The sequence below is a fragment of the Liolophura sinensis genome, chromosome 8 (assembly GCF_032854445.1).
Source record: "Liolophura sinensis isolate JHLJ2023 chromosome 8, CUHK_Ljap_v2, whole genome shotgun sequence".
Taxonomy (NCBI): Eukaryota; Metazoa; Mollusca; class Polyplacophora; order Chitonida; family Chitonidae; genus Liolophura; species Liolophura sinensis.
In genome coordinates, this window is record NC_088302.1 from 12,942,932 (window position 1) to 13,087,110 (window position 144,179).

The window sequence follows — 144,179 nt, forward strand, 5'->3', positions numbered from 1 at the left end:
GGCCGTACGTGGGAAGGTCAGCAGCCTGCGGATGGTCGTGGGTTTCCCCGGGGCTCTGTCCGGTTTCCTCCCACAATAATGCTGGCCGCCGTCGTATAAGTGAAAATATTCTTGAGTGCGGTGTAAAACACCAATCAAATAAATAAATAAATCAAAGTGAATTTAATTCAAAATGATAAGACCGACACGTGAACACCAGTTTATCCAATATCCTGCAAATCTGGCCATTTAGTGTCAAATTGTTACCCATAACCCTGCTTCCGAGCTGACAATACAACTGACTAAATCTGTCAGCTATCTGATTAACATACACAGAGTTTACTGTTTGCAATTTGAATGAAGACCGAGGTAACAGTTACTACTCAAGGATGTATACTGATGTGTCAGTTTGCTAACCTGAGGTGTGATGAACAACTAAAATTGCTTTACATTCAGTAAAACACGAGTATCACATTATGTGTTGATACAATAAACGGCATACATGTACAATTTCCCCGAAAAAGCACATTTTTAGAGACAAATCATAAAAGTTTTGGTGCTGAAATCTACATCTTGCCAGTAGAATATCGTCTTACCTTGAAAGCAAACCTCCAAATACCTGTATAAGATCAATCGAGCTCGCAGAAACAAGCAAAATATGCAACATTTATCCCGTTCACACGGGCAAAATTTAATTCGGATCAAATCTGAGCCGGTTTAAATAGAAGCCAGATGTAAAAATGCGTGAGTTCACATGACCATGTGGCCAAGCCGGTTTTAAGCCAGTTCAGAGATTTGCCCGTTCACACGGGCACATTTAAGGCCGTTAAGTAATTGCAACGTCATGCCCCGTCTATACGTAGGTTCACTGACCTGCATCTTGTGCCACACCTTCTTGTTTCTCAATGCACCATTCAGTTGTTGTTGCATGATATTATCGCCCCAAACAGCGATTAGTGCCGAAGTTTCTTCGTCGCCCCAATTTATCCCTCGACTGTCAATCTTTGAATGTCGAGCTTGTCAACCATACCATGTCCGCATGCGCGTCAAAAATACATCTCCGAGGCATTTAATTCAGCAATCGTTCACACAGCACGGATAAACCGGCTCAAGCTGAAACTGGCTTCAAACCACTTCGCTGGCTGGGCACACAAACCGGATTGAATGCCCCCACTTTGCGTTCACACATGCGACAACAAACTGGCCACAAGCCACTTTCGCAAGTTACACCAGCTTAACTTTGCCCGGGTGAACAGGGTATTGGTCATGGGTGAGAATTATGTCAATTACAATAATGCAGTGGGAAACTTCACAAGCACGAGCACTGGTTCATTGCTTGCCAGCATAATTACACACAAAGTGTGGCATAAATTCACCAAGACACTATTTAAGAGCTTGTCAATGACCGTCTAAAAGTTCATAAGCGGATATGGTTCAACACTTACAAATAAAAAATATGTTTGATCTCTATTTGTTTATTCTTAGAATGGTTTATTCAAAAAGAAATGCATGCCTTTACAGTTCAAAATGTAAGAGGTATTGGAAAGTATCTTCGTTTTGTGCCTTATAACCAATCTGCTTGAACCATGCTTGCGATGACAGATGTAAATGAAATGTTACAGTAGGCCGGGGGCGGAGTCAGCATAGGCTGTCGTAGATGATAGATGGAAGAGGGTTGGTAGAGCATGCAGTTCACCAATTTGTCACAGGCACTAAGCAGAGACTCTTGTCACTTACAGTCATCGTGCTGAAAGCACTCTTCAGGCTAGTTGTCTGTTTTCACAACTAGTAAGAAGATGTAAAAACTTTGTCTTCCCACGACGCGCCAGAATTTACACGTCATAACTCGCAGTAATGGAGAGAGTCCTCCATACTGAAATTTACTTGAAGCACAAAAGTTTGTACCTTGTCCCTAAAGCTCACAGCATCAGTCCTACGAGAGAACCTTATGAGTGTAGACTGTACCTGTTAGACCATTCATTCGTCGGTACATTCGGTGTAGAAACATCTGGTCATAAAGCTACCAAATGGAATATCAATGCGGATCACAATGTTTTCGTGTTAACATCCTTCATCAGCAGGCCAAGACCTGTACACCAGAAATACCATGACGAGTGGGCGACAACACGTTTCTCCACTTGATAAATGTTGTCTCCAAACGGCAAACCGGGATTAGGAGCAAAGATGGACCTTCGTCCGTTATTTGGAGAACAGCATCAGTTGTATGAGCGGTATAACCTGTAAGGTGGTCAAATCCGCGAGAACTGCCTGCAAAAGACATGGATTCTCGGTCAATATACAGGAAAAATATCCTGATCCTCTAAATTAAATAAGGCTTTAAATGCAAAGAAAACACTAAAATAAAATATTTATTACATGAAAAACCAACACTCTCCAGAAAAACGGTTTGATTTATTTCTTGATTTTTTTTAAAGAATTTTTCTGTGCCAATATGATCAGGAAAAGCCACCGCAGAAGCCAAAGTTTTAAATGCATTTTACAAGGTCGAAAAATATCCTAAAAAAATAAATCAAACTATTTTCCCGGACAATATTTAATGGTCTTTAAACTGAGGTACTTAATGTAACGTGTTCTTTGTCCTTAAGATAATATATGTAATCTGTTCACATCGTTGTGAAGAAGTAGAACACCCTTCCAAACAATAATCAGTAAGCCTGGAAATCGTATAAAACTTAAACCTGCAATATGCAGCAGATTACAAAGTGTGATTGGAAGCTGTTTGCACCTTAGACCTAAGACCGCCTGGCGTTTAGCATTAACGGGATAGTGCAACAACTGGTTGACCCATATCAGCATAATGGCTCGAGTTGGTGGGCTTACTTGCCTTCGGTAAGTTGTTTCAGTGAAGCAGCACTAGATAAAAGAGCGGTGGAAATCCGTTCTGCAACAAGGAGGCACATTACATACACTCTACGGACTGCTTCGTCAACACATGACTGAAAAATTCTTAAGTACAACGTTAAACCCATGTACTCACTCAGTCACTCAGTCACTCACCAGTCACGTTTCCTTGTTCTAACCTCTGTGCTGAGTGCTAAGCGAGGCAGCAGCAAGTACCAAATTCGGTATGGGCGCTCTAACCACTTAAGGACTTACCTCCGCTGCTGACACGGTTTGTACTTTGACTAAGTTTGTCTTCCTGAATGAGAAGATCGCCACAGCCAGAACTACAATGAAAACCAACAATGACACATTTCTTCTAATCGTTGATGTCAACGATAGTTTTTACACTTTAAATTTCATCTTCATAACAACTCTGAATCATACACTGTACTATCACCAATGTCTAAAATGCATTGTAAGGTCCGATTTTAAGTGGGTAAACGGGCTACCTATAAACATAATTACACACACATGATTGAATTATTTGGTTTTGTATGTACACCTATATGTCAAAATCTAACTTAAGTGCTTCAAATTCCTTCAGTTCACCTAAATATTAGCATTCAGATGACACTTTGCTTGATTCTGATCTATTCATCCACATTATGGGGCCACATAAGAGTTTTTTGTGAAGTTTGATTAGTTTCTTAACAGAAAAACATAAGTGAAGGCATTGACAGGTATAATATTAAGGCCTATATACGCTTCTGAAAGTGCATTTTAACCAAGCTAACTTTAAGTGAAATACAGTATCCTGCTAACACACCATTCCCTTCATTCCCTGGTTAGTCGTCAAAGACTTCAGCAAGATAAGCAAGGGTTACATGGGCAATGAGCAAAGGATGATTGATGTTATTGGTCATCCTATTAGGAACATTCCACAAGGCAAGTTAGTATCGGTAATGGTGATTCCAGCTATAAACTCTAACAGATTCTGGTGGGAAACCTTCCCTGGACAATGACTGTTAATGACACAAGACACAAAGATCAAAGTGCTGCTAATACCAATCTCTCTGATCTGTCTGTCTCGGCACCATTACCCGGAAGCCTGTTTACTAGCATCTTGGGAGGATTTTGTCCTCAGTTGATTCTTATGTTCACAAAATAGCCATTAACTTACAAATGGAAATACAAACTTCCCTGACCAGATTAATGAAAAATCTGCAACTCTTTACTAATTTGGAAGTCTCAACAAAGTAAATGTTAAAAGCTCTGTTTTAGACACAGGAATTCACCTATAGGTGATAATCGCTATATGATACTTGCTACATATAGGTACATGAATTTATTTTAATTTATTTATTTGATTCGTGTTTTACGCTGCACTCAAGAGTATTTCACTTTATAGTCAACAGCGGCCAGCATTTTTGTGGGAGGAAACCGAGCAGAGTCAGGGGTAAAGCCAAAACCATCCACAGGTTGCTGGCAGACCAACCCTGTCTTTTTGAGTTTGTTTTTAACAACACACAAAAAATTTAAATTGCAAGGTCCAGTAAAGTCACATTTTGTTCTTCTATACCCATAGATGAACAAAGATTTGTGCATTTTATTCACGCTAGTACCATTCACCCATATAATAGAGCTGTTAAAAATAAAATGCTGGACTGGGCTAGAAAGCAAACATATTTGAAGTAATCTGAATTTATACTGTCAGTATAAAGAATAAAACCCATGTTAAAGAAATTATGTGACATTTATCATCACAATTTATTTATTCATTTGATTAGTGCTTCAGACAGAAACCCTAAGTACCTGACAAAACGTCCTGACTTAACGATGAACTGGACTCAAACCTACAACCTCAATGATTATGCCCCAAATGGCTCTGCCAAGAACAATGTTTCAGGCCAACAGGCCAACCAGGGATCTAAATCATGGTTATTTAATTATGTGTCAACACATACAGGAAGCACAAAAAAAATCATTTTCTAATATGGCTATACATGTATCAAATGATAACCAGTTAAATTCAGTTTTTGTTGTACACATAACCCTACCCTACTTTGTAGAGTAAAATAGGGCTGTATGTCTAAATAGGGACTTTTATCCCACAAATAAAGTAATCTATCGTTCATTCCTGCTTTCTGCAATGACAATTTTGTGGGCAATTTTGTAAAGTAGTTACTGATGTCTTACAAGAGAACAATAACCAAGCTTGGACCTTTGTGAGGGAGTACCCTACTTCTTCAACTTTTTCAACCACCTCTATCACCAATATTTTGAAATATTTAAAATAATTTGCAGAGTTTCTTGAAGCATGTATCTATAGTGACACAAACAAATCATTTTAGCACCATTTTCATAGTATAATTGCGTGCACAAATTCCACTGCAAAAAGTGCTTTAGAGCTTCAAAGGTTGAAGGTTTACAGTAGGTAAAAAGTGCATGCATCCCTATTTCAATACCCAAGTATAAGGTTTGATATAAACAATATGGTTGTTTACCTGGTAATATTTCCAGGGAATTGTAGGCTAGTAGTCTGTCCCACAGCAGCAACACCTGATCACTGGACAGGTAGCCTGAGAATGCTCGCACCAGCCATTTGAAGGCTATCTTTAAGCTGACATATCAAAATAATAACATCAACTGTTAATAGCTTGTAAAATTACAGACCATTTGTACTGATGAAATGGTCTTATCATTCTGAAAAAAAGAATGTATGCAGATGAGTTTTTGAAATTGACAAAGAGTACATTCATGCAAGAAAACATATTAAGAAAACATAAATAGGTTTCTAAAAATGAAACCCACATGTGACTTAAGCAGATGATATATGACAAAATGATTTCATTCTGGGACAAAAAAATTGCACATGTGTACTTTGATGAGTCATATAAAAGTGTATTAACAAAGTTAATGGAAACATTTATCTAAATTTAGGTGGGCGTGACATCATTGGAGAAGTTTCTGAAAACAAAAACTTCATGTTTTCATAACTCTAAACGTTAACCTTTCAATGAATGGTGATGTTACGTTGTTATAAAGCTGGAACGGAAGGCACTGTTTATCTAAACATGTTCCAGACATTGACAGGCAAAACGTCAGACAGACAGACTGACAGACAGACAAACAGTCCAACTTACGGCTGACAGCCTATGGAGACTAGGTGATAACTCAGCATGGGTTCGCTTCCTTGTAGAAGATCTTCAAACAGTCGACACAGAGATACAATTCCCTGAACATACAACATAATTTATATTCACATAATTTCTGATTTAGTGTTATTTGCTTTCCTTTTTCTTTAACATTTGTTATTTCTAAATGCTCTTGCTCGTTCGTGTAATTTATGTGCATGTTTAATTTGATTTTGCAGACAAAACTACATTGGTTGGATTGGCCAATATCAAGTCTAATATAATCAGTCTACATATACATGGAATAATGCCTTCAGAATATGCTTGAATAAACACCTTGCAAACTTGTGAAAAGGTTGAAGAATTACAGTACTGTGCTTTAGGACCTTGCAATTTTGATAAGATTCCATGTATATGTAATAACCACCAGTTTATATAAAAACACAGTTTGTGTTAATTTTCCCCTCACCTTGGAGTGAGTGAGTGAGTGAGTGCTTGGGGTTTAACGTCGTACTTAACAATTTTTAACAATTTTTCAGTCATATGTGGAAGGAGCCCTTAGGGTGCATGTACGTGTAATGTGCCTCCTTGTTGTAGGACTGATTTCCACCGCTCTTTTATCTAGTGCTGCTTCAATGAGACAACTTACTGAAGGCAAGTAAGCCACCCCGCCCGAGCCATTATACTGATACAGGTCAACCTATCGCTGCACTATCCTCTTAACGCTGAACGCCAAGCGAGGAAGCTACAACTTCCTCTTTTAAAGTCTCAGGTGTGACCCAACCCAGGATTGAACCTGGATCTACCGTTCCCAAAGCGGCCCTTGCATGGGATGAGAAATTTACACATTTCCCTGCTCTTACTGTTCATGGGAACTTGGTAACAAATATGCAGCTGACACCATTCATGTGGTCATATGCATAGTCTATCGTTTTGTACACCATCTTGCTTCCACAATATATTGTGTGCATTCATGTATCTGTGTATTGCATATGGGAAAGTTTGTCATTAATTAGCCAAAGGTTGGTGGTTTACTCTGGGATAAAACTGACTGCCATTGTTTAGGTGAAAACAATCTAATAAATGAATAAATTTCCACTTAAAATACGACCAAACTGGGTTTAAGCTAACTGCCCAGAAAATGAAAATATGCCTCCAATATATATATCAACCTCTTTTCACAAGCATTAATTTAGAGATAAAAACCAGGGCTAAATTCAAGATATACATGTATAATATGATCATATCAACAATGATCAATAGTGCTTGTAAGTCTTACCTGAGGATGTGATGAAATACTGTGTAACCTGAAGAAGTACCTGCAGTAGAACTCCCTGAAGACGTGGTAGAGTGTGACAATGTCATCATACAGGTAACACAGAGGGGCCACTGACAGGGAGAAAAAACACACACTACAGAGTGACAATGTCATCATACAAGTAACACAGAGGGGCTACTGACAGGGAGAAAAAACACACGCTACAGGGTGACAATGTCATCATACAGGTAACACAGAGGGGCCACTGACAGGGAGAAAAAACACATGCTACAGACCGACAATGTCATCATACAGGTAACACAGAGGGGCCACTGACAGGGAGAAAAAAACACATGCTACAGACTGACAATGTCATCATACAGGTAACACAGAGGGGCCACTGACATGGAGAAAAAACACACACTACAGGGTGACAATGTCATCATACAGGTAACACAGAGGGGCCACTGACAGGGAGGAAAAACACACGCTACAGGGTGACAATGTCATCATACAGGTAACACAGAGGGGCCACTGACAGGGAGAAAAAACACATGGTACAGGGTGATAATGTCATCATACAGGTAACACAGAGGGGCCACTGACAGGGAGAAAAAACACACGCTACAGGGTGACAATGTCATCATACAGGTAACACAGAGGGGCCACTGACAGGGAGAAAAAACACACACTACAGGGTGACAATGTCATCATACAGGTAACACAGAGGGGCCACTGACAGGGAGAAAAAACACATGGTACAGGGTGATAATGTCATCATACAGGTAACACAGAGGGGCCACTGACAGGGAGGAAAAACACACACTACAGAGTGACAATGTCATCATACAGGTAACACAGAGGGGCCACTGACAGGGAGAAAAAACACACATCACAGAGTGACAATGTCATCATACAGGTAACACAGAGGGGCCACTGACAGGGAGAAAAAACACACATCACAGAGTGACAATGTCATCATACAAGTACCACAGAGGGGCCACTGACAGGGAGAAAAAACACACACTACAGGGTGACAATGTCATCATACAGGTAACACAGAGGGGCCACTGACAGGGAGAAAAAACACACGCTACAGGGTGACAATGTCATCATACAGGTAACACAGAGGGGCCACTGACAGGGAGAAAAAACACACGCTACAGGGTGACAATGTCATCATACAGGTAACACAGAGGGGCCACTGACAGGGAGAAAAAACACACACTACAGAGTGACAATGTCATCATACAGGTAACACAGAGGGGCCACTGACAGGGAGAAAAAACACACACTACAGAGTGACAATGTCATCATACAAGTAACACAGAGGGGCCACTGACATGGAGAAAAAACACACACTACAGAGTGACAATGTCATCATACAGGTAACACAGAGGGGCCACTGACAGGGAGAAAAAACACACACTACAGGGTGACAATGTCATCATACAGGTAACACAGAGGGGCCACTGACAGGGAGGAAAAACACACGCTACAGGGTGACAATGTCATCATACAGGTAACACAGAGGGGCCACTGACAGGGAGAAAAAACACATGGTACAGGGTGACAATGTCATCATACAGGTAACACAGAGGGGCCACTGACAGGGAGGAAAAACACACACTACAGGGTGACAATGTCATCATACAGGTAACACAGAGGGGCCACTGACAGGGAGGAAAAACACACGCTACAGGGTGACAATGTCATCATACAGGTAACACAGAGGGGCCACTGACAGGGAGGAAAAACACACACTACAGGGTGACAATGTCATCATACAGGTAACACAGAGGGGCCACTGACAGGGAGGAAAAACACACGCTACAGGGTGACAATGTCATCATACAGGTAACACAGAGGGGCCACTGACAGGGAGAAAAAACACATGCCACAGGGCGATAATGTCATCATACAGGTAACACAGAAGGGCCACTGACAGGGAGAAAAAACACACACTACAGGGTGACAATGTCATCATACAGGTAACACAGAGGGGCCACTGACAGGGAGAAAAAACACATGGTACAGGGTGATAATGTCATCATACAGGTAACACAGAGGGGCCACTGACAGGGAGGAAAAACACACACTACAGGGTGACAATGTCATCATACAGGTAACACAGAGGGGCCACTGACAGGGAGAAAAAACACACACTACAGAGTGACAATGTCATCATACAGGTAACACAGAGGGGCCACTGACAGGGAGAAAAAACACACATCACAGAGTGACAATGTCATCATACAGGTAACACAGAGGGGCTACTGACAGGGAGAAAAAACACACGCTACAGGGTGACAATGTCATCATACAAGTAACACAGAGGGGCCACTGACAGGGAGAAAAAACACACGCTACAGAGTGACAATGTCATCATACAGGTAACACAGAGGGGCCACTGACAGGGAGAAAAAACACACGCTACAGACTGACAATGTCATCATACAGGTAACACAGAGGGGCCACTGACAGGGAGAAAAAACACACGCTACAGACTGACAATGTCATCATACAGGTAACACAGAGGGGCCACTGACAGGGAGAAAAAACACACACTACAGAGTGACAATGTCATCATACAGGTAACACAGAGGGGCCACTGACAGGGAGAAAAAACACACGCTACAGACTGACAATGTCATCATACAGGTAACACAGAAGGGCCACTGACAGGGAGAAAAAACACACACTACAGAGTGACAATGTCATCATACAGGTAACACAGAAGGGCCACTGACAGGGAGAAAAAACACATGGTACAGGGTGATAATGTCATCATACAGGTAACACAGAGGGGCCACTGACAGGGAGAAAAAACACATGGTACAGGGTGACAATGTCATCATACAGGTAACACAGAGGGGCCACTGACAGGGAGAAAAAACACACACTACAGAGTGACAATGTCATCATACAGGTAACACAGAGGGGCCACTGACAGGGAGGAAAAACACACACTACAGAGTGACAATGTCATCATACAGGTAACACAGAAGGGCCACTGACAGGGAGAAAAAACACACACTACAGAGTGACAATGTCATCATACAGGTAACACAGAGGGGCCACTGACAGGGAGAAAAAACACACACTACAGAGTGACAATGTCATCATACAGGTAACACAGAGGGGCCACTGACAGGGAGAAAAAACACATGGTACAGGGTGATAATGTCATCATACAGGTAACACAGAGGGGCCACTGACAGGGAGAAAAAACACACACTACAGGGTGACAATGTCATCATACAGGTAACACAGAGGGGCCACTGACAGGGAGGAAAAACACACACTACAGAGTGACAATGTCATCATACAGGTAACACAGAAGGGCCACTGACAGGGAGAAAAAACACACACTACAGAGTGACAATGTCATCATACAGGTAACACAGAAGGGCCACTGACAGGGAGAAAAAACACACACTACAGAGTGACAATGTCATCATACAAGTAACACAGAGGGGCTACTGACAGGGAGAAAAAACACACGCTACAGGGTGACAATGTCATCATACAGGTAACACAGAGGGGCCACTGACAGGGAGAAAAAACACACACTACAGAGTGACAATGTCATCATACAGGTAACACAGAAGGGCCACTGACAGGGAGAAAAAACACACACTACAGAGTGACAATGTCATCATACAAGTAACACAGAGGGGCTACTGACAGGGAGAAAAAACACACGCTACAGGGTGACAATGTCATCATACAGGTAACACAGAGGGGCCACTGACAGGGAGAAAAAACACACGCTACAGAGTGACAATGTCATCATACAGGTAACACAGAGGGGCCACTGACAGGGGGAAAAAACACATGCCACAGGGCGACAATGTCATCATACAGGTAACACAGAGGGGCCACTGACAGGGAGAAAAAACACACGCTACAGGGTGACAATGTCATCATACAGGTAACACAGGGGGGCCACTGACAGGGAGAAAAAACACATGCTACAGACTGACAATGTCATCATACAGGTAACACAGAGGGGCCACTGACATGGAGAAAAAACACACACTACAGGGTGACAATGTCATCATACAGGTAACACAGAGGGGCCACTGACAGGGAGGAAAAACACACGCTACAGGGTGACAATGTCATCATACAGGTAACACAGAGGGGCCACTGACAGGGGGAAAAAACACATGCCACAGGGCGACAATGTCATCATACAGGTAACACAGAGGGGCCACTGACAGGGAGAAAAAACACATGCTACAGGGTGACAATGTCATCATACAAGTAACACAGAGGGGCCACTGACAGGGAGAAAAAACACACGCTACAGGGTGACAATGTCATCATACAGGTAACACAGAGGGGCCACTGACAGGGAGAAAAAACACACGCTACAGAGTGACAATGTCATCATACAGGTAACACAGAGGGGCCACTGACAGGGGGAAAAAACACATGCCACAGGGCGACAATGTCATCATACAGGTAACACAGAGGGGCCACTGACAGGGAGAAAAAACACACGCTACAGGGTGACAATGTCATCATACAGGTAACACAGAGGGGCCACTGAAAGGGAGAAAAAAACACACACTACAGAGTGACAATGTCATCATACAGATAACAAAGAAGGGCCACTCACAGGGAGAAAAACACACACTACAGGGTGACATTGTCATCATACAGGTAACACAGGGAGGCCACTAACAGGGAGAAAAAACACACGCTACAGGGTTATAATGTCATCATACTTGTAACACAGAGGGGCCACTGACAGGGAGAAAAAACACATGGTACAGGGTGATAATGTCATGATACAGGTAACACAGAAGGGCCACTGACAGAGAAAAAACACACTGTACAGGGTTACAATGTCATCATACTGGTAACACAGAGGCGACACTGACAGAGAGAAAAAACACATGGTACAGGGTGACAATGTCATAATACAGGTTTTGACAATGTACATGTTGTTACTGTAGAAATACATTTAAGATTCAATATGATAAAATAAATATTTATTTATTTATTTGATTGGTGTTTTATGCCGTACTCAAGAATATTTCACTTATACGACGGCGGCCAGCATTATGGTGGGTGGAAACTGGGCAGAACCCGAGGGAAACCCACAACCATCCGCAGGTTGCTGGTAAGACCTTCCCACTTACGGCCGGAGAGGAAGCCAGCATGAGTTGGACTTGAACTCACAGCGACCGCATTGGTGAGAGGCTCCTGGGTCATTACGCTGTGCTACCATGCTAACCAACTGAGAGATGGAGGCCCCCTAAAATAAATATGAAAGAATAAAATCATTACAGTAGTCAATAGTTCGTCTGACATGTAAATTGCACAAAGTGTTGGCTTTTTCTTTTATGAAATTTGATAATTTGCACAACCAGGACTGACAACTATAATTACATGTAAGAGAAACTGTTGATCAACAGCATCATGAAACGAGACTGCAATTCTTCAAGTTTTCTGTTTATGTGTCATGATTCTTGAGTGATGATATGAAAGTACATTGACAGTTCCAAAATCAGACAAGATGGATTAGAACACTATCACAAGACAAGGGAATTTTCTTACAAAGAGTTAATGGTGCTGTTGTAAGTTACTCAGAAAAACCCCCCGACATTGTCTGTATAAACTAACATACAAACATGTTACAAATCCACAGAAAAGAGCCAATGACTTCTTTGAGTGTCAGTTAGAAGTTGGAGTGGAAGTACATTGGACAAGGCATTCTTAGGGATATACAACGTCTTGGTTTATTAACACGACGTTTCGATGTAGCTATTAACATCGTTATCAAGTGGATGATATCAGAACATAAATGGCATTAAATTAAAGCCGAGCCTGAAGAGAGATCAAGGTACTTTCCTCCCCTTAGCGCACAACCTGTTAATCCTCCAAGCTGACCAGGAACCCAACAAGCCTAATCCCTTAATCTCATAAGCGGTATTGAACATATACATCTTTTGTTCTATTCTTGACACTTATTTCTCTCGTTATATTTAAAGCCATTTATGTTTTGATGTCATTTACTTGATTACGATGCTAGTATCTGCATTGAAACGTCATGACAATAAACCAAGAAGTTGTATATCCTTAAGAATGCCTTGTCCAACAGAATCAATGGTCCAGTTCAGAGGTAGATAAAGATCAAATCATGCCATACATGTAAGTTTCTATCCTTGTAGCTTATATTGCAAAGCAATTTTTCTTGTACTGTTGTACTACATCCATGTTTTGATTTGCAACGTACATATATAGCAAATTAAACTTAATATACACGCATATATATGGTGCAAATAAAGATCTGGATGTGAGAAAATGAATTGGGAAGGCTTCTCGGTGTTGTTGTAACTTAATACCATACACTCTAAAGCCTGGGATGGTAAAACCTACATTAGAAGATTAGATCACAGTGTTTTCCTGCACTACTGTAACTTACCTTGCATTTACAAACCCATGGAATGGAATAACCCTGTTAGGAACGTAAATCAAATGTTTACCTGTAGGCCCCTACTGTTGTAACTTACTATACAATGCCAGTCATGGATGAGAAAAGCCATGTAATGTTGTAACTTACCTTGCATTTACAAACCCATGGAAGGAATAACCCCGCTAGGAATGTAAATCACAGTGTTTCCCTGTACTGTTGTAACTTACATTATGATGCAAGTCATGGATGGGAAAAGCCATGTACTGTTGTAACTTACCATACACAGCAATCCCATGGAAAAGAATAACCCATATAAAGAAGGGTAGATCACACTGTTATTCTATACTGTTGTAACTTACCATACATAGCAATCCCATGGAAAAGAATAACCCATATAAAGAAGGGTAGATCACACTGTTATTCTGTACTGTTGTAACTTACCATACATAGCAAACCCATGGAAAGGAATAACTCCATTAGGAGGGTAGATCACAGCATATTCTTGCATGCCCAACTTGCCCCGGATATAAGATTTAGCTGGTGTAGCACTGTTACGAGCAAAATGCTCCAAAACCTTGGTGTCTCGGGAAAAAGGCAACAGCACCTGGAAATTGATGACAAAAATCTTTCCATTGATGAAATTTACATTCAAATTTAACCTTATCATTTATATTAATTAACACCAGAAGGAGAGGTTTTGCAAAAACTGCCTTTTTAAGTTTTTCTGCAAATGCTTTTCCTGTAAATTACTTGCTTGCACATTCCCATGCACGCAGAAAAATTTGAACTGAACTGATTGATTTGTGTTTAATGCCATACCCAAGAATATTTCACTTGCATGTACCATATGTGACGGTGATCAATTTCATGGCTAGAGGATACTGGCATATACCCTAATAAACCACAAGTGCCACACAAACTTTCCCAAATGTGACACAGATTTTCACCAGCAGACTGATCGAGCCCAAAGTGTATGCGATATTGGTGGACAGCAACAAACTTTATGTAACACTGCCTAAAAATCCAGACATGTGCATTTTCATACACATATTGAACAGAAAGTCGTAACTACATGTATTCAGAATAAAGGAAACCATGAAATATGCAATTTTAACTTCAGCACAAAAAGGGCTGGTTTTCAACCTTGATCCGAAGCTCCATACAGTAAAGTTCAACACAAAATTTTATCAAAAAATCAGACAACATTTGGAGCCGTTACACATATAAGTGTAGCATGCATTCAACCACCAATCAGAATCAGCAGAATCATTAATTATACAAAACTTCAGAAATGAAAAGTCTGGTTTTCAAACTCGATCTGAGGGTCAACAACATGAGCCTGCACATGTTTGAAGTAAATATTGCACAGGAACCAATGGCCAATCAAACTGTTTAAAGGAAATCACTGAATATGCACAACTTAGGCATGGATATGGCTGCTTTTCAAACTTAAGCTGATAAATACACAATATGAGACCACATACAAAACACTATTTCGTGCAGTTATTGCACAGAAACAAACCAGCAAAATTAGAATAATTGTATTCATTAAATATGGAAAACTTTCATGCATGCATTAGTCAGGCTAGTATTCAAGCTTGACCTGAGGGTTCACAAACTCCATGTATCCTGGGAGGTTCATGAGTTTTATATTAAAGCAAACTGGGCCCACAAAAACATATGCTGTACATCCATGGACATTTACTCTACCTGATACAGAAAATCTTCGAAAACAAAATAATGATCATCGTTGGTAGCTGTAAGCTTCACATCCTGAAATAAACAGAAATCATGTGAACTAATTCTGTGATTCAGTGATTAGTTAGTTTGGGGTATTGTATTAGAGAATTCTCCTGATTTTATGTGAAATTCCCTGATATAATATGGAATAAATTCATACATCAGAATTACATGAAAACTCAAATTACATGACTAAAGGTAAATCAATAAGGACTTATTACTGTAATGATGACTGTCAGACAGTTTGAAGTACTGACTTTACGCGATAATGTTTATTTAAAGTTAAACAACAATTGGTACATATGAACAACATACAAAGATAGGAACAAATAGGCTACAAGGAGAATCTAAAGTAATCAGCATGTACTGCTCAAAATGGACCTCTCTGAATGTCAATGCAGAACACGCAAATAGGTCAGCCGTGTGTCCCACATATTGGTTACAAATGTTTAATCTTTCTGTGGCATCATGATGTCACAACTGTTTTCACCGGAAATGGAATGAAAAGTAACGAGAAAGGGTGTTGGATCCATCCATAGACCCTTTTTCCTTCCAGTTACAGCCATCTTCATGTGTACCTATTGATAGACAGCCTTTTCTTGAATGTCATACTCATGAGTCTTTGACTTACACAATGCCAGTCTGTTTTTTATAGAACAGACTGTTCAGGGTAAAAACCATAGGCAAGTTTCTAACAAACTTTCCCACATGTGGCGCACAGCCTTGCACTCCATACTTGTGGAAAACTTCAAGCATGTCAATCACAGATTGTTATCAAGGTCCCACAAAAAGTGAGAGGCGGAGGGCTTCACTCTAGAATGACTAACCTCATGGGCTTCAGCAGCTGCCAAGAGGGTACAGTGATCCCTAATAAACCCATCATCTTTCCTTCCACTTACCATGTACCATGTTCCACACCCCAAATTATTCAATACAACAGCATATTCTACAGAAATCAATTTGCTTGTTGTCCAGTAACTGTGACTGTGGCTATTTAATAATTCTGTAACTGACCTTATACAAGAGGTTGTCCACAAGGAGGTCGTGGTGCATCACATAGGCCTTCAGTTGTTCATAGTAGAGCTGATCCTGAAAATCAATAAAAAGAGATAGGTAAAACAAAATTACACGCTTTTCAACAGAATACATACCATATTAACTAAACATAGGTAAATAGGTTAAAATTAGCCTTCAGTTCTACATAATGCAGCATATAACATCCCAAATGTCAACATCTGTCACCTCCAACACTAACATCTGTGTCCACTTTCACATCTGTCACCTCCAACACTAACATCTGTGTCCACTAACCACATCTGTCACCTCAACTGCTGACATCTGTCTCCAATTACCACATCTGTCATCTCCACCCTAGGACCTGTCTCCCTTCACACCACATGTCAGCTCCAACCCCAACATATGTCTCCACTTACAACATCTGTCACCTCCAACCCCAACATATGTCTCCACTTACAACATCTGTCACCTCCACGCCAGCAACTGTCTCCCCTCATCACATGTCACCTTCAACACGCCTCCACTAACCACATCTGTCACCTCCACCCCTAACATCTGTCTCCACCTACCACATCTGTCACCTCCACTCCTATCATCTACCTCCACTTACCACATCTGTCACCTCCACCCCTAACATCTGCCTCCACAAGACTGCTCTTAGACTGACTGGACATCCTTTCTTTGAGAACTCCTGGGACAGCGGACTGTGTTTGTTTATGACCACTGGAAATAAAAATACATCATTTATACAATATTTTTTAGCGCCTTAAGGTTAACCTTCATTAACGTTGGCCTGAAACGTAAATAATTTACACTGATTTCTGTAGTATTTTTTTATTTCTCAGAACACAATTTACTGAAATGCTGGAATTCTGTATTGGGATAAATGAACAAACTCAATAACACTGTGGTGATCTGATATATCACCAGGTGTTTCTTTTTTTTTGTTTTACTTTTCAACTTTAAACTGCCAAATCACTGCTGGATTAGCTTTTTGCAATCCAGTACAAAGTACAGGGCACAACCATAACAATTATCTAAGTAGATGGATTTGAGTACAAACTGCCTGTTAATCATGATAACGGTAACCTGCCAATGGCAATGGTACTCCAAGTAAGTATTCATCATAGGCATTAACCACCACAATGTTCAAAAGAGTATCAGCATTTGAACGCAATCCACTTTTTAAGAAAAAATCTTCACAATATTAAACAGTAACGTTTCCTTTTTTGAGCTATTCACTTCTCATTACATTCCTATACATGACCATAAATTTCTTCCATGACTAACTTATCCATTTCTGCTGATCCTAAGAGTTCTAGTGATTTTAAAAACGTGTTGTGAGGTTTGCTTAGAATGTGGGATATTCTACTGGAAAAATTTCAGCACCAAAAATCATATTTTGTGACATTCATTTGCCTCTAGCAACACACTTTTGTGGGAGAAATTTTAGGTCATTTCATTATCTTGAACCGTTAACGTAAAATTATGGTTTTTAGGTCCAAGGGAGGTAGCTTGAATCCCTGACAAACTTAACAGAGTAGTCTCCCTTTTTACACCTGTTTATTGCTTATCCCAATACAGGGTAATCCAAAAATTCAAAATCTTGTTCATTAAACTCATTTTGGGTGTTAATGTATAAAAAAGACGTAAATACGAAAAAAGCTAATGCCTCCATGCTTAAAATGTAATGAGGTAATGCATGATCAGACCAAGGAAAGATATCATGAAAGTTACAGACTGGACACAGAGAATTGTGTAATATGTACGGACCTTTTTTGCCCAGCTTTGTCCTGTCCAGATCAAACAGCTCTGGGGGAATGTCCTGAGCATCATCTACACCTGTCTGACACTGGTTTATAGACATCTCACTGTACTGTAACCTCTGTGAGATAAGACAAGGGCAGGTTCTGATCAACCAATCAGATTTGGCCAGAGTGAAGATGTAGCAGATATACACACCACCTTTCAACCAATTCACCCATCATGGACGTTATCTGGCTTTTTGGAGCACCCATGCAAAATTCAATTCATTTAGTGTACAAATACACATGTAAACCAACAAACAATTTATCCTACAAGAAATATTCTGTGGTCGTATTTTTTCAGCTATGAAATAAATTTGCTGTTCATAACAACGCAGCATTTTAACACATTACTGATGAAAATTCCATTAAAAGACATTATTAGGGATAATGTTCATGGAGTTCAAAGGTGTAATATATCAGTGAGGGTTTATGAACAATTGGACCTTTTTTTTTCTGGAGAAAATGGCATTTGGAAATATTTTGGCATAATCATGGGTATTTGGGACCACCTCTTCATCATCTCTGTATGATCATGTTCTAAACAAGGATGCCATGTATGTCTAATAAATGTATTCCAGTGTAAATTTGTCCGAACCCATGCATTTAATCTGGATTTGGATTATATTGATGAATATATTGAAAATATAAATATGATCAATATTCATGTTCACCAAATTCTAGCTCAAATAATTTATTGTACATGTTTTACATCCTCATTTAGATCATTATTAAGCAACAATAAATATACCAAGAGGTGGTTCGAAACACACATCATATAAAAATTATTTTCAGATATCTTTTTAATGTCTCAATCTCATTAAACAGAACAGAAAAACATATTTAAGGCCATATTTATGACAAACTCTTTCATCTGAACTCTATGTCAGTTTTATATTTTATAAAATATCCCTTATATTGGTGATTTAATTTTATGCCATACTCAAGAATAATTAACACTTGTATATTTCATAAGCCCAAACTGGTTAATAAATGAGAAATGTTCCAATATATGACACACAGCCTAAATTTAACACTGATAATGAAAAGTATTAAGATTATATATAGATTATATCTAGGGAAACAATCATACAGTGCCAAAGGAAACATTACTCACCAATTCATGAATGCTTTTGACTTTCAAAGGAATCTGGATTATACCCCATAAAGTTCCAGCCCTAAAATGTGAAACGATAAAATGCAAATCCTAGAAGCTGACTGATTTAACTGTGCTACTTACCTGTTATACTTAAACTTCGTCCTTTGACAAAAGATTTTAAAACAGCCCTTCAAACCAGCTACCTATCCTTTACCGCCACTTATAAAGTCAATTACCTCCCCTTATTTTGCCTCAAATAACAGTAAAAGCTGAGCTGACTGAACCCATACGTGCTGTAATGAGGGGTACAAATTCTGTCTGGGACTCCTTAACCAAGCTTGTACATTTCAGATTCAAATCTTGGTCTTTTGGCCCTACAAACGATAGGGGACTCCTTGGCCTAGTAGTTAGTGTGCTAACACAGTGAAATGACCCAGAATCTTCTCACCAATGCAGCCCCTCTGAGTTCGAGTACATGTACATGGGTAGGTTTACCAGCAACCATAAGTGAAATATTGACTATGGCAATCAAGTAAACAAATTAAATATGAGCTAAAATATTCTTCAAATCTGCATTCTCTGGTAGCATACTTATATGTGTATCAAACCTCATAAATCCCGTGGGCCTTCGGGGGTCAGTTGGTTAGCGCGCTTGTCCAACGTAATGACCCAGAAGCTTCTCACTGTGAGAGCAGTCACTGTGAGTTCAAGTCCCGCTCATACTGGCTTCCTCTCCAGCCATGCGTGGGAAGGTCTGGCAGCAACCTGCAGATGGTCGTGTGTTCCCCCCAGGCTCTGCCCGGTTTCCACCCACCAACATGCTGGCCGCTGTCGGACAAGTGAAATATTCTTGAGTACGGCGTAAAACACCAATCAAATAAATAAATAAATAAATCATAAATCCTATAAGAACAGTGTATGCTTTGCACAAGGTCAGTGTCTGATTCGGTTATGTACAATTTTGATCTTTTTCCCCACTCGTCTAACCTGACTATGTCCTGGTTGTTGTTGTAGTTGTTGTTTTGTAAATTTGCTATCACCTCCAGGAAGTCTTTGGGTGCATACACTGGTCGAATCTGACTCAAATCTGAAAAGAAAATAACAATATTGTCGGCTAGATTTCACACCTTGATACATATCAATGGACGAAATAGTAATACTAAACTGGGTACTACATTTACACAGTAACCCAGCAAGATTGTGTATGCATTAAATATTATCTATTTCCTTTACAACTTTACAACACTAGCTCATTTAATATTATTTCCAATACAGCATGAGCCCATGGCTTGAATTTTAATTAACATCACATTTAACACTTTGTCTGGTGCATCACAACAATGTTATGAGAGGTAACTCTCCATGCCAACACAGTTATCATGCTGCATCACTAAAACATCTCTTCCCAGTTATCAGGCATAATGCCCGTGAAAAAGAATACATAATATGCTGCTGGAGAAGTTGTTTCCCAGCAGGCTTATTTCAGCACTTCACCCACATAGTATACTCAATAAAAATTTGAATGCACAAAACAATTTTATATTGGTTTCTCTCAGTATCAAATAACATGTTAACTGAACAATTAGGGTAAGTAATAATTATCAATTGTGGCTTCAATTTCCAGCAGATTTTCAGATTTTAGGGCAATAATTCAAGAGCTATGGCAGTGGGAAAAGAGAGTGGTCGGTAATCAGAGTTCACGCTCTTTGTGATGCTAACGGTGGATACTCTTAATACTGAATGTTGTAGAGTTAACACGCCATTTAATACTGAGAGTAAAATGCTTCTTACGTTTTTTTTTGTTTTTTTTTTTTGTTGAGTATAGTACATGCTGCCTAACAGACTAATAATGTTCAAGTGGATAACGTGTGTTGTTTATGGAATAGTACAAGATAACAACATGAGCAGTTCTCCAGCATACCTCTTGAAACTGACATACCTGGGGGAGTTGTGCCCAGCTCACTCCAGCGACTTGCCAGGTCTTTACGGTCTTTCTCTGATCTCTACAAAATTTATTCTAACATTAGGAGCAGGGATCATTTCATGACAACAAGCAGAAACTCTCTCGTGACTACATGCTGATTCTCTCATAACAGAGATGTCAACAGGCAGATTCTCTCATGTCAACAGGCAGATTCTCTCATGTCAACAGGCAGATTCTCTCATGACAACAGGCAGATTCTCTCATGGCAACAAGCAGACACTCTCACGTCAACAGGCAGATTCTCTCATGTCAACAGGCAGATTCTCTCATTTCAACAGGCAAATTCTCATCTCAACAGGCAGATTCTCTCATGACAACAAGCAGATTCTCTCATGTCAACAGGCAGATTCTCTCATGTCAACAGGCAGATTCTCTCATGGCAACAAGCAGACACTCTCACGTCAACAGGCAGATTCTCTCATGTCAACAGGCAGATTCTCTCATGGCAACAAGCAGACACTCTCACATCAGCAGGCAGATTCTCTCATGTCAACAGGCAGATTCTCTCATTTCAACAGGCAAATTCTCATCTCAACAGGCAGATTCTCTCATGACAACAAGCAGATTCTCTCATGACAACAAGCAGATTCTCTCATGACAACAAGCAGATTTTCTCATGAAAACAGGCAGATTCTCCCAAGGCAACAGGCAGATTCTCTTATGTCAAAAGGCAGATTCTCTCACAAAAACAGGCAGATTCTCTCATCCCAAGTGGCAGATTTTCTCATGTCAACTGGCAGATTCTTTCAAGTCAACAGGCAGTCTCTCGTCACAGAGCAGACACTCCCATATTAACACCCAAAACTATCTCAAGTCAACAAACATGCTCTCCAAAGTAAATAGGTTTCTCATGAATTCATGTAAGCAGGCAGATTTTCTCAAAAATGTAAACAGACATGACTCATATCAACAGGCAGACTCTATTACATCGAAAATGTGTAGTCTATTACTTCCAAAACATGGCAGTGGCCTGGTGGTTAATGTGCTAGCACAGCATAATCAGACCTCTCACCAATGTCATTGCTGTGAGCCTTCTCCACTTGTACACAGGAAGGTCTGCCAGTAACCAGCAGATGGTTGTGGGCTTACGCCTTATTTGTGCCTGGTTTCCTCTCACCATAATGCTGGCCAATGTAACACACATGAAATATTCTTCAGTTCAGCATAAATCACCTATAATATAATTAAATAAATGAATCAAAATGAGACATACCTTTTTAGCCAATGGGACACTGAGCTCTGTGCACATACTGTTTAGACTCTTCAAAATCCTCTTCTCCCAGTTCATCTGCAAAATTCAAGCAAATTCCAAAGGGATGCTCTCTATGCTTACAATTTCTTTTATTGTCCAAAATTATTAATTTTGTTACTTACATTTGTTAATTGCATTTTACTTTTTAAATGATAAACGTATGAGCATAAATTAAGTATAAGTTACATTTATAATAGACAAATCAAACTCAAACTGTTGTCAAGAAACAACAGTCTGAAATCCATACAATTACCCACTCTGGTACATACATTTGTACAACCAAACCATGAAATTCTTAACTGCAAAATAAGAAAGATATAGCCAGTGATTCTCTATTTGTGAATCTGCCATCTCTTACTTGTGCTTTTCTTAGATGGGCCAAAGGTTCTTTCTGTGCTTCCAAATCCGGAGGTATGTCTGATGACATCACACTGTTTTGTTTCTGCATTGCATTGTAAACAACATTCTTCAACTCCTTATCCCAACCTGATGGTCATTCAAAAAAATCAAAATAAACACAAACACATCCTTTCATTTGAGTAGCACTGCAAAACTGTCACAGCTGTTTGTTGTTCACTCTCTTCTGAGATGCACATAGTGAAAAACAGATTCTTAAATGAACTCATGTCATACACTCTGCCACCCCATGTTACAACCTAAACTTTACAGCCAATTGCTGGCCAAGATATTTGTCTGAGATAATATGCATTGATATTTTGTTACAATGTATAAAGAAAAACGAAAGCCACAAGGATAGAATACACGTATATAAATGAATTAATGAATACATATAATGTGACATGATATATCAATATGAGATATTTCATTTCTTACCCCTAGGAGCTGTTCACCAATGCGGTAGCTGTGAGTTCAAATCCAGCTCATGCTGGCTTCCTCTCTGGCTGTACATGGGAAGGTCTGCCAGCAACCTGCGGATGGCTGTGGGTTTAAACCGGGCTCTGCCTGGTTTCCTCCCACCATAATGCTGGCCACCATTGTATAAGTGAAATATTTCAAATAAATCAAATAATCTCTTACCCGACTTTATAAGTCCAGACTGCACAGCTTTTTGCAGGTCTGACACACGTACACTTGGCTTCAGTATTTCCTCCTGAAAAAAAAACACAAACATGCCACTTCATATCTGAAAGTGTCAACGGTGGTTCCCTTTTAAATGTTACTAGGAGCAATATATGTGTCTAGTAGCAGACAGACACAGACAGTAGCAGACAAAAAATGTCCCATTATGATGAAATGGTGAAAAATAGATTCACACTTTACAAAAGCAGTGACACATAAACTGTCATAATAAATACTATAGGTGTCAGCTTTATTTAACATAGCATAACACTTGAATGATAATATATGAATCTGTATGCATGTATTAGATTGCATTTAGATACAGTGTACTGCAGCTCTCCCATTGGTGGTATGCTGATGCACAGAGGTAAGGTCTACTTGGAGCTATAGTTCTCTGTCTCTCAGCTCACCAGAAGAGTACACCCTACTGTATCTGGATTGCACTGTGAATGAAGGTGAAGAATTAAACTGAAGATAAAACTTAAAATTTAATATGGGGTTGCCATGACTGATGGTTAGAGAAACACTCTTCATTTTCCTGCCTTCTAAAAGGCAGAGATTGTCAGGGGAAGAATGATAATAATTGATCTGTATGGTGTGTAATGACTTGAAAGAGGGAGGGGTGGACTGGTGCGAACATAAAAAAGCGAACATAGTCATTCAGAACTAACAGCTGATCCAGTGGGACTGTATTGCACTTCAAAATGAAACTGAATACATGGGTTGAATGATCGAATGAATCTAGCGCTGTGTAAATGTACGTACCTCGGCAGCATCCTGTAAATCCGAATAGAGCTTAGAATTTCTCAGCTCCTTCACCAGGTTTGTGATTAAAGAATGATGCGACATCTCCATCATACTCGTACAGATTAAATCTCACTCCCACGTTGAAGAAATTCTCAAGTGTACCCACAGTCCGGTCCAAACTCCCGCGATAATTTTAGTATTTATCAGCCTAGTCCCATTATACATCCGTAGCAACCGCCTTAACTGTGCTCAATCAAAGCGTTACTACAACTGAAAATCTCCCATCTTTGAAGCAAAAACATTACTATAACCTGTGCACATGTAGAAGCTATGAAAAGATGCTTTTAGACAGTCATATAAACGGAAATTTGATTACTGTAAACCCTTCGTTCAACTGCGAACATTTACGTTAGCGACCGCGGGCACCAACTCCGTACGCGCCACAACAAATTCAAACAACTTAACAAAACTATGACTCAATAAACAGAGGAGCAATAAATAACTCTTTTAAAGGGTTTGATGTTCTACTGATATGTGTTCGTGTATTTATCTAATTGATAGTTATTTTTATAATTTATTTTCAGCTCATAAACAAGCGCGATTGTATTTAAATATGAAAGTATTGTAACTAATTGTTCGTGTTTTTGTTTAGTGGCGGATTTTCTTGTTTTTGTGCATTGGCGCCATGCTGATCTCAACCAAACCGATGAGCAGTGGAAGCTGGAGAGAGCCTGGCGTTTTAAACTCCGCTGCAGCGAAAATGTGAAAACATCGAAATTTGTTGGGAACAACAGAGCAGAATAATGACTTCTGGAATGAAAGTGACCGTCAAGAGTGAGCCATTAGTATCTTTACGTAGATATTTGAGTCCATCATCCAACTGTTCAAATTTTTGCATTTCTACTCTTGTACTTTTACTAGTTAGGTGCAATATCTGCTTTTCACGCATTATCACGTGCTATTTTAGTGCACCTTAATAATTGTTACTTAACTAATGCATATAATTTGTACTACAACGTATGCTACCGTACCGGAGTCTGTCTGTGTCAAATGAGAAGTACACGAAAAAACAACATCTTCTGGATTATGTGTGGGAGATATGATCTGAAGTAACTTCAAATAATTCAGCGGAGTGAAAACAGCAATACCAAAGAAAAAAAAGCTAGTGGTCTACAAAAAATACTATACTATTAAGAGTATGACTTATTTTGTATTATAAACAGTGCAGGATAGAAAGATTGAGTAAATCTGTAATATCAATACCTAACTAAGTATACACATCAGGGGAACTTTTATTAAAAACACTGAGGTTTTATCCCACCATAATGCTGCCTGTTGCCGTATGTAAAGTGAAATATTCTGGAGCTGCATTGAACTCCAGTCAAATAATTAAATAAGTAAATGTATTAAAAATCCTGTCCTGAAAATCTATGGTGGGATGTTATAAATTAACATCATCAGGTTTAGCGCAAAAATTTGAGTTAAACATTTCTGTTCGCATGTTAACTGCATGACTAATTCACCTATGTGGCAATTTTCAGTTCATCACATTATAAATTGTCTGAGTCCAGATTTCTTAGCTACATCATCAGATCCGCAGTGGTAGTTAAATATGTGACGTATCAAGGCTAATGGTCGTTCAGAATTTTCTTATTATGAGCAAATGACAATTTAATTTTTCACAATTGTTTACCCAAAGACAATTTCGTTATGTCTCAAATTTGGAGTGTCAACTTTGCTAAGAAATAATCAGTAGTCTGCTGTATGTATGTGTATGTATGCTTGTGGCCCAAGTCAGAATGTTCACCTATTGTGATCCATTTGAATACATGTACCAAGGATAGGAATAATACTTGCCATTAGAAAGGTCAACACTGTCACAGTTACAGCTCATGTTAAAATAAAAACTATGGGACCCAAAAATTTGTCCAAGTTAAGAAGCTATACCAGTTTATTCAAAATGAAATATTCTTGAGTATCGGTACTGCATTAAATACCAATTAATGAAATTTAAGTAAATGCTGAAGGATGAAACATTTAACAGTGCAAGACTAAAACTGCATCTATTATTTATGAATGTTTATATTTATTTGTTTCTTTTATCTTTTTCATTCCCAAACCAACAATGCTTGATGTGCTTTGAACTGATTGTGGTCCTTACAGGGTATGTATTATTTGCTCACTATTGATCTATTTGAGGTTTCAATTTGATTGCAAATAGAACCTGTCTGGAGATTGTGATGGAAACAAGTTCTGGCCATTGAAAATCAAAAAAACACCAAATATTTATATTTCATGGTATTAGTTTTGGCTCACTATATATTAACATGAATAAAGCATTCATTCAAAGTTATTCTCAGATGTTGATTGAGCCATTTGAACTCCAATTTGATAGCATCCTATGCAGTTTTAAGCTGGTGAAGGTTCTCTCCATGGCCAAGCTATGTATACTGCTTCTGTGCAGAGTACTGCCCCTTGACAAGTCAGATCACTGTTCCAAATCCTGCGTCCTGCTATGGTTTGGTGAGAATGGTGAGGTGTGTTTACCTCTGAGTCCTCCTCATAAAAATGGTATTGACGTATTGAAAATGGTATTGACATGTAGAAGTATATATAAAGTGAACATATAATCTGCCACTATATAAATATACATAAAAAAAATGATTTAGAACACAGTTAACAGAAAAATATGTAAAAAATTCTATGAAGTTTTGAAAGCCGAAAAGATGAAGTTCTGCATGGCACTGACAGACACTTCACTCCGAGTAGCCATGCTATAGAAGCCCTTATGAACTTGACCAATAACTAGCGCTGAAAGCGTTATGTGATGATTGGCTGTCACGTCAAATCACCTATGAGCTCTCTCTCTTATTTTCTCATTGTCACATGAATACTGAGGGTGCGAGAGAGCTAGGTCTTGTGACGTCACTCTAGATAGCTATAACATGGCAAAATGGTGTCCCCAAATAAGTAGCTAGGCACTGACGATAGTTTGATATTTATTTTGTTGATAAGCAGTGTAGACTTTTTAAAAATATTTTTAGAACATTTCTGGAATACTGCTTTATTAATTAATTCAGCTTTAGAGGCTGACTTTATGTTCACTTTAAATAAATTCATGTTATTATAGTATGTTATCACCTGTCTGATATATACACAACAAAAGTATTGCCTGTTGCAGTCGCATAGCGGTGGCTGCTTGGCGATGGATTGCAAATGATGAGAACTGTGGGATATGTCGGATGCCGTTTGATGGATGCTGCCCGGATTGTAAATTGCCTGGGGATGACTGTCCACTGGGTAAGATGTTGACATTAACAGATTGTACCCAATGTTTGTTGTTTAATTAGTGCCGTCAAAAAGTTTCCAGAATGTTAATTCCATTCCTGAGGCCCTCAATGGCTTTTATGACTAAAGTGTTGTTCTATAGTCATAACTGATCAGTGCCTAACTATTGAAGTTTCAGACATTGTTTGTGCATGTAACAGGAAAGCAATGGGCTGGGATAGTAGATGAACCGTCCCATGAAAGTGTAAAGCTCTCACTATTTGAGGGGCCTTGGTGAGAATGAACAGTAAACTACGATGTGGATGTCCTAGAATTGTTTTTGTGGATTGTACAGTTTAACGCTCATTCTACACCACCATATGGTCGTGGGTTTCCACTGGGCTGTGCCCAAAGCATGGTTTTCTCTGACGTATAATAATTGAGTACGGCATAAAACCCCAATCAGATAAATTAAAAAATTAATAAAATGCTTGGAATAAGTTGTGATCAGCTTTGACATCTATTTTTAGCTGCATGTCATTTACCCAGTGGACATGTAGGAACGATATTCAAAATTCAATTAGTTTGTACATGTACCATAATATCAAGTGTTGAATGATTCTGTTGTAAGCAAAGAGTAAAATAAGCAGTTAATTTATATTATTACTTAGTATATGTGTAAAGGTATGAAGTAACATTTATGTCTTTGTTCTGGTTTCAGTGTGGGGCCAGTGTTCCCATTGCTTCCACATGCACTGTATAGTGAAGTGGCTGAACTCGCAGCAGGTGCAGCAGTTGTGCCCCATGTGCAGGCGCGAGTGGAAGTTTAAGGAATGATTGAGACTATTCGAACATGAAATAGATGTTTTGATAACGGATAATATGTCAGTGAATCAAAAGAAATTGAGAAAGGTTTATATAGGGATTGTGATATGAAGTACCTTTTGGTTCATGGATATATGTACATATAAGTAGATCAGTGAACAAAATTGAATCAGTAACTTTTAACATGAAGAGTAAACTTTGCAAACGAACCTGTACAAGGTGTTTAAAAACTGGAAAAAAAAGAGACTTTTAGGAAGAGAGACACCAAATGAACGGTGAAGTCATGTGAATGGAAATGAGCCATTTCAGAAACGAGGATGTGCATTGTGGTTTATGGAGTTATGAGACAGGCCAACATGTCGTAGAGAAGAAATGAGGATGTGCATTGTGGTTTATGGTAGTTATGAGACAGGCCAAGATGTCGTAGGGAAGAAACGAGGATGTGCATTGTGGTTTATGGTAGTTATGAGACAAGCCAACATGTCCTGGAGAAGAAATGAGGATGTGCATTGTGGTTTATGGTAGTTATGAGACAGGCCAAGATGTCGTAGAGAAGAAACGAGGATGTGCATTGTGGTTTATGGTAGTTATGAGACAAGCCAACATGTCCTGGAGAAGAAATGAGGATGTGCATTGTGGTTTATGGTAGTTATGAGACAGGCCAACATGTCCTGGAGAAGAAATGAGGATGTGCATTGTGGTTTATGGTAGTTATGAGACAAGCCAACATGTCCTGGAGAAGAAATGAGGATGTGCATTGTGGCATGACAGTTATGAGACAGGCCAACATGCCCTGGGGAAGAAATGAGGATTTACATTGTGGTTTATGGTAGTTATGAGACAGGCCAACATGTCCTGGAGAAGAAATGAGGATGTGCATTGTGGTATGACAATTATGAGACAGGCCAACATGTCGTGGAGAAGAAATGAGGATTTACATTGTGGTTTATGGAGTTATGAGACAGGCCAACTTGTCGTGGAGAAGAAATGAGGATTTACATTGTAGTTTATGGTAGTTATGAGACAGGCCAACATGCCCTGGAGAAGAAATGAGGATGTGCATTGTGGTTTATGACAGTTATGAGACAGGCCAACATGTCCTGGAGAAGAAAGGAGGATGTGCATTGTGGTTTATGACAGTTATGAGACAGAGCAGCAATTCCTGGACTTACTTATGGCCTGCGTGCCCTAATGGTTAGCTTGATAGAGCATCATAATAACTCAGCAGCCCCCCCACCAATGCGACTGCTGTGAGTTCATGTCCAGCTCATGCTGGGTTCCTCCTTGGTCATATATGGGAAGGTCTGCTAGTAACCTGCAGATGGCTGAGGGTTAGGCCGGGCTCTTTCTTCCATAATGCTTGCCGCTGTCATGTAAATGAAATATTCTTTAGCATAGTGCAAATCAAATAAATAAACCAATCAACTAGTCTTCAGTTTGCTCCATGGTCCTGTCAGACAAGCTGTATTTGACAGAAAAAATGTGATAATGCCCAGTATAGCTCTCGCTGGTTGTGCTCCAATGTAATTTTCATCAAGATGTTTAATCAAGTCTCCATGCAGTCCCAGTCAAAAACATACATAAATAAAAATTAAAACCAACATGTTGAGTGTACTGGTTTTACTATCCATATTTTATTTATTTCTGTGACGAAACTCAAAATAATTTAATTTGCGAAAAGAAGACACAGTGTATGTATACACACACTTTCTTGTCATAGGACTGAAAAATTGTTAAGTATGTGTGTGATGTAATACTCAAGTGCACATATACCGAACCAAAATATAAACATGAAGCAATTTTATATTGTTTTTTCTCAGTATTTAAGTAAAAGAAAGCTAAACTACGAAGTAAGGTTCATCATACAACTGAAAATTATGCGTGAAAATACTTTCATTTGTTTTCTTCGATTTTTTGGAGGGTGTTCAAAGGCGTTCAAATGTTTGAATACGAAAATGGGCTTTAAGAGCCTTACTGACTGTATCCAAGAACTCTCACATCACATCAACTTTTTTTCTTGATGTTCACCAGAAAGAAAGAAAGAATTTTTAGGAACATTATTTCAGTAATCTTTTACTCATGAGTAAATAGTTATTCCAACATTCAGTGTCATGATTAGAGCTCAAACAACTTCATGTGACATCAGAGTTCCTGAACTCTGATAGTATGGACCATAAAGCCCACCTACGAATTAAAATGTTTGAAAGACTAACTCTTTTCACAAACATCTAAAACAATAAATGAAAGTATATTTATGCATAGTTTTAAGTGGTCTATTTAGCGATTTTTAGAGGTCTTTTCCTTTAAATAACGTATGAACTCAACAATCAGGGTAAGTATTCATTATCAACTGTGGCTTCAATTTCCAGCAGATTTTCACATTTTAGGGCTATAATCCAGGAACTATGGCAGCGTGAAAACAAAGTGGTCTGTAATCACAGCTCCTGGATTATTGCCCTAAAATGTGAAAATCTGGAGGAAATTGAGTCAATATAAAATTGCCTCGTGCGGTCATATTTTTTTTAGTATACATACTAATATCACATCCTAAAATGTAGATATGAAAGTGATATTCAGTTAGCATGTACATGTTAAATACAGTAATGATAAATCAGATTGAAATACTTATTTTTTTTACATATCCCAAAAATATATTTTTGGAGATGTTCTGCTTATTGACAAATCACTATATTTTCCCTTTATTTACAGTTTCAAAATTAATACAATTTTAACGTAAGTGAAATATTATATGTACTATATAAATAAAGCTTGTTATACACAAGAGCTTAAGGCTCAAGTCAACATGTATCTTTGTACCAACTGTTTGCAAACCAGACATACTAATGAAGCTTAATTTTTTTGTTTAAAAAAATAACATTTGTTTTTGAACATGATTTTTGATGTCATGTACACGTAGGTAAACCCTTTTGTAGAGTACTTGTACAAATTCTCACTATATTTCACCTAAAGTTTAGCATTTCTCAAGTCACACCTTTTGTTTTGTCCTGATTGTTTCACGTATCTTTTTTTGTGAAGTTAGATTAATTTTCCATCAGCAAAAGTATCATTTTATGATTTTCACGTGCCTGTGAAAGCGTATTTTTACATACCAAACTTTAGGTGAAATACAATATGATCGCTCGCTTGAACCAGACTGATTTCATTGCTTATAAGGTTGCATTACTGGAATGCCATACCAAAAACATCCCATTCCGTCATAGCCCATGGACACCCTGCCAATCAGTACTTGACTTCTATTGAGTGGCAAGGCGAGAATAAGGTCTAAAGATTAGAAGTAAGAGCCCTAGAGGTCCTGATCAAGGTATACATGTACCTGGGGTGTAGCACTCTTTCCTATCACCTTTAATAAAGCAATCTGACATTTGACCAATCATCTCTTTTGGGCTTTTTGCGGAGTTTCTTGTCCCAATCTGCGTTTTACACTGTACAGTAAGGTGGATGATCAGTTTAAACAAGAGCCATTTCTCTGAACGATTGAAACAAAGAATACAGGCTGTCCTTCTCTGCGGTCTGGCCATACATTTCCTGTAACCGGTTGAAATCACTGCCGAGATCAAAGTTCACGACTTTCTCTGGCTTTTCTTCTGCTGCTGTATGAACTTCCTGTTGGGCAGACAAACAGAAAAACAGAAATATGTAGGCCTAAAACTTTTAACAGATTTAACACTGCATGATGCTGGCCCAACTTCCTGTAGGCCTATTTCACTTCCTGTAGGCCTATTTCACTTTGCACTTCACACATAACACATTTTGCTTGATTCTGATTGATTCATCCACCATACAGGGCAACTGTTTTGTGAAGTTCGATTAATTTCTTATCAGAAAAACAAGTGTTGGAATTAAAAATATCATTTTAATGCCTTTACGTGCTTCTGAAAGGCCAGACAAAGTTTCATGAAACACGCTGTAGACCCTTGTAGCATCAGCAAAGCTGTCTTGTGTATCTTACCTTGTAGCATCAGCACCGCTGCCCTGTGTATCTTACCTTGTAGCATCAGCACAGCTGTCCTGTGTATCTTACCTTGTAGCATCAGCACCGCTGCCCTGTGAATCTTACCTTGTAGCATCAGCACAGCTGCCCTGAGTACCTTACCTTGTAGCATCAGCACAGCTGCCATGTGGATCTAACCTTGTAGCATCAGCACAGCTGCCATGTGGATCTACCCTTGTAGCATCAGCACAGCTGCCCTGTGGATCTACCCTTGTAGCATCAGCAAAGCTATCCTGTGGATCTTACCTTGTAGCATCAGCACAGCTGTCCTGCGGATCTTACCTTGTAGCATCAGCACAGCTGCCATGTGGATCTACCCTTGTTGCATCAGCACAGCTGCCCTGTGGATCTACCCTTGTAGCATCAGCACAGCTGCGCTGTGGATCTTACCTTGTAGCATCAGCACAGCTGCCATGTGGATCTACCCTTGTAGCATCAGCACAGCTGCCCTGTGGATCTACCCTTGTAGCATCAGCAAAGCTATCCTGTGGATCTTACCTTGTAGCATCAGCACAGCTGTCCTGCGGATCTTACCTTGTAGCATCAGCATAGCTGTCCTGAGTATCTTACCTTGTAGCATCAGCACAGCTGTCCTGTGTATCTTACCTTGTAGCATCAGCACAGCTGTCCTGTGGATCTACCCTTGTAGCATCAGCAAAGCTATCCTCTGGATCTTACCTTGTAGCATCAGCACAGCTGTTCTGCGGATCTTACCTTGTAGCATCAGCACAGCTGTCCTGAGTATCTTACCTTGTAGCATCAGCACAGCTGTCCTGTGTATCTTACCTTGTAGCATCAGCACAGCTGTCCTGTGTATCTTACCTTGTAGCATCAGCACCGCTGCCCTGTGAATCTTACCTTGTAGCATCAGCACAGCTGCCCTGTGGATCTTACCTTAACAATATCTGTCTTCTCAGTTGTCTCCAGGGCTATATCCACCCAGGATTGATGACGCTCATTAGAAACCAAATCCAGTCTCAGAGACGAAGGGTGAGCATGTGACAGCTGCAGGCTCAGTTTTACCTGCATCAATGAACAAAATACACCTGTACAAAATACACCTAGGATATACCTACCCTGCAGGGCAGTAGATGTATAAGCCATGTTCCTTCCTTATACTAACCACAGCGCTCAACAGACATACGGTTTGTATCTGTGATGCGAATGGAATCAAATTTGTCTCATTTGAAGTGCTCACCTACTTGACAACAACCACATTTGTCTAATGTGATGGCTTTTATGAAGAGGCTGTCAACGTTTGAATAATAGCAAGTGCCTAGACAAGAGTGCAGGATTTAATGTTTTATTCTTGGAATCTGTCGGAGTTGAGTTTTGAACACAGGATGTCTATACACATATATTGCAGTGGTATAGTGAAGGTATGTAGACAAAACCCACTAATATGAAGTGAAGAATATGGCTGAACTATGATTACCGCATTCAGCAGAGCACCAATCCCCATACCTCACCCCATAATTTTAAGGTAGAGATTTGAGTAAATGGCCAATAACTATACTTTCTCTTTCCATGTGCTTGAGAGAGTGTGAGAAAATATTTGATATTTGGATTAAAACCACAATGCTAAAAAAAAAAATTTCAGGTAAGTCATTCATGTACGAATGCCTGAAATATTATTATATAATAACAAGCCTTTGAACATTCCACTTACGTTGCCAAAATTCAGCGTCACTTGGAGCTGTGAGATATTATAGAAAAATGACAAGTCTGAATAAACCTGTGCATACCATGTACCACCATATTTTCTCCCTCTACTCACAGTGACGTGATCAAACAGATTGTAGGTGTGACTGCCAAGTACACTGTCCACTGTGACGCTGGTCCATGACCGCTGAACTGTCCCACTCGTCCACTCCGGCTGCTCTGTTTCGCTGATGTACACCACTTGACCCTCCTTACTGCGCAGGTATACTGGGCCTTTGATACCATACCTGTGGGAAGTAGCATACATGTACAGGTGGGTTTTGTGGTTTTTTTCTTGGGCTCGTTTCATGAAAGTCATGAAAGTAACATAAAACATGTACTATGCTTATGTAGTGTTTGACTAAACTTTTTTAAGGATAGACTCCACCAACTTCAGCAATTTTTGCCCTGGAATGGAACATCAAGATGTCAGATGCTAGTGGAATTAGAATATTTTACTCATAAAACAATGATCAGCATTATGGTGGGTGGAAATCAGGCTTAGGGAAACCTAGAGCATCCACAGGTTGTTGGCTGACCTTCCCACGTGCGACTGGAGAGGAAGCCAGCATAAGCTGGACTTGAACTCATTTTGATCCCATTGTATAAATGGAAACCTGGATCACAGGTGGAATTATATTTAGGTGCATCTGACCTTTCTGCAATAGGAAGTCCTCCACATCAAGATTTGTGCATTTAAAGTGAACATAAAGTCAGTCTCTAAAGCTGAATTAATTAATAAAGTAGTATTCCAGAAATGTTGTAAAAATATTTTTTAAAATTCTACACTGCTTATCAACAAAGTACATATCAAACAATCGCCAGTGCCTAGCCACTCATTTGGTGACGCCATTTTGCCATGTTGTAGCGGTCTAGAGTGATGTCACTAAAAGAATGTTACAATGAGAAAATAAAAACAAAAAGGCATGATACCCAGCCAAAGAGTATCAGCTCTGTTCTGAGTTCAAAGGGCCGATGTTTCTTTTAGTTCAGCGCTCGGTCAGGGCGATGTTCCTGGACACAAGTGTCGTGTATTAGCTGCCCTACTTGTCCTGTATGAGTGTAAGCATTTGGCCTAGGTGGCTGTATCGAGTGAATTTACTGAACATAGCAGGACCTTCTGATTGATAACAGACTCTTTCATTCAGATTCTGGAAGATATCTTCCAAATAAATCTGACTTTACTAAGGAAAAATAATGTAAAGTCACAATATTTTATTTCAAGCAATGACTCTCCTGAGGCAGTTTTCTTGCTACCTCACCCTGACAAATTACTGCAGTGTCCTGCCCAACATGTACGCACTGTGACACGGGCAGCCACTCTCAGTTCCCTGCTCATAAATGTCTGATTCAAAATGCATCAGTCTGACACTTAAATTAACCGCAAGATGCAATTTATTGCATCGATGTCTATCTATCTGCAATAACAAACCACACTGACAATCAAGAGCTAATAGGTTTTTTGACCTGACAACCAATTATCACGTGACGCTCTCAGTGATAGTGACTGGACAGGTTCATAAGGGCTTCTACAACATGGCTACTTAGAGTGAACTGCCTGTCAGTGCCATCTCCCCGATGCTCAACTTCATCTGCACAGCTTTGAAAACTTTACAGAATTTTTTACATATTTTTCTGTGATAATTGTGTCCTGTATCATTTTTTCTAAGTTTATATAGTGGTAGACTTTATGTTCACTTTAATATTTCCATCAGTGAAGACACAATCAAGGATATTTTCTTTAATACATATATGATGGGCATAAGGATTGTACATGTAGATAAGGGAAGTAACTGACACACCTCACCCCCTCATCGTACAAAACAATTAATGCAGGTAGCAAGAATTAATTAAGAAAATAAACTTGAGTCAAGATTCTCTTCCCAAAATCACAGAATTTCTGATAAAACATTCTGCTTTTGATGTTCTCAGCGAGTCCTACACAACCCTACCTTGGAATAAATACAAGAAAGCCATTGGCCCGAAGCTGGAAGATGACAGCATCAACTTTACAACATTCATCATCCGGGTGTTTGTCACGGAAAAACAATGCTTGGAACAGTTCCTGGGAGTCTCGTTGTGCATTCTGAGCTGACTGTAATATAATGTATGCGCAAAAATCATGTAAAGACTGTGTTTATTTCTTCAGGCCTCATGTACTTCACAATCGTTTTACCATTCTGTTATTTAAATGATCCTTTATGAACCAGCTTGGATAAAACTGGGTTGCTTGAGTAACGTAGCCACCTTATCTCTCACCCTATCACAAAAAAATGAGGTCGGTCAGTGGGATATTTCTTTTGTTTTGTATATTCTGGATTATGGATAGATATTGTAGAAATAAACAATGAGACAGAATAAAACAAATTCTATCATACTCTCCATAAAACTTTAAAGCAGGTCCCTTTTTTGGAGGGCCTGTCAGATAATGCTCAACGAACATACTTTTACAGATGGCCTTGAAATCATTTATTTCTGATGCAGGATCCTACATTCTTTTGACTCTCTACATTAAGGCTGATAAAATGTATTCTGAAGTTGCATTTAAATATGCATATGAAAAAGAAGGTTGAGGAATAAAGGTACTCAGGAATGAAATTCAGGAATGAAATTCAGGAGTTGTTGCGGGAACTCACTCTGTGTTTGTTGTTGATGTGCTGGCACAGATCACTTAGGTTGTTGTTGCTCAAAAGATCATGTGACTCCATCTGACCAATGGCAGAGAGCAGCTGCCTGTGTACCTGGAAAGCATAAATGTAATTACATCATGAATATACAGTTAATCCAATCATTTCTAACACACTTTTAAAATGTTGTTTTGTTTTCTGGGTTTAACGAGCTGGGCAACAAGAACTGTTGACCATATGACATTAAGAAAGAAGATTTTAACCGCTTAACTTCTGAGGGTTTAAACTGATTCTAACATGATGTGATCATGGATTCTTACCTTAACAAATATAGATTCCAAAATATGAAATACGGAACCACGATACGAATACAAGTCATGGTATTCAAAAAAAGAAAAAATTTTGTACTCTATCTGTCCAAGCAATAAAGAAAGAAAATATTATTAGCATCTGTTTAGGAAATATGTTTTAACAAATAATAGGATTTGTCTTCCGTCATGATAGTTTCAGAAAAAACTTGTCTCATAATCGGATACAGTTTTTGTTTAACAAATATACAGTTCTGTCTACCACAATAGCGTACTTCTATCAAGTACATGTATCAGAACAAGCTGTTGGTAATACAATGCCAGCTCTTACAATAACATCTGCATAGCGCCTGATGGGGGATGTGAAATGAGTGTATCTGTCCAGCGCCAGGCCATAGTGGAAAAACTGGTCTCGTGATATCGCTCCAGTAGAAAAATACATGGCGTTGGACATGGCCTGAGTGGCTAAAGACCTCAACAACTGAAACAAAAACCAATGCACATTCTAGGACAAACGCTTCAATTTGCCTCCATAATCACAGCCACTAAATTTGATAGAGATTTAGGGCCGCAATGACCCAGAGGCCTCTCACCAATATGGTCGCTGTCAGTTCAGCTCATGCTGGCTTCCTCTGTGGCTGTGGAAGGTCTTGATTTCCTCCTTGCGCTGCCCTGTTTCCTGCCACCATAATGCTGGTTGCCATCGTATGAGTGAAATATTCTTGAGTACACCGTAAAAAACACTAATCAAATCAACAATAGAGATTTCGTGTCCCTGTTGTGAACGCTTCAAGTGGAAGAAATATGGCACAGCATGGAGAAAATTAGAGCTTAAAACTAAAGCTAGTTACTCATTTTGTAGCCTTCAAATTCAACAAATTTAACCACAATCAAGAATACTATGCATTATGGTGGGAGGAAACCAGGCAAAGCCCAGGAGAAACCCACGATCATCTGAAGCTTGCTGCAGACCGTTTTATATATGACCGCATGAGATGGACTTGAACTCACACAGCAACTGCACTGGTGACTGTAAGTTACTTCATACATGGTAAATTGCTAACGTACAGTTTCTGGCTTGGTGTTAATCTGAAAATTATATCTCAACAAGCTTTTAATAATTCTGTACAATACGTTACCTTAAATACACTAACCTACATAGCTATAATTAACCGACATTGCTATAATTAACCTACACTGCTAACCCCTGTTTCTGGTTTGGTATATATAATGACTGTACCTTGTTAACCATGGGGTCCTCAGGGTCCACACATTTATCCAGGGACTCTGCAAGGGCCTTATTAGAGTCTGTGCGGATCTCAAACCCCTTAGCCTTGGCACACTGGATCAGGTTCTCAAAGTGGCCTTCTCGGGGCAGGGGATGGTGACGGAGCTAAACACATAACCACACAAGTTTAGTTTTAATGCAGTTCTAATTTAAAAGTAAGATCATTCATTGTTTAAACTTGTCATGTTGTAGAGACAATTTCCTTATTCATGCACATGTACTTAACAAAATTATATATTATGTATGGCATGATTCAAACAAATACAATGCTCATCAAAGTAAAGCTCTACTGAGTTCCAGTAAACTCTACTGAGTTGCAAAAATTCCAGCTAGATGCATGCTCCTTCACACAGGTGTAAAATGTCAGAAAAGAATCATGCCTGAAGATACATAGGTCTTGCTTACCTAAACTGTGCATAAAATTTAGCTTAGACACTGAAGTTAGGAATATCTGTTTAATCCCTAAGTCACCCTAATTCCTCAACAGTTTCGCATATGAAAGAGCAAACTTAAGTGCGAATTACACAGATTTTTAAGCTGACTTTGAAAACAAAACTACATTGGTTCAACTGGCCAATTTCAGGGCTTCACAAAAAGTGTAAGTTTACTAGTGTAGAGAGAGTAATGCCTTCAGAATAAGTCTGAATAAAGACCTTGCAAACATGCGAAAAGGTTGAAGAATTACAGTGTATCTGTAATATCGTTAAATCAGTCCGACCTACCAGAGCCTGATTGGGATAACTGTCAGCTATTTTCCGGGCAACCCAGTGATTGGCAAATATCATACACTCTGCAATTGTGTCATGAATCTCCAGGTGCTGGTAAAATAAAACATAAGGAAACAATGTTACAACATTACAAACTCTGCCCGGTGTCTTCTGCTTTTACTCCTTGTCCCAGGCTCACAAAGCAATCTTAGACTTAAGTTGAAATTTCAAATCACTTTAAAGTTTTTATTTCTGATGTGACAAAGTCAAAATATTGCTTGACAATGTAAATTCTGGGTAAGTTTCAGCTAAAATAACGAAAATAAATATGTCAAACTTAATGAATAAAATTTCGGTTTAGCTGTAAGACTGCTCCGTGATCCTGGGACCAGGGTGAGATTACTGACAATGAAATGTGACATTTAGCAGCAGAACTGAACAAAGTGAAATCATTCAGGGAGGAAGTGTGGATTTAGTTATGTACATATACCCCATTGACGTGAGGGAGCATGACACACAAAATGTGGGTTTGACCACGAATTCTTGATTCCTTCATGATCACCGTCTGTGGGGCATTTATTTATGATTTATTTATTTATTTATTTGATTGGTGTTTTTAGCTGGACTCTCAGCGAAGGTCAGTGGTTTACCCCAGATGCTCTATTTTACTCAACCCTTAACATGACTGCCACCATATAAGCCTAAAATTCTTGAGTGTGGCATTAAACAACATTCAAATAAATAAATAAATAAACAAAATCAACAATGAAGGGTCTCCATATCCTCTGTCAAAGGCCTTATTTAACTACAGCATGTCTAACATGTATCAGTAAGATATAAAACAAACCAGAGAATGAAAATTCTTTGTGATAGACCAGAATGCCCTTAAACCTCTTTGAACTTTATGTGATGTATGTTCCTTTTTTTTTCTCTGAAGGGAGATAACTCACAGCTTTGGGGGTGAGGTCCTCTATTTTCTTGGTGTCATCCATCTGTACCTGGACCTCTGCCCCCTCCAGTTCCAGTGCCCCACCCAGAGTCCGGCGTGCCTTCAGATGACGTGACACGTGCATTAACATGTTCACGGCCTCTTTTAGCTCTGCAAGGCTGATTGAGGAACTTTTTGTCAAGCATCAGTTGTCATATTCATACACAATGAGATATTTGGATGAATCATGAGTGTAGATATGCCTTAAAGTGCTTCTTCGGTCCTATGAGAACCAGTAAAATGATATGAAAATACCCTATGGAACAAAGATAACAGCACGGTTCAAAAATATTTATATGAATATAAATATGAATAACACTACTTAACCCATATAACTGAAGAGTCCTCAAACACAAAATCTTCGCCAGTTTCTGTAAAATATTCCTGATATGACGTGATAATATTCCTTATGTGACAATGAATCACGCAGATGAGGCGTCAAGCAAGGCATTTATTCTGATGTCATGATGATGTCATGCATGTTTGAAAGTACAATGTCACGTCAGCCCTGGGTGACAGCAAGTGTCAAATGACTGAAAACGTTTGTTTCCGTGTTATCCTCCAAAACTAACAACAGCCGTCTTCGTACAATTTTTTTTTTTACAATTTATGAAAGCAATTCAGATTATCTCGACCTTTATCACGTTAACCTGCTGTTAGCACATACAAGACACTGAAAAAGCTCTTTGAACTTTCTCTGAGGCAATCTTGGTACTTCCTTGTTTGGTGCTCAGATTTAAGGAATAGGTATAATATTTTGATTTTCAGGGTGTTTGTAATTGATAAATTAATGGGGTGTCATGTTTGGCATCTTCAGGATAGTGTTCCAGTGAAGCTCCACTATTGATATGTCAGCACTGAAATTCGATACATGAAAACAAACATAATATGACCAAAATAATAGTGAAAGCAATGTTCAATGCCATGCTAACAAACTTACAATCCAAATAAGAGATCTACTTGCCTGCCTAATAGGTATTCAAGTTTTAAACTGCCATATGTTTAATATGATGAATGCATGATGTGATAAGACTGCAACTACATTATTTTACGACGTGGTTTACACATAAAGAAACTGATAAAAGACAGCAATAACCACACCTTTTGTTCAGGGTATCACCATGCAACTTTTGTAACTCAGGAATGTTTGCAACTAATTCTTCATCTGACATCCCATCATGCATCGCTTGTGCAATCTGTGAATTAAATCATATCACGTAACAATAATATAATAGTACACTTTCTAGGATCAAATTTTCTTTCCATTCATGTACTTTTTTATCCAAATTAACATTCACAATAATACAAAAAAAAGTTAAAATCAACATTGTCCATTTATGTTTTACTGTAATTTTAGAATTTTTCTCATTCAACCTTTTTGCATGTTTGTAAGATGTTTATTCATGCATACAGCTGTACAATGTATTCTGGATGAAATACTATCATTCACATCCTGTTTTTTCTCAGACTGCAGCCCGTAATCAATAAAATGTAGAATGATTATTATCACTCCCCACCTGTTAACATATCTCTGACTGATGAAATCAGATATCAAAGATCAAATGAGATCAACCAATATCTGTTCACATTATTGTCCAGACATCAATTACTTATTTAACTGGTAAAACTGGTAAAATTATACTCTTTGTAAAGCCCTCATGGCCAATTCAACCCAAGTAGTTTTGGCTACAAAATCAAATTAAACATGCACAAAAATTGTGCTGACGTTGCTCTTTTATATGTAAAATTGTTGAGGAATTAGAGTAAAATAATTCCAGGGAAAAATTAGTGAGAGCACCATTAACATTTCCCAGCTTACGGAGGTTGGGTTGAATGACATAATCTTGTATTTATAGGTACCTCATAGAAGAGCTTATACTGTGACCGGATGACTGTTCTACCATACCACACGCCCACCACCTCCATCTGCTGGTCCAGCTCCCATATCACACTCACTGCAAACCTGGTGAAGGAAATCAGAGCCACAGGCAAAAGATACAGAAGAAGCTAATTCTTCTACTTTTGGGGACACCTGGTCTGTTCTTTTCAGTGAATATACATGTCACTGTAACAGGAATATTTACACTAAATGACCTAAAACTTTGTCCACAAAAGTGCATATTTAGAGGCAAATAAATGTCCCAGGATATTACTTCGGTGCTGAAACTTGCAATTTTCCAGTAGAGTGTCACCCCACGTTCCAAGCAAACCTCAAAACACCTTTCTAAAATCAACCAGAACTCTCAGAATCAGGAAAAATGGTCATGGAGTTAGTCATGGACAAAATTTGTGGTCGCTTAGGGTAGTTTCTTTTTTTTCTCACATGGTCAGTCCATCTAATGAATAATATACTATCCAAAAAAAGAAACGCATAACCCGGTTTTTTGCGGAGGTGATGCAGTCTTTTCAATTATGCATAACTAAATAAGAATTGCTATTCTGCAAATATTTTTTTACACAGATTAAGGAAGGGTCCATATCTAGACAACAAGGCCATCAACTTGAGGTAAGACACTCACAATGAGTCTTCCACTTGAGTGGAATGTCAGTATCTGTTGTAACCACCACGGGCACGAATAACAGTTCTGACACGCCTTGTCATGGACTGGATGAGACGCTGGATAGAGGCCTGGGGAATGTTCTGCCACTCCTCCTGCAAACATGCAACTTGCTCTTGAAGCGTTTGGGGTTGAGGTTGACGTTGGCGTAGACGTCGATCAAGTTCATCCCACAGATGCTCAATTGGGTTAAGATCCGGGGAACGGGACGGCCAGGGTAGCACATTTACATTGTTTTCGGCGAGGAAGTCCCTTGTGACACGTGCCGTGTGCGGTCTGGCGTTGTCCTGCTGGAACAACTCTCGCTGAACGTCAATGACAGGTAAGAGGTGTGGCTGCAGGATGGTGTCTCGGTAGCGTACGGCCGTAAGATTTCCCTGAACGTGGACAAGATTTGTACGACCAGTATACGATATTGCTGCCCACATCATCACACTCCCTCCACCAAATCTGTCCACTTGGCGTACGCAGTTAGGGGCATAACGTTCGTGAGCACGTCTGTAAACCCGGTTTCTACCATCACGTCTCTGCAATAGGAATCTGGACTCATCACTGAACCAAATGCGTCGCCAGTTGCGTAGATTCCATGCAGTCACGTTGTTACACCATCGGAGGCGATTGGCGCGATGGTGAGGACGCAGCACGATCCCAACATAGGGCCTCCTGGCTCTCAGTCCATGTTCCCTCAGCCTGTTCCGCACTGTCTGACCTGATATCCTCCTCAGTCCCGGTATGCTGGCTGCTGTGCTTTCAGCTGTAGCACAACGGTCACGCAAATGGAGGACCCATATGTAGCGATCTTGGGCTGCTGTAGTGACACGTGGTCGACCTGAACGCCGACGGTCATTTTTTGTCCCAGTATTGTTGTAGCGGGCAGTAAGCCGTGAAATCGTGCTCTGGCTGACGTGTAGACGCCTAGAAATGGACGATTGGGACTCTCCAGCTTGAAGTCTTCCAATGGCAATATTTCTTGTGACAGTGTCAAGACGTGGCATGTTGAATCAGCTTGAAAACACCACTTGAAAGACGCCGATTTCCGGCCCGAAGTTGCAGTTTTATAGTCACACACTGCATGCTTTCCATGCATAAGTTCGGCGTGTAAGACTGCACGTGATGCAGTGTGGTGCTGTATTTTTTACTTCTTCCAAAAACGGCCTCCAAACTCAACATTTTCAACTAAGAAATGTTTTGAGGAATAAAATGTGTGCTAACTGTGACTATTAACAATATTAAAACACATTTTGCTCATGAAATGAAGACAAGATGTATTTATTTCATTTTAAAATAAAACAAAACACCTATGCGTTTCTTTTTTTTGGATAGTATATATTCACATCTTTACTTTTCAAAAAATCTCAAAAATTTTTTGCTTTCAGCACTACTAATATCTGTCCTAAAACTTACAAAAAAACAGTCTTAAAAAATGAACACACAAACAAGAAATAGGACACAGACCCAACTGAACAACAGGAAACAGACAAACATGAATTAATCTGTCATTATCAAGACAAATTTGTACATGAGGAAGTAAACAATATACATGTATTGACTTAACACACTATCATTCACATTCTTTTTTCTCTCATACAGATTAAGAGAATGAATAACTGCAGCTCGCAATCAATACAGTGTAGAATAAACATTATCACTCCCTCCACAACATAGAATGACCTGTAACAACATACCTGTAATTGATGTAATCAGAAATCTGTTCGCATTATTGATGACATAGAGATTCAGACATCAATGACTTACTTATTTATTTATTTATTTATTTATATGATTGGTGTTTTACGCTATACTCGAGAATATTTCACTTACATGTATATGATGGCGGCCAGCACTATGGTGGGAAGAAACCTGGTGGAAACCCATAACCATCTGGCAGACCTTCCCACGTATGGCCAGAGAAGAAATCAGCATGAGCTGGACTTGAACTCACAATGACAGCATTGGTGAGAAGCTCCTGGGTCATTGTACCACGCTGGTGTGCTAACCACCTTGGTCACAGAGGCCCCCCAGGCATCAATTATGGTAGCCAATCAATCAGAATACAATCATTACCTGTCCACATTACTGATGAGAGAACAGAGGTCAGAGCTTAGGACTCCAGGTAACATGTCGTAACGGCGATCTGCCAGGTACACAGTGGTTGATCTTGACTGCGCTTCAAGGTCAGTCAGTGACCCTGATGGAACAAAATAGGTTACGTCTGCAATGTGAACACCTAGTTCTAAATGCCCATTAGGAAGTTTTCTGCCAAAGAAAATGGAAGCATTTTAAGAAATGTAAATCGATTGACAGTTACGTGTATATAAAATCACCAATAAATTCATGAAAGCATTGAACTGTGCTTTGCAAATTTGACCCAAAAACAAATGACATTTTGTATAATACACATAATTTTCCATCATTTTTCCACAACTAAGTACCCTTCTGTACTACAGCTGATATCAGTTGGTAAAAAGTTGGTCAGTTTCATATGTATCACCATAGTACCAGTGACCTTCACTTATTACCTGACAGAAAGGGTGTCATCCACATCTTCACAGCCCTTGGGGTCAATACTAAAAATGAGGTGAGATGTTCTCAAATCTTTGCGACGAGACACCTCAATGGGCTCCATGACCCAGGGGTCATCCTCACTGTTCACAGGGAGCTCCTTCAGCTGAAAAAGAACAAAACTCTGTTGATTGTGGGTACATCATTTGACATAGAATGCTGTATAAGCTTTTCTTTCAGTTTTCAGTTTTATCTGAGTCATTGACAAGCTGCTGTTTTCTGGCAAACACTTTCAGTCTTCTTCATAAAATCTTACTTTTCAACTTATCCTTTTTCATCACATAATCCATTCAAAATGTCACAATGTTTTACTTAAAAATCAAAGTATACACACAAAAAAATACAAACATTTCCATCATTTATTTATCTATTTGATTTTGTGCTTACCACCATAGTCAAGACTTTTTCGTTTAAAAAAAAAAGACTGGACCAAATGTACGTATGATGAACTATCTCGAACAAAATATAAAAAGCATGTCTTTTCATGCCATTAGCAATTTAAACCAATCAAGTGCAAGTTATTTTTATAACCTGAGTGTGCAGCTGGTTAGTGGTCACCTACACTCATTATGACCTTTTAACGACAAGTGACGCGTCGCATGTGAGGATGCGACGTGTTTTCAAAGCACATCAGAAAAAAATAGCTGTGGCTGCTCCGGTCTATGTTTCCACACCTCTTCCGTAATCAGTAAGGCTATATGACTTGTTGTCTTTTCTTTAATACAGAGCAACAATCAGGTTTATCAGAGAAGCGCAAGGAGTAAACCACTAACATTCAAATACATTAATACCCTAATTCCTCAGCCTTTCCTCATATGAAAGAGCAATTTTCATTGCACTTTATGCATATTGTTAGTTTGATTTTGGAGAGAAAACTTCATGGGTTGGATTGGCTCATTTCAGGGTTTCACAAACCAGTCTACACAGAATAATGCCTTTCAAATACGCTTAAATAAACACCTTGCAAACATGCGAAAACACATAAAACAACTTAGTTTGTGCATGGAATAAAACATACCTGACCATCAGAGAATGGCGCCACTGTTATGGTGTTCTCCACCAGAAGAGCGGCGACCTCTGTCTCAATGTCACCGATAGTTCCTAAACTCTTCACCAGGTGGCCGTTAGGGTAGGCGGAGTCTGCAGGCCAGGAGTCTATCCTCACAATAATCCTGTACACACAACAACATCAGCCACTGAGCTGTGATTGGTCACTTCATAGTGTACTTTGTATATTGGAATATAGAAGTCTCTCGTTGTAGCAGGACAGTGACATGACATATAACCGATCACAGTTGAGAATGAATATAGTGTAAATTCCACATTAGCTCATTAGAATACTTGATATTTGGTGACACCGCAATTTTACCCTTCAAGTAGGCCCGGTATTAAAGTAAACATGACTGAACATGTTGGACAGGCCTGGTTATTATTAGATCAGTCAAATGGAGAGAAGGGTCAGCTGTTTTAAGATTTGTTGTTTGCCGCCATGTTTCAATAACTTATGGTATATTTCATAGATGAATTTCACCCGTGAAAGTCAAAATGGTGTTTTCAGGTTTTTTTGGAAGCTAAATGTATAATGATCATGAGGACACTGGATAAATGTAAGTTTTTCCACTTAATGTCCCCTAATTCTTTGACCTTTTCAACCACCACTGTGAAAAATATTTTTAAACATTCTGAGAGAACTATGGGTGTAGAGAAATAATTTGCACAGTTTTTGCATCTTTGGAGGCATCATTTTCATAATAATTGTATGCATAAATTCCACAGAAAAAAGTGATTTAGAGGTCGAACAGGTGAAAGATTTACAGTAATATTACATGACCTTTATTTTAGGGTAAATAATGTAATTCCAGGCTTCAAAGTGAACCTACCTGCATTCCCTCAGGGTATCCACCTGTCTAGTGCTGATTCGGATCTTCGGTATCCTATAGTCCCACGGGATCACCAACACTTTACCTGCACGGCCGGGATTTTTCTGTCCAGCCTGAAGAATGAACAGAGAAAGTGCCAGATTACAAGCCTCCTCCCTTCAGTTATATTAACTATTACACCACTATCAAGAATGAATGAATGAATGATTATGGTCACATTGGTGACATTTAAGCCATATCGTGGTGACACCTTAATCAAGAATGAATGAATGATTATGGCCACATTGGTGACATTTCAGCCGTGCTGTGTTGACACCATAAACGAGAATGAATGAATGACTATGGCAACTTTGGTGATATTTCAGCCATATCGTGTTGACACCATAATCAAGAATGAATGAATGATTATGGCCACATTGGTGACATTTCAGCCGTATCATGGTGACACCATGAACGAGAAAGAATAAATGACAATGGCAACATTGGTGATATTTCAGCCGTATTGTGGTGACACCATAATCAAGAATGAATGAACAGCAACCTGTGGATGGTCATGGGTTTCCCCCGGGCTCTGCCCGGTTTCCACCCACCATAATACTGGCCGCCCTTGTATAAGTGAAATATTCTTGAGTAAGGCGTAAAACACCAATCAAATAAATAAATAAATACATACACTAACCTTTGACCTTACATCCTGTTTTGATGTATCTCTACTTCGTTACAACTCTCCGCTCTTGCTCGGAGACAATTCTGCCTACCATGCTAACTTGGTAAAAAATATTTGGGGGACATATTTGCGACCATATTAAATCTCGTGTTGTAATGAGGTGTGATATAATGAGGTAAAGGTGTATTGTGCTACCCTGATTCCTCAACCTTTTCCCATATGAAACAGCAATTTATGCACATTTGTAATTAGATTTTAGACACAAAACTTATTTATTAAAACTTATTTATCAGTCTACACTGAATAATGCCTTCAGAATATGCTTGAATAAACACCTTGCAACACATGAAAAGGTATGAAATTTCTAAAACCATGATTACTGTTCACTAAAAGGGAAGCTTCTGAAACAATATTTGTGGAATTCAGACACAAATTTCCTAAATTTCATGATCCTACCACACGTGAAGCTCCAGCGACTGTTTAAACACACCTCATCCTGACTGAAGGAGACTACATAATCCCTCCAGTTCCTCTGTAGGATTCCCACAACACGCCCCGTGGGCATCACATCTCCCATGTCTTCCTCTTCCTCTGGAGAGGTACCTGGGAAAGCCAGAACAAAAGAGAAGGTGTAGAGGACATACAATGAAGGAAAACTATGGGGAGCATGGGAGAAAGAGTTATGTAAGAGAGGGGGACTGGAGTTGGATGAGGTGGGGCTTGGGTCGGATGAGAGCTCGTAAACAGTTTCAGTGTCTACATCTATGTAATAGTTTTACTTTGAGGATAATGTGTGAATTTTTTTAAACAGTTCTGCATAATTCAGACAATACTTCAAATGGGCTGTTATCTACAAATCAGATTAAAATAGAGATAATATGTACATATAATAAATATATACATGCATTTGTTCTTGGGCTATGACCATTTCTGATAATGGTTCATAAATCCTCTAAAGTTAAACTGAACTAAACTTACTTGTATTTTCATACAAATTGATCACAAATTCTCTTTTCACAATGGTATACATATAAATGAGGACAATGTCTAACCAAACTTTTCTACTTGCATAAACTGGTGTCACTGTTCAATTTTTACGCACACCAGCTGTTAGGCATTAAAGCTGAATATAGCTTCAAATCTCTCTTTAATAATACCTAGAAAAGCTTGATAATAGCCAAATAAAAATGCCTTCAGTAATGGTAACAAATCAAGTGCAAATAACCCGGAAAACACAAGCTTGAGGCAGGAAGGGATAATAAAATAGTTCTTGTGTCTTTTAGAGCTGGATGGAGATAAAGGCTGGTTTTAAAGGCTAGTTTAACAAGGGGATCGCCAGAGCAAGGAGAAGCTGGTGTCAGTTATAAACAACTTTTAAGAACCCGACCTAACATTACCTGATACATTAGACAGCTGTTCTGGAAAAGATAAAATCATCGGAGAGTGTTTAGATGGCAAACAAAAGACTTCTTTACAAAAGCGAAATTCTACAAAAATTGTATTTCCAGATTCTTCCAAGTCAAAGAAAGAGAAACAAGTAAATTTGACCTTGAAGCTGTATAGCCTACAAATACAAGGTTAAGCAAACAATAACAAAGAAAGAAGAAAGAATTGCTGATATTTTATAAAAAAAAAAGGCAGTCTAGCCAGAGAAACCTGCATTCTGAGTTATTTGTTAACTTGATTTGAGCTATAGGCCTTACTCAAGAAAATTTCATTTTTACGATGGCTGCCAGGATTATGGGGGGAGGAAACCCAGATATTAGGTGACAAATCACAACATCTATGGTTAGAGACTGTAGGAGTGTACCTAAAATGGTAATTTTGTAGCATTAGGTCTTTCAATATGATTTTGAAATTAAAGCTGATTAAATATATCGAAGAAATGAAGTCAATGGTGACATCATGAGACACCTGTATCCCCAGCCCCACACGTTAATAACCCATCAACAACTATGGTAAATGACGAAAAGTTTCACCCGTCGAATCCTGTTAATTTTCACATGGGCTGAGTTAGCAGCAAGATGACAGAAGAGGGTGATTAGCCCCTGCCCAATTCATTATCCTGCATGGCAGCTATGGTCACCAATCTGCGCAACATGGGGTCGAGCCACTGACAACGAGGCATGTAGATCTCTCGACTAGTCCATGTGCATTTCTAATCATACCCATGAATTAAACCAAAGAAAGTATCAAGTCAGGCCATGAATATTACAAACCTATAAAGTGCAAACCATGTCTAGATTCATGGCCATGCCACATGTATTTCAGGTACAAATGGATTTCACTGAGAAATATTTGTCACCAGCCTCCCGTATAATTTGAAGGAAGTATGTCACTCAACACACACATTCTGTTTTGTTACAATCAGAACTGTCCACCTACTGCAGAAGAGTTACCTTTCGGTTCCCGCATTTTGAAATTGGGAACCTCCCATGTAACACAGAAAACCTACTCTAAGCAAGGTTTGTGAAAACTACCACGATTATCAACTTTAAGGCAGCACTGTGTGAGTGTCCGACATATCGGGAGCCAGACAGGATTTGTCGGTGTTGTTGACATATTAGGTGTTTGCACAACACTGACTGACCATATAGCAAAATAAAGTGCATTTTTTCTGATTACGGGTATGCGAACTCCTGCCATCAATGGTTATAATAGACATGTGGAGATTTCAATCCCTGCTGATTATAAGTTGTCACTTTAAAGGTCGTGTGTCATCACCTTCTGCTAGTTTACAAGTATATAAAGCATTCACGGGGTGCAAAGTTCTATTTATTGTTCTGTACATGAAGAGCTCTGCATTTTGACAGATATTTGACATGCCACTCCACATGTATAAAGGTACTCAGTGGTCACACTCAATCTCGTCATAAAATGGCGCTCATAAAACAATCAAGGTTCACCTTTTGTGAAGTAAACCTTTATGTACTAAATTCATTATGAATAAAACTGAGAAAAACATGAACTGCTGGCGGCAGTAGCACAAACTGACTGCTCAATGAAGTGTGAGCTTGTTTATTACATTTGGGAACTGTCCATATAATTCCCTGACCACCGCCAGTGGCTTCACGCGGCACCCAGTCGGTAAGAGCCACAATCAGCGTAATGAATCACAGAATATACTTTCCAAGTCTATGGGCAAAACTTAAGGTCATTTTACTGTACAGGTGTGCTCTAATCAACCATTCCTCATCTTTATATATGCAGGTAAAAACTGAGGGAGAGGCAGGTGGATTACACTTGGGCAGTCTTCTAATTCTTCCCCTCCAAATATCCCACCTCACACCTGGATCTACCTACCCTCTTCATTCTCTTTAATGGCTAATGACTTTCCTTTCCACTGTGGGCGGGGCAATAACTCCACGACAACGGAGTCTCCATGGATAGCACGGTTTCTTGTCCCCATTCCTGGTATCAATATATCAGAGTCCATATGTGAAGCCTCACTTGCCGATTGTGCACTACAAAAGATATTTTCAAAAAAAAAAATGAACAACGATATGTACAATACATGTATCATTTGATAACACCACAATCACTATCAGACTATCAGAATATCAGAAATTGTGTGTGATGTCTGCTTTTCAGTACAGACTATAGAGGCACTAGAAATCATGTTATGAATTCTGAGTTATTCTTTACTTGGGGAAAACTGAAAATTACATTAGAATGATAACAGAAATGCTGTCTAATGCATAATATACTAATCTATGCAAATCAAATGCAATGTGAAATGTATCACCAGGATTGTTTATTTATTTATTTTGCTTATTTGACTGGTGTTTTATGTGGTACTCAAGAATATTACACTTATAAGACAGCAGCCAGCATTGTGGTGGGAGGAAACCATGATGTTATTTGTTTGATTGGTGTCTTACACCATACTCAACAATATTTCACTTATACGAGGGCAACCAGCATTATGATGGGATGAAACCATGATCTTTTAACTATATATATATGTAGATAACCACCATTATTCTAAGTATCTTATGGGGATAGCTTTGTAAATACTGATCTGAATGTCATGAAAACTAGCAAAGCAGTGTGTGACATACATCTGGTAACATGTTACCCAAAACTAGTACAAACTAAAACAAGATCAACCCTTTAACCCTTTATTCCTGAAATACACAGTGATCAATTTTACCTTGTTCTTTTGATGAAGGCCTCCTGCATTGGATTGTGTTTGTTGACGTGGAGGTTACCCTGAACAAACCGACCTGCCTTAATGCCAGCCTCCAGCACAGCCAAGGGGAGATAACCACTGTACTCATCTTCGGCTGAAAGACAAGCAATATTTTCGTCAAAGCAAAATTTCTTTAACTTCATACAGTTCAAAAATTTATAACTGATACCACTGGAAAAGTTGGAAACACAAATTTCTTTCAATGTTTCTTTATTAACCATTCCTATATGCAGGATCCTTTTGTTTTGTACTGCTCATAAATACAAGTATTTTTATGGTTGTATCCAATACGAATATCATGGCATCATATCTTTAAACTAACTGAAATGGTTACGAGTTACAAGTACACTAACCTTTACTGACAGACTCATGGTTACGAGTTACAAGTACACTAACCTTTACTGACAGAAGTTATAAGTACACAAACCTTTTTGACAGACTCATGGTTACGAGTTATAAGTACACAAACCTTTTTGACAGACTCATGGTTACGGGTTACAAGTACACTAACATTTTTGACAGACTCACAGTTACGAGTTACAAGTACACTAACCTTTACTGACAGGCCCACGGTTACGAGTTACAAGTAAACTAACCTTTACTGACAGAAGTTACAAGTACACTAACGTTTACTGACAGATTCATGGTTACGAGTTACAAGTCCACTAACCTTTACTGACAGACTCATGCTTACGAGTTATAAGTACACTAATCTTTACTGGCAGACTCATGGTTACGAGTTACAAGTACACTAACCTTTACTGACAGAAGTTACAAGTACACTAACGTTTACTGACAGATTCATGGTTACGAGTTACAAGTCCACTAACCTTTACTGACAGACTCATGCTTACGAGTTATAAGTACACTAATCTTTACTGGCAGACTCATGGTTACGAGTTACAAGTACACTAACCTTTACTGACAGAAGTTACAAGTACACTAACGTTTACTGACAGATTCATGGTTACGAGTTACAAGTCCACTAACCTTTACTGACAGACTCATGCTTACGAGTTATAAGTACACTAATCTTTACTGGCAGACTCATGGTTACGAGTTACAAGTACACTAACCTTTACTGACAGAAGTTACAAGTACACTAACCTTTACTGACAGATTCATGGTTATGAGTTACAAGTCCACTAACCTTTACTGACAGACTCATGGTTACAAGTTATAAGTACACAAACCTTTCTGACACTCATGGTCACAAGTACAGTAACCTTTACTGACAGACTCATGGTTACGAGTTACAAGTCCACTAACCTTTACTGACAGACTCATGGTTACGAGTTATAAGTACACAAACCTTTCTGACACTCATGGTCACAAGTACAGTAACCTTTACTGACAGACTCATGGTTACGAGTTACAAGTCCACTAACCTTTACTGACAGACTCATGGTTACGAGTTATAAGTACACTAACCTTTACTGACAGACTCATGGTTACGAGTTACAAGTACACTAACCCTTTTGAAGGACTCATGGTTATGAGTTACAAGTACACTAACCTTTACTGACAGACTCATGGTTATGAGATACAAGTCCACTAACCTTTTTGGCGGACTCATGGTTATGAGTTACAAGTACACTAACCTTTACTGACAGACTCATGGTTATGAGATACAAGTCCACTAACCTTTACTGACAGACTCCTCTTTAGCGGCTGTCAGGGCCTCAAACAAGTCATCAATGCCAGACAGATGAGACCAGAATGTGTCCAGATAACCCTTCATGTCCATCACAAAAACATTGATCTTTTTGTTCTCATGTTCCTCCAGAAACTGAAAATTATAAAATGTTTACAAATCACAAATTATTTATTACATCCACAAAAAGGGGTTAGGTTTCTAACTGTTGTGTCTTTAGCTGTCACTCTTTTTAGATTAATTTTAAAAAGATAGTTTGCAACATATTACCACTGGCATTTCTGAAAAGTTAGTAATATATGTACATTCATGTATATATGTCATTAAATTAGCTAAACCAGACTTTAACCTTTACTATACAAATGCCTTCAAAACCCACTTATCGTACCACACGACCTTGAGAGAATATCAAGCTCTGAGTACATGTGCTGTGAATGGCATCAGTAATTTCACAGAAAATATATAAACAATGTTTGCTCAGAAAACAAAGCTCAAGTGGTAAGATCCAACTGAAAGGATGACAGACCTGATTTCCCAGTTCAGTGAAGAGAATATAAACCCTTTACATTTCATCTGGCACCTGCAGGTCTGGGACATGCGAGGCTCTGGAAGGTCATTAGCAGACTCAAAACCATACATGTACATACCATTTGTTCAGTGTCCTAATAAATTGTCTAGATTAAAGAGAGGAATTGTCAAATTCCCACGTGTATTTATCTACCAATCACTGTAAAGGTATGCTCAAAAGTTATGAATGATGCACGGTATGACGTGGCCTCTGTAAATACATTACCACGTACCTCAACACCCATCCCTCAAAAACCTCATTTGGGCTTCAATTAAAGTGTTCAAAGTATCTTGACAAACTCCTCCGTTGAACGTGAGAGAGACAAAATATGCACTGTGTATGTGGATTACAAATACCAAGACCTCATGCACAACACCTGCTACAGGTACTGGTTTTAGAAATTACTACCAGATAACAAACTCACCACAAAAAGTCATGATTAAAATATTATAGAAATTCACAGCTTGTATGTATCCCGCTGATAATATATTTTTGATAAGCCTTTTCAAATCATTGGCCGGCTTACAGATACATAAAATGACTAATGAATGAACGATTATCTACTGTGAAAAAACTTTTGAACCAGGTTTTAGTTTTAATGTGGCAACAAAAGCTTTTCATCAGGGCCTGATCAGAAGGAGCCATTGCCAGATGCCTCTGGTCACATAGAGTCCAAAGAATGGACACGAACTATTAACATTGGTATTCTTAATTAAATTCCAAGCCAAGATTTCCGCCTGTTTGGGAAAACACACATTACACAATACAGAATTCAACACCGAGTGCACACCAGCCAGTAGGCTATAAAACCTCCACAACTGCCAAAGGCTGGTAGCCTGGGAACATGTCTGTCTGTTTCTGATGTAGGCCTACATGCATAAAGTATGTCACACCACACATCAAGGCCCACATTATGGGCTCAGGCATATCGTGAAATAAGTCAGTAGTTGAGTATATATGTCAAACTCTGCCAAACTTTGATTTTCTTTAAGAAAGGTTTGTATTGAGTTGTAATGTGGTTGTCGTTTCTCCAGAATTATTTCTAGCATGCGTTCGTATAGTGTTTTACTGCCAGCCCGTTTACACAACAACGTTTAAAATAAACTTAATTTCAGATAGTCTTCGTGTTAGTTGTAAATGCCATTAGTTGTTATGAATGACAAATAATTACCTTTCAAATTTCGAGAACCACGTGTTTTGACAACATGTCATGTATATCCAAAGAGGGATTCTATTAGCTCACGTTCAAATGAACACAGCTAATCAATACATATGTTACAAATGCGATGTACCCACGTGTTGCAAGCAAAAATTCCAAAAACGTCCTTTTTTCTGCAATTTTGTAGTTTATATAGGTTTGCTAATGTGTGTAGAGTTTTAAATGGCATTGGCATGATTGAAAAACAGCACTCTAATCACACCCGGCAGTGTCTCATCTTGCAAATCTGGTGAGGCTCACTGAGGCATGACGGAGATGTACACTTAGGTCACTGACTGACTACCAGTAATCACCTACTCATCACAGAGAGTGTATGACTTAAGATAACTGCGACTGCAAGGTATACATTTTCTAAAAATGCATCTGAAATTACTGAGAATGTACAGTAACAAAAATCAACAATTCTAACCGATGAATCCGGTTCAAACTCATTGGCTCACCTCTCTATTTTCAGTAACCATGACGATTGGAATTTTCCCAGCCAGGTGATCATAGTACCAAACAGAAGATTGATAAGTGCTTCTGTAAAGAGAAGAAAAAAAAGACTATCCTTTGTAGTAAAAACCACAAACAAAATTATCCACAGGACACTGTACAGTACACAGTTTACACTTACGCCAAGGTGTTAATATATAGCATAACATTAGCACTTACAGCCTTCTTGTTGGGGACTACATCAACTCTGAAAAGATTTTTCCATGTTCCTCTCTAAACCTGGGCAGCCACTCTCTGGCCTTCATTCTAAAATGGCCAAACAGTTTTGAATTGCTTACTGATGGTCAGTGTATTTCTGAACATAAAAACTTGCTCATATTTCTCTACACACACTGGTTCATTTCTGCGTATGTCTATTTTTGTCTGAATAAAACTATTCTTTACTTCTTTCTCACTAACCTGGTCAGCCAGTCTTGAAGCGCCTCTCCAGCCTGACGTTCACAGTAAGAAAATTTCTGGAATTCATTGTTAAACAGAACAGAGCCTTTCCGCCCATTCTTAATAAGAGACTTTAATCTGTTGTGAAGCCTTCTTCCTCCTTCATGTTGCACCTACAATATAAACAGATTCTTTGTAATTAAATCTTTATTTTATAAACAATATACACTTTGCCTATGATTTAAATGCAAAACATTCTATTTAACAAGATTTTAAAACATATTTATATATCTTGATTCATTATTTCATAATGGAGGCCAACATTATGGTGGGTGAAAACTGGGCAGAGCCTGGGGGAAACCCACGGTCATCTTCAGGTTGCGGCAGAGGACCGGAACTCACAATGACCGCATTCGTGAGAGGTTCTTGGGTCATTGCTCTGTCCTCGCGTCATAACCTCATAGGTCACGGAGACCACAATAAATACGCTGAAAACCCTTTTTTACATTGGACGGTGTGGTCATAGCTATGTAAATTCAACATGTCAGAGAAACATGTATCAACAAGGGTTTTTCATTTTCTTTGTAGAATAAAACTGATCTTCAAGTTTCAAAAATACAGATTTAAAAGTCACACTCACATAATCTGTCACTGACTGTGTAAATACAATTCCTGTCAACTCTGTCACTTCCAAAATCTCCAGGTAATCTGTAGTCACCTGAGCATCGGGAATCAGGTAATGGGTCACTTCCTTGGCCAAACCTATACAGAGACAATAACGACATACTGGATTAGAGCATCTACCCTGAAATTAAAAAGACCAGGGTCTTTTTTTTTAACCAGTAAATGTGGTGATCTTGACATTATCTCACTTGGAAAAAGAACAAAGGCGACTTTCACAAAACTTTGTAAACTTTTTTCTTGTTAATTATCAAAGCACAGAGTGATGTGAATTATAGGAATAGCTGCACAAAGAAAAATTCCAGTTCATACACATGAACTTTCCCACAGGCAACTCCAGTTCACAGTCAGCATACTGTGGCTAGGTGGGGTGTCACATCTAATGTCTCCAGAATGATGTTCGAATTATTTGATTTCTTTTGCTGTTTTATGCCCTATTCAAGAATATTTCATTTATACAGTCAGGATTATGCTGGGAGGACCCCAGGCCAAGAAACAACCATCCTTAGGTTGCTGGAAGATCATCCCAAGGCATCATGGAGAGGAATCCAGCATGAACTCACAGTGACCGCACTGGTGAGAGGCTTCCCTGCGGTACTTTTTCTTACCTGTATGTGTGCCATAGCAAAGTGAGACTTGGAAACTTGCCAGACAGAAGGGAATATAACTGGAGTACATTTTCTTGTCTGTATGTGTACCCTGATTAAGTGAGACTTGGCAGCCTGTTAGACATGAGGGAATACGACTGGAGTACTTTTTCCTACCTGTATGTGTACCCAGGTTAAGTGAGACTTGGCAACCTGTTAGACATGAGGGAATACGACTGGAGTACTTTTTCTTACCTGTATATGTACCCAGGTTAAGTGAGACTTGGCAGCCTGTTAGACATGAGGGAATACGACTGGAGTACTTTTTCCTACCTGTATATGTACCTAGGTTAAGTGAGACTTGGCAACCTGTTAGACATGAGGGAATACGACTGGAGTACTTTTTCTTACCTGTATATGTACCCAGGTTAAGTGAGACTTGGCAGCCTGTTAGACATGAGGGAATACGACTGGAGTACATTTTCTTGTCTGTATGTGTACCCTGATTAAGTGAGACTTGGCAGCCTGTTAGACATGAGGGAATACGACTGGAGTACTTTTTCTTACCTGTATATGTACCCAGGTTAAGTGAGACTTGGCAGCCTGTTAGACATGAGGGAATACGACTGGAGTACTTTTTCTTACCTGTATATGTACCCAGGTTAAGCGGGACTTGGCAGCCTGTTAGACATGAGGGAATATGACTTTTCCCTACCTGAATGTATACCTCGGTTAAGTGGGAATATGACTGGAATACTTTTTCCTACCTGTATGTGTACCCTGGTTAAGTGGAGTTTCGCAGCCTGCCAGACAGAGTGGACTGTGACAAGGGATGTCTTCTCTCAGGTACAGCTCTCTCACCACCCTTATAGAGTGCCCCTGGGAATTCCTCACTCTCAACTGTCTCTCACGCCGCTCCATATCAATACGTTTTGGCCAATGGAAAAGTGCTACATTATGACTTATAGACAATTATTTTGTTCAATCCTGCTACCGACTTTGGCGTCACTGCAAAAAGAAAGTATAAATATTTGACATTTTTTTCAATACATATAACATGCAAAGAATTCTTGAGTACGGCATAAAACACTAATCAAATAAATAAACAAATAAACACATGTAAAGATTTATTTATTTCTTTGATTGTTGTATAACTCCACATTCAAGAATTGTTCACTTGTACTATGGAGGAAATGTTTCATGGGAGGAGGAAACCAGAGGAAACCACCGTACTTTGGCAATTTGCTGATGAACTTCCACACATCTGATGGACAGATATGCACATCATAGTGTTGAAAGACAGGAGCTCTTCAAGAAATCACAGTGTAAACAGACACCTGAGCATTGTCCAGTCCTTACTGTCACCATGGCTCCACACACTGACTACTATGTACTGACTACAAAATACACGTAAAGAGTGTATTAAAGGGTACAAGGGAAATTTGGAGAACTGGCCAATGTGTAAGATATGATACTCTTCAAGCCCTGGAGAAAACTTCTGTGTCTAGGAGGTTTAGCATGGAGCCATCTTGTCCAATGTGTATCCCACAAACCTCTCAAATGTGCCTATTTAGGAAACTTAGTGTATGATTGTCATACAGCCTATTTAGGAAACTTAGTGTATGATTGTCATACAGCCTATTTCATGTGACGAATCTCCAAACAGTTTTGTCAATGATGCATGAGGTTGACCAGGTCCTGTATAGCATCACAAGGTTACACAAAGATCACCTGTTATTGCATGGAAGCCTAATGAAGGCAATAACAAGGGTATATTCATCCATGAAAGGAAAACTTATGCTTCAAACATACACAGAAGTGTAAAAACAAAAATATCTCCAAGTAACTGTTTAGACGATGTGAATTTTGTAAAAACTAACCCACCCCTGCACCCCAAACCACAAAAAAATTCACAAAAATTCAATACATCATCTATACCTGGTCTGAGTACACTGACTGAGTGACTGAGTGACTGACTGTTGGTTAATGAATATTTGGATATGCCATATTCATTGCAGCTAAACCTACAGTCAGCGACAATTTTGGAACGGGCCCATAAGTGGACTATTGCAGTTTTTCTTTTCTAACAATGATAATCTTATTCCAGTGCATTATATTTTAATTAACAATTTTAATTTTTTTGACTTAAAGAGTTCCTCTATTGGTGATGATTTAAGCGTTCATGTGATCCTGTCAAACGATGAGGTAAATGACCATTGTGACAAATGATTGGAGCAGTATAGCCTTTTACCTGTGATATGTGACTTTAATGGATTACTGGTCACAAAATTTTGTGAGGCAATTAAAAGAGGAGATGTTATAACGTGGATTTCACCAGCTGGAGGTAAATGGAACGCTTATTTGGGCGGCCACATGTGTCCCACCATATGACAAGGGTACTCGTCTCTGACTGTAGGACTGGTAGGCCTATAAGTTTATCCTATCCACGTACCGAGAGTTACATGAACAAATAGAACAGGAAGCGGGACTTGAATGAATGGCGAAGAGCCTTTAGAAATGGCAGTTACATGATATGAATACTTTCCCACGGGCAACTCAAATTTATTAGTCCCAAAGTATACGGTCAGTTAGCTTATTTCGATTGGAACAGCGAGATGTACACGTGCATACACAAGTTGTTGTTGTTGTAGCATTCACAAGACAATTTGCATATGGAAAGATAATATATTGTCAGCCAAACGGAAATAAAAATATGCTTACGATGATGCGAACTATAGGAAGAAATTGTAGATGTATCAAAAACACCGGGACGGGGCTATATATTTGCCTTCCAGCTGTATTCATACTGAACACTTTTTCCGAATCTTTGATCTTTCATTTTCAAATCAGTCCTGTTGTGGCGCGTAGAAACGGGTTAGTATAAAATTATTTCCCCTTTTTTTTCCTCGAAAGGAACAAAGCGGCAGTGTATCGTGAATTATCAGAAACCGCCATGCATATGTCAAGAAACAAGAACCAATATTCAGTGGATACGTTCGTTTTCCTTGTATACATTTACCTCAAACATTTTATTCAAAAACCAAACCTAATGCCTGCTATTTTCAGTGGATATTTAGAAAATCAGGTTTTAAGGATTGCCCGGACAAACAGTCTCTTGATAATCAGTTCACATCATATAAATTCATACTACTCAGAGTTAGGAGCTGCTTTGTCCCATGTGGAAGAAGAAAACTCAGACTTATGTGGACACCAGGAGATTATAGATCAGTTACCTACTCAGTTAAATCATGTGGTTAAAAAAGTAGAAAAACTAGAAAAAGAAAACTGTTTACTGAAACATGAACTGCAAAAAAATAAGTTTGGATTTTCATTTTTGCAGTTTAGTCACAGTGAAAACAAAGTCTTACACTGGTCTTCCATCATTTAGATCATTGGAATAGTTTGTGGATTTTGTTAGAGAAAGTTTTCCTTCATATTTATCCATTGGAACACAAGATGTGTTGTTAATTGTGCTGATGAAACTATGTTTAAATGTGCAAAATTCTGACATTGATTCTCGTTTTAATACAAGCCGAACAATTGTGTCAGACATAATCAATAATTGTGTACCACTATAAGGTGTTGTACGTAACTGGGTTCTCGGGGCTCGGAAATCCTGGGTCATATCTGGGTCAATTCATACCATAAACTAACCGAGGCCTCCGTGGCTCAGTTGGTTAGCGCGCTAGCACAGCGTAATGACCCAGGAGCCTCTCACCAATGTGGTCGCTGTGAGTTCAAGTCCAGCTCATGCTGGCTTCCTCTTCAGCCGTAAGTGGGAAGGTTTGTCAGCAACCTGCGGATGGTCGTGGGTTTCCCCCGGGCTCTGCCCGGTTTCCACCCACCATAATGCTGGACGCCGTTGCATAAGTGAAATATTCTTGAGTACGGCGTAAAACACCAATCAAATAAATAAAATAAATAAATCAAATCATACCATAAACTAACAGTGGTAGTTGCTACTGCTTTGCTTGGCGTTCAGCACTTATTAAGGTTAGAGCAATGAATGGTAGGGCGGCGCCCGTGTTGGTATAATGTGACTCGGTTTTGGGGCTAACTGGGTGTCTTCTTCATGTTGTCGCGATGAGGCAGCACCTTTTAATTGGGTGGTTGAAATCTGACTCCAATATTAACAAAATAAAACCATAATATGATACTTAAGTAATTGAAGACAAAAGTTACTTATTTACTGCTATTTTCTTCGTTTTTTTATTACTCAATCCTTATCTTGAATTCAACACAAAACATCATATTAAAATAATTAATTTAAGGCTAATGCTGTTCTGAAGAATATTTCACAATTCTACCACTGCTGTCAGATAAAAACATTTTTAAATATAAAATAAATATGACACAGATACTTCGTCTTACACTGTGGACAAAACCATATTCCTTTAGGACATCTTCTTATATTTACATTGCGAGTTCTCGCATTGTATCATGCGGCCATACTCTGGCTCTGAACACAAACAATATATTTCAGATGAACCAGGACTACTCATTTCTGTATTTTCTGACTCTTGGTCAATGTCTGGTAAAATCTCTTTCATAAAAAAATCGCTCCCACATTTCTGCTAGCTTCTCACAGAACACCATGTCTTTATCTACAGTAATAAGCAAGTGATGAATATTTGTATATACAAAAAAGCTGTATAATTCCACTTTGTGTATGTACATTTGCAGCTGTATTTGTGTAATTTATTTTTGTGCTTCCTTCAACTCTTTGTTGTCATTCAAGAAAAAAACTTTTGTCACTCAATTTTATCTGAAATTTGAGCATCTTTTTGCTTATATGGAAACTTAATTTCTATAACACGGTCAGCACAACAGCAGCATGACAGCCCATCTGCAGACACACCTAAAAATGGGTGTCTGTGATTCACAAGTAACCCACTGGGTTTTACATGGAACTGTTGGTGGTCATTCTTTTTGATTTCAAGATATTTTTTTCTGGCTTTATCTTCATTATCTCGACCCAATTTGACTGCATGCTTTTTTGACAAGTAATAACATTTACTTCAAGTAATTCGCCAGACTAAATTTTTAGGGGTAGTTATGTCCCTTATTGTGAACACACTATGAGCTTTTGTTCCTGTTATTCTTCCCTTTCTGTGCTCAAACCACAAATTACACTCTGCCTGACCTTTAGTTTTTTCATGAAGATCCATAACTTTTTGCTTGCTACTGTTGTAGGCTGACCAAATTGTTTCTAATGACTCTTCAGTTATCTCCATTCCTTTACACATTTCATGTAGTGATCTGAGAGGCTGTAATGTATCACAATATCCTTCATCCCTTTCAGAGGCTGAGTCTGTGTCTTCAGGATCAAGGCGAGGAATTGTAGAGAAAAACACAGCATCAGGAAATACATCATTCAGGGCCAAAAGATCACTGACAGGAGGTAGATTGTCCTTCCCTGAGGCAATTACAGACATGATCCGTTTACTTCTCCTGCCCTTAATTTTATCCTGAAGATCACTGATGGTCATTGGGTGCAGCTGAAATAAATAAAAAACATTTTTTTAAATGTTTACACTTGCTTTTTTACACTATAAAGGTATTAAAGGTTAAATTAACACCATCATGTGCAATTAATTTTGACGAAATGAAAGTAAAAACTTACAACACAACATCAAGGTTTAATTGGTAATTAGTCAGTTACTGTACCTCCTTCCTAAATGATCTGTTCCACTTGCATGCCTGGCTCACTGAAGACTGTTTAGTCAACCCAAGCTTCACCCCCATCTCCATTTTCATTAATAAGGCTGCAACATGACTACAGACTTCACCAAGGCTAAAACATGAGGAAATAAAAAAAAAAAGAAAATAAGCAATGGTTTTGATCAATGAGCACTGGACAAAGCAGACTTTGCTGTATGCATACTAAGAAGTAAAACTGTCCTAGGTAACTATGGGCTATGCCATACTCAAGAATATTTCACCTATATGATGGAGGCCAGCATTATAGTGGGAGGAAAGCGAGCACAGCCCAAGGAAAACCCACGGCCATCCGCAGGTTGATGACAAATCTTCCCACATACTTCTTTCTTTGAAAATTTAAGCTAAATGAAATTACAGGTCAAGAGTAATACACAAATATTATGTCCATTTACCCACCCACACAAGTGCAATGTGCACAGTGAAACTCAGCTATTTCCTTTCCCAGGTAAACCCAGGGATGATGAGGCTTGTCTTTGATCTTCTGTGATGGGATTACCCGAATTGTCAAGGCACAATAAGGGACATTTGCCACTATACCATGGAACTTCACAGTGTGAACATGGCCACTTACAACGAACCTGAAAATGATTTTTACATTATTAATATAATATACAAGTCAGGTTACTAGTGTCTAGCCTGTGGTGAATTATTTTTAACAGGTAGGACTCAACTCTCAACACTGTTTAACAATTGATGCTGCCATTCTCGAAGTTCTAGGCCTACTGTATTGCATCTCAACATATCGTTGATAATAAAACAGTTAACATAAACCGTAACACTGACATCTAGGCCTATTTACTAATATTCCATTATAAAATTCAACTTTTAAATGACATTGCAACATAATAAAATAATACATACCAATAAGTCTCAAGGGATTTATAAGCTTTCAGTGATTTTCGCGCATAAATTCCAGGAGAAGCAGGTAACATCAGGTAACAGTAAATGTCACCAATGACAAATCCGGCCAACCTGTCGTCTCCTATGTCCAGCCAGTTAGTTTGTATGGGTCAGAAAGGCTGTATTTAAAGTTGTCGAGTTTACACTCAAGTTTGGTTAAATATCTTTCTTTAGGGACTGGTCCCAAGGCTTCCGCAATATCAGATAAATTCCCCAACATGCCGTCTGCTGCCATTTTGCGGGCTGGTGGCAGAAAGTTTTCATGCCCGCCACTTACGCGCATGCCCATTAGCGATGGAGTTGTTTGTAAACAGCGATCGCTCCTATAGTATTAAATGTGGCCTAACATATAAAACTACAAAAAAAGTTTTCTTCTTGGGGTATAGAAATGGTTTTAAACTGCAGTTTTCATAAGGCATCAGCTGTCAAAACAACATTGTTGAGGAGAGAGCCCGATTTGGGGGCGCTAAGTTTTTCACGACTTCCCATGCAAAACATGTTTATCGATAACGTCAGCTCCGAATATTTCCGACAATGCACTGACGGAAAATATGCATAAAATAGAACGGTTGTTAAGAAATATAAAATATGCCCCAAAAATGAATAGAAAAGTTCCTGTTTTTGTGTCTTCCTGTCTTCTTCATGCATCCCTTAAATGTCCGAAGTGTGGGCATGCTTTTCATTAAACGTGATATCTTGTCCAGTTAGTTATATATGGGATAGGCCAACATCTGAAGATATGGTTTTGCTTTTTTCATAATTCGCATATATGACTGATTGCTAGAATGTTTAGCTGTTGTTGATAAATAAAGCTACTGTTACTTCACAAATTTAACATCCATTCGTTCCGATTTTTATGCTGGATGTTTGATCATTTTTCCCCATAAAGTGGGTGTCTTGATCGGCTCTGCCCTACCCTTTATTTGCAATTGTCCACCTTTAAAAGTTATGTCTGATACTTTCTAGGCTAATGTTCCTGGCACAGGTGTGTTAGAATAAAGTCAAAATTAGACCGCCAGCTTTGTTTTAAAATTTGTTATTTGTTTGTTTTTTCGTTTGTTTTTTTTTTCATTTCTTAGTGAATTACTTATGAATAATTGATTCAGTTCCGTCGACATCTCACATTTGTTGCCAAAACTTGTTTTTATTACGAATATTTAAATATTAATTAACTCATTATTCCCCTGAAGGTAACAGGCAAAAATTCATGAATTACATTATAATGTGCAAATGGAATACACACTCTATATAAGCATGTAGCAGCGCTGTTTTAGGCTGTATAGGCTTTAGACATATCCATACAGACAGTGCGCTTTCATACATATTTCAGATAGGCCATTGTTTTAGGATATGATTAAAGTTGTATTAAAATGGTGAATCTTATTGTCAAGTTTCAGCCCTAGAATCTGTGCCATACAGAAAACTTCAAGTGCATACGGCCTAATTCTGGCCTATATGCTGCACGTGGTTTTTTTGTTTGTTTTTTTCACAGCGTAATACACATCAACTTTGACAAAATTCTATTTCACTCACACGGCGCTGTAATTTTCATGAAAGTTTAATGCCCATTAAATAATGTGTGTGAAATAATAAGGTCGTACATATATATTGCATTTAAGAGGCTTGAATAAAGGCTTGAGACCCTCCCCGACACATACTGTAGGAAGCACCATGGCGGAAGTTGGACATGTAGGCTACATTCCGTGGGATAAGTCGACTACAATGTAACGAATACATGCTGACTGACACGATCTTTTCACTTGACCTTATTTAGTAAACAGACAGGTCTGACTTAATTAAGCCACGTTCAATTTTTTCATTTGGAACTTCCTGGTGGATGTTTGCTGTGAGGCAAGAGGGTATGCATGCTTTGGAAGAAGTAGAGCAAAGGGTGGTGTTACAATTCTGTTCAAGTCTAGTATTACATGGACTGGTTTGAACTCCACTGATTTATGTGTAGTACATATACCGTTAAGCTTTAATTGGCTCAGATGAGTAATTAAAGCTCCGACTCGATGCGAATCTTACGATTTACAATTCACGTGCCGCTCCCTATGTGCTCGCTCTATATCACTGCCACCAGGAGATAGGCCTATATCCGATTTTGAACCATCACCTCTTGTATTCTCGGGCAACCCAGTTCTCCCCATCTATAATCCTGCACGACCGCTGATAATTCTTAGTTGATCAAGACTTTAAAGTCCAGTCATACAAATTTAATTATTCCATAGCTCAGCTTTCTCTTATTTTAGTATGATTAAATAAAGTACATTCAGGGTTAATATGTTTGTGTAGAAAACCGAATGAGTCCAATAAATTTCAGCCGCCTAATTTTGTAATGCGTGAACATGGCTGCAGTCTGCTGGGATACATGTAGGTGAAAGGTCACGGGCCAATAAAGCGCGCCCATAAAGTCGTGACCCTGCAATGATGAATTGATCATGATGTCTAAAGTATTGATCTGCATGTAACTAAGAACCATAAGAATCCCAAACCGAGACGCCCAGTCACACAGATTCAATTAATTCCACACCCTTTCAAATAAATGTCGCTTTAAAAACAACATTGACTTTAAAATGTCAGATGTGTCACTCGTCAAAATAAATCTTGAGAAAGATTTTACCCATAACTGCCAAAGGTATAATTTCACTTCACCTGAAACTTTAACGTGATTAATTGGGGCACTACCTCACTTGGAGCCCAGCATGCAGTAGCTGTGAGTTCAAGTCTAACTTATGCTGGCTTCCTCTCCCGTCCGAACACGGGGAAGTCTTAACACAAATTTGCCGATGGGCGTGGATTTCCTCCCTCTATAATGCGGGTCGCAGTCGTACAAGTGAAATATTCTTGAGTACGGAATGGCGTAAAACATCAATCAGATGAACAAATAAGGAAACAAATATACCTAACCATGTTGTACAATTTCGATAGACTGAGAGGAAATAAATTAGCATGCGCTATTTGATTTACTAATGCTTTGAGAGGATGATATCAGGGTGTTGTTCTTTTAGTGATTCTGCTGTGAGATACTCCTGTGAGGTTGAAGAATTCGTCGCTTGTGATGAGATAGTGATAGGGATTAACGTGTTAGAGCTATTATGGTTTTGACTGAAATCAGAGCAAGGTTCTCTTGTCACAGTCTAGTGGTAGTGATTCGGATGGTAAAACTATTGTGTTCCTGAGATTGGTATGAGAACTTGGTGTTTTCGGGGCCTGTTATCACAGTTTATAGTGGCAGTGACTCGGTTGTTAGATCAGTTGTGTTACTGAGATTTGGTGTCAGAACTTGGTGTTTTGGGGGCCTGTTATCACAGTTTATAGTGGCTGTGATTCGAATGTTAGATCAATTGTGTTCCTGAGATTGGCATGGGAACTTGGTGTTCTGGGGGCCTGTTATCACAGTTTATAGTGGCAGTGACTCAGTTGTTAGATCAGTTGTGTTGCTGAGATTTGGTGTCAGAACTTGGTGTTTTGGGGGCCTGTTATCACAGTTTATAGTGGCAGTGACTCAGTTGTTACATCAGTTGTGTTGCTGAGATTTGGTGTCAGAACTCGGTGTTTTGGGGCCATATTATCAAAGTTTATAGTGGCTGTGATTCGGTTGTTAGATCAATTGTGTTGGTGAGATTTGGTGTCAGAACTTGGTGTTTTGGGGCCATATTATCACGATTTATAGTGGCAGTGATTCGGTTGCTAGATCAATTGTGTTGGTGAGATTTGGTGTCAGAACTTGGTGTTTTGGGGCCATATTATCATCGTTGGTAGTGGCAGTGATTCGGTTGTTAGATCAATTGTGTTAGTGAGATTTGGTGTCAGAACTTGGTGTTTTGGGGCCTGTTATTACAGTTTATAGTGGCAGTGATTCGGTTGTTAGAACTATTGTGGTCCTGAGATTGGTGTCATAACTTGGTATTTTGAGGGCCTATTATCACAGTTTATACTGGCAGTGATTCTGGTTTTAGAACTGTTACGGTCCCTGGGATTGGTCTTATACCTAAAGTTGTGGTTCAGAATCTCGTTATCACAGTCTACAGAGGTAGCGATTGGGCTTTGTGGAATCCTGTTATCACAGTCTACAGAGGTAGCGACTGGGCTTTGTGGAATCCTGTTATCACAGTCTACAGAGGTAGCGATTGGGCTTTGTGGAATCCTGTTATCACAGTTTATAGAGGTAGCAATTGAGGTTTTTGTTTCTTCGAATCGTGGTATCACAGTTTATGGTGGTAACGATTGGGGTCTTTATGTTTTGGGATCTTGTCATGACAGTTTATAGTGGCATCGATCGAGGTCTTTATGTTTTTGAATCCCGTTGTCAAGGTTTAAAGAGGTAGCAATTGGGGTGTTTGTGTTTTGGGATCTTGATATCACAATGTATAGTGGTAGCGATTAGGGTCTTTGTGTTATGGGATCCTGTTATTGCAGTTTATAGTATTACCGATTAGGGTCTTTGTGTTATAGGATCCTGTTATTGCAGTTTATAGTAGTACCGATTAGGGTCTTTGTGTTGTAGGATCCTGTTATTGCAGTTTATAAATGTAGCGATTAGGGTCTTTGTGTTATAGGATCCTGTTATCGCAGTTTATAGTAGTACCGATTAGGGTCTTTGTGTTATAGGATCCTGTTATTGCAGTTTATAGTAGTACCGATTAGGGTCTTTGTGTTGTAGGATCCTGTTATTGCAGTTTATAGATGTAGCGATTAGGGTCTTTGTGTCATAGGATCCTGTTATCGCAGTTTATAGAGGTAGTGATTGAGATGTTATAGCTATTATGGTTCCTGAGATTGGTGTTGGTGTTTTTGGTTGCTGTACCAGAACATCGTGTTTGTGATTAATCTTTTGTCAGACTTAGTCTTAATAATTAACTTATTGTATTACTCCTGAATTTAGATTTCACTTTAAACGCTGATTTTCAATTATGTTATCATTAAGGTCTAAGACAGATCGTAGTATTAAAAAAAATATCCTTTAGGTTGATCACAATGTTAGATCAGAAAACCGTTTTGAAAAGTCAGTTTAAGTCAGACTTAAGTGTAAGACAACCCCGCGATCCTGGAGCTTGGTGTCAGGGTATTATGATATGTAAAGTTAGTGTCAAATCCTAGAGGTCGTGTCATCAGAATTTCCTGTGTCGGAATTTTACTATATTTGTGATGTAGTTGCCAGACCTTCCGGACTCTTGGTAACAGGGTGTAAGAGCTATCGCTACATGAACTGTTTCTTTTATCGCTAAGCTATACATTAACTCCATGGGTCCCAAGTTTCAGCGTCCTAATATTAAGCGATTTAAGTACAGCTTAAAACCTATCATGTGTAAAGACATGTAAAACAACAGTGTTTTCAGTCCATGTTGATGTACCACACCTCCAGATTGCATCTGTACATGTTATGTGTCCTACATCACAATTATGGGATATGTCCTTATTCTGAACAAATATCCACTCGGGTGTTTAACTGGTAAAATTATGCCGGTCCACGGGACCCTGAACGTGTCTAGAGGCTAGTCAGGATTGTTAGTGTTGAAAGCAGTGTGGCGAAGAACTCGTGTCTGGAGCTGGTGGTGTTTGAATTATTATTGCTTCAATAAAGGATAATCCTTCATGGAATCTATATGAAGCTGTAGCTGTCAATGGACTTAAGTTATTAGCAAAAATTAGTTGTATTTATTTATGCATTTGGTGCTTAACGCCTTATACTCGATAATTTTTACTCATACGTCAAGTGGCCAGGTTAATACCAAACCGAGTTCCTGCGCAAAACCGCCATTATAACTGAGTAAGTACCTGACAGATATCCTAACGCAATGCTGTAGTTGGAGCAGCGACAGACGGGTTTGAACTCAGAAGTTAGGTTTATTGGATTGTCTCTTAAAGCCATACTGCAAAACTTTTCACTTATATAATTAACGGTGCTCGGTTTTACGTAGTGCCCGGCACGACATATAATGTTGCCTCTCATACATCGACACCATGCAATATATTATCGGCTTGACGACTTCATCTGTTAGTCGTTTAACAACAAAGCGGCTTATGGAAGAATTTTCGGAACATTCCGTGTGTGAGGGAGGAAGGGCGTCTTTACTCTTGATACATAATTCTTATAATTAATTTTGATCGTTGAGAAAAAACTCTTAAACATACTTTACCCATGCAAAAGTTTCAGCGTTTCATATTGCCATGCCTTGACCAAAATTGGAAAATTGTAATTTAATTACTATCTAAGCGCTGAAATGCCCGAATCTGTCGTGCTGGGATTTCGTCCGATTTCTCGGCACTGTTTACACGTAAACACCTTGTATTATACCGTCTAGACAGTGTTAAAGTAGTGTTCTACTTTAATTAAGAAGTGTAAACAAACTCCTACCCTAACCTTCACGACAGAGCATGTTTGTGTGCCGAACTAATGGAACCTGGCATTTGATTGGCCCGATCAAAGTGTCACGTGTAAAGTTTGAGGTGAGTATAGGCTATATGTACATGTTGCAAGTATACCTATAGTATATACTGGGGTTTTTTATAGTTAAATCAAAACTGGGCAATCAGACTCTCTGCCAAGAAGAATGGCCAGTTTTATGTTTACTCTGGCAGTTTTGTTTTGTTTCTCTATTGCTTTAATATTTTCTGCGCCGAACAGTGTTCTCCCAACTGATGGTAAGTTGTCATCTTAAGTCTGTTCTTCTGAAAAATAGCTATTATAAGACATATATATATAACTATATATATATATATATATATATATATATATATAACTATATATATATATATATATATATATATATATATATATATATATATATATATATATATATATATATATATATATATATATATATATATATATATTCACGGCATGGCCCTTCCTCTGGCGGGGATACGGAACAGACGTAACAACCATGATAAGTAGATCCGGTGTGGGTGCAAAAACGTGGCGGACATCGGTACCACTTAATCCATTATTTGTCCTGTCCAATTCTTTAAATCAGTAGAAATGCTGCGATCGTGTCACTGGCGCCATGTTCCCGGCAAAACCGGATGTTCTCTGAGCCGAATATTCTGTACAAAGCAACGTAATGTAATTTCTACATTCCCTGTGCAACTTTCATTCTTTGTGCGATCATGATGTGAATATGTGGTTAATGGCCCGGCCTTGTCGTTTACACATCCTCATACGCTTTGGTTTTGTTGTGTGCTAGGGGGCTTTGTAGGGAGACGATGGTGCTAATTTTTAAAGCTAGATTAAAGCCAAAGAAAACATTACAATAAGATATGTCATATGGAAGACCATAAAAGGCTGTTCAAAAATAGGTCGATTTGTTAATTTTAATGAATTTTGTCCACCTGAGAAAAATGCTTTTAACATATCGGAATCTGCACAGTGGTCTGTTGGAACCCTGTGGGTATCAGTGATCAAAATACAAAAGGCACACTCGTTTTCATAGCTGTAAATGTATGGATTCACTTCGAATGCAGAAGAGCAGCAGTCCCGTCACAATATGATCAGAAAAGGCCGTCACCGCAGAATCTAACGTTTCATATGAATTTAACCCGGTAAACAAACATATGTGCTTTATGTGATGCTCTTTGCTTTAGGTAACTGTTGGACGAATGGCACACACTATGGAGACGGGAGCGGGTACGCCACACGTTTGCCAAGCTGCTGGGTAGCTATTTGTGAAAACGAATTGAAGCGAGTTATCGTAGCGACGCCGTAAGTACAAAGCACAAATAAGTATTTTCTTTAGAAAATCGTTCAATCTATAGAACTATTAATGCCTCGAGAGAGGCAAGTTTTCCATGGTCGAGAGGAAAATATTTCACCTCTAAAGAGACAAATGTTTTCACTAAAAATATTTTCTTTCTGAAAACTATGATACACAGATTAATTTAAAAGAAAAACACATATCAGATCTAACCATTAATATCAGTGAATCATGAAGACTACTGAAACTCTTTTGTGAATTGTGTCTAGAGATCCGGAGGACTATTTCATATATATATAGAAAGCATTAGTTGACAACTTTTTTCGTTCGAGAATACGATATTGCTTGCTATGTATGTATGTTCATTTAAGGTTCTTCTAGACTTCAGCGCCAAGATATGACTGGATTATTGCAGGTGTGGCGCTAAACCATAATTATTCATTCATTCATTCTAGATGACAAAACTAGCTCTGTACACCTTGTTAAATTTTATATACGCTATAGACAATTTCACACCAGTAACCATCCCCGACGTGTGTGAGAAATCCACAGTAAAAAATATAAAGGAAAGTTTCCCAAATTGTTGTTCTTGTTTTGCTGGCGTTAGAGTTTGACTGCGGCCAGACGTCAGGAGGCTATTTGGTAAATGCGAAGGCGCGGTGGTTTCACTTGGGTTGTTCCGAACGACCGTCGTTTAAGGGAAATAATCTTGAATTAGACGTTAAACATCATTCAAGTAAAACGATAAATGAATTCCGGCGTTAAGAAATTGATTAGACAATGAAAAATAATGAGAGAAACAGCAATATTTCGTCCAAAATGAGCAAAATGTCGGGATGCATTAGTGATTTTGTGTGGAGCGTGTTTATAGCGTTAGAAATTAAGCAATCGAACTGATATAGGCTTTGACAATGGAATATTGTACTTATTGGTTTGATTTCATAGGCGTGACTTTTTAAAAACTTGTATATCCATCAACTACTGTATATGGCAGTATCTCTGTTTAAGGTGCACCGCTGGACCAGATATAATGTACGCGCCGGAGGAGCTTACGAAACTGATCTCCAGTCACTGTTACCCCTCATCCCGTGGGGAACTCCAGGGGGACCAATGCTGCGGGGGATATCCTATCTGTGCCCACGGGGGTGACAACAGCCAAGCCTTCAACCTGACGGAATACCTCAAAGTGATGTTTGACTGGCAGAAGGGCGAGTTTAAACATTACCGGTAAAATAGGCTAGGTCTACTTTAATGGAATTAGATTTGTTCTCATCGCTTTTTGTAACTTATTGGAGTTTGGTTATGCATTAAACGCTTTGAAATACGACACTGTCCGTTTGTTTGATTCCTGGGTTGTTGTGGGATTGATTGATTTATCCATTCAAAGAATGATATAATTATTTATTCCTTTCTTTATTTGATTGGTGTTTTACGCCATACCTGTAGAAAATTTCACTTATACGACGATAATCAGTTTGATAGTGGGAGACATCCGGACATCTCCCAGGGAAACCCACAACCATCAGGGCTTTTGATATAATTAAGACAAGGTCAAAAACCATGGTTAGGTAATAGAAAAAACTGCAAGGTCACTTCTTCTGGAAGACCCATACCACCCCATGCCCCCCCCCCCCCCCCACCTCCCCGCAACCCAATTCGCCTCTCCTCTCTCCCGCCCCTTTACCATGCAGTTTGAACCTTGTGGCAGATATAGGAAAAGCAAACTTCCTAATTCGGCTCGCGTGCAAATCATTTTGTGGATTGTCGTGATGTGCAGCTGAACACCAATCCTGAGATGTGTCTGCATAGGAAACATGTTATATTTACCATGTAAACCTGTAACAAATTTACTGTAGTAAATACTCTTACATGTTTATCTGTTTTTACACCATATACTAACCTGTCAGTCAATCTTGCCGAAATACTTGTGTGTCATGAAAATATCCACCACAGTGCTATTTAAAAATTTCACATGTTTAGCATAAAAAAAGCTGAAAAACCAAGTTATGCTTGAACTGATCAGTCGTACATCCTAGAACATGTTTTTCCAAGAAAAAAGAAACTTTCAATAGTTTTTATTGCAATTCAATCATCTTTTTTCTATCCATTTATTTTTTTAATTTATGTTTTACGCCGTATTCAAGAATATTTCACTTAAACGAAGGCGGCCAGTAATGTGGTCGGAGGAACTCCACGACCATCCGCAGGTTGTTGGCAAACCTTCAAACGTACGGCCGGAGAAGAAGCCAGCATGAGCTGGACTTGAACTTACAGCGACTGCATTCTTCATAAATCCATTTCATAAATATAAAAATTTTGGTAGTTACCGAACAAATCACCTTTCTGCCTAAAATGAAATTTCCGTAGATAAAGGCTTACCATCAAAAACCCCAGGTGAAGATGGTGACGTTTGGTTCATTTTATGATTCTTTCACCAGCAGAACTGTATACATTACACTCCCTGTTTCATCTTGAAAATTGCTGTCTTCTTTAGACCGTAGAGAAGTCAGTAATGGACTTTTCGCTTCTTCGCTACATTTACCAGGTGGTGACGTTAAGCAAAGTACCGAGGTACATGTAAGTCTGGCTGTCTTGCTCCCTTGTTGCCTCGCTGTATCGCTTGCTATAGTACCTGATCATTTGCTTGTTTTGCTTACACAGTGAGATTCATTTATACACCGAGAAAAAAAACAACAATTTGTTAAACTGACACAATAATTTTCTTTCTGAGTGATGGCAAAATTGATTATGTTATTTCTACAAACTATCATGTTATTCAGGTGCCACGAGTAAGCAGGGAGTTTAAATGAACAGTTAGAATCTATCTGAGATACGTGTATTGACGTATTTCACGGGTTACGTGTGACCATGCATTTGGCAGATTTCACACTGTCGTCCCTGCTCTGGTTTTACTCTCTGCCTAGTCTCTTTATACTGCATTCCTGCATAAATCAGGGTCCTATTGAACGGGTGTACAGAGCATCCTCCGAGGCCCCGTCCCTTTCCATTGTTCTAGTGGAACTTGTTCACATTAAATTATATGTGATGACAGTACAGCATTTTTAGTAATTCTAGACCGCTGACGTCAAGTATGATGTAGTCAACATCAAGGCATATTTTTCACTTAATTCTGCTGTTCGGGCTGACAGCGATGGCAGGGGGTTCAAGGAAGTATTTCACGGGCCGGTACCTTGCAATTGTGCCAACTAAAAAAGGGAGAGAGAATAAGAATTCAGTTGCCAGCAACCCGTAACACCATAATGCTGGCCGCCGTCGTATAGGTGAAATATTCTTGAGTACGGCGTAAAACACCAATCAAAAAATAAATAAATAAATAAATAAATAAATAAATAAATAAATAAATACATCAAATTTTTAATGGAGCCAGACGTTACGTACGGTAAAGAGGAGCTGACATGACTACGCTCGCGTCACTGCTATCACTGCCCTTCCCCTAAGAGCGGCATTGATTGGTCGGAGAAATGTGTGACGCATAAATATTACATGACAGCACTCGTGATTTGACGTTACAAACGAAGAACCTCATCTGAAGACGAGGATGCCGAGATTCTTGCTGACCCTGGCTGTCTTCACAGCTGTGTATATTGTTCTCACACCCGTGGCAACAGAGGAGGTTTTTCACATTGATGGTAGGTCATTGCATGTAATTTATCCGTTTTGAATATTCATCTTTTCATTTAATCATTTGGAATTTCTAACGTTAGCTAGTGGGCTTAACTGAGCGCGCTTACCTAAGCTTTGTTATCGTCCTACAATCTATGTATTTATTCAATGTTTAACGTCGGCCTGGTGAGTGTTTCGCTTGCGCTGTGGTCCGGTTTATGGGTGGAAAAAACTGGACAATTCGCTAATTCGCAAACCATCTGGCTTCACCAAGAACTTGTCAAACCTACTACGGCCGCCTGCTCAAAACGATCGTAGGATATATAAGTTGATTGTAACCATATAGACACATGTTAAAACTATATGTTGCCCTGGTAATTACAATCACCTAAGCCTACCATCGCTTTGTGCAAAACGACCCTGACTAGTTAAAGCCGCGAACCAAAGGCATCGAGACCTGAATTCGAACAGGCGATCTCATTGCTCAAGCCGAGTTCACACGATGCTATTATTCACGTTGATCTGTTGAATCAAGGTCATTTCAAACCAAGACAGGACAAATACTATCTTGTACGATTTGTATAAAATTCGACAAATCGCGGGTGAACGCGGTGTCAATGATCTGACGGTCACATCGAGGCAGCACTTTAACACTGTCTCAGCCGGCTGAATCCACCTGTCTCCTGCTTTACTCAGGATTGGTAAATCTGAGGCAGTCCAGGGGAGTTGAGAGGGGAGAGGATGGAGGGTGGCGTAGTACAATCAGGACAAAGCAATGCTACAGAAATGTTGTCAAAAAATTTATTAACACCAAAATAGATTCAGTACAATTCACAGGAGAATAAATTAAAATTTTAATTATAAATAGCTGCACTGGTTGTGATCATTATGTACACACACGGGAAAGGGGTATGTATACAAATAACGTAATTCACAGAGTATCCGCATTAAAAGTGTATGCGTGAAGGGGCGATGTTGCAGGTTCTATTCACCACACACATGAACAGTTGGCGTTGTATATTTACGGTTTTCGGTAAATAGGGCTTAATTAAATCACGTGAGTTCAATGCAAACCATGTCCACGGTTCTCAGTCTACTGCAGCACACAACTTTGTAAACGCATTTATATAAACGCAAACAAACTTCTTGGAATCACAGCTATTATGGCGTAAAAACTGAAAAAGTAACCAGTATGTTGTTTTGGCGTATATTTGTGACTACTATAGCACAGCGCCCATTAAAAGCATTTGTGAGAAAATGTTTTACTGTGAATTTATAAATCCTTTTCGAGAATGTGGCCTAAGCAGGTATTTCCAGTCGGAATGTTATGGTCACTAAGCCCTTTAGGGGATCTGAAGAATGTATATATGTATGCATACTTAGGTTTTTGCGTCGTACTTAACAATTTTTCAGTTAAATCATATGGTGTGTGTACATAAACTGTGTCTTCTTGTGGCACGGCGATTCCATGCCGCCACTCGGTGAAGTGTCATGCAGAAGACTCCAGACATGACATCCCACCCTGTAACATAATACCGACACTGGACCAACAAGCCCTATTCCTTGCTCTAACCTCTCAGTACCGAACACCTAGCGATGCAGCAGAAAGTAGCCTGCTATTCTCGGTTTCTGCTATGACCCTACCCGGGCTTGATCTCAGGTTACCCGACTTTGAGGCTGGCCTTCTAACCATTAGAACAGCGGAGCGGCCGCTAGAGACTGTCGGTTTCATTGTAAAATAAACGTCCTGTCGAAGGCAGTGTGTAAAGCCGCGGGTAGAGTATAGGGAGTAATAAGGCATGAATCAGTCATTTTGTTTTCTGGCGCTTGAGAGAGAGATGGCGAACTGTGATGACCGAGCGACCTGAAAAACGAAATCAGCAAACTGGTTAGCCATGTGTGGGCAGAAGAAGTATTGCGGCAACGAATACCCTCCAATCCTGTCGTAGCATCGGACCTACCTTCTGTGTCAAGTGAGGAACTGGCGCATCTCTAGGAAAACCTTTCTTCCACTGGATGGTTATGGTCCAGTAAGTGCTTCCCTGCACTGAAGTTACCCAGACGGAAGATTCCTGATGTCAAGAAGTTGCTTTCTACTTGGAACAGACTATATGAGAGAGGCAGAGTACTCTCCGGCAGTCCAGATAAACGGAGAAACTGTCATTCAAGTGCTCTTACCATCTGTTCTCAAGCAAGAGGTACTGTCTTCAGTGCGTGACTCCATGGGACCCCAATGCCCGAAGAGGATTTGGAGTCTTTTAACGAAACCGTGTTATTGGCCTTACATGGCACGTGATGTCAAGGAATACTGTGCCAAATCCATCCGTTGTCAAGTATGAGAAGACCACTATCACATCACTATCTACTTAGAGACCCTTGTACATACTATATGGACATCACTGCTCTAGAGCAGACAAACAAACAAACAATTTGTTAAAATTAAATTTGTTCACAGAAATTACACAGGAAATATTGTTGAGAAATATCATTTTCCTTGAGTCCCCAATAGGTCCGCAAGTTCTGCCTGGAAAATGTGTTTCAAGGGTATGTAAGTACATGTATATGTGACCTGTGAAAAAGAATGAGTCCAATCGATTGCCCAGTTGGTTTAGTCCATCTATTACTACGACAGTCTATGGTACAGATCAATACCCTGGAAATAGAAAGCATACAAAAAGTATATTAGCAAGCTTTACTGTACAGTGTTAGATTATACCGTGAATAGGTATGCTAGTTGTCTCCCTTTCCATGAACAGCTGTTGCAGTAGTTCGCACACTACAGCCATTATATAGCGTGGATCAACATACTTCGTTAAATGTATGAATGAACAGTTAACAGAAATGGTATCAAATAAAATGTATGTATTGTATTAACTCGGATTTAAGTATATAAGGTATTGTGTTACATACTTATACTTACGGGCGAGCCAGGTATGCATACACGTCTAACAAAGAAATGGATACTGACAAATGAATAAATTAATCCAGGATGGAATTGTTCACGTCATTGTCATTTAACCCACCCTAATGGTGTCATGCACACAGTGTATAGATCTAAAATGTTCTTTCATGTTAGTCTATAAATATGAGCGACAGAGCTGTGAAGCTCGCATTCATTCATTCCAGTCCACTCGAAGGCAGTCATTCATTCAAGTCCACTTGTGAGCAGTTATTTACTCAAGTCCATTTGAGAGAAGTCATATTTTCTGTCATTCACTGTAAAGGATTTTGCTGGGTTTGATGATATCGGCTTTTCACATCATTCAACATTCTTCATTTGTACTCCATTTTCTGTACGCTGCACTTTGTGAGCTCGTGCTTCGCCACTTGCTACTTGCTGGAGACTTTATTTTGGAACTTGTATGGCACATTGTCTCTTTGTGCCATTATTTCATCCCAGTTCACCCTTAAACTGACTTTGTGTAGGTTTCCGAGGAAACATACATCGACAGCTCGGCGTCTCGGACGCAACTGTCAACTCATCCACCATGAGAAGTTACACATTCACAGACAGATGGGGAATTAACCACTTATCGGACTTTCATCTGTAGTAGGAGGAATTCATCTTAACCGTGGGTTCTATATTTACGTGGACTGATTTTTCTTTGGAAGCCGGAATATTCCATCCGGATTAGGACGCTTTAAGATACTATATGAATATTTGCAATTAATTGTATTGCTTTATATATTATTGTTAGTTTGTATTATTTGTTTATTTTGTTAAAATATATTTATTGAACTTATTCAAGCGTCTTCGTGTTTCTTTGTTTGATCTTGTGTAAGTCCTATCGCTAAACAATCCAGTTGTTTCTCATCTTTACTTTCCAATAGTGATACCCTAGCATATTGGGGGCTTGTCTGAGAAGTAAAGCCTACATGTGCTAGACTGTACCGCGTTGAATGTCAGCTTCTTTTATCGGTGTTTTCATTCCTGTTTTGTACAACTGTATATATTGTTCTTTGTACACTATATTGTGTCATAATGGCTGAGGAATGTTATGTATATTTATTCCTTGATAGTGAGGATTTGTCAGTTGTTAAGCTGTCGGAGTTAAGAAACGCAGATTTAAGGAAAATATATGACAAGTTTGAATTAGACTTAAGCGACAGTCTTAGAAAAAGTGGAATGGTGGATGCTATTAGCAAACACCTGAACTTAGGTAATACTTTACCTATTACCAGCCAATGTGGCGATATTCAGCTGGCTAAGCTTCAGTTAGAGATGAAAAGGTTTAAATCAGAAAAGGAAAAAAGAGAAAGAAAAAGAGGAAGACAAGAAAAAGAAACGTAACAGAAAGAGAAGAAAGGGAAAAAGAAAGAGAGTTTCAGTTCGAGAAGCTGAAGTTGGAACAGGAGTTCAAACTGAAGGAACTCCAGGTTAAAAGAAGTGATGGCGAAGCTGGTGGTCGAAGTCACCAAGGGTTTGATTTGGCTCGGAACTTTGGATTAGTGCCCAAATGTAATGCTAACGATAAAGAAAGTTTCTTTGTCCTCTGAGAAAGTGTCTGTTAGCTTGGAATGGCCTAAAAGGTATTGGTCAATGTTTCTGCAGAGTACATTCAGTGGTAGATCTGCAGAGGGCTATCCTGCTTTGTTGGTAGATCAGTCTTCAAATTACAACACAATTAAGGCAGTGATTATAATCATTAGTCATCCATTTAACTACGTGCCCAGTACTAAAGAGGAAAGAGGAGCGAAAGTCAGTAGCTTTTGTTAAAAGAGATAGGTAGTGTTGGTCCTATTGTTAAACCACAGGTTAATGAGGTAGGGCAGAAGTAGTAAAAGGGGTACTTTAGAACTCTTATGATTATGCAACGTATTACCCAATATATTACATAATTTATTACATGAGAACATGAAGCAATGTTATGATCACGTGGTACATGCTAAGACCAATCGCAGACCTCTGGTATGGAAACAATCACGTGACATTTTGCTGTATAATTCGCGCCAAAAATCATATCAGTATCCAGCTCCAACAGATCACAGCAGATGCACAACAACAACAACGCTTGCCTTTACAACGACAACGCCAGTCTTAACGACAACAACATCTGTCTGTACAACAACAACACTCGTCTTTACAACAACAAAACCACTTTTAGCGACATTATGAATTACGAAGTCTATGGAGATCTCGTCGCTAGAGTCTTCCAGGAGAGGACAACTATTTACGTGGAGCTGAGCAAGAAGGGTGATACAACTGGCAGGGAGAGTGTCAAAGCCATCACCATGACCCAGAGACCCAGAACCCAGAGTTTCATCTTTTACATGTCAACCATTGACATGCACATTGAGTCTGGCAAACCCACTTTTCAACTTCTGTTGTTGGGGAAAGATATACACATGTCGTATGGAGACTACAAGGGGGTGTCACTCGTCCATATCAGAAAGTGGGAGAGGAGTAGGAGGGGACTGCTGTATCCTACTATGAAAGGCGTGGCCTTCTCCGTGCAAGGCTGGGTTGCCCTCAAGAAAGTGTCGGAAGACATCATCAATGTGCTGAGAGACTACATGGAGAGTGACGGTATGTTCCAGGGGACACCACTCATGCCCATGGAGATGAATGCACCCGTCCTGAATGCTCTGGCTAGGAAGAAAATAAAGAAAGGTGATATAGACAATGATGATGAGGACTCTTTCTTAAGTGGTGGGGGCCTTCGCAGCAAAAGGTCCCAATTCTTGCGACAAACTGTGAATGGTGTATACAAGGACGCTGTTTATTAAAAAAAATATTAATAAGGATAATGAGTATTACAAAATAGAAAAAAATCCTAGAAAGAAAACGCCGAGGGGGGAAAACTTATTATAAAGTCAAATGGAAAGGTTGGCCTTCCGCCTTCAATTCATATGTGTCGAAAGAAATGTTGAAAGCATTATAAAAAAAAAAGTGATATACTATTAAACAGTCATTCGTACAGGCGGCATGGCAGGTATCAACACCAACGTGGAGGCTAGGCATCGGCAAAAATACGCAGCTGGTGGCTTACTGATCAGTCTGTCATTGGTTATTGTCATAGCTACAACCATAACACTGAGTGTTAATCACACGAGTAGTTGTAGCAGTAAGTCACCGCCACGAAATACTACCTTAAAATCTTCTAACATAACTACGTGCGCTAAAGCCGTAGGTTTGTCCATTGGAATGAATGTGAGAGTGACAGCGTATATGTATACAGATAGTCCACGTATTGATATCAGAAAGTTTGTGAACGACAAACCTACTAGGATAGGTATAGGACTGGGGATTAACCAATGGATAGCTTTGAAAGAACACATGAGAATAATAGACAAGGCCTTGAAAATACATGACTAGTTATTCTAGTCTCATTTGACTGCTGAGCTCACTTGCGACATACTGGTGACCTTCCCTTTATTCTATCAGTTATTTGTGAGGAGGCCTAGAAAACATGACTGACTGGCCATGGTGTCCATAGTCACGCCCCTTCAATCGTACAAGGCAGCAGTACTGAACGAGATGTTTAGTGATGGTGTTGTCAACCACAGCAGATTAGTCGTACTACATGCGTACAGACTGAATATATGCAATAATTTGTCGGATGAGGTGTGCGAACAGATCTGGAGATATTATATAAACCTGCATAACGATATTAAACCTATCAGTAGGTAACGATGGACGTTACCTTAAGACATCCCTTTACATCTATCATATCTGGACCTATGGGATGTGGAAAATCAGAATTCGTCAAGAGACTTATCCGTGACGCGTCTATTATGATCCAGCCACCCCCGACAAAGTGATATGGTACTATGGTGTATGGCAAAAAGGATATGCAGAGTGCGAAAACGTGGATTTCAGGGAAGGTTTTAACTGCCTACAGGAGATCGAAGCACCTGGCAACAAGCTATTGATCATAGACGATCTGATGATGGAGACTGACAAGACAGTGTCACAGCTTTTCACAAAACAATCCCATCACTGCTCCTGTAGTGTTATATACGTAACACAAAACCTATTCAGTAAAAACAAAGAATAGAGAACTATCAATCTAAACACACATTACCTATGTTGTTTAGAAATCCAAGTGACGCCTCGCAGATCATGCATCTCGCCAAACAGATGTACCCTGGACACACACAGTTTATACAGGAAGCCTATAGGGACGCCATCTCGCAGCCTCACTGTTATCTTCTGGTGGACTTTAAACAGGACACACCTGAACATTTGAGGCTTAGAATGTATCTAAAAAGATAATAAAAAGAAATGTTCACAAGATATTCTCATCACTTTGTTATTAGTCATCATGTCCGCAAGACTGCGTAAGCACGCCGTTACTTTAAAGGCACTTTCTCAGGCTAATCCTAAACTCGTAAAAACAATACTAAGAGGGGCTGACAAGGAATTGATCTATTGTTTGTGCGAGTGCGCCTCGAATATCTTAAAAGGCAATGTACCGTTGAATAAGGCTCACAAATCGAAACTACAGCGACACAAGGCGGGCTTGCGACACCTGGCCAAGGAAAATACGAGTATTAAGAGAAGGAAACGTATACTGCAGAAAGGCGGATTTTTGAGAGCGCTGTTAGCACCCCTAGCCTCCATACTAGCTCCTATCGTTTCTAAGGTATTCAGTTGACCATGGAGCACGTCAAAAAAGATGGCTTTAATAGAGCCCAAATTGTTGCAGTTACAACAACAACAAATACCTGACAGTAGCACCCTATCGATGATGCAGAGCGTAGGCAGAGACATGGAGTCTGTGCTTAGACGGAATAATATAACGGAGCGTGAAAAAGTTAGAATGTACAATGATGCGTTACAGAAATACCTCACATTTGAAAACCAGAGAACATCGTCAATTACCCCCCCCCCCCCCCCTACCCGTTAAAGTCGTACAAGACAGGTCAACTGACAACGCCGTGAATGAACCGTTGCGGAGTAATATCGAGTGTGAAATAGTCGAGAGTGTACCGAAAACCATGCATAAAAAGGCCCGACTCCTTATTGAGAGAATAAAGTCCAAACCTCTGATGTCATGGAATGACAAAGGCGAGCTTATATATCAAGATAATACAACACCTGACATTAACATTTCGGATTTGGTTAACGACGTGCTGAGACATAGACGCCAGTTTACTCCCAGGGAGTGGGAGACATTTGCTCAAGGCCTGATAGACATTAACGTCCCCCTGGAGTTAGTCGAGAACAGACAAAGGTGGGAATACATGCATGAACGCAAACCGGGTATACCCCCAGGCCCCTCTAAAGTTTTCTGTTGTTCTGTTTACGTTAAGATAACCAATACCCGCAATCGCAGAGGTGTGCTCTAATACAATTATAGAGTCCCTGGCTGGACGTGGAACTAGCCTTTGTGCTCTCAGCTTTTGTTTAGTGGTCACCCAGTCTGAGGGTTGTGCGACATTACGTTCTGTCGCTCTTAGCGGCAGGACGTATTCACTAGCCTCTCCGTAAATAGCCTGTACATAGTTTAGTGCGTTTCCACTTTGTAATATCGTATCTATTTTGCACTCAGCATCCACACTGTTTCATACGCATATTTGTGGTCCTCTTTTTAGGGTAGTAGTTCTCGCCCTGGCCCACAATGTTGTGGGCAGGGCGAGTAAATAGACCCTTAAGCCTTAAGCTTGTAATACAGGGAGGTGTACAACCGGTTGAAGTATACAATCGGCTAGAGTTAGTGGGGAGTGGGCCTAATGTCTTAAAGGGGCTAATCAATGTCTCTAGAGATGTCTGGAATGTTACAGTCGCTACGCAAACTGTGAAGGAGCAGCTGTTGGCTTGCGGCTTCACATTCAAAGGGGTAGATTGTTCAGCATATGATGTGGAGGAGCAAAGGCTCCTGGTTAGATCTCGATGTCCGATCGAGGTGCCCGATGACACTATTCGAGGTTTGATGTCCCGGTATGGCACGGTCCATCACGTCAGCCGGGAACATTACCTTTTTGATAGGTCACTTTAGAATGGTATGCGCCATATTTACATGAGTGGTGTGACCGAGATCATTCCACAATCAATTTCTGTTGTGAATTTTAGAATTCCTTTGTGGTACAGAGGTCAGGTCCGTGCCTGTCACATCTGTGATAGCACAGAACATTTCAAGACCGACTGTCCTTTAAAGGATAAATGCCTCAAGTGTAAACAGGCAGGCCACTTTCAAAAGGACTGCCCGTTGAGCGATGAAAATGACAATGGCGATAATGACGATAACGATTGTAATGATAATGATGATGATGATGATGATGATAAAGATAGTAATATTTATGAAGATGAAGGTGACAATAAAGATGAGAATTAAGGTCGAGGAGATGATGATGGTAATTACAGTGAGGGACATGGGGATGATATGGAAATTGGGGTTTCTGGCGAGTCTGTTCCTTCCAGTCAACAAAATAAGGGGACTTTGGATAACTCTGCTGCTGACAACGAGGAAGCTGGAGAGTGGCAAGTTGCCACCAACTCCATGTCACCAACACCATAATAGGTGGGCCCCAGAGCCTTTGCGAGGCAGCTCAGACGTCAAATAGTTCGGAGTGGGTTGTCAGCATGAGTCAAATCTCGAATACCTCCTCACTCCCTAGATCGTCAGAAATTTCGAATACTACACCATCCTGCATTAAGGAGACGCAATCCAGTGGCGCCCTCCCACTATGGGGTAGCATGTTCAGCCCTGACCCGTCTACAATGTCACAGTTAGACACTAGAGATATAGCAGATTGTCTTGATCCTCAGGGAAGCTCTCAGCAATCTGATATGTCTAGGGCTGGTGGAGAATCCAATATGGAGGAATCTTTTTGGGAAATGGATGCACCCGAAGACTTGCCTGCCTATACCAATGGCAAGGGTGAGGTCTTGGTACCTGTCTCAACATCCCTGGGGTCGTATTATCGCACATTGCGACGTGATTCTAAAGTTGACAAGGTTAAAAAGCAGAGGAAGTTGATACTGTTGTCACAGGAGGATTTTGCTGAGCGTAGGGCAGCCATGTATAAAAAGTCCAGAAAAAATAAAAAAAAAATAAATATTAATAATGGCTACTACAAAGATCTTACAGTGGAACTGTAGAGGATTGAGGTGTAACCTCGCAGAGCTCCAGATATTAGCTCAAGACCTCAATCCTACAACTTTTAGCTTGCAGGAAACTCTGATAACTGATCCTAGTTATCAGTGTCGAGGTTATGTATCTCATCACGCTGTTGCCACGTCTACGAATGGAAAGGCATCAGGCGGTTCTTCTCTTTTGATTAGGCAGGGTGTAATACACAATAGACTGGCACTGAACACCGATTTGCAGGCGGTGGTGGTGCGTATCACACTGGGTATAGTATTAACAGTCTGTTCTATTTATATACCACCTTCATCTATTCACCAACAAGAGCTGCAAAATTTATGTGGTCAATTACCTAAACCGTGTCTTCTTTTGGGTGACTTTAATGCCCACAGTGTTCTCTGCGATGACTCTAAACGTAACCAGATGGGCTCTGTATTGGAGGATTTTATATCTAATAACTCTCTATGCGTCTTAAATGATGGCACACATACTTACCTTCATCCTGCAAAGGGCACTTATTCGGTTCTTGATTTGGCTCTGACTGATGCAGGGCTAAGGTCTGAATTCAGCTGTAGCGTCCATGATGATCTGTGCGGAAGCGACCACTTCCCCACCATACTTACCCTTGAGGAGCCGGTATCTTCCTCCCTTCCACGCTTGAATTATGATAAAGCAGACTGGTCCCGCTTTACTGTTCTGTGTGGTGAAACACTTACTAGCGACCTTTTTCTTCATACAGTTGATCCTATCCAGTTATTCTCGGATTAGCTAATCGATGTAGCCTCCAAATGTATCCCGAAATCATGTGCGGTTTCTCGCATTGAGAAACCGTGGTTCACGGAGGACTGTAAACGAGCTAGGCGTTTCAGGAAACGTGCTGAGCGCATGTACCGATGTAGACCATCTCCCGGTAATTTAGACGATGTTAGGCGTACTCGAGCTAAAGCCCGTAGGACTATCAAACAGACCAAACGTGATTCTTGGAAACGTTATGTTTCTAAGATTAATCATAGTACTCCTATGTCAAAAGTCTGGAATATGATCCAACGCATCAAAGGCAAGGGAGCCAATGTCACTGTCAATCATCTCAAAGACGGGAATAATTCTTTGACAGAAAAATTTGACATAGTCAATAGGATGGGCGCTTCTTTTGCGCACCATTCGTCTTCAGATAATTACTTGCCTCAGTTCCAGCGTAACAAGGAACGGACCGAGGCAAGTTCTCTTGATTTTACATCCTCAAATGAAGAATCCTTCAATGCTACATTTTCTCTACATGAACTATCCGCATCCCTTAGCAAAGCCCATGACTCAACTCCAGGGCCAGATGATATCCACGATCAGCTATCCACTATGAGGGTGCTTCTTGGAATTTATAATACCATTTGGATTACCGGGAATTTTCCTGCCTCATGGCAAAGTGCTATTATTGTCCTCATCCCAAAGCCCGGAAAGGATTCTACCGATCCAAATAACTATCGTCCTATTTTCTTTAACCAGTTGTGTATGCAAGACTATGGAGAGGATGATTAACCATCGCTTAGTCTGGTTTTTGGATACTAATGAGTTGATAAACGACATTCAAAGTGGATTTCGAAAGAATCGCAGTACTGTTGATCACCTTGTTCGTCTAGAATCTTGTATTAAGAACGATATCGTTAATCGTGACCATGTCGTATCTGTCTCTTTTGATCTGGAAAAGGCATATGACACTACTTGGAAATGTGGCATTATGAAAGATATGCATGGATTTGGACTTAGAGGTCGGCTTCCTGACTTTATTCGCAAATTCTTAGACCATCGTCACTTCCAAGTTCGGGTTGGGGCTACCCTATCTGACTACTTTGAACAAGATCAAGGGGTTCCTCAAGGCAGCATTTTACCAGTTACTCTCTTTAGCATTAAGATTAATAGCCTTGCCAGAGTTTTATCTCCTAGTATGAATGCGTCGCTTTTTGTGGACGATCTTGGTATCTCTTGTCGAGACAAAGGTACGTACACTATTGGGAGACAGCTACAGATTTGCCTTAACAAAATCCATGCCTGGGCACTGGAGAACGGATTTAAGTTCTCCAAGTCGAAGACTAACTGTGTACACTTTTGTCGGAAGTACTTCCCCACGAAGACCCCAAGGTATTTTTAGATGGGTCCCCCATCCATGTTGTGCCGGAGGCAAAATTCCTCGGGGTGATCTTCGATAAGCGCCTTACATTTAAATCTCACATTAATTATCTTAGAGCCAGATGCCTAAAGGCGCTTGATATTTTGAAGGTTGTCTCTAGTGCTCGATGGGGAGGGGATCATGAAACCCTACTTCAGCTCTATCGAGCACTGATTCGTTCTAAGCTAGACTATGCCTGCAGTGTTTATGGAGGTGCGTCACGCTCCCAGTTGAAGAAACTCAATACTGTACATCACCAGGCCCTACGGTTGTGCTTAGGTGCTTTCCGTACCTCTCCTGTGGAGAGTCCGTATGTTGAGGCAAACGAGCCTCCCCTGGAGCTTCGAAGAGCTAAACTATCCTTACAGTATATCACCAAGCTTAGAGCCATTCCATCCAACCCAGCCTTTGATTGTGTCTTCCATCCGGAATTTGAAGACATATATGTTCAGAAGCCATCCATTGTTCCTCTACTGGGTGTCCGCATCCAGGAACGTGCAAGCAGCTGGACTTGGGCTGGATACTATCACCCCCATACGCATCCAGGAAGATCCACCGTGGTTATGTCCTGAGCCTCAGGTTGATACCTCGCTCTCCTCCCTGAAGAAATCTTCCACCAAATCTTTGGTATACCAACAAGAGTTTAGTAATATGTGTCCAAAGTATCCATTTTATCACCGTATATTCACTGACGGTTCCAAGAATGATGATGGCGTGGCTTCTGCCGCTGTCCTTGGGCCTAGATCCATTTCAACTCGGTTTCCAAATTCCTGTTCTGTATTTACTGCGGAAGCCAAGGCAATTTTGTGCGCACTTCGGTCCATTCCAGAGCTCGGAAGTAGCAAATTTCTCATCTGCCCGGACTCCTTTTCCTGCCTCCAGGCAATTCGGGCTAGTTCGCCTGTACATCCAGACGTTCTGTCTTTCACGGAGATGTTTAAACGACTTAATGAAGATTTTATCATTGTCTTTTGTTGGGTGCCCGGGCATATGGGTATCCCAGGGAACACTGCTGCAGATGAAGCCGCTAAGGCGGCTCTGCATTCAGTTACTACCCAAACTGACGTTCCATATTCGGACTTGCGTTCACTTATTTGCTCCTATATCAAGCGCTTGTTTCAGGCTCAATGGAATGACCAGACAACCAACAAACTGCATGATATTCGTCAGTTTTTTGGTCCAACAACTTCCCTTTCACGGTATTGTCTCCGCTCTTGCATTTTCAGGAGGTGTCGTATCGGTCACACACGTGCTACGCATGGGTATTTGTTGAAAGGAGAAGATGCTCCTCATTGCTTTGCTTGTGATCAACGGTTCACAGTGTAGCACATATTGCTTGACTGTGGCGACTTTGCTCCTGTACGAGATTCCTTTTATCACGTGAGCTCGCTTGCAGAACTGTTCAATTCTGTAGAAAGTGATACTATTTTTGATTTTCTCTCTACCATTGGTATGGCAGGAAAGCTGTGATTTTAAACTACCGTCTGTGTTTGTTATATGATTTCTGATGTCCTTTTTTGACGGAATAGTAAATGAATTATCCGTAGTAGTTCGACTACTTGACGTTTTATTGTCACGATAAAACTGAAATATTGTTGCAAGCGACGTTAAAACTTTCACTCACTCACTTACTCTAATACAGTTATAATTCGATATGTTCTACCTGACCCTACCGTCGAACAGCTCATTAGACTATTTTCGGAATAATACACTAACGAATTACATTACTAGATTAGCCCGTCCACTAGAGCTTGACGGGCAGTGGGAAGTAGGAATAGTGGAGTTTCATTACCCATTTTCATGGTACAATGTACAATCCGACGAGGTATCGCTTATTTGTATTTCTAAAACTGACGACGATGTCAAATCAGTGAAAATCTCAGTGAGAGAGGGATATTATAATTCGGGCAAAGCCTTCGTAGATGCTCTCAATAATGAAATTCGAACAGCCCATCAAGACAGTATCAATCTGCGCTACGACAAGTTTAATCAGAAAGCTGTGCTGATAGTTAATGATAGTGCGAAGGTAGTGCTCAGCGATGCTTTGCAAGAAATACTGAGATTTACGGATCACAAGTGCGCACCGGGGATACACATGAGCTCTGCTATATTAGACGTTAATAGGGGTATGGATTCTCTTTACATACATTCCGATCTGGTTCAGCCAAACATAGTCGGAGATAAGCTCGTGCCCCTGATGAGAATCGTACCTGTTCAGGGTAAACCGGGGCAGTCCATAGCCCACACATTCGAACATGTCAAGTATTTTCCCCTCCAAAATAACTCATTTTTCACCGTAGAAGTGGATATAAGAGACGATTCAGGGAAGAAAATACCATTTGAACGTGGGAAAGTGGTTGTGTCGTTACATTTCAGAAAACGCAGATCAACAAATTTTATATGAGAGTGTCACCCTATTCAGATGCCGAATTTTACCAACGTTACTACGATTCCCAAAGAGGGGGAGGACTTCCCTTCTTCGCGGGTGCTAGCGTGCAGAGAGGGCATGGATTGGGGAATGTTATAAGAGGCTTATTCAATTCAGTAGTACCCATTTTTAAATCAGTAGGTAAAACAGTCGATAAGCAGGCCTTACACACGGGTTTACAAATAGCGGGGGACGTGGTAGGAGAGGAGAATTTTAAAGAGTCGGCCAAACGCCGAACTCGAGAAGCCGGTAGATCTTTGATAAACAATGCTGTGCATTGTTTTGATCAGCCTGGAAAAAAACTATACAGAGAAAAGCCACGGGTAGAAGAGTCAGTCGAGTGAGAGGCAGGCGTGTGAACGGTTCTAAGAGAGATATTTTCAGTGGTTAACGATGAGTCTAATTCACCCCACGTCGTGTTTATGCACGAATGACAATTTAGATATTTTTAAAATCCCACCCACACAAACTAGTGTTGAAGATTCCCAATGGCTAGAGTACCAACCAGTCTCTTCAGTCACTGATTCAGGCCCGATCGTATTTCATGTGAGTGGTTCATCCGACCATTATCTAGACCTAGCGAGTTCGTATCTCTACGCCCGTGCCTGGTTAGTTAATGGGGATGGGACGCTTATAGGTGGTGAAAGGGAAGTAGGGCCTACCAATTATACCTTGCATAGTATGTTTTCACAGATGCAGCTTTCCCTAAATGACGCTGTTTTGTCAATGCTTACAAACACATATCCCTACAGTGCAATGATAGAAGCCCTTATGAGTTACGATCGAGAAGCTAAAGAGTCGCAGCTGACGCGCGGATTGTTTTACAAAGACACCGCTGGACAATTAAACAGCGGGAATGCTAATGACGGATTGACACTTCGCCGCCAGTTTACCAACCACAGTCGTATCTTTGACATGACTGGTCGGCCACACTTGAGTATTGAGTATTGAGTCAAAGCTATTGATAAATGGTGTCGATGTGAAACTTAAACTGGTAAGAAGTAATGACACATTTTGCATCATCACGAATGATGATAATCCCACATTTAAGATAGCAATACAGAAAATATCATTTTTTGTACGTAACGTGAAAATAAATCCACACGTCCAGATAGCGCATATGAAAGCGCTGGAACGATCCCCAGCCCGATACCCCATCAATCGTGTGGATTGTGAGGTGTTTAGTGTTCCCAGAGGTAATCTATCCGTTAATCAGGAGAATCTCTATATAGGACAGTTACCTAAACGCATTATCATAGGTATGGTGGATTCAGGTGGTTTTAACGGTGAATACGCTAAAAACGCATTTCTATTCGGGCACTATAACACATCATTTCTCTGTTTATACGTGAATGAAAAGCAGGTTCCGACACCTGTGTACACCTTAAACTTTGAGCGACACGACTATCTGAGGGCTTACCACGGCTTATTTGCCTCCACGGGACAGTTAGGCAGAGATGAAGGCAATAACATTTCGAGAACCGATTACAGTAGGGGGTACACATTGTTCGCATTTGACTTGTCACCAGAACTTAATGACGTTGATCACTTTGAACTCATAAAGAAAGGTAATATCAGGTTAGAAATGCGTTTCTCCGTACCATTGCCTAGTACCGTTAACGTTATAGTGTACGCAGAATTCGATAACATAGTCCACATTGATAAAAGTCGAAATGTGCCTTCTGTTGCGCTATCGCCGAGCGTTTTCCCTTCCCTTTACCCTTGGTGCTTTTGCGATGTGTTGCTCTGTTGTGAAAAAAGAAACAACCAGTTATTTTCGACAATCTTTACACTGGATTAACGTATATGTATTCTTACATATCCATCTACCTATGTAATCTCATGACTACCTATAATGTCTATCTATATAGTGATATTTTTTTATTTAGTACGGGATGTATGTATGTGTATATATATGTACATTTAAGCGTGAGTGGACGCTTCGGCTTACCGTTTTAGCGTGCCTTTAGGCTTGTAATAACCCAGCTGTAAGTTATCCGCGTGGGAAGTTGTCGGCTCAGGACTGTAGGCAAAGATAAAATAGAAGGTATGGTTACAGGATGTAGTTACATAATGGTCATTTAATTTCACTGCCGGAATCACACTGTCCATACACCAGATCGTGACCATCTGCCACACGGTCCTGTTAAGCGGATTATATTACCCTAATGTGCGTCTACTAATGGTTCCATTCCGTCGCGCCCCCCGCGCCGGTGTGTTTTAAGAACCATTCACCAACATCGTACAATAGCCGACTGTTACGTAGATGCCACTTGAGAAGGGGGGTTTTCTTGTGAACACTGACACGCATGTGTACTTTTCAAACAATGCCCAGTTAAAACTGTTTATACTCACATGTCTAGTTGGGACGTCCAAGGCTGTATTTCCCTCGAGGGACGGGTCTCTTTGTCCTCGGCTGCGTGGGAACTATCGGAGCGCTTTCTTTCCTTGGTGTGACATCCTGCATAGTTTCCCAATCACTTAAAATGTCATCCCACTGTAACTCCAAATCGGCTAGGAATTCTTCCCCAAATCTGAAAGCAGACCATGGGTAAGACCTCTAAAACGAATTATCTTGAAAACTAGACCACAAAAAACATTTACTTCGTATTTTTCTCGGGAGTACAAAATGGACCTTTGAACATAGACTCACCCTATGTCGCCCGTCTTGTTTTGTATTTCTTCAATGTCCAGCTCGTGCAACGCATCGAAGAATTCGTCATCTGTCTTTTTGTCAGTGCTTGAATATGAACTAACGGAATGCTTTCTTTTGCGGGGCTTGAAATCCTGTGTAGGGCCCATTCGCTTAAAATGTCATCCCATTGTAACTCCAAATCGGTTACAAATTCTTCCTCAAATCTGAAAACAGACCACGGTAAAATCTCTAAAAAAATGGATTAACGCTATAGATAGGTCGTAGGTTCTTGACCCAATTAAAGATATCTTTCGGTTTTTTTAAGAGGGTAGTTATATCCGTATGTTCATTCCCATCTCCGTTTTTACTGTATATATGGCATAGTTGACTATAGATTATGGGCATTTTTTCCATTATACATATACACATACAAAAGAGAATTTAACCGAGATGTGTAAGTTTTCCCATTTCACCGACTGAATGTTTAATGGAGGTAATCCCATTTCATTAAACACATGTTTTGGATTCACCATTTACAGTAACTACGCCAATCCTTTCGCTATTACTTGTCAAGTTTTAAAAAAAGAAATGTGATTTTCATTTAAAACTATTCCACACGTCTCATTCCCTGTTTCCCATTAATACTTTCAACTCATTTTTTTGTCCAGAAAATATTCCATGATGGGCCATATCAAAGTCTTACTATATACCGCATTACATATCCATTTTTCAAAACAGTAGCATTTACACAGCGTTATACATGTTACAGATTAATGTCAAAAAAGTTTTTGTGATGCATATTATCAACTGTGTATCTTTCTATTCACAGTTCCGACGAGTCTAGGGGTGAGGAGGAGACCGTTGACAAACGATTGCAAGCCAAAGACGCTAGAATTGAAGAGCTGGAGCGGGAGTGTGGTAGACTGCGACACAGCATGGCCGGTTACCAGGACCTCTACAGGAAATTTTACGGTGAAAATCAAAAACTGAAAGAGGCCCTGGTAACACTCAGGAAATACCACAACAAAATTGATCGGGTCCTGCGGCATGCTGACTCTACATGAGTCTCTACACACTATCGTCCCATCTCTTTATTTTAACGTCTTTGGCTGTTTTTTTTTTTTTTTGCTCTTATACTTTTTTATAATATACTGTTTTACATGGTCTCACGTTGTTTGTTTGTTTTTCTGTCTATGTTTGCACCTTAGCTAAAAAGATACTGAAGACGTCGTACAAAACACTAATACATGTCGTTAACTGAAACATTGTTAACGAGCAACGTATGTCCATCGCAGAGAAGTAGTCAGTCTCAAAGGTGGCTATGTATTAACTGAAATAGAGCTATATCACCTATAACCAACAACAAAAATGGTCTAAACCGTCTAATAAAAGGAATAAAGTTAACGGTCTAGTCACCAGTTTAAAGGAGTCCTCACTTCCACGAAGATTAACACGAATGGAGATATGTTGAGTGTCCGGATCGGTGAAATGCCGCATACAATTTAAAGAACACTATCGTTCTAGGAAATAGTACGCAAGGTCGTCCTAGGTAGAAAAATACCTCGAGCAACCGCCGAACTTCCGAATCACGTGACCCAAACTTTTCGCCCCCGTTCAAAATCACGTGACCCAAACTTTTTTGGCCCGCTCTACGGTAGTAGTTATCTCCCCTTGTAGTATGCTATTGGAACTTATTACGCGATCATAACATTCATATATATACATATCGCGATAATGACGTTCTAATATGTTGAGTCATGCCTTGCTTCATCTTCCTATGTAATAAATTATGTCATATATTGCGTTATACGTTGCATAATCATAAGAGTTCTACAGTACCCCTATTACTACTGGCAGACAGCAGAGACATACTGGGGATTCATGTCTGATTACGTGATTACTGGTAATGGCGTTACCTCACTTGTTGCTATACTTAAGGATAATAGGGCAAGTCAGTTGCAGATATGATTTCTGCCAAGTGTTTGCAGATATGATTCCTGTATGTTTTGATAAGGCGAAAAGTCATGTTTTGATCCGGCGTATTAATAGAAATTTTATGTCCGTTCCATTACTGGAGGTTACCCTTACTTTGGAATTGGTTAGTGGTTTAGTAACTGTAGGGGCTGTTAATACTTTGCCCTGTGGAAGGTATTTCCTTTTTGCTGGGTAATGACTTATCAGAAGATAAAGTTAAGGTGTGTCCTCATGTCTGTGTTGTTCCGGATTTGGACGGAGATACAGAAGACTACAGGAGGAGTTTCCCGGTATATTTCCCTCTTTTGTGGTGATCAGATCACAGAAAAGAGCTAGGGAGAAGGAAGACAATTTTTCTATTACCACTGGGGATTCAACGGGTAATATTAATTTGGCTGAAACCGTCTTCCATGATATTGATGGTGTAGAGGATGGTCAGGAGATAGACAGACCTGCGTTCTCTCGATCTGATGTGGTTAAACAACAACAGTTAGATACCGAATTAAGGGAATTAAGTAAGCCTATTTTATCTGTGATTCCAATAGGTGGACATTTAGGCATAAGAAAGACAGAAAGTAAAATCACTTGCCATTTTTACTGGCCTAAGATTCGCAATGATGTGGTCAATTTCTGTAAGGCACGTCCCACCTGTCAGCTGGTAGGAAAACCAAAACGTATCGTAACATCTGCACCATTAACTCCCATTCATGCTTTTGGTGAACCCTTTAGCAAGGTACTTATTGATTGCGTTGGCCCATTACCTAGAACTAAGTCAGGATACAAGTATATTTTGACTATTATGGATACAGGTACTAGATTTCCGGGAGCTATCCCACTGAAACAGATAACTACTCCTCAGATATTTAATAGTCTGTTACCATAATTTTTACCAGGTATGGTTTACCTAAGGAAATACAATCTGACCAGGTGTCAAATTTTATGTCAGGCTTATTTCAGGAAGTTATCTATCAGTTAGGGATTAAGCAGCTTAAATCCACAGCTTATCATCCTCAATCCCAAGGGGCTTTGGAAATATATATACGAAGAGTGCTCTACGAGCATATCGTATGCAACATCCCAAAGATTGGGACAAATGATTTCATTCATATGGCTTGCCACTAGGGATACTCCTGAAGAGTCCTCTGGATTTAGTCCATTTGAATTTTTGTATTGTCATAATGTTAGAAATCCTTTAGCTTCGGTGAAGGAGCGTATCTTGGCCCAGGAAACAGAAGGGAACTTATTAGAATATGTTAAATATGTAGTCCCTCGTTCAACTAAAGCCCAAGACATAATGAAAATTCACCAGTACCTACTTGTAGGAAAGACATTCTTAGAGTACTGGGAGTGTGTGATTTTTACCGCAAGTTTGTACCAATTTCAGCGATGTTACTGCTCCATTAACTCATTAACTTAAAAAGAATTTCAAATTTGTGTGGACGGATTGGTGTCAGTCAGCCTGTGACAGGTTAAAGGCCATTCCATCTAACCCTCCTATTTTGAAAGTTCCAGTTTTAGCCGTCCTTTTAAGATGGCAGTAGACGCCAGTGACATCGGAGTAGGGGCTGGAGGATGGGATAGAACAGCCTCTGAATTACTTCTCTGGGAAGTGATTTCTAGAGACAACATTTCGAAGTATATTTGACCAGTTTTTCTGGTAATGTCACTGTGTATACTGATCACAACCCTTTGGTGTTCTTAGAGAAGTTTAAGAACAAAATTCAGAGACTATTACGACGGTGTTTGGTCTTACAGCCTTATGCTCTGGAAATTTACATAATTTCCACAAAACATCATTTTGTCATTAGTGCATATATGTGTTATATTCAATGATTATAAAGATCACCGTACTTATGTACAGTTAGCTTTCCTTTGAGGGGAGTGTTACGAACTGTGTGTGTAAACATTGAATTATATATATTTTTTTATTTGTGAGTGTCTGACCTACAATTTCTCTGTGTGTATGTTATAGCCGACACTGTAATTCAGTCGAGCCTTCTACAGGCGTCGGCGTTTATGAGTTTAGTGTTATTATACATAGGGTATACATTCTGTAAATATTTGTTGGTGTTGTAAACATGTTTACTATCAAACCATGTAGAATTTTCTTTTACGTTAATTAATAATGTAACTATTTGTATTGTTTTGTATATTATTGTTAGTTGTATTATTTGTCTATTTTGTTACAATATGTGTATTGAACTTACTCAAGCGTCTTCGTGTTTCTTTGTTTGATCTTGTTTAAGGCCTACTGTGCTACTCTTGAACTATGTATGAATATGCATCCTACTTAGCTTAGACATTACTTTTTATTAACCTGTTGTGTGTCTTGTACAGATCACTGCTGGACAAATGGCACCCACTATCAACTCGGGAACGCCTCCGTCGTGTCTATGTATCCCTGCTGGGTGGCTTTTTGTAACAACGAACAAAAACTACTTGTCCATGGAAATCGGTAAGTATAGATGTGCCCATCCACCATGCTTCACCCCCATCCTTCCAACTCCATCCAATGTCAGTTGACATCATTTTAGTGACCGTATATAATTAGAGCAGCTAATTAGAGAACTGACTATTTTAGCTAATAGTACAGAAATGACTTAAAAAATGAAAATTGATTTTTCACTTGTAGTGAAAAAACATTTTTGGTACCTGCTCACACATTTTTTTCTATTAGCGATTGCGACTTTCTGAAGTCAGTTGAGAACTTTGGATAGTTGGATCCTCTTCTGTCTTCATTGACAGCGCTTGTTCCTAAAAAACGTCACTGGCACTGTGATTAACTGTCGTGGTGGCTTTAATAATGTCCTTTAAAGCCATACTTCCACAAAAAGGCTGAAAAATTTACTTGTACTCAAATGTGTTAAAACACAGTATAGGCTAAATAGAGAGTACGATAAACATCGAGTTTCAAAAATCCATTAATGTCGAACTGGTGCATCCTTGTACTATAAGACAAATGGACTGGAATATAAGGACTAACTTTCTATACCGTATACTTACCAGACAGGAAAGAGATACATTCAGAGGAGTAAGACATAGTGTTGAGGAGTAAGATTGTCAATTGTTAAATGACAACACCAGAATTAAAATCAGACTGACTGTGAAACGACTATGTTAAAATGACGTGGTACAGTTTCTGGGTGATGACAGAACAGATTATACCGTTGCTACAATATTTCGTGACGTAAGGGGATTGTCTAACATAATATATATATTTTAGAACCATGCACTCAAAACTCACAAAATTGTGTTACACTTACCAGGTTAGCTTTTACCGTATATTTTTACATAATGTTATGTTTAATTTAACAGATTAGATGTTACGCTATATTTTGTTAAATTTAACACGTAAGCTTTACAGTGCAGTTATTTTACTTTTAATCAGGTGCGGAGCGGGACCAGACATAATGTACGGGAAAGAGGAGCTGAAAAGTTTGCTCTCGCGCTACTGCTATCCCTCTGCTAAATCGGAGCTCCCCGGGGATCAGTGCTGCGGGGGTTACCCGATCTGTTTTCACAAGGGGGTCAACAGAAAATATTTTAACATCGTTTATTACCTGAAAATCCTGATTGACTGGCAAAACGGTGTGTACATTCCGAATTTGTATAGACATATCTTGGGTAAATAAAAGACATGTATTGGCGGCAAAGCTTTATTATGTATTTATTGATTGATTTGCATTGATGGTCAACGTTTTGCACTCAAGAATGTTTTACTTCTACGATGGTTGTCTTTTTTATGGGCAGAGAACATCGGAGCACTCGGGATAAAGAGCCGAATTTTTCAAAACATTTGAAAGAAAACACTGATGTACTTCCAAAACCGTCTGAAGACTGACGTCTGTCGCGTATGAGTTAAAGCAAGATCTACCGCTCATCAAGGCCCATTGGACAATCAGAACGGAACAAGCTAGAAATTGCTTGTCAGCGGATCATTGCTTATTGTTATACCCAGTCAGAGCTGAGTTCTAACTACGTCATCCGAAGAAATATCGAAAATTTGGACAAGGTCCTTAACGACCTTAACACTAGTCCGATGCATTGCCGACGACATACCGGTCTATGGCACTGACGATACGATAGCTGAAACAACGTTGAGTGCAACAGTTTAATCCTAGTTCCAGACTAGGACACTAAGCTTACCGAGGATCATGTTGGGCTGCATCCATTGAGGTTCCATTCATTGGTCATCTGATTACAGCAGATGAGATACAGCAAGATCTAGAGAAATTTTGGACGGTGACCAAAATACTTAAACTAGATGATCTATCATGAGTTTTATTTATTTGTGAACTACATCCACAAGTTCTGGCCGAAATTGTCTGAAGTATGTTAGCCATGGCGAAGACTCACCGTTCAGGACACAGCTGAGTGGCACGTAAGAGAACAGCATGATGCATCAATACATGCATTCCAGCTCTAAGGTTTTACGGCTTGCTTGCAATGTGAGGATGAACGAGGAGCAGCTTTAATGTAGAATGCACAGCCAGATGCATTCGCCAGCTGTGCGCAAACCGATCCAGAGACAGCATACTGAACTTAGCAGAGGGTTAGTTAATAGTTATTCGAATAAGTAATGACTAACTTAGCAGCGGGTTAGTTATTTGAATTAATAGTAACTAGCCAGCAGCAGGTCAGTCATTTCAATAACAATTAAGCAACCCAGCTGTCGATTAGTTAAAATCAGTTATTCAGATTGTTATTCGAACTAGAAGTGGTTAGTTATTTCAATAACCTAGCAATGGGTTAGTAATTCGAAATCAGTTATTTGAATAACTAATAGCAAACACAACAACAGGTTAGTTATTCGAAATCAGTTATTAAATCGAATAACCAATAACTTGGTTATTTGAATAACTAATAGCAAACACAGCAGCAGGTTAGTTATTCCAATAACCAATAACTAACTAGCAGCGAGTTAGTTATTAGTTGTTCAAATAACTGATTTGGAATAACTAAAGAGCAGCTAGTTTGTTATTAGTTATTCGATTACCTATCTCACTGCTAGTTAGTTATTAGCTAATCGAATAACTAACCCGCTGTTGGTTAGTTATTAGTTATTCAAATAACTAACCCCCTCCTGGTTAGTTATTAGTCACTGTCTCAAATAACTAACCCGCTGCTGAGTTAGTTATTAGTTATTCCAATAACTAATAACTAATAGCTAACCTTCAGTCTCCAGGGGACAATGTGCGCCCAAACTGAAAAAAGAGCTCCTTGTCTCTGCTTTGGAAAACATCCATCAATACACGCATGGACGACCAGTGACCTTGCAGTCTGATCATAAGCCAACGAAAATGGCGATGAAAGAAAAAACTGTATCTACCAGCTCTGCCTCACGATACACTGCAACGCGTACACTGTTTTCACATATATGTGGAAGGACGTGATTCAGAAGTGTGATAGCCTGTAACAGTAGCAGCAATAGAAAGACATTTCACATTCACACAAGGTTCTAAATTGCACATAGGCTAAGATTGCAATTGATCTATTGTCCTTCCACGAAAAGGACAATGGGCCGTCGGTACTGTGTTATAGATTATTCTTTCAGCCTGTCGCCGATACTCGGCTATTACATGGACAAATCAGTCATACACTCCATACTATATCAAACATGCCACTGTTTTGAAGTGGCCACTGGATTGAAGAATATTTCACTTATACGGCGGTGGCCAGAATTGTATGACGGGAAGAAACCCACGACATTCCGCAAATTGCTGGAAGACCTTCACACGAGAGAGGACAGAATGTCAACGGACTACAATACATGATCACAATTGTGCGTTCATATTTATTTACTTACTTATATGCTTTGTGTTTGACACTGTATGCGCCACACCGGAGACATCAGACATTATACTTATATTCATGTAGTCTATAGTATATTTTCTGTTTGTGAGAGGGTAATCTCCACGTCTACCTATATCAATTGCTTTATTTTGGTATCTATCTCATTAGAGTTGCTTGAACAGGTTCGTGAGGGAATCAGAGTGTCTGTGGATAAACCACCAACTTCTGGCAAGTTACGCCTCGATACAGAGAGCTACATTCCGCAACAACTTCGTGGAGTGAATGAGTAAAGACACGTCACAGCTTAGGGCGCGCAATCTGATAGTAACGTGTTTGATTGGATAAAATTCTCAAGATGGCTACCTCGATTCACATCATCCGTTTGGGAGGTATGGTATTCGGTGAAATCTCATTAAAATAATAAAGTATGGTGTTTTTCAGAAAGCTTGAGTTTCCTGCTTTCGATTGAAATATGTTTTAGCCAGGCGCTGTCTTGGCTTTTAAACATGCTAAATTCTAATGTCGGTAACCGCTTTAGTATATGTATATAGCATAATTTATAATAGTATAATAATTAAAATTCATTAATAACATCTTATTTTTTATTGACTGTTCCTTAGTACATACAGTGTATTGCAAGTTTAAAGTCATATTCATCTTCCATCTCTTCAGGGTTAATTCTGGCAATATTCATGGGTTATTAGCATTCGAGATGAGTTCATGCAATACAAATACTACATTTCAACCAATGAGTGCTACAGCAAAGAAGTTGGTGTAGTCAATGGGATTATCCATCTTAAGTGTGCACCGCAGACGACAGTCACACTTGGAATTCTGTATGTGACTGAAGCGAATTGACGTTAGATTTGTGAAGGTGGTAAATTGTGACAGACAGAAAGTCAGTTCATTATCATAATACCAGAGCAAGACCTACAGCTAATCACTTGCAAATAATGTTTTCCTAGACAATGTCTGTTGTCTGTTTCTCAAATTCTTTGGAACCATTATAATTTCACATTAGATTATTATGTTTACGATATGTTGTTGTATTAAATCAAGCTGTCAGGTGCACAAAGTAGACCTGTATCCTTCGTTATTATCGTTGTTTCCATGGTAACATGGTTCCACAGAATTGTTTTATTTAGATTTATTACTATCGCATTATTAAAAATTCATTTTACCACATTTTTTGATCAGTTTTATTTTTTCATAACATTAATTATTTTGTTATTATATGAAAATAGTAACCCACAACAAAGAAACCTCAATGTAGTTGCACACTGACCGGAGTACAATAATGGCTCTAGGTTTTGTAAGGTCCTGTAGAGAATGGGATGCCACAGGGGATTGTTTTGTCACCCATTCTGTTTAATATAGATATTAATGATCTCCCAGAAGGGTGACGTAAACATAGCTATTTGACATCATCCTAGCCGACCAATGGAAACAACTATACTATCTCCTGGCGGGAAGTCATAAACGGTAAATCATAATTGACATGTGCACCTACACACCTATAGCTCTATATACAACAATCATGCGATTCGATGGCCACGCCAAAAAATGCAAAGATTATGTGGATTTCAAGTTTTACTGTAGAATTTGTCTAGCACAGTTAGTATCCAAAGTGATTAATCGTGATGTGACAGCCCAAACGCGTGATTTGAAGACGGAAATCAAGACTTCTAAGGAGCTCAAGGGCGCTTTCAACTTCTCCTTCCCTGACGTTGTTGTGGTAAAAGGAGAGGGATATGTCTGCAAACTATGTTCCGTGAGATTAAATAAATTAGAAAAGGCTATACCGACCGGTATGTTAGGACGGTCTGGTGTAGAGAGACTACAGGTGATGGAAAAAAAAAACACCCTTGTGAAATTGTGTCGACGTCAACCCCTGAACAGAAAGAGTTTTTTAGACTACAAAGAAAAATATTTTCGCAATGCTTAATAATTTGGCGAGACAATGAACAGATTAAAAAAGTGGACTTTTTAAAGTATCCATTAAGTGCAGTGGGCAATAAAATACCGCAAGCTCAAAAGTATTTTGAAGTCTTTTTTTTTAAGAAAAAGACGATGCCCTCTTAGACATACTGAGGAAGATGCATTCCGTAAGCCTTCTGAAAACATGCTACACACAGTAGATGACAATGACATAGGAAAAGCTTAATATGCCTTGCATGCAGATGATCTTTCTTTTTACATGTAGAGAGTCCTGTAATATTGTGTGTTTAACCTGGGACTATAATAGTCAGGGAAGGCTCAGGGCAACCACACAGAGACAAGATCGGCGAATCGCAAACGTCGCACTATGGAACAGAACGACATCAGGTATAAGGGTCTTAGTGTGCCACATAAAAAAAAAAACAATCCCATTTTCAACTCTAGCACGGATTCAACATGCTCTTCATGTCACTTTGCATCCATTTTGAATTTCAGCACCAAGGTTCGAGATCATGCTGGTGTCGGAGTGAGACGGTTGAGTGCCCAAGCAATCAGGAGACGTCTAGAAGCTGTCGAAGTACGTCCCAGGCGTCAGGTGAAGAAAGCCTTGTTGCTCCGCCGTCATAAGATAGCGCGTCTGCAGTAGGCGACAATCACGTTCGATGGACTAGACGGCAATGGGGCAAAGTTCTTTTCACCGACGAAACGCGTGTGTGTCTCCGTCACGTTGACTCTAGGAGACGTGTGTTGCGTCGGCAGGGTGAACAGCATGCAGAGTGCTGCGTGCAGCCAGTAACGGCCTTTGGTTGTGGCAGCGAAATGGTGTGTGCAGGCATCAGTTTGACAGACAAGACCGATCTGTTTCCTATCGAGGGAAACTTGAACGCTGCTAGCTACGTTGCTCAAGTTCTCAGACCGCATGTTTGCCTACGCAACCGCCGTTGGAGATGGATTTGTCTTCATGGACGACAATGTGCGTCCACATTGTGCAAGGATTGTGAATGACTTCTTCCAAACTGAAGGCATTGACCGGATCCAGTGGCCCGCGTGTTCTCGGGATCTCAACCCCTTCGAACATCTTTGGGATCAGTTGAAACAATCAGTCTGTCGTCGGGTTGGGATGGAGTCGACTCTTGACGATTTGAGACGCCATACCGCAACGTTGGATCGCACGCCTCATCAATACAATGCGAGCGCGTTGTCGAAATGTAATACAATCTCGTGGCGGCTACACGCGATAGTGATAATTACTGGTCACCGAGTGAAAATGATAGAATTCTGTGATAAAATAAAGAATTGCCTTTGAAAATCTGGTTGACTCCTTTTATGAAATTTTCAAAAGTCCACCGATTTTTACTTTGCGCATGCCCATTAGCGCACAACTACAACTGCACGTTAATCCTTGACACACCCACCTCTGCCGGATTACTGGAATAGTGTGTTCAAAAGTTCATTGCGATCTGGTACATACCACGGGAGATATCAAACAACGTTTTGGGGGGAACTTACTTTTGTTGCACTGTATATTACAAAAACAATTACTTTTGGTGCTGAAACTTTCTATTTCCCAAGTACAATGTCATATATAATAATAATAGTATCTTTATTTATCGAAAAAAGCAACAACATAGCCAATAATGCTGTCCCCGCAACTTTCCCAACCAGCAGGAGAAGTAGGGTAGTGGGAGACGGCCCATTACCGACCCTCTTCCTGCACCCCCTGCTGGCTAAAACCCCCTACACACACGAACAGAGAACAAACCACGTGAGTGAGAGATGGCCCCTTTTCCCATCCCGTTTTGTTTGAACAATGCACGTGTGCGCAAGAGTGTTACAGGGAACTAGCCTTACGAAAAGGTTTTCTATAGTAACACATCAAAGTATAAATTTTAAAAAATAATAAAAAAACTATAAATAAAAATGAAAAGTAGAAAAAAATATATATATATTTTAGGTTTAACATGTCACATTCAGACACTGAAACAAGGAAAGTTAAGAGAGATGGGACATCACCCCATGTACCAAGCAAACCTCAACACTTTTCTAAAATCAATGGAACTTTCAGAATCAGGAAACATGCGCATATAAGTCATGGACAAAATTTATGGTCATTTAGCACACATGTATAAACCAGAATACATAATTAGCTATACCACTGTGACGATGTGATCATGCTATCATGATAATATATTTGGAGATGTGTGAATATTTTGGGCTCATTTCATTTGTTTTTTAGACAAATGTTCTGCTGCAAGGAACAATTTAGAGCATTGATGTACATGTATACCACTTTCATTAACCACATATTAGCCACTTGGGCATAAGAAACAACATCTAGTCTCTTAGTTCATCAACATCATGAGAATGACCTCTTGGTCTGATGATCCAGAATCTGACGAACAACTGAGAACAGACGTTTGATAACTCAACCATGTCCCCATCCATTAAATTAAGGAAGAATGGTACATGAGATTATCTATATCAGCTTCCTCAAGTCCCTCATACTCTGCTTGCAATGCATGCAATCGAATGTTGAGATGTTTTCTCTTAGAAATTGATACTTTTCTCTGCAAAGTATCTGAATCGTCAATATCAGCACCAACATCTCTCATAATGGAATTTGTCACCTACAATATCCTCAAATTCGTAGTCCTCCCCAATATACGCTGCCGGTATGCCTCTCTTAATCAGAGTTTTAACTTGAGACTTCATAAGGCTCACCAGGGGAGACACAACGATAACAATAGTTTTGTTGGCGTTGTTGGTGTTGGCATAAGGTTACCATTGTCAGCGCCTGGAAGCACAATGATTTCCCTGCTCCAGTCTTCCAAAACACAAAAACATCTTTTCCCTGTATAACTGCTTCCGACACTGTCTCTGATATGTGTGCAGCTCCTTTATCCCGAATTTCAGAAAAACCAGAGCCTTGAGTTCTCTGCTAATTTCCTCGTATTCGTGTTCTCTGGTCGACATCTTACTTTTGCCAGTTCTTGCTTGATGATGAAAATTAATGAAGACACACCCCCCACATCAACTAATGAAAATTTGTAGTCTTCCGCGAAGGCTTTTTTTCTCGTACGTTCATTGGCTAACACTGATTACATCACTGTCCACTTGTATCCAAATCGTGTATACCACAATGCAAAAAACACTCCAAAATCTCTGTTCATTTTAACAGAAAGTCCGTTGTCTGAGTGATGCTAAAATGTATTCTGTGTTATATTCAACATAATATCCTGTCAGTCTAATAGAATCCTTATGTTGAATTAACAGAGTATTTGTGCTCTATTTAACAGAATAATCTGCTATAATAACAGAATACATTCCAACATCACACAGACAACAGACTTTCTGTTAAATTTAACAGATGTTGTTTCAGAGTAGTTAATAAGTTGTCGATAACCTAAATGTGTATCTCAGTTGTGCTGACTTATAGATTCCTACAACTTTCACATCTATTTAATCATTTATTCATGCGTGTAATTGTTTTTCTAATGATACAACCCTGGAATAGAAGTCAAACACGATCATCTAGTGTTTGATATACTTTAATGGTATGTGTCTTATCACTCGCATCCAGCTCTTGTGTTCTCCATTTTCTGTGGTTTGAATGGCCAGGGCACAGTTGTTCAAAAGTGTATTAGCGGTTAAACCACGAATTAACTTTAGTCAGAACTAAAGTGCCATTAGTTTTGTATTAGGGCAAAACTGGCATTAAGATTAGGCTGTGCTTAACTTTTAATACACTTTTGAACAACAGACCCCAGAGGAAGTTTCTTCTTTATATTAGGCGTAAATCTATTTGCATTTGGTGACGATGTTGGGGCAATGTGTTATGACGGGTTCAAGAATCCCTTCTTATAAAACAAAAATGTACCTTTTACAAAATTTACAGGGACCGATTAATTGCTCTTTAAAGAAGCTAAAACGGATATTTTGGGGGGAAAAATCCATTTCAGCTAATTAAATAAAATTTTCTCTATCTATAAAGAATAGCTCAAACATGCTGGCTATCTTTCCGGCCGTACGTGGAAAGTCAGCCACTAACCTGCGGATGGTCGTGGGTTTTCCTTACCAACCGTCGAGCAGTAAGGACCGTTCCAGACGAATAATCGCAAGGCCACTTCCCACATACACAAACCACCAAAGAGCTAAGAAAGTACTGAAAGGATACGAAAATAGGACGGAATCTATGGAAGGCGAACACCACCAAAAAGGAAATCTCTCAAATGAAATAAACATCTCCCAAACGAAACAAGCATCTCCCGAACCGAATAGGTATCGGCAGCCAAACCGAACAAACGTCTGCCAAACTGAACAGCCATCTCCCAAGTCAAACAAGCATTTCCGGAACTGAATAAACATCTCTCAAACCAAAAAGCGTCTTAAAAATCAAGCGAGCATCTCCCATATTGAATAGACATCTCCTACACCAAATAAGCATATGTCAAGCCAAAGAAAGACCCGCCGTATAAGCATCTTCCAAAACGGAATAATCATCTGCCGGATAAAGCTTATTGAAAGAAACAACTTGGGCCAACAAAAATAGGGTGTTGTTTTCCAACTAAAACAGGGGAGGTAATTAACAGGACTGGGTAAATGAGTTCAGTAATCAAACATTGCTAACCCGCTCGGTCTTGTGAGACAATCTATAACGAAATCTCTTTAATTATACATACAACACTATATTTAATGCGCTTAAAAGTGGCTCACCATGCAATTAAATTCAGATGTTTGCATGTCCCTACCATTTTAATTTCAATAGACGTATTTTACTGGGGCGGGGAATAGGTTATGGTTCGGGTCTTTCTACATTTAATTTGTGATTACTGTACACAGAAGTTCATGTATATTGCTGCTATTTTGTATTACTTCATTCATTATTGTTAGCCTTGGACTGCTCCTTTCGATATGACAACAATTAAACTTTACTTGGTTGTTGATGATATGTAGATGACTCTTGGATGTATAAGTCACTATATATGCAGAAACATGCTATATTAAAAGGGAAAAGATCGCTCGAAGACCACAGAAGTATCTGGGTCTATTTTAAAGACATTTGAAGTTCTGTATCTTTAGCTTCACTCCGACAGGACTCTCCCTGTCTCAGTTTGCATCTGTAACACATTGTTGAATATTTACACTGTTGACATCGATTACCATTTCTAACTTCCAAACATTATTATAGGAACATTACACAGATACCAGGATTATTATAACAACATTCCAAACAGTAGCCTATGTGCGGTATACCCTGTAACCCAGAAAAAAGTAATAAAACATTGTTCCAAATACTGTCTTTACTTATAAAAAGAACATCAGATACGCTGCAACAATATAAATATTTCGCCGCGATGCAGTGTTGTGTGGTCGTCGTCAATCCCGGGCTAACCTAGTTAGCACATACCGACACCGTCTCATTTCTAGGCGGAAATCTCAAATAAACGAACTTTGCGGTTACTGGATCACTGCTTGTCTTGTTAACCCGGACATGAGGTTTGCTAAAACCCCACTCTGTCGCAGTCTCTCAGACACGGCTCGTAAGAAATATGGCCTGGGCTGGTGCGAGACGACAATTCGATACGACAATTATGACCAGGCAGAGGGTCCTGGGGCGTAATAATTAACGTAATAGTGTACGGCGCGACATATAAGGATTACACCCAGAGATACAAGATGATATATCGTCAATGTTTGAACCATAGTAGATTGAAAAAGCCTTGTCTTATTGTATTCATCACGCAGGGTCTTGAGTTTATCTCACAAATGATAAATATACACCTGCTATACAGGTAAATAGGCAGTCAAGCAGAAAACCATTGCCGGTAGCCTACTAGGGCCTGTCTTTCAATGAATTCTGTGCGCAGTGTATAAGACTGTGTTCTCGGCTATTGCCGATAACATAATATTGTTTTAGATAAGCAAAGGATTTACACTCGCACAGACACAGGTGAACGGCTCGGCCAACCGAAAGATGGTTTATAGGCTAGATACAATTTTAACCAGGCGTAAAGAAATCGTTCATCGTTCATAATTACAGACATTATAGTCTTTTAAATCTGGCTAAATGAATGATAAGTAATTCACTTGAAGATGAATTCTTAAGCAGCGGTCTTCACAACCAAGAAAACAGATGATATGGCTAAATAGGTGACCTTCCTAGAAACAGTATTCCACCTACAGATAAACATGATGTCATTGGGGTTGTAACTTACAGATATGTTAAAACATTCATTCGAACTGGTTCAGATTCTTACAGATATGTTAAAATATTCACTCGAACTGGTTCAAGTTATCCTCAAGTGCAAAGTTTTCTACTAGTCTAGTTCACAAATTCTCTCTCATCTATTTGCCATCTATAGCAACACCTTAGATCAAACAGGCCATCTCATAGCTCAAGTGACAAGTGGAAATGAAACCATTACCGGTAGCCTACAATGCTGGTCAACTAAGGCCTGTCCTTCAGTGAATTCCGTGCGTAGTGAATAAGATACTGTTCTCGGGTATTGCCGGTAACATAATATCGTTTTAGATAAGGAAAGATAGACTTGCACAGACAACAACTCGGTCAACCAAAACACGGTTTATAGGCCAGGTACAATATCAACCTGGGTGGCCAACAGATCTGCCAAAGACTATTTACTGATGCTCGACCCGTACTACTTTGCTGTTCATTAGAAATCAAGTTATCGTTGTTAGACTGTTCAGTACATACTTTTAATTTAAGTGCGGTAACACTTCCGGTCAACGTCATTGTATAATCCTTGCGATATAAACGCACCTGTCAGAATGTCAACACTCTCTATAAGAGTTAAGCTGATAAATCGTGTTAAATGTTGTAAAATGGGATTGCCCCCACCTTCATACTATTAAATCGAGTAATGACTACATGGAAGGTACATAATGTTAGATTAAAAGACATAAAATGCCTTATATACACAAAAGAAGTGTTGTCTGACGTAATATAATCGTACATTACTGCACTGTCTCCTTATATAAACCGCAGAAGGCTTAACCTATCATTCTGAATGTTTTCACACCTCTACCACTGTCACCATGTTGGAATGAGTATGATTAAATCTGTATACAGCATTTCAATTTTAGGAAAGTATTCAGTTTAAAACCAAATCAATGTATCAGGGTGACAGCAGGTTTGAATATTTTCTAATAATGTAGTGCAGTATTCAACATGAAACTCTTATCTCACAACAACAGACGTGAGCAGATGTGACACGGCTCAGCGATATGTAGTATTGCATAGGTCTAGACTGCACTGCACCCTGCGGCATCTACAAAGTGCTGACATGAAACAGCCCACACGGCACTGAAAACCACCATGCAGATCCGACCCATCTGAACGTCCTGCCATTGCTGCGTAGTTGTATACGGATAATATTCTAGGGCGTGAGGAGAATGCAAATGAATCTCTATGCAGACTGATGATGAAGATGACTGTAGTTTTATGGCGACGGGCTCCATTGTATTAAATGGTGTGCGCCAAGCCATTGGTATATATGTTCAACACAACATATCTATTATAGCTACACTAAATGTACCCACCCTGACGAAAAACACAACGAAATATCTGTTTGTAAATATTCTTAACACTTCTGTATAAATAAAACTGGTCCAGTGGCACAGCTGGTACATCTAGGCGATGAAAATAATTTGCCAGGACAAATCACTTGAGTTGTTATTTAAATTTAATATCTTTTCCATACACAGAGGCTGTCTTATATTTAAAATACACATGACTTACAAATATAAATGAAAACCATTAGGCTGACTCCACAATTCACCTGATGGATTATAATGATACATAATGCATCCCCATATACTATAACTCCACTGATTATGACCTATACCAAATCAGACTAAACCATTCAAAAGCAAAACAAGAAACTAAACCACCCATAACCATGAAAATATCCGTCATTATGAATCTACCAAAGACACATGTACGTGGGCAGGGTATATAACTGGATCTAAGTAAAACATAATCAATGTCTCCCATGCGAATAGGTGTACATTATGTGCATATTGGTATACCTTAATAAAGATGTACAACACTCATACGCTGGTAACCACAGTTAATAGGGCCTACCCGTATGTTACCTATAAGGCGATAATAAACAATGTTGCCTATGTTAGATTAATTTAATATACACATATATGGCATGACCTGATCTAAGCTTGAATAGAACTTAAGTTTGGCCACTCATATAAGACGTTCCAAAGTTTAGATTGTTTCAGCACCTTGATGAATTAGTATGGACCCATGGTACTAAAATTTCAGGCAGAATGACAGACCGGCTAAGTATATAGACAGGATTACCCAGTAGGTGGCTACAATTGGAGGGTAAACTGAACCATATAACATACGCCTTCATCTAAACTACTGCATGGACACCCATCAAGAACACTTACTAAATAAATCGCGTCTCAAACTGCCCAGAAATGATAATGCACTGTACCAACTGTTTTTACATTATTGCTTCGATATCAACTAGCTCACTGAAGAAGAACGCGACCGAGATAGCTCGGCTCCGAAATCGTATTGTTCGAGTTAAGACAAACTGTGTCCGTAACCAACTGAAAATGGCCTTCTTGGCCAAACGATTCCGGCCTGTTCAAGAAGCAGACCTGATATTATTTGTGGATGAGCCTAAATATAGATAGAAATGGTTTCCACATTAGTTTCCTTTGTGGATGTTAATTTACAATAATTCCTGCCTTGCTGAAACTTACATACAGCCTGTCGGTCATAGCGTCTTCACACCGGACCTAAGAGATCTATCGCGAAAGTTTACTATAGAGGCATTAACGTACAAAGCTCGAGAGAATCGTTAAGTTCATCCTCGGCATCCTGAAGAATTGATCCCAATTCTTGCTCTTCTCCTGCTGCGCCCTGAGGAGACTCCACGCCCTGGTCTGTTGCTGGTTTGCTAGACTTGCGATGGTGAAGCTCAGGCACTATCTGCTGTTTGTGGCTCTCCACAATTTCTTTTGACTGTGGATCAGTCAACCTTTGGCCGTTGACATACACGTCAACGGACACCTCGATGTTTTCACGCGAAATCTGGATATCTTTGCAGAAGTGTATGCATGACTTTCTTGGAAGTTTTGCCTGCTGAGTCAGTAGACTTCAGGTAAAAGAACTGTGATTAATATTAATACATCGCAGCGTAGTTAATTAGGAGTAGACATTTTTCGAAGCTCTACATGTGACATTGTTTCTCACAAAAATACACAATCATAATAACATAAACATTACATAGGTAATGTTAAATGTTTCATTTTAACTATACAGTTGTTTTTGTATGAAAATTTTTCTGATATAAACAGGAAGGTCATCTGAAAATTGATCGGCTCATGGATGCCGAACACCAGATCGGGTCACGGAGTTAATCCTTCATTAACCTTAAGCCTATCGCAAATGTAAACAAGATTGAAATTTACGATTGAGTCCACGATTGAACTCTAGTCATTGGATGAGATAAGTTGTTTTGCCCTCCGCCTTTCAGATCCCCATCGTTTACTCATTACATGGTATGGACGTGTTAAACTTCTTAATGGTAGAAGCCGTAAAGCAATTATGGCATCAAATTATACCACATAGTTTTAGCAATTTGGGTCTTAGGTAGAATATCATTCTATTCCTGTTTTCCTTAAAGAAATGGGAAGGTTTGGTATCTGTAGAACTCTAGACCTCCGCTCGACCTTAAACTGATTCGATTTTACACAACTTGCAGTCGATATCGAAGTGTTTGGGGATATATTTGTTACATTCAGCGTGTGAACTATAGGTTTAGCGGACAAGTGTATGGAGAAACGACTGCATAAATATATGCTGTTCATTCAAACTTTTAAAAAAAATATAACACGTGTTGTTTCAACATAGGTAACGTTCCTGCATATAGACTAGTTTGTCTGATGACCTATTGTATCTTAGACATGTTGTATCTATAATGTTTGTTTTCATGGAAAACATATAGGTTCTGTGTTGTACTCCTCCTAAACTTTCAAAAATGTATTTTTGATTTTAACGAACAAGTCCATATTGAATATTTTTCCTTGTAGTATTTGGAAACACTTGTGCCTGTCATTAGTTTTATCTAGTTTTACAGTGAATTTAAAGTGTCTTGGGGGAAAAGTCATTCACTCGGAACCGGTCCGATATAGTTGTACTGGAAAATATCATTGCGCACCATGCTATCCACAACAATCTCTCCTGCTAGCGTAAATCGAGGTAATGTATTACGAATTCAAAGGATGGATGTTGAGTAGTCTACACCGATAGTAGTTTAATCCGTTCAGTATATTTGCGTGGATGCTAATGTCTCGCGCCGTACGCTACGCAGGCGCGTAATTAATACGCCCCGGGCGCTAGGCTTGGTTATAATTCGAATTGTTGTCCCGTGCCAATCCGGGTCGTAATTCTTACGCGCTGGGTCTGGGTGATGGCGAGAAAGGAAAGGTTATACCGCCTTTTTCGAGCAACAAAGTATCATACTCATTGCAGAATATAGAACTTTCAAGGACCAAGGGTACTATAGGGAAATCTTGTCGACTGATTGGTTCAGTGAGGCGAGAAAAAAAGACAGTATATGCTAAAATAAAACAAACACTACCGTTTGCATACACACTAAACACTTAATTTCTAATCTATTATATTATATTGATTTAAATTCTACTGAAAAAAGTTTAACCAGGCGATCAGCTTTCTCCAAAAGGCTGTCAGTGTGCTTGGTGGCGGATCGCCCATCGTATAAAAAAAACGTGCAACACCCATCATCGTTGGAGAACAAAAAAGACCTCGGTTTCTTCAATGATACTTGTTCTATGAACATTGTTTCTTTTACATAGCCTAGTTCGGGAGATGCTTATTCGGTTTAGAAGATGCTTGTTTGCCAGACCTTTATTCCACTTGGGGGCTGCTTATATGGCGGACCTTGCTTGGTTTGGGAGACGCTCGTTTGGTTTTGCAGATGCTTAATCGGTTTTGGAGATGCTTGTTTGGTTTGGGAGATACTAGTTTGGTTTAAGAAATGCTTATTCGATTTGAGAAATGCTTGTTTGGTTTGATAGATGCTTATTTGGTTTGGGAGATGCCTATTTGATTTGCAAAATGCTTATTTGATATGGCCGTAAACGCTTACTTGGTTTGGGAGATGTTTATTTGGTATGGCCGTAGACGCTTATTCGGTTTGGGAGAGTCTTTTTTGGTTTGTGAGATGCTTATGTGGTATGGCTGTAGAGGCTTATTTAGTTTGGAAGATTCTCATTTAATTTGGGAGATGTATTTTTGGCTCTGTTCGCCTTCCACAGGAATCAGGCAAAAAGAAGCAGTCAATAGTTTTCCATCGTGTACCATGGTAGAACATCAGTTGATTGCAACTGTTCATATATCCAACGTGGCGATCTAATTCAACACTATGAGTATATAGCCCCTAGCCCCGGTTAAGGCAGAATTAAACGCAACCATGAAGAAGAGCGCCACCGATTCTGGACGCTCTGTCCACATTTACTTACAAGAGAATTATACACATTGTAAACCTTAAGAAAGTTGGAGCGTTTGAGGGAATAACCTTGACACACTAGTTTTTGCCGTACTAACTTGTTACGTTTAATGAAATCGTCACGCAACACACAGGATCTAACAATTCAGTGCTATAGGGCGAGATATGTACACGCCATATGCAGCAGGTAAGAATAATTTACGATGTTAAAATTGAGACTATCTATCTTGTCATCGAGTCTGCGAGAGAACAACCAGTTTTGGTCTTTGTACATATATAGGTCCAGATAAGATGTAGCATCTGGAGAGTCTGTGATTTCCTTCAAATCCAGCGAAGGTTGGTAAATATCTCTCTCAGCCTTTGCTATATATGGATTGTTTAAAGCCGGCAGATCATGAATATACCGTTTTATGAATGTGAAAGATGAGTGATGGTGAGGATTACTCCTTAATAGTTTCTGCATATAGTGGTATTTATATGAGAACAGGAATAGGTCGGCCAAACGGGACTTAAAATTTGTACCCATCGGAATACCTATGCACTATTGATACATGGTTTCCCCGAATTTCACATTGATGTTATTAATGAGAAATTCAAGCAACTCAAAGAACATGGAAAGATCCCCCGCATGCTAGTCCTTGTATGCAAAGGAACTGAAGAAGACTTTGTAGCCTCTGACGTTAATATAGCGGTGGCCGGTAAAACACCAATCAAAACAATAAATAAAATGAAGAACAGGTCAAATTAATGCCTCTCAGAAAATACCAGGCTCGTACCATTTATAGTATTAAAACTATTCTAAAACTTTGTAAGACTTTTTGAAAAGCTCTTTAAAAAGTTGTAACCCAATTTGCATTCTAAATTTTAAAGTAAGAACAATTATTCGACTGGATTAGCGCTAATCGATTTATTGCCAGAAAAATCTCGCCACCTTATGGGTGTTACACGCTGGGGTGCCTGGAGTAAAGCACTGGCCTGTTGCATGTTGCTTACGAACTCTCTCAGGTTTAAAGTACACATTTGGCATTGGTGGAAAAGAAGTGGTTTTCAACGAATGTTATTCTGCTCAAACGGCCAAACTGCTTATTCATAGCCTTGAGCATCTGGGTTCCTGACAAGCACAAGGTGATAAATAACATGCAGCTAAATGGACGAAATGTTGATATCTGCAGATTTCTAAAGTTTGAAGTACAACAGGCCAATGAAATTTGAAGTTTAGGCAAATTCTGATTACTTTTACAAAAATTCTTACCCAAAAGCTGTATTTTTCATTGTTCAGGCTAAAATTGTACTCAAGCCGTATCTGGCGTGGGTTAAATTCAGTTTGTCTTCACCTCCAGTACTCCAGTCACCTGACTAAAGAGTGTGCTGATGATTGGCTCAGAGCTGCTATGACACCATTTCAGAACTATGAATTGTCACTATAAGGCTCATTGGAAGGGGGCAGGCTGGGGGCTGGTTTGAATCCACACCTCAAGTATTGTGAGCTCATGAATAACATTGAATAATGTAATGAGTGCATAGCTTTTACTCCGTATCCAGGCTTTGCATGGGAGCTCATTTGCCGGTTCATTCTACTGGCAGAGATCTATGCCCATTTAGTCCACAAAGATCGGACTTGAACTATGTTCACGATTCCACAACTGCGGGCGAGATCTGAATTAATCCCGTCTGCAGAAGTTCTCGCCAGAACGCGATTGATGATGTTGCAGATCGGTATCAAACGAATAAAAGGCCGGAAATTACATGGCGCGGTCTGTATTAGGGAACGATAAGCCTCAGACGACAATTAATCTTCTGTTGACAAATAAGATATTAACGCTCAATGGCTCTGAGTTGACGCTTCTCCCTCAATGCAAAGCCTACTGCATGGGAAAGTGCCCACAGGGTCTGTTGAGAAGAGCCTTGAGAATAGCGGTACCTTTTTAAAATCCTTGATATGACCCCATCTGGGTTTGATCTCAAGTCTCTCGCGTTTAAATTGACAAAATACTCGTTTTTTGAGTGGTGGCAAAACTGATTATATTACTGCTACAAACTATTATGCTATATATACGGGTCTGCCAGCGGATGGTCGCTGTTCTCTTATCCCAACAAAATACTTTTGTTAGTTTAACGGTGTATTGTGTCGCCAATCATTTCGGAAAACAAATTATTGTCTTAAATTTAGCAGATTACTTTTTAGAGTGTATAAGTGTGCCTGACTGTCATGCGTTATGACAGCCCAGCTCTCTTGATTGGTGGGATAAATGTGTTACATGCTGACACGTATATAAAAGCGCACGTGAGGCACTTGTGCGTTACTACAGTTAAAGTCTCAGTTAGTGTTAGTGCAGTTAATGCTCAGAGTCTCAAATGACGACCAGAATGTCAAGATTCTTACTGACCCTGGCTGTCTCCGCAGCTGCGTATGTCGTTCTCACATCAGCGGCACCACAGAGCGTTCTACCGACTGACGGTAGGTTATTGCAATTTACCCTTTAGTTATTCAGCTTTTCATTCATGAATTTACATATCATGCATGCTGTCTATTATAATGGTGGTTACCCGGCGTAATTATCCTAAGTGGGCGAACATATACCGATACTTAAGCTTTCTTGTCGACTGACAGTTTATTTGCTTATAAGTTTGATTTGTGCCGTACTCAAGAATATTTCCACTTATACCAGCAGTTATTGTGAGCAGTTATTTACTCCAATCTATTAAGAAAAGTCATATTTACTCTCACCCACTGTGAAGGATTTTTACTTGGTTTGGAGATATCACCTTTCACGCCATTCGACATCCGTCATTTGTACTCCATTTTCTGTACGCAGCACTTTGTGAGCTTTTGTTTCGCCACTTGCTGTTTGTTGGAGACGTTGTTTTGGAGTTTGAATAGCTCATTGTCTCTTTGGGCCGTTAGGTACATATCATCCCAGTTTATCCTGAAAGTGGCATTGTGTATATTTCCGAGGAAACATACATCGACAACTCGGTATCACGGACGCTACTGTTCTGTAATGCAAATGAAATTAATATTGTCAGAAATTTGAAACTCACAAAAAGCAGCAGTAACGGTATAAGAATAGATTCCGTAAAAATCATAGCAGAATATATAAAAACTATGTACGTCACAATTATTCGTTCCTGTACTTACGTATGTGTATGGCGGCTGATATCCGTTGTATATAGGCAAGGAAAGGCGGTCTACACACACACATGTACAATATAATGGTGAGCCTTGTAGAACGACTTGGATAAATATTTTTGGATGATGGCAGTGAGCATGACAGACTCCACCAAGGTTTCAATGTGCGAGTTCAACTCCTTCAACTGTCCAAGTAGGCCTAATGCGAAATACCGATCCTCAAGGAAAGATTTCTCGTTCTACGGCCTGATTTCCACTTAAGTATATGGGTGTTAGTTTAGCTGTTCGTTTTAACTTGTCGTCCACAATCAGCTAACTGTAAAATCAGTCATACTCACTATCAAAATTGCCTTTCGCCAGTGGCGTGCAGCACCACATTCTCTTAAGATGGATACGTCCAAGTTTTGGCAAATAAAATAGAGTTGGAATACTTTTTCTTCCAGATACGCTGTTTACATGTTTACAGCATGGACCTAGGACTAATATAACAGATATGTTATATTAGTTCCAGCATGGAATGAGCCTGAAAGGTGCGGCATGTGGCTATATCGTTATCGCATAGTGTCATATGCACAAAATACATGCACAGTGGCTGCCCGGTTAGAACAAGCTCAACCAATAACAAAGCCTAACTATTTCTGCGAATGAACTACGGCCGAGAGGTTAAGATACTTGTAAACGAGATAGGGCTTACGTGTACGTTTTGTGCGCGTGAGCCTGGCAAACTCGAGTCGTTACGACGGAACACTGTTAAACTACTTGAACTACACGAGTTGCGTCCCCGAAATAAATTACACCAATCCTGTATTTTTATTAAGTCACTACTGATACATATTAAGAATGGAGCAAACAGACCGCTGTTTACATGTTTACAGCATGGACCTAGGACTAATATAACAGATATGTTATACTAGTCCCAGCATGGAATGAGCCTGAAAACTGCGGCATGTGGCTATGTCGTTATCGCATAGTGTCATATGCACAAAATACATGCAGTTGAAAAATTACATTTTCTTCACAAAAGTTTTACATTTTGCAAGAAAATTTCAATACATATGATACACTAATGCTTCCCGAGTAGGTCGTTTTTACGTTTATTTCACACCCAAGTGATAAAACCCCTAAATATTGACTTTGAAATGTATGACGAGTAATTATCTCTCAGCTAATAAAAAGCGAGCAGTCGGTGCCACCTAGATTTACCAAACCTGACGTCATACACAAATAAGGATGACGTCACTTGTTACTCGTAGGTCGTTCACGGGTATCTTAATCTCTCTGCTGTAGTTTCTTAACATCGGGATCTGAAGCCATACTGCCATGAGGTCAAACAGCTACAGCAGATAAAATAAATTTCGTTTATTATTGTTACATTATACTAAAACTTGAAAAGAGTTTCAAAAATCTAAGGGTTCAGAGCATGTAGTTGACGTAACTGTTGTTGATCTTGGTCAAAATTGCCACTTGTTTCGAATAAATGTAACCTTACACGAGGCAATGGGTTCCTTGTGTTGAAAACAATCTTTGGAGTTCAACATTATGAAATAGAAGAAGTATTCTAACTGCATTTTCCTTTTAATAATACTGACGTCCAACGTATTAATGTGAAGAGATGGTCGTCTTATGTGTCACTCACAGGCAATATTGATAGTTTCTAAGACAAACACGGGTGGGGTCATAACAAAAATGATGCTTGATACTGCTTCTCTTGGCGCTCAGTACTGAAAGATTACAACAAGGAAAGACTGGTTCCGGTATTGTGTCTGGTGTTTCCGTCATGATACTTCACTGGTGGTAGCGGCATGGATTTGTCGTGTCACAAGAAGACACAACAGGCCTATATGTACTTGTAAGTCTCCATGACCGAGGTGGTCGCTGTGAATTAGTCGAGTTCTTGCTGACTTCCTCTAAGCCATTTTGAACATCTGAAGAACATGGGTTTTTGTGTGAAAACCCATCATGTCGGAGGCATTGATTTGTGACCCCATCTGAATGGCTGGTGTCACTATCGGGATAATTAGCCTGTACACTCGGTGCGTGGGGGCAAACGATTTGACGCGTGTGGGAAATACAGTAATGACCATGTTCGAAATGACAGTGTGACTATTGATTCTAACGGCAGGGGAACTGCATTTTTTGTTTCATTTCACAGAGTATGTTTATCTCAAGACAGATATTTTTTAAATAGATTTGGATATATGTTGGTCGATCTCTAAGGACAATCTATGTCCCTCTGGAACTGTTTAACGCCATCATACAGATTATAGACCATGAATTGGTACCAGAGAAATATCGATAGCAACAGACAACTTTGGGTGAATATTTTTTTTTTTATCCATTGTTGAAATCTTGGACTGGACGGTAGAGCAAAATTGTTCTAACATTTCTTTTTCTCGTTTCCCATAAATCTGGTCAGTGCTATCAATCTTCAAAATATATTTAAGTCCATACGATAATTACTACTGATATCTTTTACAGGTAATTGCTGGACAAATGGCACACACTATGGAGACGGGAGAGGGAACGCCACAAGTCTGCCAAGCTGCTGGGTCGCCATATGTAACAACAAAGAAAAGAGTGTCACAGTATCCACTCCGTAAGTATCGCGCAAGAGGTACTTACGTACCTCGTCCCACCCCCACGCCTCGCCCTCAATTTTTCCTCCTCCGTGCAAAGTGAGTTGGGATCATTATATGGTGGCTGTCTATAGTCACAGCGTCAGCTCCAGATATCAAGAGGAAACCGGACTTAAAGGATTGATGAAAGGTAACTGCGAGGGCCCAGTATTTAAGTATGTAAAATGAAGTTAAACACAGTTTATTTCCTTTTTTCATTATTTAAGCCATATAATGGAAAAGCCGGTTTATCAATACTTTCCGTCATGTATCGAAATTTTCCGAAATTTCATGCACGGAAGAACAGACATAGTTTCCCGATCCACCGTCCTAGGTCACAACCTACATCACCAACTGTCGGGATGATTTGAGGAAGTTGATAAAGTACTATATTTAAAGCCATATTTACACCTTTAAAAGAAAGCTGGGGAAATAATTCGTAATTCTACATGCTAAGACATCTCATAAACAGCATTAAGAGTTCAAGAAGCATTACGTTTCGTGAAATCCTTCAATGTCGAGTCGAATTACACCAAGGCGATATCAAGTAGCGAACTGTAGCTCGCCTACTTACCTGGTATAAGAAATCCTTGTCCTATATACCGGTTGACCATCTTATAAACACACTTGGGGCTATTAAGGGGTTTTACGTCGTACTTAACAATTTTTCAGTCATATGACGACGAGCATTCATTAGTGAAGTAAACCACACTGTAAATCTAATCTTCTAATCTGACGTAATACTTCTGTATTATCATATTTTCTGTGTGATGAGAAATATAATTAGGTTATTGCGGTAAAGTAGTTTGTTGTTTATGACACGCTTCTTCTGTTATCCGAACAGAACACTTTATTAATGTTAACAGGGTTACGTTGCCATATGAATAGCATAACATAACATTGTGTTGTATTAGACCTAATAAAATGTAGTGAAACATCATGCAGAAAACATAATATTGTGTCAAACCGGCGTAACAAATTACTCCTTACACAACATTATGTTAAATTTAACACATTAGGTTTTACACACTATTATGAAAATTTAGCATTACTTTTTACACAACATTATGTTATATTTAACACATTGATTTTTACCAAATATTATGTCCAGTTTAGCAGAATACTTTAAACACGACATTATGTTAAATAGAAAACATTATGTTGATAGATTATTTTTTACAAAATATTACGTTCTTTTTTAACAGATTACCACACAATAGTATGTGTTAAATCTATCACATTAGTTTTTATACTATGTAATGTTAAATTGAACAGATTAGCTGTTACAACGTAGCCATTTGTTTCATTACCAGGTGTACAGCGGAGCCAGACATCATATACGGGAAAGAGGAGTTGACCAGGCTGATTAGTCGTTACTGTTACCCCTCCGCCCGTGGGGAACTCCCGGGGAACCAGTGCTGCGGGGGTTATCCAGTTTGTGCCTATGAGGGAAAGAACAAGGGATATTTTAACATGACTAATTACCTTAAGGTCAAGCATGATTTGCAACACGGTGGCAACAACTAGTACTAAACTACAGACACATCGAGCATAAATAAAAGTAATGCACTGCGTGACAAGACGTTCGTATTTCTTTATTTATTAAATTGATGTTTAACGAAACAAACTCCAGAATTTTCACGTAATATTTGATGGTTGATTATTGTACGGCTGGAGAAAAGGCTGAGTGGCCGTTGTAAACGCCTGAACTTTGACAAGATATTGACACACTCTCCCACTTGTGACGTACACACCTACTCGCCACATTAAAGGAAGACCAAGCTAGACGGCCTCGGACCCCCATTAATTTTCCATAAGCGACAATGTTAACGTCTAGCGCTGTAGCTCGGTCCCTAACATTCCGTGGCCAATAAGCTTTGGTGCATGCCTGGCCCAGCCTGTGAGAAAGAAGCCATAAAAATCTTGACATAGGTTGACCGTCAAAATCTGGACCTTTCCATGCCGGCAGCTGGGAGGCGTGCCTAGCAACGCCAAGGGGTCGTCACTCGCAGCCTCATCACTACCTCACACCTTGTGTCCTCTCACCCAGAATTTCAAACTTTCATCAATAAAGCTTATACCTCCTCAAATTTTAGACAGTTTCCAGCATTTTAATACCAAGCATGCACCTGTGCACCAAAAATGGACGCCTGGGAGCAAAAAAAGACTTTATACCCTAAAATTCACAGAACTACAATCGTCCTACCGAAAAACGGAAGTTGTAATGGGGGTCTGTGTCCTATCACACCAGCCAACTTTTTTCAAAATCAATAATTTTTCCACCACATAATTCCTGACACTTCTGAACCTCACAGGCAAAATCAGAGCTTGATACATGCAGAAACTTTGGAGTTGAATGAATTCGAGTTGGGGTACCCCCATCTTGGACATTGGACATGTCTTTTTTTCAGGGTAAAAAAACTCTGAAGGGTAAACTTTGAAGCTTTGCAGTGCATATACCGTTCGAGATATCTCCATCAGGTCAACTGCTTTGGAAAGACAAGATGTTTATCTGCAAGAAAAGTTAAAAAAATCACATTGACAGAGCACTTTAGACTTTTCAAAAGCAACCATTTAGAGAAATATACATTTTTAAGAAGACTTTTCTACTCAGAGCAGTTTTAAATATCAAAGTTACAAACCAAAAGTGTTAAAGCATACATCAAAATATAGGCAATTTATCTGACAATTAAATGTCAAAATATAAGACATTTACTGCAGCAACTATGTGAAAAAAATTGACTGACAGTGTGGTAGGGGGTATCAAAGCGGATTGTCACAATTTCGGAACAATCATTTGTGACCAAAATCAAAGCAAGAATAATGCCTCAAGGTGATGAAGATCTACTCACAGGCACTTTCTCAGTGGACAGGACTTAAGAAAAGACTAGTATCCCAGTTCCCCACTGAATAACATGACGAAAACCCTTTAAAAGACCACCCAGCCAGGCACCCCCCCCCCCCCCCTGCCCTCCTCCCCCATGACTGCTGATTGGCTGACCAGCTCACCATGCAAAAACCTCCCTGCACCATTGCTGTTGTCTCACAGCAGGTTATTACTCTGCACAGTGACATCAAAGGGTATCACATTGGCATCTACAACATATTAACAGAGAGGAAAAATATGAATTTAACACTTCCCATCAGGCACCCACCAAGCACACCTATATTGGTCAGTCTGACAGTTAACAAGGCAAACAATCTACCCCAAAACACCATGAAGGGAGACAGAAAGAGGAAACAGTCTAGATTTCAAGCTGGAAAGGCCCAGGGTCGCTCAAATAACCTGTCAGCAGTTACAGACATACTGAATCCTCTGCCTGGGTGTTCCTTGATGGACACAGAATTTCCAGCCCAATCAGGAGGCTGCAAGAACACACCAGCCTGACACAAAGAGAATACAGCGGCCAAGACGGTGCAAGGTAGATTCCACGGCTGGATCAGACAGAGATACACATGAGCGGGAATGGGCTGCTGAAGGAATGCGACTCATAGATATACAGAATATGGTGTGTATATGGAACAAAGTTATGCTTGAGCACAGTGAGACCAAGGAACACTGTCCACTGCCCAGGTTAGAGATAGCCGCAGAGAAAAAGTGGGGTTTAGCCTGGGCTTTCAGTTTTAAGTGCTGTGACTGTGACTATGTATCTGGCTTCCACAAATTCTACAAAGAGGTAGAATGCAACAGACCTGGCCAAAAAGCTGCAGCGGTGAACCGAGCTCTTCAAGTAGGCCTCCAGGACACACCAATGGGGAACACCCGAGCCAGACTCCTATTTGCAGCGATGGACGTGCCGCCTGCCACTCGTAGGAACATGAATCGCACTGCAAACCATGTCGCATCTGCAATCGCAAAGCTGAACAGAGAAGATATGGCAAATAAGGTGGAAGAGGTAAAGGCATACAAAAGGCAAAGAGGAGAGGATGACAGCACAATAGATCTGGCCACAGACACTCGCTACAGCAGCATTACCATAACCAGTCCCAAGAAACCGGGCCAGATGGCTTCACAAGCCATTTCCCTGGCTGTGGAGACATCAACAGACAAGCAATACATTGTCTCCGCAGCACTGAAGAATAAATTGTGTTGGAATGGGTCCTGGCTGAGAGGAAAAGGCTTCCAAGTAAAGTGCCCTGGAGGACACGAGGAGTGCACAGCGAACACAAACCCACATGCCCCCTGGTCCGAGTATAATATGGGGAACGAGATTGGCGAGGGATTGGCGAGGCAAGGTGTTTTAGCCAAACACGTAACCACGGACGGCGACTCCAGGTCAGTCAAGGGAGTGGAGGACGGCATCCGACTGGTCGAGCCACTGTGGGAGGTCGAACGGTTAGCAGACCCCACGCACCTTGGTAGATCCCAGTTCAAGAAATGTAACCAGGCTAAGTTCAGTGATGCCATGTTCGAAGGACAGGGCCGAACGAGGGAAGCCAGGAAGAAAGCACAGAAGGTGTTGAGTCAGGATGTTAAGGCCAGGTGTAGCTTGATATTTTCTCAACTTATGTCTGAGCACATTGGTGACATGAGGAAAATAAAAACTTACCTACCCAGGGTTGTGGATGCAACGGTCAGGTGTTACGGTGGGGACTGTTCCAAATGCCACAGGAACAGTGTGGTTTGCTCTGGAGGGGAAACCAGCAGCTGGTGGGAGAGGTCCCTGTTTTTATCCACCAGTAAACTCTGCCCTTTCAACATGGATGACAACGACAGGAAACTATTGACCGAAGTACTGCACATGAGGTTGAGCGAGACAGCCGCCACCAGTCTCCGGATGAACACCAGCACTCAAAAGTGCGAAGCTGTCAACAGATCACTCAGCGTCTCCTTGCCCAAGAATGTAAACTACAGCAGAAATATAGAGGGAAGGGCGGCGTCCACAATCCACAGACTTAACGATGGCCAGGACAAGTCCACGGCTGCCAAACTCCAAGCTGTCGGCGCCAGTATTTCGCCTAGGAGCGAGAAAACAGTACAACAGATTGAAAAGAAGCGACAGACAGTTAAGGGGAGATCACTCCGCAATACAGCCAGAAAACTTCGAGAGCACATTGAGTACAGGCTTTCAAATCCAGAAGAGAAAACTGACTATGCCAAGGGACAACTGGACAACACCCCAACAGATCACACATACACTTGATATTTGTAACCGCCAGTTTTGTACATAATTTGTCACTGCTGTTGTCACCTATGAAAGAAATTAATAAATGATAGCAGAAATTGAGCAAAATCTGAAACAATCTGTTATTTATTATTTTTAATGAGGGGAAACCAACCTGCTTAGTCTTAAATGCAGCATGCACCTTGCATACTGCCCATGGCCGAGACATAACGTTGCAGCAGCGCTGCCTGTTATTTTTAACACAATGCGGTTCCAAGCTTATGTGGTCCACATTTACACAGCGTGTGTTGTGGCACACGTGTGAACAATCAAGCTTGGGATCTAAATGTGTCAGCCCCTGTCTGGCCATATAAACAAGTCTGCTGATGTGTTTCTTCTTCCATCGATGTGTGACGGGGTCTTTGTAGGAGGCAAGTCCATATCGACCATCCCTCGTCAATGGTCCAGTCCACACTCGACAGGCTGCGTTTTCGCTATAAACACTGCAACTTTCAATTTTTGCGGAAATTTCTGCTCTGAACGTCTCCATTTTCAATCGTAGGAATACTAGAACGTTACATGTTGTTCATTTCAGGATGCCTACACACATGCTACCCTACACTGAACAGCATTTTACCGATTTTTCATCAAAATGGATATTTTCAAAAAATAAATAGCCCCAAGAAGCTATAAAACGGCTCAATCAATGCAAAACACATCACAGACATACCCACCAAAAATTATCAGGCTGCTGCGAAATCTAAGCGCATAGTGACATTTTTCACATTTTGGTGACTTCGTCAGTACAGGCCTCGGACCCCCATTAATTTTCCATAAGCGACAATGTTAACGTCCAGCGCTGTAGCTCGGTCCCAAACATTCCGTGGCCAATAAGCTTTGGTGCATGCCTGGCCCAGCCTGTGAGAAAGAAGCCATAAAAATCTTGACATAGGTTGACCGTCAAAATCTGGACCTTTCCATGCCGGCAGCTGGGAGGCGTGCCTAGCAACGCCAAGGGGACGTCACTCGCAGCCTCATCACTACCTCGCACCTTGCGTCCTCTCACCCAGAATTTCAAACTTTCATCAATAAAGCTTATACCTCCTCAAAGTTTAGACAGTTTCCAGCATTTTAATACCAAGCATGCACCTGTGCACCAAAAATGGACGCCTGGGAGCGTAAAAAGGAGGGTAAAAAAAAGACTTTATACCCTAAAATTCACAGAACTACAATCGTCCCTACCGAAAAACGGAAGTTGTAATGGGGGTCTGTGTCCAGACTACTGCTCTTGATTATCGTGTGACGCAACGACACGTACATAATAGCGCACGTGAGCCATTTACCTCCCGACATCGAATTTTTCTGTAAAATCCCAAAACAACGTCCAAGACAAACCACCGACGAAATATGGAAGTATATGAAGTATAAACCGAAGGATTTATGCAAAGGGAAACGGCCAGTGGATTTCAATAATGTTGGAAAAACGCATGAAAATCTTTTAGGCGAATGAATGAAATCAGTATCCAAATCGTGTATGCCACGATGCAACACTCCAAAAACTTTTCTGTTCATTTTAACAGAAAGTCTGTTGGCTGGGTGATGCTAGAATGTATTCTGTGTTATATTCAACATAATATATTGTCAGTCTAATAGAATCCTTATGTTGAATTGACAGAGTATTTGTGCTCTATGCTCTATGTAACAGAATAATCTGCTGCAAGGACAGAATACATTCCAGCATCACACAGACAACAGACTTTCTGTTAAATTTAACAGATGTTGTTTCAGAGTAGTTAATAAGTTGTCGATAACCTAAATATGTATCTCAGTTGCGCTGACTGATAGATTTATACAACTTTCACATCTATTTAATTATTTATTTGTGCGTGTAATTGTTTTTCTAATGATACAACCCTGGAATAGAAGTCAAACACGATCATCTAGGGTTTGATATACTTTAATGGTATATGTCTTATCACTCGCATCCAGCTCTTGTGTTCTCCATTTTCTGTGGTTTGAATGGCCAGGACACAGTTGTTCAAAAGTGTATTAGCAGTCAAACCAGGTATTAACTTTAGCCAGAGTTAAGTGCCATTAGTTTTATATGAGGACAAAACTGGTATTAAGATTAAGCCTTGCTTAACCTTTAATACACTTTTAAACAACAGACCCCAGAGGAAGTTTCTTCTTTATATTAGGCGTGACTCTATTTGCATTTGGTGACGCTGTTGGGGCAATCTGTCATGACGGGTTCAAGAATCCCTTTTTATAAAAAAAGTTTTACAAAATTTATAGTGACCGATTAATTGCTCTTTAAAGAAGCTAAAACGGATATTTTGGAAAAAATCCATTTTAGCCTATCAAATTTTCTCTATCTACAAAGAATAGCTCAACCATGCTGGCCATCTTTCCGTCACTAACGTGCGGGTGGTCTTCCCACCATAATGCTGAGGCGAAAAATGCGGTGTCCATGCGTCGAAACAGACATTCATATACCAACCGTCGACCAGTAAGAATGTTCCTGGTGAATAATCGCAAGGCCACTTCCCAAATACGATGTATCACACAAACCACCGAAGAACTAAGAAAGTACATAAAGTATACGAAAATATGAAATAAATTTTTTGGATATGAAATCTCTCAAATGAAATAAACACCTCCCAAACGAAACAACCACCTGCCAAACCGAACAAGCATCTCCCAAGTCAAACAAGCATTTCCCAAAATGAACAAACATCTCATAAAGCAAACAAACACCTCTTGAACGGAACAAGCATCTTCCAGATCAAGCGAGCATCTTCCATATCGAATAGACATCTCCTAAACCAAGTAAGCATATGTCAAACCAAAGAAAAACCCGCCGTATAAGCATCTGCCAAACGGAGTAAGCATGTCCCAGACAAAGCTAAGTGAAAGAAGCATCTTTCGCCAACAAACAGAGTTCGCTCTTTGGCACCTAAATCAGGGGAGGTAACAAACAGGACTGGGTAGATGAGTTCAGTAATCAAACATTGCTAACCCGCTCGGTCTTGTGAGACAATCTATAACGAAATGTCTTTAATTATACATACGACACTGTATTTAATGTGCCTAAAAGTAGCTCACCATGTGATTAAATTCAGGTGTTTGCATGTCCCTACCATTTTAATTTCAATAGACGTATTTTACTGGGATGGGGAACAGGTTATGGTTCGGGTCTTTCTACATTTAATTTGTGATTACTGTACACAGAAGTTCATGTATATTGATGCTATTTTGTATTACTTCATTCATTATTGTTAGCCTTGGACTGCTCCTTTCGATATGACAACAATTAAACTTTACTTGGTTGTTGATGATATGTAGATGACTCTTGGATGTATAAGTCACTATATCTGCAGAAACATGCTATATTAAAACGGAAAAGATCACTGGAAGACCACAGAAGTATCTGGGTCTATTTTAAAAAACATTTGAAGTTCTGTATCCCAATACTGTATTTCTTTACAAAAGAACATCAGATACGCTGTAACACTATAAATATTTCGCCGCGATGCAATGTTGTGTGGTCCAGGTCATTACATAACTTCTTTTCGACCAACAAAGTAGCATACTCATTGCAAAATATAGAGGTTTTAAGAACCTTTGGTATTATAGGGAAATTCTGTCGATTTATTGGTTCAGTGAGGCGAGAGAAAAAAAAGACAGTTTGTTACTTCAGATCTAGTTGTAGTCCCTGGTTGGCCGTGGAACTAGCCTTTGTGCTCTCAGCTTTTGTTTAGTGGTCACCCAGTCTGAGCGTGGTGTGACATTACGTTCTGTAGCTCTTAGCGGCAGGACGTATTCACTAGCCTCTCTGTAAATAGCCTGTACATAGTTTAGTGCGTTTCCACTTTGTAATACCGTTTCTATTTTGCACTCAGCATCCACACTGTTCAAAACGCATAGTTGTGGTCCTCTCTTTAGGGCAGTAGTTCTCGCCCTGGCCCACAATGTTATGGACAGGGCGAGTAAATAGACCCTTAAGCCTTAAGCTTGTAATACAGGGTGGTGTACAACCAGTTGATGTATATAAACGGCTAAAGGAGTTAATGGGGAGTGGACCTAATGTCTTAAGGGACTAATCAATGTCTCTAGAGATGTCTGGAATGTTACAGTGGCTACGCAAACTGTGAAGGAACAGCTGTTGGCTTGCGGCTTCACATTCAGAGGAGTAGATTGTCCAATATATGATGTGGAGAAGCAAAGGCTCCTGGTTAGATCTCGATGTCCGATCGAGGTGCCCGATGACACTATTCGAGGTTTGATGTCACGTCAGCCGGGAACATTACCTTTTTGATAGGTCACTTGAGAATGTTATGCGCCATGTTTACATGAGTGGTGTGACCGAGATCATTCCACAATCAATTCAGGTTGGGAATTTTAGAATTCCTTTGTGGTACAGAGGTCAGGTCCGTGCCTGTCACATCTGTGATAGCACAAAACATTTCAAGACCGACTGTCCTTTAAAGGATAAATGCCTCAAGTGTAAACAGGCAGGCCACTTTCAAAAGGACTGCCCGTTGAGCGATGAAAATGACAATGGCGATAATGACGATAAAGATTGCAATGATAATGATGATGCTGATGATAAAGATAGTAATGATTATGAAGTTGAAGGTGACAATAAAGATGAGAATGAAGGTCGAGGAGATGATGATGGTAATTACAGTGAGGGACATGGGGATGATATGGAAATTGGGGTTTCTGGCGAGTCTGTTCCTTCCAGTCAACAAAATAAGGGGACTTTGGATAACTCTGCTGCTGACAACAAGGAAGCTGGAGATTGGCAAGTTGTCACCAACTCCATGTCCTCCAGCAAAAAGATTCGAAATAAGCGTATTGATGCTACAAATAAGGTCAGGAAGTTAAGCCAATCGCCAGTAGTAGGTGAGCCCCAGAGCCTTTGCGAGGCAGCTCAGACGTCAAATAGCTCGGAGTGGGTTGTCAGCATGAGTCAAATCTCGAATACCTCCTCTCTCCCTAGAAATCGTCAGAAATTTCGAATACTACGCCATCCTGCATTAAGGAGACGCAATCCAGTGGCGTTACGCCCTCCAAAGGTGCACTTGGTAAGAGCCCGCCCTTATGGGGTAGCACGCTCAGCCCTGACCCGTCTACAATGTCACAGTTAGACACTAGAGATATAGCAGATTGTCTTGATTCTCAGGGAAGCTCTCAGCAATCTGATATGTCTAGGGCTGGTGGAGAATCCAATATGGAGGAATCTCTTTCGGAAATGGATGCACCCGAAGACTTGCCTGCCTATACCAATGGCAAGGGTGAGGTCTTGGTACCTGACTCAACATCCCTGGGGTCGTATTATCGTACATTGCAACGCGATTCTAAAGTTGACAAGGTTAAAAAGCAGAGGAAGTTGATAACGTTGTGACAGGAGGATTTTGCTGAGCGTAGGGCAGCCATGTATAAAAAGTCCAGAAAAAAGAAAAAGAAGAAATAAATATTAATAATGGCTACTACAAAGATCTTACAGTGGAACTGTAGAGGAATGAGGTGTAACCTCGCAAAGCTCCAGATGTTAGCTCAAGACCTCAATCCTATAGCTTTTAGCTTGCAGGAAACTCTAATGACTGATTCTAGTTATCAGTGTCGAGGTTATGTATCTCATCACGCTGTTGCCATGTCTACGAATGGAAAGGCATCAGGCGGTTCTTCTCTTTTGATCAGGCAGGGTGTAATACACAACAGACTGGCACTGAACACCGACTTGCAGGCGGTGGCGGTGCGTATCACACTGGGTATAGTATTAACAATCTGTTCTATTTATATACCACCTTCATCTATTCACCAACAAGAGCTGCAAAATTTATATGATCAATTACCTAAACCGAGTCTTCTTTTGGATGACTTTAATACCCACAGTGTTCTCTGGAGTTACTCTGAACGTAACCAGATGGGCTCCGTATTGGAGGATTTTATATCTAATAACTCTCTATGCGTCTTAAATTTTTTTTTTTTTTTTTTTTTTTTTTTGATTGGTGCTTTACGCCGTACTCAAGAATATTTCACTTATACGACGGGGGCCAGCATTATGGTGGGTGGAAACCGGGCAGAGCCCGGCGGAAACCCACGACCATCCGCAGGTTGCTGGCAGACCTTCCCACGTACGGCCGGAGAGGAAGCCAGCATAAGCTGGTCTTGAACTCACAGCGACCGCATTGGTGAGAGGCTTCTGGGTCACTGCGCTGTGCTAGCGCGCTAACCGACTGAGCCACGGAGGCCCTGCGTCTTAAATGATGGCACACATACTTGCCTTCATCCTACAAAGGGCACTTATTCGGTCCTTGATTTGGCTCTGACTGATGCAGGGCTAAGGTCTGAATTCAGCTGGAGCGTACATGATGATCTGTGCGGAAGCGACCACTTCCCCACCATACTTACCCTTGAGGAGCCGGTATCTTTTCACGCTTTAATTATGACAAAGCAGACTGGCCCCGCTTTGCTGTTCTGGGTGGTGAGACACTTACTAATGACCTTTTTCTTGATGCAGTTGATCCTATCCAGTTATTCTCGGATCAGCTAATCGATATAGCCTCCAAATGTATCCCGAAATCATGTGCGGTTCCCCGTATTCAGAAACCGTGGTTCACAGAGGACTGTAAACGAGCTCGGAGTTTCAGGAAACGTGCTGAGCGCGTATGCCGTTGTAGACCATCTCCCGGTAATTTGGACGATGTTAGGCGTACTCGAGCTAAAGCCCATAGGACTATCAAACAGTCCAAACGTGACTCTTGGAAACGTTATGTTTCTAAGATTAATCATCGTACTCCTATGTCAAAAGTCTGGAATATGATCCAACACATCAAAGGCAAGGGATCCAATGTCACTGTCAATCACCTTAAAGACGGGAATAATTCTTTGACAGAAAAATTTGACATAGCCAATAGGATGGGCGCTTCTTTTGCGCACCATTCGTCTTCAGATAATTATTTGCCTCAGTTCCAGCGTAACAAGGAACGGAACGAGGCAAGTCCTCTTCATTTTACATCCTCAAGTGAAGAATCCTTCAATGCTACGTTTTCCATACATGAACTATCCGCATCCCTGAGCAAGGCCGATGACTCAACTCCAGGGCTAGATGATATCCACTATCAGCTTTTATGACACCTTCCAGAATCTTCCTTGAGGGTGCTTCTTGGAATTTTTAATGCCATTTGGATTTCCGGGAATTTTCCTGCCTCATGGCAAAACGCTATTATTGTCCCCATTCCAAAGCCCGGAAAGGATTCTACCGATCCAAATAACTATCGTCCTATTTCCTTAACCAGTTGTGTATGCAAGACTATGGAGAGGATGATTAACGATCGCTTAGTCTGGTGTTTGGAGACTAACGTGTTGATAAGCGACATTTAATGTGGATTTCGAAAGAATCGCAGCGCTGTTGATCACCTTGTTCGTCTAGAATCCTTTATTAAGAACGGTATCGTTAATCGTGACCATGTCGTATCTGTCTTTTTTGATCTGGATAAGGCATATGACCTTACTTGGAAATATGGCATTATAAAAAATATGCATGGATTTGGACTTAGAGGTCGGCTTCCTGACTTTATTCGTAAATTCTTAGACCATCGACACTTCCAAGTTCGGGTTGGCGCTACCCTATCTGACTACTTTGAACAAGATCAGGGGGTTCCTCAAGGCAGCATTTTACCAGTTACTCTCTTTAGCATTAAGATTAATAGCCTTGCCAGAGTTTTATCTCCTAGTATGAATGCGTCGCTTTTTGTGGACGATCTTGGTATCTCTTGTCGAGGCAAAGGTATGCACTCTATTGAGAGACAGCTCCAGCTTTGCCTTAACAAAATCCATGCCTGGGCACTGGAGAACGGATTTAAGTTCTCCAAGTCGAAGACTTACTGTGTACACTTTTGTCGGAAGTACTTCCCCAAGGCATGAAGACCCCAAGGTATTTTTACATGGGTCCCCCATCAAGGTAAAATTCCTCGGGGTGATCTTCGATAAGCACCTTACATTTAAATCTCACATAAATTATCTTAGAGCCAGATGCCTAAAGGCGTTTGATATTTTGAAGGTTGTCTCTAGTGCTCGATGGGGAGGGGATCATGAAACCCTACTTCAGCTCTATCGAGCACTGATTCGTTCTAAGCTAGACTATGCCTGCAGTGTTTATGGAGGTGCATCACGCTCCCAATTGAAGAAACTCAATACTGTACAACACCAGGCCCTACGGTTGTGCTTGGGTGCTTTCCGAACCTCTCCTGTGGAGAGTGTGTATGTTGAGGCAAACGAGCCTCCCCTGGAGCTTCGAAGAACTAAACTATCCTTACAGTATATCACCAAGCTTAGAGCCAATACATCCAACCCAGCCTTTGATTGTGTCTTCCATCCGGAATTTGGAAACTTATATCCTCAGAAACCATCCATTGTTCCTCCACTGGGTGTCCGCATCCAGGGACATGTGCAAGCAGCTGGACTTGGGCTGGATACTATCACCCCCATACGCATCCAGGAAGATCCACCGTGGTTATGTCCTGAGCCTCGGGTTGATACCTCGCTCTCCTCCCGGAAGAAATCTTCCACCAACCCTCTAGTATACCAACAGGAGTTTAGTAATATGTGTTCAAAGTATCCATTTTATCACCGTATATTCACTGACGGTTCCAAGGATGATGATGGCGTGACTTCTGCCACTGTCCTTGGGCCCAGAACCATTTCAACTCGGTTTCCAAATTCCTGTTCTGTATTTACTGCGGAAGCCAAGGCAATTTTGTACGCACTTCGGACCATCCCATAGCTTGGAGGTAGCAGATTTCTCATCTGCTCTGACTCCTTTTCCTGCCTCCAGGCAATTCGGGCTAGTTCACCTGTACATCCAGACATTCTGTCTTTCAGGGAGATGTTTAAACGACTTGTGGGTAACGAAATGTGGGTATCCCAGGGAATACTGCTGCAGATGAAGCCGCGAAGGCGGCTCTGCATTCCGTTACTACCCAAACTGACGTTCCATATTCGGACTTGCGTTCACTTATTTGCTCCTATATCAAGCGCTTGTTTCAGGCTCAATGGGATGACCAGACAACCAACAAACTGCATGATATTTATCAGTTTGTTGGTCCAGCACCTTCCCTTTCACGGCATTGTCTCCGCTCTTGCATTTTGAGGAGGTGTCGTATCGGTCACACACGTGCTACGCATGGGTATTTGTTGAAAGGATAAGACGCTCCTAATTTCTTTGCTTGTGATCAACGGTTCACAGTGAAGCACATATTGCTTGAGTGTGGCGACTTTGCTCCTGTACGAGATTCCTGTACTGAGCTCTCTTGCAGAACTTTTCAATTCTGTAGAAGGGGATACTTTTTTTTATTTTCTCTCTACCATTGGTATGGCAGGAAAGCTGTGATTTTAAACTACCGTCTGTGTTTGTTTTATGACTTCTGATGTCCTTTTTGACTAACCAGTAAATGAATTATCCGTAGTAGATCGACTACTTGACGTTTTATTGTCACGATAAAACTGAAATATTGTTGCAAGCGACGTTAAAACTTTCACTCACTCACTCTCAGATCTAGTTAGATACAAATCCATGTTGGCAGTGACAATTCAGAGGCTGTATTTCACTGGTGACGTGTCCCCAGTGCCGTCTATGGACATTACTGTCTATGCTGTGTCTATTCTTTTATATTCTAGAGCAGCATTTCAACCATACAACTAAAGAGGAAGTGATTTATGGAGGGGCTGGGGAGAAGAGGTTTCTGCAGATCTACATGTCAGTATTGCTGTCGATAGATAAGCTTAAATGAGACTGATTTTGCATGTATTGTTTCAGGCATAACTATACCTTCAACGGCAGCGCAAGACATAGCTATTTAGAAAAACGCGTTGCTGTTGAACGGTAGGCCCTTTTGCCCTGTAACGATGAGCGAAGAATCCATGTCTGATTCTAGTCACCCGCCCAGTTTCGTTAGCTTTCACCGTGCAGTTCACCAGTAGGTGAGCTAAAGTACTTTGGGCCTACGTAGCTACACGTGTATAGCCCTATCCGGTGACAACAAATAACAGAATAAGCATATCTACTCCGTAAATAATGCAAGCCGTCGCCAACGCCTCCCCCAACACCGCCCATTCTCCATCTCTGATATAGTCAATTTTGGGCAATAATGGCTAATAGGTGTCAGTATTTTATCGGGTCACGTCATAGACCGATCGATGCATATTTGGTCAAAATGTCGATCAATAGCCTTCCAGGTGTATATAGATAGCGGTGGAAAATATATTGTTTCTTTGTCGATATATTGTCAGCTCAATCGATAATAAACGATATCTGGGCAGTTAAAATGTTGATTTTAATTTTTGTCGATATCGATGTGTATTCGACGAAAGGAGCATTTGGAATGGCAATAGAACAAATTTGTCATTACCACTAATATTACACCTGATTAATAGTGTCGTTAATACTTCGACAGCTGGAAACATATGTTATAAATCGATCAACAATAGTACTGAGGTTCAAACACTTGCAAAACAATATAAGTAAAAAGCCTCAGCGTATACGTGTAAATATGTTTTGGATATTATTGCCAGTTGTAAGATTGGAAGTTATGATAAATTCTACGTTTTCCTTAGAATGGAAATTGTAAGAAAATACTGGAAAACTTATATATTTATTACTGTTTGCATATATATGATCTTTTCTTTAGGTACAAAAAATTCACTCTGTTGAATATGATCACCACAACGTTATTAACTATAGTTACTGTAGTTAGTTATTAATAATACCGGTTTTCCAGCAGGCCAGTCTTATATTTTTGATTACTTTCAGTTCGAAAGTAATCTTATTTTTGCACGAAATCTTTGTACTTTTTACCTTTGTTTCAAATATGCAAGTAGGAATAAATAGTTTCCTTAAACCACAAGATGCTCTTTAACAGAAACCTTGCATCAAAATGCTGGAAAAAAAGCCCTGGAATCCAAGACATCTTTCGATTTCAATTTCTTTTAAGAGTTTCCTTCACGGTCAATAAAGTGAAAGGTATCTAGATCTTTGGGCTGTATCATGAAGGCGAAATCGATCACGAGGTACATAGTTTGAATTATTGAACAGCCGGGAGATGCTAAACTTGACAAATTGTCGCTTTAGCCCTCGTATAAACCAAACGTCCAAACGCCTTCAATTTACTGGATCCATGAAACTGAATCCCTAAAAAAGGGCCACATCGCATCTGATTTGGGTGAAAGAGGCCATTTGACAATTGTACAGAAAGAAAATAAAAGAAGATCGCCCCCCTTTATCTCAAGTGTCAGCTGCTTTTTACACGGTAAGAAAGGCTCACAGTTTGAAGTCAGATCCAGAAGCAATCTGAAAAGCACAGCTACCGGAAATGACATCATTCACGTTCCTGAGAGACTGTCTCTGCACAGATGTGATCGGAATGAATAATAATATATCCTTGTTATGTTCCGTAAAAGGAATACTCAGTCGCCACTGTCAGTCAGTGGTAGACTTCTATTGGATTTGTGCCAAAAAACATGGCTTAGAATTGGAAACAGCCGATGTAGGGGAGGACAAATGGGCAGTGCAAAATGTGCACTACCGAATGTAGTTTGTTTAGGTGCAGTAAATGTACTGACGAACCTTCTGATGATATGGATTTTATAGAGTTTAGTAATGTTTGGGATAGGTCTGAATGTGATAACTTTAGGCAATTGCTATCAAGTAACGATTAGAGAGCGAGACTAATACTGGCGCAAGATAAAAACGGTCTATTAAACGGTCTATTGACGCCTTTTCCCTTACGATATCAAGATGTCTAATTTCGTGAGATATTTCAGTGGCATTAATAACCCTGATAGCAATTCTTTTTTATACCAGACGAGAACGCTGAACATGTGAGCAATTTTATGCAAGAGGAAAGATAAATGTATATATATATATATATATATATATATATATATATATATATATATATATATATATATATATACACATGGCCGGGTTGTCAACACTCTCTCTGTTGTTCAGCGCGATGACTCACAAGCTGTAAATAACATGCACTTGTATCTGTAACAGGATATCCATATATATCGTCTATACTGTGTTATAAGCCCACTCGGTTCGTATATACATTGTAAAAACTCAACCTATGTATCTATGTATGCTTAGGTTTTTACGTCGTACTTAAAAATGTCCCAGTTATTTTACGAGGAAGTCATTTGGTGTGAGTTTATATACGTGACCCCTTGTGGCAGGACAAGTCCATGCTGCCAAAGTGCTGCCACCACTGAAGTATCATGCCGAATACACCATAAATGATACCCCATGCAGTTACATTATACTGACACCCTTTCAGCTGGTCCTGTTTTCTTGCTCTAGCCTCTCAGTCTTGAGCGCCAAGTGAGGCAGTAACAAGTACCATTTTTAGATCCTTGGTATGACCCCATCTGGGTTTGATCTCAAGTCTCTCGCGTTTAACGGTGTATAGTGTCGCCAATCATTTCGGAAAACAAATTATTATCCTAAATTTAGCAGATTACTTTTTAGAGTGTATAAGTGTGCCTGACTGTCATGTCTTAAGACAGCCCAGCTCTCTTGATTGGTGGGATAAATGTGTTACATATTGACACGTATATAACAGCGCACATGAACCACTTGTGCGTTACTACAGTTAGTGCTCAGAGTCTCCTATGACGACCAGAATGTCAAGATTCTTACTGACTCTGGCTGTCTCCGCAGCTGTGTATGTCGTTCTCACATCAGCGGCACCGCAGAGCATTCTACCCACTGACGGTAGGTTATTGCAATTTACCCTTTAGTAATTTAGCTTTTCATTCATAAATTTAACCTATCATATAGGCTATCTATTATAATTATGGCTACCCGGCGCGGTTATCCTAAGTAGACAAACTTATACCGGTACTTAAGCTTTCTTGTCGACTGACAGTTTATTTGCTTATCTGTTTGATTGGTGTCGAACTGAAGAATATTTCCATTTATATGAGCAGTTATTGTGAACAGTTATTTACTCCAATCTAAGAGAAGTCATATTTACTGTCACTGACTGTGAAGGATTTTGCTGGGTTTGGACATATCGGCTTTCACGCCATTTCACGAGTTTGTATAGCTCATTGTCTCTTTGGGCCGCTAGGTACATATCGTCCCAGTTAATCCTGAAAGTGGCTTTGTGTATATTTCCGAGGAAACGTACATCGACAGCTCGGCATCACGGACGCTACTGTACTGTAATGCAAAATAAATTGATGTTGTGAGAACTTTGAAACTCAGCAGTAATGGTATAAGAATAGATTCCGTAAAAATCATAGCAGTTTATATAAAAACTATATACGTTACAATTATTCATTCCTGTACTTACATAAATGTATGACGGCTGATATCCGTTGTACATAGACGGGAAAGGCGGTCTAAGTAGACGGGGACCGCACATAATAAAGCGAATACGTGACTACGTCAAACCGGTGTTGTGTTAGGCCTACAGGTGCGACTCGCGCGACTTGGGTAAATATTTGGATGATGGCAGAGAGCATGAAAGACTCCACCAACGCTTCATTGTGCATGTTCAACTCTTTCAACTGTCCATGTAGGCCTAATGCGAAATACCGATCCGCTTCGAAAAATTGCTAACAAATCTCGCTCTACGGCCTGATTTCCGCTTATGTATATGAGTGTTAGTTTAGCTATTCCTTTTAACTTGTCGTCCACATTCAGCTAACTGTAAAATCAGTCATACTCACTATCAAAATTGCCTTTCGCCAGTGGCGTGCAGCACCACATTCTCTTAAGATAATTACGTTGTCCATGTTTTGGCAAATAAAGTGCAGTTAGAATACTGTTTTTTCAAGTATGCTGGACAAAGGGCATGGGGGTAATTTGGTTCACAGTAGCTGCGCGGTTAGAACGAGCTCAACCAGTAACAAAGCCTACGCTATACTATATCCGCGAATGAACTACGATCTAGAGGTTAAGATACTTGTAAACGAGATAAGGCTTACGTGTACGTTTTGTGCGCATGAGCCTGGCAAACTCGAGTCGTTACGACGGAACACTGTTAAACTACTTGAACTACGCGAATTGCGAACCCGAAATAAATTGGACCAATCAGTGCTGTATTTTCATGAAGTCACTACTGATACATATTAAGAATGGAGCAAACAAAATGCTGTTTACATGTTTACAGCATGGACTTATGCTATATTAGCCCGAGCATGGAATGAGCCTGAAAGCTGCGGCATGTGGCTATATCGTTATCGCATTGTGCCATATGCACAAAATACATGCAGTTGAAAAATTACACTTTCTCCACAAAAGTTCTACATTTTTGCGAGTAAAATTGGATGCATACGATAGACTAAAGCTTCCTGAGTAGGTCGTTTTTCACGTTTATTTCACACCCAAGCAGATAAAACCCCTAAATAATGATTATAAAATGTATGACGAGCAATTATCTCTCAGCTAATAAAAAGCGAGCAGTCGGTGCCACCTAGATTTACCAAACCTGACGTCATACACAATTAAGGATGACGTCACTTGTTACTCGTAGGCCGTACACGGGTATCTTAACCTCTCTGCTGTAGTTTCTTAACATCAGGATCTGAAGCCATACTGCCATGAGGTCAAACAGCTACAGCAGATAAAATAAATTTCGTTTATTATTGTTACATTATACTAAAACTTGAAAACAGTTAAGGGAAAATCTAAGGGTTCAGAGCATATAGTCGAGGTAACTGTTGCCGATTTTGGTCAAAATGCCACTTGTTTCGAATAAATGTAACCTTACACGAGACAATGGGTTCTTTGTGTTGAAAACAAGCTTTGGAGTTCAACATTATGAAATATAAGAAGTATTCTAACTGCATTTTCCTTTCAATAACACTGAGGTCCAACGTGTCGACGTACCAAAAATGATGCTTGATACTGCTTCTCTTGGCGCTCAGTACTGAAAGATTACAACAAGGAAAGACTGGTTCCGGTATCGTGTCTGGTGTTTCCGTCATGATACTTCACTGGTAGTAGTGGCATGTACTTGTCGTGTCACAAGAAGACACAGCAGGCCTATATGTACTTGTAAGTCTCCATGACCGAGGTGGTCGCTGTGAATTAGTCCAGTTCATGCTGACTTCCTCTAAGCCGTTTTGAACTTCTGAAGAATATGAGTTTTGTGTGAAAACCCATTATGTCGGAGGCAATGAAAAGATTTGTGACCTCATCTGAATGGCTGGTGTCACTATCGGGATAACTAACCTGTACACTCGGTGCGTGGGAGCAAACGATTTGGTGCGTGGGGGAAATACAGTAATCACCATGCTCGAAATGACAGTGTGACTCTATTGATTCTAAAGGCAGGGGAACTGCATTTTTTGTTTCATTTCACAGAGTATGTTTATCTCAAGACAGATATTTTTAAAATAGATTTGGATACATGTTGGTCGATCTCTAAGGACAATCTATGTCCCTCTGGAACTGTTTAATGCCATCATACAGATTATAGACCATGAATTATAGACCATAGACCAGATAGATATCGATAGCGTTTCACCGGCCAACAAATAACTTTGGGTGAATGTTTTTTTTACCCATTGTTGAAATCTTGGACTGGGCATTAGAGCGAAATTGTTTTCTCTTTCTCGTTTTCCATAAATCTGGTCAGTGCTATCAATCTTCAAAATATATTTAAGTCCATGTGATAATTACTACTGATATCTTTTACAGGTAATTGCTGGACAAATGGTACACACTATGGAGACGGGGGAGAGTACGCCACACGTCTGCCAAGCTGCTGGGTCGCCATATGTAACAACGAAGAAAAGAGAGTCACAGTAGCCACTCCGTAAGTACCGTACCTCTTCCTCGCCCCACCCCACAGGCCGCGCCCTCAATTTTTCCACCTCCATTCAAAGTGATTTGGGATCATTATATGGTGGCTGTCTATAGTCACAGTGTCAGCTCCAGATGTCAAGAGGAAACCGGACTTGAAGGATTGATGAAAGGTAACTGTGAGGGCCCAGTATTTAAGTATGTAAAATAAAGTTAAACTTCATGCGCCGAAGGGCAGACAGTTTCTCGATCCACCGTCCAAGGTCACAACCTGCATCACCAACTGTCGGGATGATTTGAGGAAGTTGATAAAGTACTATACTTAAAGCCATATTTACACCTTTAAAAGAAAACTGGGGAAATAATTCGTAATTCTACATGCTAAGACATCTCATAAACAGCATTAAGAGTTCAAGATGCATTGAAAAATCCTTTAATGTCGGGTCGAACTACACCAAGGCGATATCAAGTAGCGAATTGTAGCGAGTAACTCACCTACTTACCTGGAATAAGAAAGCCTAGACCTATAGACTGGTTGACCATCTTATAAACACACGTGGGGTTATTATGGGGTTTTACGTCGTACTTAACAATTTTTCAGTCATATGACGACGAGCACTCATTAGCGAAGTAAACTAATCTACTAATCTACTAATCTGACGTAATACTTCTGTATTATCATATTTTCTGTGTGATGAGAAATATAATTAGTTTATTGCGGTAAAGTAGTTTGTTGTTTATGACACACTTCTTCTGTTATCCGAACAGAACACTTTATTAATGTTAACAGGGTTACGTTGCCATATCAATAGCATAACATAACATTGTGTTGTATTAGACCTAATAAAATGTCGTGAAGCATTATGCAGAAAACAAATTAACAAATTACTCCTTACACAACATTATGTTAAATTTAACACATTAGGTTTTACACACTATTATGAAAATTTAGCATTACTTTCTACACAACATTATGTTATATTTGACACATTGATTTTTACCAAATATTATGTCTAGTTTAACAGAAAAATTTAAACAGGACATTAGGTTAAATTTGATAGATTATTTTTTTACCAAATATTACATTCTTTTTTAAGAGATTACTACACAATAGTATGTGTTAAATTTATCACATTAGTTTTTATACTATGTAATGTTAAATTTAACAGATTAGCTGTTACAATGTAGCCATTTGTCTCATTACCAGGTGTACAGCAGGGCCAGACATCATGTACGGGAATGAGGAGTTGACCAGTCTGATTAGTCGTCACTGTTACCCCTCCGCCCGTGGGGAACTCCCTGGGAACCAGTGCTGCGGGGGTTACCCAATTTGTGCCCATGAGGGAAAGAACAGGGAACATTTTAACATCACTAATTACCTAAAGGTCATGTTTGACTGGCAACAAGGTGTGTTTAACTATTACTAAACTACGGACACATCGAGCATAAATAAAAGTAATGCATTGCTTGACAAGACGTTTGTATTTCTTTATTTTTGAAATTGATGTTTAACAAAACAAACTCCAGAATTTTTCACGTAATATCTGATGGTTGATAATTGTACGGCTGGAGAAAAGGCTGAGTAGGCGTTGTAAACGCCCGAACTTTGACAAGATATTGACAAACTCTCCCACTTGTGACGTACACACCTACTCGCCACATTAAAGGAAGACCAACATAGACTACTGCTCTTGATTATCGTGTGACGCAACGACATGTACATAATAGCGCACGTCTCCTCACACCGAATCTTTCTGTAAAACCCCAAAACAACGTCCAAGACAAACCACCGACGAAATATGGAAGTATATGAAGTATAAACCGACGGATTTATGCAAAGTGAAACGGCCAGTGGATTTCAATAATGTTGGAAAAACGCACAAAAATGCTTTAGGCGAATGAATGAAATTAGTATCCAAATCGTGTATACCACGATGCAACACTCCAAAAACTTTTCTGTTCATTTTAACAGAAAGTCTGTTGGCTGGGTGATGCTAGAATGTATTCTGTGTTATATTCAACATAATATATTGTCAGTCTAATAGAATCCTTATGTTGAATTGACAGAGTATTTGTGCTCTATGTAACAGAATAATCTGCTGCAATAACAGAATACATTCCAGCATCACACGGAAAACAGACTTTCTGTTAAATTTAACAGATGTTGTTTGAGAGTAGTTAATAAGTTGTCGATAACCTAAATATGTATCTCAGTTGTGCTGACTTATGGATTCCTACGACTTTCACATCTATTTAATTATTTATTTGTGCGTGTAATTGTTTTTCTAATGATACAACCCTGGAATAGAAGTCAAACACGATCATCTAGGGTTTGATATACTTTAATGGTATATGTCTTATCATTCGCACCCAGCTCTTGTGTTCTCCATTTTCTGTGGTTTGAATGGCCAGGACACAGTTGTTCAAAAGTGTATTAGCAGTTAAACCAGGTCTTAACTTTAGTCAGAACTGAAGTGCCATTAGTTTTGTATCACGGCAAAACTGGTATTAAGATTAGGCTGTGCTTAACTTTTAATACACTTTTAAACAACAGACCCCAGAGGAAGTTTCTCCTTTATATTAGGAGTAAGTCTATTTGCATTTGGTGACGCTGTTGGGGCAATGTGTCATGACGGGTTGAAGAATCACTTTTTACAAAACAAAAATGCACGTTTTACAAAATTTATAGTGACCGATTAATTGCTTTTTAAAGAAGCTAAAACGGATGTTTTGGAAAAAATCCATTTTAGCTTATCAAACTTTCTCTATCTACAAAGAACAGCTCAACCATGCTGGCTATCTTTCCGTCACTAACGTGCGGGTGGTCCTCCCACCATAATGCTGAGGCGAAAAATGCGGTGTCCATGCGTCGAAACAGACATTCATATACCAACCGTCGACCAGTAAGAATGTCCGTGGTGAATAATCGCAAGGCCACTTCCCAAATACGACGTATCACACAAACCACCGAAGAACTAAGAAAGTACATAAAGTATACGAAAATTAGACAGAATCTATGGAAGGCGAACCCCGCCAAAAATTAAATCTCTCAAATGAAATCAGCATCTCCCAAACGAAACAACCATCTGCCAAACCGAACAAGCATATCCCAAGTCAAACAAGCATTTCCTAAACCGAATAAACATCTCACAAATCAAACAAACACCTCTTGAACGGAACAAGCATCTTCCAAATCAAGCGAGCATCTTCCATATCGAATAGACATTTCCTAAACCAAGTAAGTATATCTTAAACCAAACAAAGGCGTATATGCATCTGCCAAGCGGAATAAGCATGTCCCGGATAAAACTAAGTGAAAGAAGCATCTTTCACCAACAAACAGAGTTCGCTTTTTGGCACCTGAAAATAGGGGAGGTAATTAACAGGACTGGGTAAATGAGTTCAGTAATCAAACATTGCTAACCCGCTCGGTCTTGTGAGACAATCTATAACGAAATGTCTTTAATTATGCATACGACACTGTATTTAATGTGCCTAAAAGTAGCTCACCATGTGATTAAATTCAGGTGTTTGCATGTCCCATTTTAA

At 39.8% G+C, this 144,179-nt stretch overlaps 7 protein-coding genes and 3 long non-coding RNA genes across 11 annotated transcripts; 6 read left to right on the forward strand and 4 right to left on the reverse strand.

Moving 5' to 3' along the window:
* Positions 1-873: 873 nt before the first annotated feature.
* Positions 874-24,776, reverse strand: LOC135472721 (TBC1 domain family member 19-like). Its single transcript, XM_064752365.1, has 17 exons — positions 24,388-24,776; positions 23,581-23,653; positions 22,901-23,028; positions 22,504-22,578; positions 21,246-21,309; positions 20,294-20,393; positions 19,325-19,385; positions 18,176-18,287; positions 17,013-17,125; positions 16,400-16,474; positions 15,356-15,418; positions 14,087-14,249; positions 7,237-7,346; positions 5,967-6,058; positions 5,328-5,443; positions 3,097-3,167; positions 874-2,247 (listed from the first exon to the last, which is right to left on the reverse strand). Exons 1-17 carry the CDS (start codon positions 24,478-24,480, stop codon positions 2,179-2,181), a joined length of 1,578 nt encoding a protein of 525 aa, XP_064608435.1. The 5' UTR covers positions 24,481-24,776; the 3' UTR covers positions 874-2,178.
* Positions 24,777-25,075: 299 nt separating this feature from the next.
* LOC135473957 (anaphase-promoting complex subunit 11-like) lies at positions 25,076-28,954 on the forward strand. The gene is given in 4 exon segments (XM_064753922.1): positions 25,076-25,202; positions 27,549-27,669; positions 28,358-28,362; positions 28,365-28,954. Coding segments are annotated over 4 exon segments (258 nt in total). The 5' UTR covers positions 25,076-25,172; the 3' UTR covers positions 28,467-28,954.
* A 70-nt stretch (positions 28,955-29,024) lies between these two features.
* LOC135472179 (uncharacterized) lies at positions 29,025-36,210 on the forward strand. The gene is made up of 3 exons (XR_010444510.1): positions 29,025-29,290; positions 34,253-34,448; positions 36,107-36,210. It is a non-coding gene; the product is annotated as an uncharacterized LOC135472179 (long non-coding RNA).
* On the reverse strand, positions 30,132-60,377 carry LOC135472178 (DIS3-like exonuclease 1). 2 transcript variants are annotated; one of them, XM_064751553.1, is made up of 25 exons: positions 60,255-60,377; positions 58,301-58,541; positions 56,906-57,027; positions 56,287-56,438; positions 55,833-55,914; positions 53,596-53,740; positions 51,913-52,045; positions 51,063-51,223; positions 49,157-49,177; positions 48,250-48,362; positions 47,093-47,205; positions 46,231-46,384; positions 45,170-45,318; positions 44,715-44,906; positions 41,953-42,055; positions 41,194-41,288; positions 40,055-40,211; positions 39,120-39,215; positions 38,350-38,502; positions 37,441-37,590; positions 36,811-36,915; positions 36,127-36,269; positions 34,251-34,422; positions 33,368-33,496; positions 30,132-32,085 (listed from the first exon to the last, which is right to left on the reverse strand). In XM_064751553.1, the coding sequence occupies exons 2-25, from the start codon at positions 58,452-58,454 to the stop codon at positions 31,930-31,932; spliced, it is 3,150 nt and encodes a 1,049-aa protein (XP_064607623.1). In that variant the 5' UTR covers positions 58,455-58,541; positions 60,255-60,377; the 3' UTR covers positions 30,132-31,929. The 2 variants fall into 2 exon arrangements, with proteins under 2 accessions (XP_064607623.1, XP_064607624.1); XM_064751554.1 differs by lacking the exon at positions 49,157-49,177.
* A 2,017-nt stretch (positions 60,378-62,394) lies between these two features.
* On the reverse strand, positions 62,395-64,443 carry LOC135473205 (uncharacterized). The gene is made up of 4 exons (XM_064753047.1): positions 64,432-64,443; positions 63,696-63,832; positions 63,201-63,327; positions 62,395-63,031 (listed from the first exon to the last, which is right to left on the reverse strand). The coding sequence occupies exons 1-4, from the start codon at positions 64,441-64,443 to the stop codon at positions 62,552-62,554; spliced, it is 756 nt and encodes a 251-aa protein (XP_064609117.1). The 3' UTR covers positions 62,395-62,551.
* Positions 64,444-70,670: 6,227 nt separating this feature from the next.
* On the forward strand, positions 70,671-72,974 carry LOC135472700 (uncharacterized). Its single transcript, XR_010444547.1, has 3 exons — positions 70,671-70,802; positions 71,742-71,859; positions 72,860-72,974. It is a non-coding gene; the product is annotated as an uncharacterized LOC135472700 (long non-coding RNA).
* A 2,414-nt stretch (positions 72,975-75,388) lies between these two features.
* Positions 75,389-98,348, forward strand: LOC135473943 (uncharacterized). The gene is made up of 3 exons (XM_064753901.1): positions 75,389-75,501; positions 97,042-97,159; positions 98,093-98,348. The coding sequence occupies exons 1-3, from the start codon at positions 75,411-75,413 to the stop codon at positions 98,334-98,336; spliced, it is 453 nt and encodes a 150-aa protein (XP_064609971.1). The 5' UTR covers positions 75,389-75,410; the 3' UTR covers positions 98,337-98,348.
* On the reverse strand, positions 91,770-92,932 carry LOC135473945 (uncharacterized). Its single transcript, XR_010444606.1, has 4 exons — positions 92,749-92,932; positions 92,451-92,629; positions 92,047-92,118; positions 91,770-91,841 (listed from the first exon to the last, which is right to left on the reverse strand). It is a non-coding gene; the product is annotated as an uncharacterized LOC135473945 (long non-coding RNA).
* A 17,902-nt stretch (positions 98,349-116,250) lies between the features above and the next one.
* On the forward strand, positions 116,251-121,273 carry LOC135473944 (uncharacterized). Its single transcript, XM_064753902.1, has 3 exons — positions 116,251-116,412; positions 119,563-119,680; positions 121,013-121,273. Exons 1-3 carry the CDS (start codon positions 116,310-116,312, stop codon positions 121,224-121,226), a joined length of 435 nt encoding a protein of 144 aa, XP_064609972.1. The 5' UTR covers positions 116,251-116,309; the 3' UTR covers positions 121,227-121,273.
* Positions 121,274-137,409: 16,136 nt separating this feature from the next.
* LOC135474036 (uncharacterized) lies at positions 137,410-142,095 on the forward strand. Its single transcript, XM_064754023.1, has 3 exons — positions 137,410-137,588; positions 140,526-140,643; positions 141,838-142,095. Exons 1-3 carry the CDS (start codon positions 137,486-137,488, stop codon positions 142,055-142,057), a joined length of 441 nt encoding a protein of 146 aa, XP_064610093.1. The 5' UTR covers positions 137,410-137,485; the 3' UTR covers positions 142,058-142,095.
* The last annotated feature ends 2,084 nt before the right edge of the window (positions 142,096-144,179 follow it).

Bases quoted from the DNA above. Each gene is read 5' to 3' on its own strand.
- LOC135473205 (XM_064753047.1), bottom strand. The intron at 63,328-63,695 runs GAAAGGAAATAG...CTCATGTTTTAG, and splicing joins TCATCCCTGGGTTTACCTGG to CCTTGGTGAAGTCTGTAGTC. The intron at 63,032-63,200 runs GTACAGTAACTG...TATTTATTTCAG, and splicing joins ACAGATCATTTAGGAAGGAG to CTGCACCCAATGACCATCAG.
- LOC135472721 (XM_064752365.1), bottom strand. From the start codon at position 24,480: ATGATGGAGATGTCGCATCATTCTTTAATCACAAACCTGGTGAAGGAG. The intron at 17,126-18,175 runs GTCCGTACATAT...TTTTATTTCCAG, and splicing joins GACAAAGCTGGGCAAAAAAG to TGGTCATAAACAAACACAGT. The intron at 14,250-15,355 runs GTAGAGTAAATG...ATCAATTTCCAG, and splicing joins TCGAAGATTTTCTGTATCAG to GTGCTGTTGCCTTTTTCCCG.
- LOC135472178 (XM_064751553.1), bottom strand. From the start codon at position 58,454: ATGGAGCGGCGTGAGAGACAGTTGAGAGTGAGGAATTCCCAGGGGCAC. The intron at 49,178-51,062 runs GTAGGTAGATCC...TATCTTTTCCAG, and splicing joins CATTAAAGAGAATGAAGAGG to AACAGCTGTCTAATGTATCA. The intron at 40,212-41,193 runs GTGTGGTTATTG...TTCCTCAATCAG, and splicing joins GGTGATACCCTGAACAAAAG to CCTTGCAGAGCTAAAAGAGG.
- LOC135474036 (XM_064754023.1), top strand. From the start codon at position 137,486: ATGACGACCAGAATGTCAAGATTCTTACTGACTCTGGCTGTCTCCGCA. The intron at 137,589-140,525 runs GTAGGTTATTGC...TATCTTTTACAG, and splicing joins GAGCATTCTACCCACTGACG to GTAATTGCTGGACAAATGGT. The intron at 140,644-141,837 runs GTAAGTACCGTA...TCTCATTACCAG, and splicing joins AGAGTCACAGTAGCCACTCC to GTGTACAGCAGGGCCAGACA.
- LOC135473943 (XM_064753901.1), top strand. From the start codon at position 75,411: ATGCCGAGATTCTTGCTGACCCTGGCTGTCTTCACAGCTGTGTATATT. The intron at 75,502-97,041 runs GTAGGTCATTGC...TGTCTTGTACAG, and splicing joins GGAGGTTTTTCACATTGATG to ATCACTGCTGGACAAATGGC. The intron at 97,160-98,092 runs GTAAGTATAGAT...ACTTTTAATCAG, and splicing joins CTACTTGTCCATGGAAATCG to GTGCGGAGCGGGACCAGACA.
- LOC135473944 (XM_064753902.1), top strand. From the start codon at position 116,310: ATGACGACCAGAATGTCAAGATTCTTACTGACCCTGGCTGTCTCCGCA. The intron at 116,413-119,562 runs GTAGGTTATTGC...TATCTTTTACAG, and splicing joins GAGCGTTCTACCGACTGACG to GTAATTGCTGGACAAATGGC. The intron at 119,681-121,012 runs GTAAGTATCGCG...TTTCATTACCAG, and splicing joins AGTGTCACAGTATCCACTCC to GTGTACAGCGGAGCCAGACA.